The sequence below is a fragment of the Myodes glareolus genome, chromosome 2 (assembly GCF_982192425.1).
Source record: "Myodes glareolus chromosome 2, mMyoGla1.1, whole genome shotgun sequence".
NCBI lineage: Eukaryota > Metazoa > Chordata > Mammalia > Rodentia > Cricetidae > Myodes > Myodes glareolus.
Genome location: NC_142027.1, coordinates 91657676 through 91801854, shown reverse-complemented (window position 1 = coordinate 91801854; position 144179 = coordinate 91657676). Strand labels below are relative to the sequence as shown.

Sequence of the window (144179 nt, the reverse complement as noted above, 5' to 3'; positions counted from 1 at the left end):
GATGCTCCCCTTCCTAGACCTGGAGGGAAGTGGGAGGAACTTGAACTTCCCACAGGGCACGAAGCCCTGACTGCTCTTAGGACTGGGAAGGAGGAGAAGAGGGAGTGGGGGGAGAATGAGGGTACTGGGAGGAGGGGAGGAAGTGGAAATTTTTTAAATTATTAATAATAATAATAAAAAACAAAACAAACAAAAAATAAAATTAGAAAAATGAATAAAAAAGAAGAGATATAAAGAGACTGATTCAGAATAGCATACAGTGAAAAAGTTCATTCATCCACCCTCAAATATCTTGGGAAAAATTCCCTTTTGGCTGTTGTAGCATCCAATCTGAACACTGAAGAGAGTCTTCTGGCTGGACCTCAAAGACTTTCATTAGAATTTACCTACATTCCACTTCCTGGTGCTCTTTTTCTCCTCAAAATTTAGATTTTGTAATTTACTCTGCTCAACATGCTCATTTTTTATTATAAATCTTTATATGCATGAACATTAATAGCCACACGACGAAGTCTAAGTTAGGTGAACTTGAGATTTCTTCTGTCAACAGAATTAATCCCAAACTCTTCACTTTAGCTCATTATCCCAAGACCTTTTGGGGTGCCTGACATCCAGATTGGCAAGTTGATACATGAATGTGGGGCAAGATACCCAACCACAGTTGAATAAACCCACCAATGAGAACAGGATAAGTGTACCACAAACAAATGTTATCAAGAAATTCCCTGATCTCTGAATCCTGACCTTTGGAAATTATAACTGTAACTTGGCACAGATGTTTGCGGCATTTGTGATTTCTATGCTTACAAACATGGTAACATTCTGGCTCAGGGTCACAGTTCATCTCCCAGGTCTGTTCTGAAGCAATTATTGAACAGAAGTGGCTTGATTACAATGAAGTTTTCTTTTCTGCATTCACTTGGTGTTTGAGTTGTGTTGGAGCCAAGCAGACCCCATAATATTTCTAGTTTTCTTCTTACCTTCTCTCCTTGTCTCTCATTAGAAAACAAACAGGCATTTAAGGGATAAAATAAAACATTATAATAAAATAAAACAAACACATAAGAATAGGACAAAACAAACATAAGTAAAAAAAAACCAAGAAAAGTCATAGGGAACAGATATAGACAGAGAAAGGAAACATTAATTTACACACTCAATAGTCCAAAAGAAAAATAAAAATTAAAGTCATAATATATTAAAATGTTGTAGGGTAAAATGCATACATACATACATCCATACACACAAAAATATGTCATATAAGGATATTTTAGAAAGGAAGGAAGAAAAAAGAAAAAAATATAAAGAAAGAAAAAAGAAAGAAAGAATGGAAGGAAGGAAGAAATGAAGAATGGAAGGAAGGAAGGAAGGAAGGAAGGAAGGAAGGAAGGAAGGAAGGAAGGAAGGAAGGACGCAAAAAGGAAGTCCAGATAGTTCTTTATGAGACAGGAACCTCCAAAGGTGCTACTGGGCTCATTTTCTGTTGACCATCTACTTACTGTTGGGCATGCATTCCACCTGTAAGAACAATTTTTTACCCACTGTGACTCCCTTGGAGAATATTAAACTTTCAAGTATTTATCTGTGGGAGATTACTTCTGGGTTAGGGATAGAAGCATGTGTTCACTTCTCATTTCAGCATTAGAATTCTATCTGCTACAAACCTGTGCAGGCCGTACCCATGCAGTTACTATCTCTGTGAGTTCTTATGTGTGTTGGTCCTGTGCATTTTGAGGCCCTTGTTCTGTGGGGTACTCCATCCCTTTGGCTCTTACACTCTTCTGGTTATTCTACTGCAGGATTCCCTGAGCCTAGAGGGCATGGATTTAATGGTGACATCCCATGTATGGCTGAGTGTTCTGAGATCTCTTACTATCGCCATATCATTTAATTGTTTGTTTCTGTATTTGTTCCCAACTGTTGAAAGAGTAAGCTTCTCAGATGACAACAAGCAAGGCATTGGTCTACAACTTTAGAAGTATGCCATTAGGGTCAAATCATTGCTATATTCTCTTAGTAGAACAGTAGTGTTTGGTTTTTCCCTAGGTCCCTGTCCTATCTAGTTTCAGATTCCTAAAGACCAAAGTAGTGTCGGGTATGGGTTCCATCTTATGGGATGAGTTATAAGTCAAATCAGATATTTGTTGGTTACTCCCATAAGATTTTTTGCCACCATTGCACTAGTATAATCTTTCAGGTAAAACACCACTGTAGTTCAGAAATTTGGTAGCTGAGTTGTTGTTTATGTTTCTCCTTTGGTAGCAGTCAGAGTACCTTCCTGTATCAGAGTCTAGCACACAGGGGTAAAGGCTCTATTTAAGCACCAGCTCAATTTCTCTATGTTCAATGAGTTCCATAGGTATTGTCTTCAGTAATAGGTCCTTGCATTATTGTCTAGAGTGCAATATAGTCCTAGCAAGAGCCTGTACTGTCTGTGGGTTCACATGGGACTCCTTTGACTACCACCTCAATTACATGTAAGCAATTCTTGATACTAGAGCCTTCATTTGGTGAAAAGAAATGTCAAATTGGGGCTCTCTAATTATCTGGTGATTAATTTAGATTGCTTCCATAAATGCACATGGTTTTGGAAGATTCTACTGTATTAGGCTTCCATACTACCCCCCAAACCCTCTTAACTTTAACTCTTTCCTCTTGTATTCTTTTCCTTGTACACATCTTCTCTCACCAACCCCACTTGATCGTCCTATTCTAGACCTTGATTAAGCCATAACTATTTTTCCTTTCTTAGGTCAGGAGATCTATCTGTCCTTCAATCCTCCTGGTCAGTTATTTTATACCTAAGTCTATGGTTCTTTTTATGGAATGTGACTTGCTTATCATTGCCTTTACAACTAATATCCATATATAAGCAAATATATATCATATTTGTCTGTGTTTGGGTTATATCACTCAGGACTTTTTTTTCTAGTTTACCTGCAAATATCCACTTAACTGCAAATTTCATGATTTCATTCTTTTTAAAATTTGAGTAATGTTCTGATATGTACATGAACCATATTTTCTTTAATCATTTATTTGTTGGCATTTAGGCTGTTTTCAATTCCTGGAAGCATTGAATAGCCCATCTATGAACATGGTTGAGTAAGTTTTTCTTGGTAAGATGAAGCATCCTTTGGGTATATGCCTAAGAGTGGTATAGCTGGATCATGAGGTAGATCCGCTCAAGGCTTATGGAGGAACTATTACACTGATTTCTATAGTGGCCATAGAAGTTATAGTTTCAAGAACATTTGATGAGTGTTTCCCTTACTCCATATCTCTCCAGAATGAGCTGGTATTTTTTTGATTGATCTTAGCCATATCGCCTGTGTAGGATGGAATCTCAAAGTAGCTTTGCTTTGCAATTCCCTGATGACTAATGATAACTAAAGCCAGGTGAGTTTTCTCTTTTGAGAATTCTGTTTAGATCTATATCCTATTTACAAAAGAATTATTTGTTTCTTTAATATTTCATTCTTTTTCTTTTTTATTTATTTTATTCATATTTATTTATTTATTCATTCATTTATTTATTAAAAATTTCCACCTCCTCCCTGCCTCCCTTTTCCCTCCCCTCCTCACCTCCCCCTCCCTCTCTAGTCCTAAGAGCAGTCAGGGTTTCCTCCCCCGTGGGAAGTCCAAGGTCCTCCCCCCTCCATACAGGTCTATAAAGGTGAACATCCAAACAAACCAGGCTCCCACAAAGTCAGTCCATGCAGTAGAATAAAAACCCAGTGTCATTGCCTTGGCTTCTCAGTAAGCCTTCATTGCCAGCCACTTTCAGAGTGTCCATTTTGATCACATGCTCCATCACTCCCAGTCCAGCTGGCCTTGGTGAGCTCCCATTAGATCAGTCCCATCGTCTCAGTCGGTGGACGCACCCATCGTGATCAAAAGCTGAGTTGGTGTTTATGTTTCTCCTTTGGTAGCAGACAGAGTACCTTCCTGTATCAGAGTCTAGCACATTGGGGTGAAGGCTCTATTTAAGCACCAGTTCAACTTCTCTATGTTCAGTGAGTTGCATAGGTATTGTCTTCAGCAACAGGTCCTTGCACTATTGTGTAGAGTGCAATATAGTCCTAGCAAGAGCCTGTACTGTTTGTGGGTTCACATGGGACTCCTTTGGCCAAAACCTCAGTTACATGTAAGCCATTCCTGATACCAGAGCCACCATTTGGTGATAAGAGATATCAAGTTGGGGCTCTCTAATTATTTGGTGATTAATTTAGATTGCCTCCATAAATGCGTAGGGTTTTGGAAGATTCCATACTACGCTTCAAAACTCCTTAATTTTAGCTCTTTCCTCTTGTGTTCTTTTCCTTGTACACCTCTTCTCTCACCAACCCCACTTAATCCTCTTATTCTAGACCCTGATTAATCCATAACTGCTTTCTTTTCTTTGTGTCAGGAGATCTATCTGTCCTCCAATCCTCCTGGTCACTTATTTTATACCTAAAGTTTATGGCTCTTTCTGTGGATTGTGGACTGCTTAACATTGCCTTTACAACTAATATCCGCATATAAGCAAATACATACCATATTTGTCTGGGTTTGTGCTATATCACTCAGGATTTTTTCTGGTTTATTTGCAAATATTCACTTAACTTCAAATTTCATGATTTCATTCTTTTTAACATCTAAGTAATGTTCTGATATGTAAGTGAACCTTATTTTCTTTACTCATTTATTTGTTGGCATTTAGGTTGTTTCCAATTTCTGGCTGTAATGAGTAACCCATCTATGAATGTGGTTGAGTAAGTTTTTCTTGGTAAGATGAAGCATCCTTTGGGTATATGCCTAAGAGTGATATAGATGGATCATGAGGTAGATCCATTCAAGGCTTATGAAGTAACTGCTACACTGATTTCGAAAGTGTCTGTACAAGTTATTGTTCCAAGAGCATTTGATGAGTGTTTCCCTTACTCCCTATCCTCTCCAGAATGAGCTGTTATTTCTTTTATTGATCTTGACCATTTTGACTGGTATAGGATGTAGTTTTGCTTTGCATTTCCCTGATGACTAATGATGATTAAAGCCAGTTGAGCTTTCTCCTTTGAGAATCCTGGTTTGATCCAAACCCTGTTTGCAAATGAATTATTTGTTTCCTTAACATCTCAATGTTTTCTTTGTATGTCTTGGATATTAGTCCTCTATCAGATACGTAGGTGGTAGAAATCTGTCCCATTCTGTAGGCTTCTGTTTTGTCTGAATGATGGTGCCCTTTGCTGCACAGAAGCTTTCAGTTTCATGAGGTTCCATTTATTAATTTTTGATCTTACTGCCTGTGCTATTAGTTTTCTGTTTAAAAAGTCTTTTAACTGTACCAATGAGTTCAAGACTATTTTCCACTTGCCTCTCATCATGTTCAGTGTATGTGGTTTTATGTTGAGATGTGTGATCTGCTTGGAATAGAGTTTTGTTCAGAGTGATAACAATGGATTAGTTTGCATTCTTCCACATGTAGCTGCACAATTTGACCAGCATCATTATTTGAAAATGTTGTCTTTTTTCCAGTATGTTTTTGTGGCCTTTCTGTCAACAATCAGGTGTTTAAAGGTGTGTGGACTTATGTCTAGGTCTAAATCTCAATTGCAATGATCAAAATGTTTGCTTTTGTGTCAATACCATGTTGTTGCATTTTTTATTACTGTAGTTCTGTACTACAGTTTGAGGTCTGGGATAGTGATACCTCCAGCAGTTCCTATATTATTCAAGATTGTTTTAGCTTTCTTGGCATTTTTTTGATGTATGAAGCTGAAAAATATCCTTTCAATTTCTGTGAAATGTTGTGTTAGAATCTGTAGATGATACTTTTTAAAATAATGGCTATTTTTAACGATATTATTCCTACTGATCCTTGAGCTTGTACATCTTCCCATCTTCTGATATCTTCTTCAATCTCTTTTTCTCAATCACTGTTTTAAAACTTTTATTTACAGGAATTTTCCTTGTTTAGTTAAAATTAACCTAGGTCCTTTAAATTATTTGAGGTTATTGTGAAAGTTGTTATTTCCATGGTTTGTCATTTGTATATAGGAGAGCTACTGATATTTGTGATCTAATTTTGTATCCAGTTACTTTGTTGAAAGGTTTATAAGCCGATGGAGTTTCTCAGTATATTAGGGTCACTGATGTGTACTATCATATCATCATAAGGACACATGGATTTATTATTTCCCATTTTTAACTCCTTGATATCCTTCAGTTGTCTTATTGCTCTTGATTTTCTTGGGTTTCTTTGAGGGATTTATAAATTTCTTTCATTTTTTTGTTTGTATTCTCTTCCATTTCTTTAAGGAAGTTTTTCACTTCCTCTTTATAGGTCCCCATCTTTTTCCTAAAGTTACATTTAGAATCATTTTCTTCTACTTCTGGGTTAGTTTGATCAAGTCTTAGTGTTGTGTGACCACTGGGTTCTGATGTTACCAGGTTGCTTTTTAGGTTTTTGGAGGAATTCTTGCATTGGTGCCTACCCTTTTCTTCCTTCAAATGAGGTCAGCAGTGTCTTTTCATCTTGGTCCAATCCTTGCTGTGACTGGCTGAACATTTGGAGCTTTTGTTGGTCTGCTCTGTACTTTTAATGTCGGTCTCAGAAAGCCTCCAAGGTCTCTATATACCTGCTCTCTTGGTCTTCTTTTCTGGTTTACTCTCTTGCCGCTCTCTCTTAATCCCCTCAGGGTTGTAACATATTCTTGGTCCCCTCAGTATTTTAGAAAACTCTCAGCTCTTAGTTAGTGTGTGGTTAGTAGCTTGAGGGTTCCAGTGGATGGGTTTTGGGGGATCCTAGATGTAGGAAAGTCCATGCTGCCTGGGTAGAAAACCGAGGGTATTGGGGGAAGATCCACTGAGTATTGTCATCCCTTAAAGCCCTAGTTTCTTCATAAACTTTATTATTCATCATAGACAGGTTCTTTTCTGTTTCAGTATGATTCTTTTCCCAAATTTTATAATCAGGTAAATAAAGCCAATTTCTCCATTTTCCCCAAATTTCCCGAATTCATTAATCAGTCAGGGTTTTTCCCCATAACTTGCTTTACAGTTTCAATGTCTACCCACTCTATCAGATCAGGAAGACTCATATTATCATACAGCCATCCATATTTTCAAAGTCACTGCTGTGGACGGAGAAAAAGAACATGAAGAACAACTACACTAGTAGAACTGTTATAACAAGAATCATCTGAAACATTGCCAAATGTATAAGCAGATGCCTTAGAAACAGTACTCAGCAAACTTTGGTGTTTTCTCCTTGACCCTCAAGTAACACACTCAGCTCACTTAGCTGCCACTGGGTTCTCTGGAGAAAATTACTTGCTGCATCTAAGGAACGACTTATGGATGGGGGTTATGTTTTGATATCTCTGGCAAAAAAAAAACCAGTGAAAATCCAAGAGCAATCAGCAGGATCTTTATCTCCCAGGTTCTTGTCTTCGTCTTCTGAAGAAGTTCAGAGTAGATCAGTTGTTAGAAGAAAACTGAATTTATATCCCTCTTTAAAACAAGTAATAAAGTTATTTTAGCCTGAAAAAAAAGAAATGAAAAGGGGGGCATAACAACAGACACTGAGGAAATCTAGAGACTCAATAGGTCATACTTCAAAAACCTGTACTCTACAAAATTGGAAAGTCTGAAAGAAACCAGATAAACAACTTAAATAGAATTATAACTCCCAAGGAAATTAAAATCTCCCAACAAAACAAGTCTGAGACCAGATGGTTGTAACATGGAATTCTACAAGAATTTTAATGAAGACCTCATATGAATACTCCTCAAATATTTCCATATAATAGTAACAGAAGGAACATTGTCAAACTCTTTTTATGAGGCTTTAGTCATGCTGAAATGCAAACCGTACAAAAATGCAGCGAAGAAAGAGAATTACAGACCAATCTTCCTCATGAACATTGATGGAAAAATACTCAGTAAAATACTAACAAACTGAATCCAATGATACATCAAAAAATCATCAACCATGATCCAGTAGGCCTCATTTCAGAGATGCAATGATGTTTCAACATACAAAAATCTGTCAGTGTAACCCAGAATTTAAACAAACTGAATGAAAAAAATAACATGGTCATCTCACTAGATGTTGAAAAAACCTTTGTAATATACAACAATCCTTCATGATAAGGATCTTAGAGTAATTAGGGACACCATGGACATACCTAAACATACAAAGGCATTACACAGCAAGCCGACAAACTAAATGAAGAGAATCTCAGAGCGATTCCACTAAAATCAGGAACAAGATAAGAAAGTCTACTTTTTTCCATATCTATTCAATATAGTATTAGAAGTTCTAGCTAGAGCAGTAAGACAGCAAAAAGGAGATTAAGGGGATACAAATTGTAAAGAAAGAAGTCACTTTCCCTATTTGCAGATGACAAGATAATATGTATAAGAGACCCCAAAAATTCTACCAGGTAACACCTACAGCTGATAATCATCTTCAGTATTGGGGAAGGGGATGCACAATTAACTCAAAAAATCATTTTCCTTTCTTTATACAAATGATAAATGGGTTGGAAAAGAAATCAGGAAACAACCACCTTTACAATAGCCACAAATAACACAAAATATCTTGGACTTAACCCTAAGCAAACCCGAATGATAAAAACGTTTGGTCTCTGACAAAAAATATTAAGAAGATATCAGAAAGAAAAATACTCTCCCATGATTTAGTATAGGTTGGATCAACATAAAAAATGCCATTTCATAAAAAACAATCTATAGATTCAATGCAATCACCATCAAAATCTCATGACAATTCTTCAAAGACCTTGAAAGAAACAAACTCAATTTCATAGGGAAAAATCAAAAAACCTAGGGCAATCCTGACACTCCTGAACAATTTGGGAATCTCCAGAGGCATCATCTTCCATTATGTCAAGCTCTGTTGCAGAACTATAGTATTAAAAACACCTTGGTGTTGGCATAAAAACAGACATGTGGATCATTGAAATCAAATTATGACACCAACACTAATCCACATACATATGAACACTTGATTTTAGAAAAGGAGCCAAAATTGTACAATGAATAAAGACAGCATCTTCATCAAATGGATATTGACATGTAGAAGAATTCAAATAGATCTATATCTAATAGCATGCACAAAACTCAAGACCAAGATGATCAAAGTCCACAAAATAAATCCAATTGCACTGAACCTGATAGAAGAAAAAGTGGGAAGTAGCCTTGAATACATTGGCACAGGAGAGCACTTCTTAAATATAACCCCAGTAGCACAGACACTGAGAGCAACAACTAATAAATGGAGCCTCCTGAAATTGAGAGGCTCCTGCAAGGCAAAAGATGTAGTAAATAAGACAAAATGGGAGCCTACTGAATGGGAAAATATCTTCACCAACTCCACATCTGTCAGAGGGCTGAACTGCAAAATATGTAAAGAATTCAAGAAATTTGCCTTTAAAATACCAAAAAATCCAGTTAAAAATTGTCTCAAGACATACCTGCAGCTTGATTTTATGGAGGCATTTTCTCAAATGAGATTTTCTCTTCTCTGATGGCTCTAGCTTGTGTCATGTTGACATAAATCTGGCCAGCTCAGTGCCTCTGTTTTTGACTCTTATTCTATCAAATTAGGTCATATTCTCTTTCTTTGGTTTTATTAGTATAAAGTTTGTCAAGATCCTTACCCTTTTCAAAGAACCAATCTAAGTTTGTGTCTATCATTGATGTATTGAAGTGAGTTTCTTGAAGGCAGCAAAAATTCTATTTGAATTTAGAATCAAATAATCTTTGCCACTTTGTTGTAGAATTGAGTCTATTACTCATGAGCTTTACTGAAAGATGGTTATAAATTCCCATTATTTTGTTGTTTTGTGGTATTTCCTTCAATTTTTTAAAAATTGATTAATATTGGTCACCTTTTATTTCTTTATTTAACTAAAATTTATGTATAATTACTTTAAGTATTTAATCTTGTTTTAAAAAGAAATATGATCCTCAGTCCTGAAAACATATATACAAGTAGCATTTTACAAACTCAGCAGGTTTTATTTACTAAATAGGTAAAGAAAAAAGCCATGAGGTCCTATTGCTTATGTTCTCATCCCCACTGTCCCCCGGTTTACCCAGTAGATATCTTTTATTTCCCCTTCCAAGGGATTCATCAATCCCTGTCTCTACATATGTGTAACAGCTGTGTAGCTTGATCTACTTGTTTGTCTTCTAGCGGTGGAATCTGGACCTGTCCCTAATACTTTGGTTAGCTTCCAGGAACTTATTCCTCATACTGGGTTGCCTTGCCCAGCCTTAATACTTGGGGAGGAACTCAGTCTGACCTCAATTGGATATGCCATGCTTTGTTGACAGCCATGGGAGGCCTGCCACTTTCTGAACAGAAGCATATACTCCTACATAAAAGTTGCTCAGTCTTATAATGTTATTGTTTCTATGTTTTCAGAGCTGATCATTTGGTGTTAGATAACTAACTGATAACTGTGCTCCTCCCTGGGGAAGATTATTTCTTCCACTCTCGGCCTTTATTCATGCCATGTAGATCTTGATTAAGGTTGTAACCAAATGGTCTCTTCCTAGTCCATTTCAGCATCTGTATTATCATTGCCCTTGTTCAGTTCATGTTCATGCAGTCATATTGGTAACACTTATGGGTGATGCTTCTGATGTTATTAGGAGACACAGTTTCAGAGTAAACTCTGATCCTCTGCCTTTTAATATCCTTTAGCTCCATGTTGTGCATGTCTGTGAGCCATGGATGTTGGAATTGTTTGGTAGATGTGTCAGAGGTGACTAAAGTCCAGAATCCTGCCTTTCGATTGGTTGTGGTTTTATCTTATGAATTGTAGCAAAGAAAGTTTCTTTGGTGAGTGGCCAATTGTATTTACCTGTGGGTGTAATGATGAATATTTAATTAGACTATACTCTGGCTTGTTAAAGCAAGGCTTGTAGGTTTTCCATTTAAACTACATTTGTATATTTATGAATGAACTTTTGTATATTATAGGCAGTTTTAGATATGTAGTTCACTGTATAATTGCTTATGACTCTTTCAGGCATATTTACTCGTATTACAACCAGCATCTTCTTTTGTATTTATTCTCCCCCTCATATTTAGAGTACCATCTACCCAATCAGATCATTTGTACTCTGCTATTTAACTCTCCATTGCTTCCCAACCCTATTTCCTGATTTCTACTGTTAGTCTGGGGTGAATATTCACATCTGAAGATTTGGAGGTAGATAGATCAGAGAAGAGAAAACATGTGACATTTGACTTTCTGGGTCTGGGTTACCTAATTTCAAATACTTTTTTTCTACTTTCATCCATTTATGCGTACAGCATTTTCATTATCAGTTTATCAGTTAAAGGAGATCTACATATTTCTACTTCCTATCTATTGCGAATAGAACAGCAATGAGAATGACTGAGCAAGTGTCTCTGGAGTGGGATATTGACTCCTTAGTTCATAGTTCAAGGAATGGTATAGTTGTTTCATATGGTAGGTGTATTTTTAGCATATTGAAAATTCTCCACACTGATTTATGGAGTGACTGGACCTGTTGTCAAGACCTTAGCCCAGATAGTTCTTTGTCTGTCCCCAAAAGAAGAACTCAGTTATCACACAAAGCCCTGCTATATTTCAAAACTAAAAGATTGAGAGAAAAAATCATTTAGTTAATGTGTTATTTATCTAGGTTATTATCATATAATGTATATCAAATATTTATAATGGCTACAAGTTAATAAGTGGCATGCATGACTTACTAACATTCATTTTCAGTGTAGCATCTATTCTGAAATAGATTGTGAGAAAGAGCAAGGGACTCTTTTATTTTTGTTTAAACAACATTTGAGAAAAACACACTGAAAAGTAGGTAATAGTTTCACCTGACTATACTAAGATTTTTTGAGAGAAACTTAGTTAATTCATCAAAATGATGAGTTTTTCCTAGATTGTGTTTTGTTCTTAAAACATTTCAAAGATTTTTTTTCAGGTCTTAGGAGTATTATGTAGCACTTTGGAAAAAAGATGCACCCTAGCAGCCCTGCAGTGGAGGACAATATGGAAAAGATCTCCACAGCTACCATGGTCCTGTCCTTGGTGCTGTGGTAGACAGGGAGGAAGGTGACCCAGACACTGCAGAACACCAGCATGCTGAATGTCAGAAACTTGGCTTCATTGAAGGTGTCAGGCAGATTCCTAGCCAGACAAGCCACAGTGAAGCTCACTAGGGCCAGGATCCCCAAGTATGCAAGCACAGAGTAGAAAGCAGTGACTGAGCCCTTGTTGCACAAAATGATGATGTGACCATGTTCAGAGTGTGCATCTTCTTCAATATAGGGAGGCGAAGTTCCCAGCCAGAATCCAAGGAGAATAATCTGGATCAGGATACAGATGGGGATGACAGAGTTATAGATGCCTGAGGCAAGGAGCCTTCTCAGTGTTCTTCCTGTTGCCATGGCTCTAAAGGCCAGAATTACCGTTACAGTTTTGGTCAAGACAGTGGAAAGAGCCAGAGTGAACACCAGAGCAAATGTAATTTGTTGCAATATACAGGAGGCTCTGTTTGGCTGACCAATGAAGAGAAATGGGCACAGGAAGCAGAGGAAGAGGGAGATGAGCAGGATGAAGCTGAGAGTCCGATTATTGGCCTTCACGATGGGTGAGTCTTGGTGCTTGAGAAAGATTCCCAAAACTACAGCTGTGATGACAGACAAGCACAGAGCTATGCAGGCCAGAGCCATGCCCAGAGAATCCTCCAAGGACAGGAATGTCACTGACTTGGGCAGGCAGCTGGTTCTCTCAGAGTTTGGGTACTCTTGAATTGGTTAAGGGATACACTCCTGCTGATCTATGGAAGGAAAGGACCAACATGTGAGCTTCTTCATTTATTTATTCATTTCACATTCATGCTACAAAGAATGCCTTCCACTGTTGTTGTTTGTAACCTGGCACATTCTGCTTTACCCTAGTTCCAAGAAGGATAATAACTATTTTATTTATTTATTTATTTAAAATTTCCACTTCCTCCCCACCTCTCTTTTTCATCCCTCTCCCCTGCTGCACCCAGTAGAAACTAACTGCCAGAAGGCCAACTCGAAACTTGGAGAGAGACTCTAAACTATACCCAAGGTCACACCAACCAGAAGAAACCCATGGCACAAAGACTAGAAAACCAAAGAGATAATAGAAACTAAAAAATAAAAAACGCACCCAAGAAAGGCAAACTCAGAAATTAGTAACTGGAGCTCATCAACCCAAACCTAGATTCCTAAATATCATTGTAAAAATCAATGCCAGTCAGGACAATATGGCACCACCACAGCCCATCCACTTTATGACAGCAAACATGACTATTTCAACACAGACAAAGCACAATAAAATGAACTTCAAGCAGCTTTATTGAGGATGATAGATATCCTTAAAGACAAAATAAAAAATTCCCTTAAAGAAATCAAGAAAAAATTAACCAAAAATTAGAGCAAATCAACTAATCCGTAAAAAATGCCAAGAAAAGATAACTAAAAGACACAGTTGAAAATTGAAATAGAAGCAATAAACAAAACACAAAATGAGGAATTTAAAAAATGAAAAATGGGTGCATGAACAGGAACTACAGATGCAAATATTACCAACAGAATACAAGAAATGGAAGAGAGAATCTCATGTATTGAAGATAAAATAGAAGAAATAGATTTCTCGGTCAAAGGAAATGTCAAATCCAACAAATTCTTAACATAAAACACCAGGAAATCTGGGACACTATAAAACGACCAAATCTAAAAATAATAGTAATAGAAGGTGAAAAATCTAAGCATAAAAACCTAGAAAATAATTCAGCAAAATTATAGAAGGAAATTTCTCTTGAAGAAGGATATTACTATAAAAGTATAAGAAGCTTACAGAACACAAACAAAATAGATTAGAGTAGAAGAGGAAGTCACTGTATCACAAAATAATGAAAATGGTAAACGAACAGAACAAAAAAAGACTATTAAAAGCCAGAAGAGAAAAAGGCCAAGAAACGTATAAATGCAGACCTATATGAATTCCACCCAACTTCTCTATGGAGTCTTTAAAAGTCAGAAGGGCCTGGAAATACATTTTGCAGACTCTAAGAGATTATAGATGCTAGCCTAGACTAATAAACACAGAAAAATTTTAATCACCATAGTTGGAGAAGAGAATACAATATATTCCACTACAATGTTAAATTTAAATATCTATACACAAATCCATGCCTACAGAATTTTCTAGAAGGAAAACTCTAACTCAAGGAAAATTAACTACACCCATGAAAACACAGGCAATAGATACTCTCACACTAGCAAAACCCAAAGAAGGAACACACACACACACACACACAGACGCACACACACTACCACTACCACCATGAACAACAATATAATAACAAGAATTAACAATTACTTTTCATTAATATGTCTCAATACCAATGCACTCAATTTCCCAATAAAAAAACACAGGTTAACTGAATTTATACAAAACAGGATACGTCCTCCTGCTGCATACAAGAAACACACCTCAACATCCAAGATAGACATTACCTTAGAGTAAAGGATTGAAAAAGTATTTTTCAATCAAATGGTCCTAACAAACAAGCTGCTGTAGTTATCCTAATATGTCGCAAAATGCACTTCAAAAAAATTAAACAAAAGAAATGGAGAAGGGCATTACACACTTGTTCAAAGAAAAATCTACCAGGATGATATCTCAATTCTGAATATATATGTCCCAAGTGCGACAGCATCCACATTTGTTAAAGAAACGTTACTAAAGCGTCAATCACATATTGAAACCCACACATTAGTAATGGCAGATTTCAACACCCCACTCTCACTCTGACATGTCATCGAGACAGAATCTAAACAGAGAAATAATGGAATTAATAAATTTTATGTTTCAAATTGATCTAAAAGAAATTTACACAATTTTTTACCCAAACACAAAAGATTATATCTTCTTCTAAGCACTTCATGGAACCTTCTTCTAAATAGATTCTTGGGGACTGGAAAGACTGTTCAGAGGTTAAAAGCAGGGGTTGCTCTTCCAGAAGTCCTGGGATCATTGCCCATTACCCACACGGAAGCTCATAACTGTCTGTAACTCCAGCTTCAGGGGATCCTACAACCTCAAACAGACATACATGCTAGCAAAACACTATTGCACATAAAAAAATGAATAAATTCTTGAAAAATATATCCTCAATCGGAAAGAAAGTCTCCACAGATACAAGAAAATATAAATAATCCCGTGTCCTATTAGACTACTGTGGATTCAAGTTGGATTTCAAAAATAACAGAAACAACTGAAACTTTACAAACTCATGAAAACTGAACAAGTCTACTGAATGATCATTACGTCAAAGATAAAACAAAGGAAGTAATTAAAGATCTGCTAGAATTCAATGTAAATGAATGCACATCATACACAACTTATGGGATACAATGAAAATGATCCCTTTGAGGACCCAGGAGGAAAGAGTGAGAGAGCTAGAGGGAAGAGACATATCCAAAAGGTTGGGGGCGGGACTTTTTGAGTCAGAAAACCAGTGGTGGTCAATACTTTAGTAGTTGCTTGTGACTCACTTCAGCTTTTTTTTTTGGGGGGGGGTTCTAATATTTATGCATATGTTTTATTTTTCATAAATGGTAAAAGAAATCTCTTATTTCTGATTCTCATTGTTGGACATTGTTAGACCACATGATGGTACATGGTTCTGTCATGCCAACTGCCTCATGCGGAGGGGTTACCTGGTGTACACTTCATTTTTCCCCATCCCCCTTTTGAGATGTTTTCCTACATTTGGGGTTTTCCAAAGCCCTCTCTGGGCTGCCAATTCAGGCAGCTCGGCTCACTTTGAGATTGCTTGCCTTGAGACCCTGTTGGGACCTTGGAACTTTGCTACTTCTGTTTCCAATACACTGGTGGGAGGCAGGAAAGGCAAGGCATGTCTAACATAGCTGCAGCTCTCCCTCTGTTCTGCCTGGCACTTACAGGCAGCAGGGTATAGGCTAGTCCAACTGTTTGTCTGAACCTCCCCAACAGGGTCGCCATGGGTGCTAGCTGGAGTGAAATCCCTTTCTAGAGTGTTGAGTAAGAGTGTCACTTCTGCACCTGGATCTCTCCATGTTGTTTTAGCGCCTTGCCTGCTCTACCTGCTGGTCAAACTACATCTGAATACCTTCATAAAGTCAAGTCTTTTTTATGGGAAAAATAATTTTATTTATTTCGTTTAAAAAATACAGTCTCCATAAAGGTACCATATTATAAGAACAATTTTCTTTTCTTCTTCTTCTTATTAAGTTATAAAAATTTCTACTTCCTCCCCTCCTTCCAACACCCTCCCAATCCCCCCACTCCCTCGCCTAATCCCTCTCCAGTCCTAAGAGCAGTCAGGGTTTCCTGCCCTGTGGGAAGTTCAAGTTCCTTCCCCCTCCCTCCAGGTCTAGGAAGGTGAGCATCCAAACACACAAGGATCCCAAAAAGCCAGTACATGCAGAGGAAACAAGTCCCAGTGCCATTATCAATGGCTTCTCAGACAGCCCCCATATCAGCCACATTCAGAGAATCCGGTTTTAGCACATGCTTGTTCAGTCCCAGCCCAGCTGACCTTGGTGAACTCTCATTATAGCAGTCCCCTTGTATCAGTGGGTGAACGCCCCCCTCGTGGTACTGACTTCCTCGTTCATGTTCTCCCTCCTTCTGCTCCTCATTTGGACCTTGAGGGCTCAATCCAGTGTTCCAATGTGGGTGTCTGTCTCAATCTCCATCTATAGTCAGATGAAGGTTCCCTCTGATCCCGACTTCCTTGCTCACGTTCTCCCTCCTTCTGCTTGTCATTTGGACCTGGGGAGTTAAGTCCTGTGTTCCATGTGGGTCTCTGTCTCTATCTCCATCCATCACCAGATTTTGCATATGGTGATATGAAAAATAATTCGTGATCCTCGAGAAGCTAAATAAGAAGGTGAACCTGAAGAAAATCATATAGTTATCCTTTTGGATATTGGAAGTAGACAAGATTGCCAGGGAAACTTGGGTACACGGTGGGGGGGGGATTGGGGGTGGATGTAAGGGGAGTTGGGTAGAGAGAAGGGAGAAGGGGAGGATTCGGGATAGCTTGGGGAATGGGATGGGTGGGATGGAGGAAAGGTGGATATGGGAGCAGGGAAGTAAATATCTCAACTAAGGGAGCCATTTTAGGGTTTGTAAGAGACTTGATTCTAGAGGGGTTCCCAGGTCCAAGGACAGGTCCCCAGGTTGTAAATTTTAGACCAAAAAGAAGCAAACTAACCCAGGAAAAACAATTGGCAAGAAATAATCAAATCGAGAGCAGAAATCAACAAAACAGAAAGAAAACAATACAAAGAATCAGTGAGACAAGGGGTTGGTTCTTTGAGAAAATCAACAAAATAGACAAACTAATCAAAAAGCCAGAGAGAGAATCAAATCAGAAGGAACATTGCCAAACTCTTATTTAAGAGGCCACAATTACCTTGGTATCCAAACCACATAAAGACATTACTAAGAAAGAGAATTATGAAAAAATCTCACTCATGATCAGTGATACAAAAATACTAAATAAAATATTGGCAAAATGAATCCATGAATACATCAGAACCATTATCCACCAAGATTTAGTCGGCAGACCAAATAAACTCTACTCGCCATTTGCTTTTGGTCTAAGAGTATTTAATAGTAATGACAAAAAGAAGACTAGACAATAGTTAAATAGAAAGCTTTATCAATATCCTTAATGAGGACTAAAAGCAAACAATAAAATATAAGTAGATGGAATCTAATAGTTCATTAAAAGAGTGTCATTCTGAGTACTATAATTAAGATGGCACTGAAAGGGTCTATAGAATTTAATAACTATAGCTATCAATTCTGTAATGCATATTTAAAAACTATTTAGGAAATTATTTTTGAAAACTTTTACATTGAATAAATGAGAGTAATGACTTGTAAGGTGATGTAAATCTTATACAATCGGAAAGTATGTTGTAATACTATCAGTTTATCTTAATTATATGTAGTCTATATACCAAGTAAAATAGTCAATATAAGGTATATTCACAAATAAAAAAAGAGGTGAGCCCAGAAGGTTATGTATCCCTCTTTGATCTGATAAGTGAGTGGTAGCAGGTGTTTCAACAGTTGCTGGTGATTCACCTTATGTCATTTTTTGTTTTATTTCTGATTTGTGCACCAGTTTTGTTTTTCAAATGATCAGTAAAAGAAATCTTTTACATGGATGAAAAGCTTTAACCACTAATATACTAAACTAGCTCAAACCTTAAAAATAATTGGTAAACATTTGTCCTTATACCCATAGATAATTGGACTCTTCAAACCCTCAGTAAGAAACTTTTCTTTACAAGGTGTATATAGGGAATATACCCTAGAGATTCCCTAACATACTACAAAAGCATTTGTTCAACTATGTTCATAGCAGCACTATTTGTAATAGCCAGAACCTGGAAACAACCTAGGTGCCCTTCAATAGAAGAATGGTTAAAAAAAGGTGTGGAACATATACACATTAGAGTTTTACTCAGCGGTAAAAAACAATGACATCTTGAATTTTGCATGCAAATGGATGGAAATAGAAAATGCTTTACTGAGTGAGGTAAGACAGACCCAAAAAGAGGAACACGGTATGTATTCACTCATAAGTTGATTCTAACCATAATTAAAGGTCTTTGAGCCTATTATTCGTGATCCTAGAGAAGCTAAATAAGAAGATGAACCTGATGAAGATTATTTAGCTATCTGCCAGGAGATAGGAAATAGACAAGAGTCCCAGGTAACCTCGGGTGCATGGGGGGGTGGGAAGGTTGTTGGAAGGGGAGAGGGTTAGAGAGAAGGGAATAGGGGAGGAATGGGGAAAGCTCGGTGGACTGGGATGGGGGGAGGGAGGAAGGATGAATATGGGATCAGGGAAGAATATATTTCAACTAAGGGAGTCATTTTAGGGTTTACAGGAGACTTTATTATACATGGGATCCCAGTTCCAAGGAGAGATCCCCAGATTGTTCTCTGGACAGAGGAGAGGGTGCCTGAACCGGCCTTGGCCCATAACCATACTGATGAATATTTTGCTTATCACCATAGATCCTTCATCTGGCGATGGATGGAGATAGAGACAGAGACCCACATTGGAACACTGGACTTAACTCCCTAGGTCCAAACGAGAAGCAGAAGGAAAGAGAACGTGAGCAAAGAAGGCAAGACCAGAGGGAACCTTCATCCGATGATGGATGGCAATACAGATGGAGACCCACATTGGAGCACCAGACTGAGCCCCCCAAGGTCCAAATGAGGAGCAGAAGGAGGAAGAAAATGAAAAAGTAAATCAGGACTGCGAGGGATGTGATCACCCACTGATACAAGGGTACTGATCTAATGAGCGTTCACCAAGGCCAGTTGGACTGGGACTGAACAAGGACATGATCCAACCAGATTCTCTGAATGTGGCTGGCCCGGAGTCTTTCTGAAAAGCCATTGACAATGACACTGGGACTTGTTTCCTCTGCATATACTGGATTTTGGGGATCCAGTCTGTTTGGATACTCACCTTCCTGGACCTGGAGGGAGGTTGGAGGAACTTGAACTTCCCACAGGGAAGGAAACCCTGACTGCCTTTAGGGATGAAGAGGGAGCAAGAGAGGGAGTGGGGGTAGTGGGAGGATGTTGGGAGGAGGGGCAGAAATGGAAACTTTTATAATTTAATAAAATTACTTTCTAAAAAAATGATTTCAAAATAGAAAGAAAAGAAAGCAAAACCAAATATTTGACGTAACAAATGCTCTAAGAATCAGGGTAGGTGTTAGTATGTTATATAACTCTGTGACTTACCATGCAATCTTGATAACCTGAGTGTGATCTCTAAACACTCATCAAAGTCAAAGAAGATGACCATGCTCCACAATGATGTCCTCTGACCCAATATGTGAGCTGTGGCACATACATGCAAGCACATAGGTACACACACACATCTGATACACATACAATAATAAAAGACTTATTTTTTAATAATCTTTTCTTTATCTGAAAATATCTATTAATTTTGATCTATAATTGAAAGTAAAGTTTCCTGTCCTCAAGATGATGACAATCACATAGGACTATGCAAAAAGTTAAACTGTAGTAACATTAGATCTTAGAAAATTGAAATATATTTAATTAACCTCCCCTTTCATTTGTTGAAATAACATAATCTGTTATACATTTGTTTAAGGTTGTTCTTTTTTGTTGATGATTTCGAGTCCTTTTTCTCTTTTTAAGGTTTGTTCTTACAGAGGACAGTAATTAAATAGTAGATTATCATCATCATTAGATTTTTATATTTTACTTTTATATTTTACTTTTCCCAATCATTCTTTATAATATCCTCAATTTTAAAATTATAATATAATTGCCTCATTACTCCTGTTCTCATTACTCTCTCTAATCTCCCTCTTGGACCCACCTTATTTTTTTTCTCTTATATTCATTCTTCTTTTTCATTAATTGTTCACTTATGTTTGTGATTGTGTGTGTGTGTGTGTGTGTGTGTGTGTGTGTATTGCTAAATACCACCTGCTCAGTCCATATAAAATTAGCTGTTAAATGATATCAGGGTTGACCACAACCTAGCAAAGATCTACAAGCTGCTGTACCTTCCTTTACAAAGACTTGAATTTCATACTATTTTTGATATTCCAAATGACAGATAAAAGTGTTGTAAACTTTAATTCCATGTGTGGTATATTTTGGAAACAGCCCCACATGTACTTGTCCTGCTGGGGCTTATTTTCAGGAAAGGATTATTAAATTCATTTATTCAAGGAACACACAGGTAGCATGGTCATGTGCACACCTCACATTGCCTGGGCAGCCTCTACCATGGATCACAGCTAGAAGTGAGATGAAGCTATCATGCAAGGAAAGGAAGGTTTTGGAAATAGGGATGCAGAAGACACAATAACATGAGGATTGCCACACAAATGTTCACACATTGTGAACAGTGATTACTATTGAATATGGGGATGAATTAAAGAGACATGTTTTTACATGCTGCATTATAACATCATATTTCTGAATGATAGAAAGAATAAATAATGGCTTTTAAGAGAACAGGAGTGCAGGAAATCTGTGCACTAGAGGATCAGGCAGCTGGTAATCTAGTCTAGGAAGGACATAAGAAAGAGAGTCCAGCCATGGGCAATCACAAAACAATCTTCTTTTTTTTAAGTAAATTTTATTAAATTATAAAAGTTTCCATTTCCGCCCCCCCTCCCAACACCCTCCCACTCCCCCCACTCCCCGTCCTTCTCCCTCTTCGTCCCCCCAGGACAGTCAGGGTTTCCTGCCCTGTGGAAAGTTCCAGTTCCTACCCCTCCCTCCAGGTCCAGGAAGGTGAGTGTCCAAACAGACTGGATCCCCAAAATCCAGTATATGTAGAGGAAACAGGTCCCAGTGTCGTTGTCAATGGCTTTTCAGAAAGACTTCGGACCAGCCACATTCAGAGAATTCGGCCAAATTCCGAGAATCTGGTTAGATCACATCCTCGTTCAGTCCCAGTCCAACTGGCCTTGGTAAACTCTCATCAGATCCGTTCCCTTGTATCAGTGGGTAATAGCATTCCTCGCAGTACTGATTTCGTTTTTGATGTTCTTCCTCCTTCTGCTCCTCATTTGGACCTCGGGGGGCTCAGTCCGGAGCTCCAATGTGGGTCTCCGACTGTATCGCCGTCCTTCGCCAGATGAAGGATCTATGGTGATAAGCAAAATATACATCAGTATGGTCATGGGCCACGGCCGATTCAGGCACCCTCTCCTCTGTCCAGAGAGCAATCTGGGGGATCTCTCCTTGGACCTGGGATCCCATATATAATCAAGTCTCTTGTAAACCCAAAAATGGCTCCCTTAGTTGAAATATATTGTTCCCTGATCCCATAATCATCCTTCCTCCCTCCTCCCACCCGATCCCCGGCCACCAAGCTTTCCCCGTTCCTCCCCTACTCCCTTCTCTCTAACCCTCTCCCCTTCCATCGACCCTCCCACCCCCCATGCACCCGAGGTTAACTGGGACTCTTGACTATTTCCTACCTCCTGGTGGATAGCTAAATAATCTTCATCAGGTTCATCTTCTTATTTAGCTTCTCTAGGATCACGAATAATAGGCTCAAAGACCTTTAATTATGGTTAGAATCCACTTATGAGTGAATACATACCGTGTTCCTCTTTTTGGGTCTGGCTTACCTCACTCAGTAAAGCGTTTTCTATGTCCATCCATTTGCATGCAAAATTCAAGATGTCATTGTTTTTTACCACCGAGTAAAACTCTAATGTGTATATGTTCCACACCTTTTTTAACCATTCTTCTATTGAGGGGCACCTAGGCTGTTTCCAGGTTCTGGATATTACAAATAGTGCTGCTATGAACATAATAGAACAAATGCTTTTGTAGTATGTTAGGGAATCTTTAGGGTATATTCCCCAGAGTGGAATTGCTGGGTCCTGAGGGAGGTTGACTCCCAGTTTCCTGAGAAACCGCCACACTGATTTCCACAGTGGCTGCACGAGTTTGCATTCCCACCAACAATGGATGAGTGTTCCCCTCACCCCACATCCTCTCCAGCAAAGGCTATCGTTGGTGTTTTTGACTTTAGCTATTCTGACAGGTGTAAGATGGTATCTCAGAGTGGTTTTGATTTTCATTTCCCTGATCGCTAAGGAGGTTGAGCATGACCTTAAGTGTCTTCTGGCCATTCGAAGTTCATCTGTTGTGAATTCTCTGTTCGGTTCAGTATGCCATTTTTTTAATTGGGTTAATTAGAGTTTTAGTGCCTAGTTTCTTGAGTTCTTTGTATATTTTGGAGATCAGACCTTTGTCTGATGAGGGGTTGGTGAAGATCTTCTCCCAGTCAGAAGGCAGCCTTTTTGTCCTACTGACAGTGTCCTTTGCTTTACAGAAGCTTCCCAGTTTCAGTAGATCCCATTTATTCATTGTTTCTCTTATTGTCTGTGCTGCTGGGGTCCTACTTAGGAAGAGGCCTCCTGTGCCTAAATCTTGTAGACTACTTCCCACTTTCTCTTCTCTCAGGTTCAAAGTGGACGGATTAATGTTGATGTCTTTAATCCATTTGGACTTGATTTTTGTGCATGGTGATAGATATGGATCTACTTTCATTTTTTTACAGGTTGACATCCAGTTATGCCAGCATCATTTGTTAAAGATGCTTTCCTTCTTCCATTGTATACCTTTAGCTCCCTTGTCGAAAATTAGGTGTTCGTAAGTTTGTGGGTTAATATCTGGGTCTTCTATTCGATTCCATAGGTAGACTTCTCTGTTCTTATGCCAATACCAAGCTGTTTTCAATACTGTAGCTCTCTAATAGAGTTTGAAGTCAGGGGTGGTAATGCCTCCAGAAGTTCCTTTATTGTATAAGATTGTTTTGGCTATCCTGGTTTTTTTCTTTTGCCATATAAACTTGATTATTATTCTCTCAAGGTCTGTGAAGAAGTTTGATGGGATTTTGATGGGGATTGCATTGAATCTATAGATTGCTTTTGGTAGAATTGCCATTTTTACTATGTTGATTCTCCCAATCCAAGAGCAGGGGAGGTCTTTCCATTTTCTGGTATCCTCCTCAATTTCTTTCTTCAAAGACTTAAAGTTTTTGTCAAATAGGTCTTTCACTTCCTTGGTTAGAGTAACCCCAAGATATTTTATGCTATTTGTGGCTATCATGAAAGGTGATGCTTCTCTGATTTCCCTCTCTGTTTCTTTATCCTTTGTGTATAGGAGGGCCACTGATTTTTTGGAGTTGATCTTCTATCCTGCCACGTTACTAAAGGTATTTATCAGCTGTAGGAGTTCTTTGGTAGAGTTTTTGGGGTCACTTATGTAAACTATCATATGGTCAGCAAATAATGAAAGTTTAACTTCATCCTTTCCAATACGAATCCCCTTGATCCCCACATGTTGTCTTATTGCTATTGCTAGAACTTCAAGCACTATATTGAAGAGGTATGGAGAGAGTGGACAGCCTTGTCGCGTTCCTGATTTTAGTGGAAAGGCTTTGAGTTTCTCTCCATTCAGTTTGATGTTAGCTGTCGGCTTGCTGTATATTGCTTTTATTATATTTAGCTATGATCCTTGTATCCCCAGTCTCTCCAACACCTTTATCATAAATGGGTGTTGAATTTTGTCAAATGCTTTTTCAGCATCTAGTGAGATGATCATATGGTATTTTTCTTTCAGTTTATTTATATGATGGATTACATTGATAGATTTGCGTATGTTGAACCATCCCTGCATCTCTGGGATGAAGCCTACTTGATCATAATGGATAATTTTTCTAATGTGCTCTTGGATTCAGTTTGCCAGTATTTTATTGAGAATTTTTGTGTCGATGTTCATGAGTGAGATTGGCCTGTAATTCTCTTTCTTGGTTGTGTCTTTGTGTGGTTTTGGTATTAGGGTAACTGTAGCTTCATAAAAGGAGTTAGGCAATGACTCTTCTGTTTCTATATTGTGGAATACGTTAAGGAGTATAGGTATTAGCTCTTCCTGGAAGTTCTGGTAGAATTCTGCATTGAAACCATCTGGTCCTGGGCTTTTTTTGGTAGGGAGATATTTGATAACAGCTTCTAATTCTTCGCGACTAACAGGTCTATTTAGATTGTTCACCTGTTCTTGGTTAAACTTTGGTATATGGTACTTATCTAAAAAAAATGTCCATTTCTTTTACATTTTCCAACTTTGTGGCATATAAACTTTCATAGTAAGGTCTAATGATTCTCTGAATTTCCTCTGTGTCTGTGGTTATGTCCTCCTTTTCATTTCTGATCTTATTAATTTGCATGTTCTCTCTCTGCCGTTTGATTAACTTGGATGGGGGTTTGTCAATCTTGTTGATTTTCTCCAAGAACCAGCTTTTTGATTCATTGATTCTTTGTTTTTTTTTAAAGTAATTTTATTAAATTATAAAAAGTTTCCATTTACGCCCCTCCTCCCAACGCCCTCCCACTCCCCCCTCCCTCTCCTCCTCCCTCTTTGTCCCCAAGGGAAGTCAGGGTCTCCTGCCCTGTGGGAAGTCCAAGTTCCTCCCCCCTCACTCCAGGTCCAGGAAGGTGAGCATCCAAACAGACTGGATCCCAAAAATCAAGTATATGCAGAGGAAACCAGTCCCAGTGTCATTGTCAATGGCTTCTCAGAAAGACTGCAGGCCAGCCACATTCAGAAAAACCGGCCACATTCAGAGAATCTGTTTGGATCACATGCTCGTTCAGTCACGGTCCATCTGGCCTTGGTAAACTCTCATTAGATCCGACCCCTTGTATCAGTGGGTGATAGTATCCCTCGCAGGCCTTCGTCATTTTCTTCCTCCTTTTCCTCCTCATTTGGATCTTGGGGGGCTCAGTTCGGTGCTCCAACGCGGGCCTCCATCTGTATCGTCATCCAACGACAGATGAGGGATCTATGGTGATAAGCAAAATATTCATCAATATGGTCACGGGCCAAGGCCGGTTCAGGCACCCCCTCCTCTGTCCAGAGAACAATCTGAGGATCTCTCCTTGGACCTGGGATCCCATATATAATCAAGTTTCCTGTAAACTCTAATATGACTCCCTTAGTTGAAATATATTCTTCCCTGATCCCACATTCATCCTTCCTCCCTTCCCCCCATCCCGGTCAACCGAGCTTTCTCCATTGCTCCCCTACTCCCTTCTCTCTAACCGTCTCCCCTTCCAACAACCCTCCCACCCCCCCCCCATGCACCCAAGGTTACCTGGGACTCTTGACTATTTCCTACCTCCTGGCGGATAGGTAAATAATCTTCATCAGGTTCGTCTTCTTATTTAGCTTCTCTAGGATCACGAATAATAGGCTCAAAGACCTTTAATTATGGTTAGAATCCACTTATGAGTGAATACATACCGTGTTCCTCATTTTGGGTCTGGCTTACCTCACTCAGTAAAGCGTTTTCTATGTCCATCCATTTGCATGCAAAATTCAAGATGTCATTATTTTTTACCGCTGAGTAGAACTCTAATGTGTATATGTTCCACACCTTTTTTAACCATTCTTCTATTGAGGGGCACCTAGGCTGTTTCCAGGTTCTGGCTATTACAAATAGTGCTGCTATGAACATAGTTGAACAAACGCTTTTGTAGTATGTTTGGGCATTTCTAGGGTATATTCCCAAGAGAGGAATTGCTGGGTCCTGAGGGAGGTTGACTCCCAGTTTCCTGAGAAACTGCCACACTGATTTCCAAAGTGGCTGCACAAGTTTGCATTCCCACCAACAATGGATGAGTGTTCCCCTCATTCCACATCCTCTCCAGCATAGGCTATCATTGGTGTTTTTAACTTTAGCTATTCTGAGAGGTGTAAGATGGTATCTCAAAGTTGTTTTGATTTGCATTTCCCTGATCGCTAAGGAGGTTGAGCATGACCTTAAGTGTCTTCTGGCCATTCGAAGTTCATCTGTTGTGAATTCTCTGTTCAGATCAGTACCCCATTTTTTAATTGGGTTAATTAGAGTTTTAGTGTCTAGTTTCTTGAGTTCTTTGTATATTCTGGAGATCAGATCTTTGTCTGATGAGGGGTTGGTGAAGATCTTCTCCCAGTCAGAAGGCAGCCTTTTTGTCTTACTGGCAGTGTCCTTTGCTTTACAGAAGCTTCTCAGTTTCAGCAGGTCCCATTTATTCATTGTTTCTCTTATTGTCTGTGCTACTGGGGTCCTACTTAAGAAGAGGCCTCCTGTGCCTATATCTTGTAGACTACTTCCCACTTTCTCTTCTCTCAGGTTCAAAGTGGACAGATTGATGTTGATGTCTTTAATCCATTTGGACTTGAGTTTTGTGCATGGTGATAGATATGGATCTATTTTCATTCTTCTACAGGTTGACATCCAGTTATGCCAGCACCATTTGTTAAAGATGCTTTCCTTCTTCCATTGTATACCTTTAGCTCCCTTGTCAAAAATTAGGTGTTCGTAGGTTTGAGGGTTAGTATCTGGGTCTTCTATTCGATTCCATAGGTCGACTTCTCTGTTCTTATGCCAATACCAAGCTGTTTTCAATACTGTAGCTCTGTAATAGAGTTTGAAGTCAGGGATAGTAATGCCTCCAGAAGTTCCTTTATTGTATAAGATTGTTTTGGCTATCCTGGGTTTTTTGTTTTGCCATATAAACTTGATTATTGTTCTCTCAAGGTCTGTGAAGAAGTTTGATGGGATTTTGATGGGGATTGCATTGCATCTGTAGATTGCTTTTGGTAGAATTGCCATTTTTACTATGTTGATTCTCCCAATCCAAGAGCAGGGGAGGTCTTTCCATTTTCTGGTATCCTCCTCAATTTCTCTTTTCAAAGGCTTAAAGTTCTTGTCAAATAGGTCTTTCACATCCTTGGTTAGGGTAACCCCAAGATATTTTATGGTGTTTGTGGCTATCGTGAAAGGTGATGTTTCTCTGATTTCCCTCTCCGTTTCTTTATCCTTTGTGTATAGGAGTGCCACTGATTTTTTGGAGTTGATCTTCTATCCTGCCACGTTACTAAAGGTGTTTATCAGCTGTAGGAGTTCTTTGGTAGAGTTTTTGGGGTCGCTTATGTACACTATCATATCGTCTGCAAATAACGAAAGTTTAACTTCATCCTTTCCAATTCGAATCCCCTTGATCCCCACATGTTGTCTTATTGCTATTGCTAGAACTTCAAGCACTATATTGAAGAGGTATGGAGAGAGTGGACAGCCTTGTCGTGTTCCTGATTTTAGTGGAAAGGCTTTGAGTTTCTCTCCATTCAATTTGATGTTAGCTGTCGGCTTGCTGTATATTGCTTTTATTATATTTAGCTATGATCCTTGTATCCCCAGTCTCTCCAACACCTTTATCATAAAAGGGTGTTGAATTTTGTCAAACGCTTTTTCAGCATCCAATGAAATGATCATATGATTTTTTTCTTTCAGTTTATTTATATGATGGATTACATTGATAGATTTGCATATGTTGAACCATCCCTGCATCTCTGGGATGAAGCCTACTTGATCATAATGGATGATTTTTCTAATGTGTTCTTGGATTCAGTTTGCCAGTATTTTATTGAGAATTTTCGCGTCGATGTTCATGAGTGAGATTGGCCTGTAATTCTCTTTCTTGGTTGTGTCTTTGTGTGGTTTTGGTATTAGGGTAACTGTAGCTTCATAAAAGGAGTTAGGCAGTGACTCTTCTGTTTCTATATTGTGGAATACGTTAAGGAGTATAGGTATTAGCTCTTCCTGGAAGTTCTGGTAGAATTCTGCATTGAAACCATCTGGTCCTGGGCTTTTTTTGGTAGGGAAATTTTTGATAACAGCTTCTAGTTCTTCACGACTAACAGGTCTATTTAGATTGTTCACCTGGTCTTGGTTCAACTTTGGTATATGGTACTTATCTAAAAAAATGTCCATTTCTTTTACATTTTCCAACTTTGTGGCATATAAACTTTCGTAGTAAGATCTAATGATTCTCTGAATTTCCTCTGTGTCTGTGGTTATGTCCCCCTTTTCATTTCTGATCCTATTAATTTGCAATTTCTCTCTCTGCCGTTTGATTAGTTTGGATAGGGGTTTGTCAATCTTGTTAATTTTCTCCAAGAACCAGCTTTTTGCTTCATTGATTCTTTGAATTGTTTTCTGTGTTTCTATTTTGTTGATTTCAGCCCTCAGTTTGATTATTTCCAGTCTTCTACTCCTCCTGGGTAAATCAGCTTCTTTTTTTTCTAGAGCTTTCAAGTGTGTTGTTAAGTCTCCAATGTGTGCTTTCTCTGTTTTCTTTAGGTGGGCACTTAGTGCTATGAACTTTCCTCTTAGCACTGCTTTCATTGTGTCCCATAGGTTTGAATACGTTGTGTCTTTGTTTTCATTATATTCAAGGAAGACTTTAATTTCTTTCTTTATTTCTTCCTTGACCCAGGGATGATTTAGTAGTTGACTGTTCAACTTCCATGAGTTTGTTGGCTTCCTGGGGGTACCATTGTTGTTGAATTCTAGTTTTAGTCCATGGTGATCTGACAAGACACAGGTAGTTACTAATATTTTTTTGTATCTGTGGAAGTTTGCTTTGTTACCGAGTATGTGGTCAATTTTCGAGAAGGTTCCATGAGCTGCAGAGAAAAAGGTATATTCTTTCCTATTTGGGTGGAGTGTTCTATAGATATCTGTTAAGTCCATTTGATTCAATACCTCCAATAGGTCTCTCAATTCTCTGTTTGGTTTCTGTCTGATTGACCTGTCCATTGGTGAGAGAGGAGTGTTGAAGTCTCCTACTATTAGTGTGTGTGGTTTGATGACCGCCTTGAGTTCTAGAAGAGTTTCTTTTACATATGTGGGTGCCTTTATATTAGGAGCATAGATATTCAGGATTGAGACTTCCTCCTGATGAATTGTTCCAGTTATGAGTATGAAATGTCCATCTCCATTTCTTCTGATTGATTTTAGTTTGAAGTCGATTTTGTTAGATATTAGAATGGCCACGTCGCTTGTTTCTTAGGTCCATTTGCTTGGAAAACCTTTTCCCAACCCTTTACTCTGAGTAAGTGTCTGTCTTTGTGGTTGAGGTGTGTTTCTTGTAAACAGCAGAATGTTGGATCCTGTTTTCGTATCCAATCTCTAAGTCTGTGCCTCTTTATAGGTGAATTGAGTCCATTGATATTAAGTGATATTAATGACCAGTGGTTGTTGACTCCGGTCTTTTTTTTTTTTTTAGGTATTAGAGTGTATGTGTTTTTCTTCTTTGATTTGTGCTTGTGAATGGTCGCTAGATGTCTGAGTTATTGTAGGTCGTGTTGGGAATGTGGATTCCTTCGGTAGTGATTTTCCTTCTAATATTCTCTGTAAGGCTGGATTAGTAGCTACGTATTGTTTAAATTTGTTTTTATCCTGGAATATTTTGTTTTCTCCGTTGATAGTGAATGAAAGCTTGGCTGGGTATAGTAGTCTGGGCTTGCATCCGTGGTCCCTTAGTTTCTGCAGTACCTCACTGCAGAAACTGTATATTTAAAAATATTTAAAAAATTTAATTTAAATATTTAAAAAATATACAATTTTTTAAAGATTTAGCAATATAGCACATTGACATCAAGGAAACTCCACGGGTTTTAGGTACTGTATTTAGTCAGCCACAAATTCTGAATGATAGAAAGAACAAATCATGGCTTTTTAGAGAATAGGATTGCAGGAAAGCTATGCACTAAAGGATCAGAGAGCAGATAATCTAGTCTAGGAAGGACATAAGAAAGAGAGTCCAGCCATGTACAATCACAAATCAAGCTTCTTATTAGAGAATCATACTGGAGTTTGAATGGAACATCTGATCCTTAGCTCACATGACTGGTAAGAATGTAGATCTGTGAATCTGTTGATCACTGTAGTGAAGCCTGAGAGTTACTGTTGTATGTCTGAAATCCACACAGCATCCTCCTGCCTGCTGGTTTAAAACCAACACGTTGCCAAGTGTTAACACCTGTACTGTTCCCATGATAAAGTGGTTTTCCAGTTTTATGTCACTGTGGAGTCACCCTCTGATGATACAGCAACAAGGGCAGTATGGTCTGGCCTGGTACCAAAGAGTGAGATAATCTAGTCAGCCCTTATAATTCACACCTCAATGTGGCTAAGGAACTCTGATGTTCAAAGAAGGAAAATGGCTCCTATTAACACAGGCTGGTGGATATCAGACTGTCATTCAATAAAGACACAGGAACAACATAAGCCAGAGGAAATATCAGAGTTCACACTGTCAACTGAACTCCCTCCATATGTGTAGGTGGAAGTCTGCAATTACTGAGGACAAGGAGATCCCTTTCTGCTAACCCTCAACTTCTTTTTTATTTTTAAAGTTGTTTCAAATTATCTCCAGTACATTTATTAAAGTATGTATTATTCATTACTTGAGAATATCTTACCTGCATAGAATGTGTTTTCATAAAATCCATATCACTTACTCACCACTTCTTTTTCCCTTTTCCTTCTGACACTTTTTCCACCTATATTCAAGTGCATTCTCTGTAAATCCCTATAGAGGGCGCTCTGCACTACCAGCACATGCATGGCCTTCTGCTGGAGAATGGGAATCCTCTCAGTGCCCATACCCTGAAAAAAACTGATTTTCCTACCCCGAGCAGCTACAAACTGCCAATGACTCCTTAGGCAGGAGAAGTATTCATGATCCTCTCTCCCATTAATGTGAGGAGTTTATATTCATTTCCTGAATGTCTTGTACAGTCAGTTCATGTGTGCCATGGCCATGCCATTGAATAAACAAACAATGTCAACCCAATCATGCACGATCTCTGACTCTTAGAGAGTTCTACCCTCACTTCTGAGTTTTGAGGGGAAAGAGTAAATGACAAATGTGTCTCATGTAGAGCTGGGTACTTCACAATATTTCATCACCTCATTGGTGACTACTTATAGGTTTATGTATTAAACACCATCTGCTGGAAAATGAAGCCTCCCTGAGAAGGTATGAGGGAAGTATGCAGTGAAATTCCCATTTAAAGGTAATAACTGAGCAGGTAGATAAACTATTTGTCTATTTAGCATAGTAATATTATTAGGCTCTCATTTCGGACCAATGACACAACTATCCACAGTTTCCTAGGTCAATGGGGCATGATATCTGCCTAGTGGAGTGTACTTAAATCTGAGAAGTTTGTTGTGGGTTTCTCCCATAATATTAATGCCAGTATAAAGATATGTCATCAGCGGGTATATCTTTTTCTGCCTGTCATAATTGTAGGTTTCAGGGATTGTTGGTATTTTAGACAGTTTATTACGTTTTCTATTAATGTGTAGAAAACTTTTTATTAATGTGGATACTAGCAGATACAAATGAAATTTCCATGTTAGCCGCAGCTTAATTACTCCATGTTCTGTGACTCAACTGTGTGATGCTCTCATTAAACAGGTCCTGTCATCAAATTCTGGAGGGTAACCAAGAGCAAAGGAAATAGCTGGTAATGTTTGTGTGCATAGGGACAAACATTTACAAAAAACTTAAGACAGTTGACTCATACCTAGCACTTGTCCTTTTGCTTAATGTTTCATGATCTTTGGGAGGGGAATTCTCCCCCAGCTATATTGTAACCCCTTTTAAATGCTCTATATGTATGTATATGTATTTAGGAAGCTTCTATATTAGCATATTTCCTTAAGCTTTTCCCAAGGTCTTAGAGTTAGTTATTCCTTCACACACTCCCTCTGGTCTGCTCTCCCATCACTTGCTACTTAACCCTTCATGCTCCAGTATTTCTGTTCCCCTCTTCATACCACATTTGTTCTATTTCCTCACAAGTGAAATCCCCTCTCCTTTGAACCTTATTAGTTTCCTGGATAATATGTGTACTTCAGTTAAGTAGAGACCCTGAAGATTCAAAACTAGCATCTGCATATGAGAGAAAGCATTTGACTTTGTCTTATTGTGTCTGGGTTACCTCATACAGAGCGGTAATTCCAGCTCCATCCATTACATGCAGTTTCCATAATTCTATTTGTCTTTGCTGCCAAATAAAATTCAGTTGTTTCCATGTACCACAGTTAAAATATCCATTTATCAGTTGATTGACATTGAGGCTTCTTCCATTTCAAGACTATTGTGAATAGATCAACAATGAACACAGACAATCAAGAATTTTGGCAGTAGGATACACAGTCATTTACACATATGCCCAAGACTGATTGACATAGAGAATAGTGTAGATATCTTTCCATACTTTCAGAAATCCTCCCCACTAATTTTCATAGGGCTTACCAGTTTGTAATCACCTTAACTCACATATATTCCAGTATTTGATGTACTTTATATTCTTGGGAAATATAAAATATCTTAGAAGTTTTGATATGTATTTTAGTAATTGCTAAAGAACTTGAGTGTATTTATTTTATTTCTCAGTCGTTAAACTGAATTCTCTGTTTAAGTCCATGAGTTTTAAATTGGATTCTTTGTTTTATCAATAGTTAAGTCAATGTTTGTTGATAAGACATTGGGACCACTAGTTCCTGTTGTTGCAACTTCTCTGGTTTTGGATCAAGTGAGAACTTTTGAGATACAGTGTTGAAACCACTCAGCATTGACATGTGAATGAATGGGTTATTTAGAGAGATTTAGCTTGTGCCTGAGGCAGTTTCTCTTTTCCTATTGGGCACCCATCTCGTGGAAAGGGATGCTGCTCCTTTGTGATTTTGGACATTTCCTCTGACAAATCTCTCTGACTTCTTGATGAATCCAGGAAACTTATGCTTCTCTCTGCCCTACTTCCTCTCCCTCCAAACATGTTCTTTGCTTACTCCTTGAGCTTGCTCTACGTACTTTCATGTGCCTTATCTGATCTTTTTTCCTTCTCAGATTTAGAGTTTTCTTTAATACGAGTTGTCTTATTGCAAATGAATTTTCGTCAGGATAGCTCAATAGACAAAGATGGCACTCTGAATTTCCAAATGCCTCACAATTGTAACAAGTTTCTACACTTCTCAAGCATATGATCCCAAAGTCCCTTAATTCCAAACTCTTTCTGCTTTTTATTCTCAAAATCTCTTACATCTGTGTTTTCTTTGTTCCCTGCCCTTGCCATCACATGGGTTCTTCTTTCCTCTTTGCTTTTTCTTGTCCCTTCCTCCAGTTTTACAGAGATTCAAATATCTTTTCACTATGGGTAATACTGAAATCTGTTTTATTCTGATGTTTTCGATGAAGAAGTTGGCTCTGGCTCTGGGTTTCAGCCCCTCCCTCCAGACCTGAGCATGCTGCTTAAAAGTGTCTTTCAAATCTGTTCTGTGTCAAATTTACTATCTGAATCTATAACAAGGATGAGAGAAAAAAGTAAAAGACACTGTATATTTAAAAATATTGAAAAAAACATTTTTTTGCAATAGGGATTGTGGCTGCTAATCTACTATCCTCTCTTATATGCCTAAAACTTTTGATAAATATTTATTATAAGATTTGGAAGACTATTTTCTATAGGTTCTGTAGCTATGGATTTGCAAATTCGTTGAGCGTAGTTTAAAAATTTGAAAATCCGAAACAGAAATTCAGGTTAAAAATTAGAACAGAATGTCTTTGTAGTAAAACTTGAAGTCAGGAATTGTGATGCCTCCAAAATTTCTTTAATTGTAAGGGATTGTTTTGGTTATCTTGGGTCTTTTGCTTTTCCATATGAAGTTGAGCACTATTCTTTCTAGATCTATGAAGAATTTTTCTGAGATTTTGTTTGGCATTGCATTGAATCTGTAGATTGCTTTTGGGAAGATTGCCATTTTTATTATGTTAAATCTGCCTACCCAAGAACATGGAAGGTCTTTCTACTTTTTGTTGTCTTCTTCAATTTCTTTCCTCAAAGATTTAAAGTTCTTCTCATACAACAATTCCACTTCTTTGGCTAGAGTTACTCTGAGATATTTTATGCTATTTGTGGCTATTGTGAAGGGTGTTGTTTCTTTGACTTCTTCCCCATTCAGTTTATCATCTGTGTACAGGAGGGCTACTGATTTTTTTTTAGTTAATCCTGTATCTTGCTACATTACTTAAAGTGTTTATGAGTTATAGAAGTTTTTGGTAGAATTTTTGGGGTTGCTTATGTAAACTATCATATCATCAGAAATCGGTGAGAGTTTGACTTCTTCTTTCCTGATTTGTACCCCTTGATCTCCTTTTGGTGTCTTATTGCTCTAGATAGGACCTCAAGAATTATATTGAATTGAAAGAGAGAGAGTGGACAACCTTGTCTTGTTCCAGATTTCAGTGTAATCACTGGGAGTTTCTCTCCATTTAGTTTGAAGTTGGCTGTTGGTTTGCTGTATATTGTGTTTATTATGTTTAGCTATATTTCTTTTATGCCTGCTGTCTCCAAGACTTTTATCATGAAGGGATGTTTTATTTTGTTGAAAGCTTTTCTGAAATCCAATGAGATGATCCTGAGGTTTTTATTTTTCAGTTTGTTTATATGGTGGATTACATTGATAGATTTTCTTGTGTTGAACCGTCCCTGTATCTCTGGAATGAAGTCAGTTTGATCATGGTGGATGATGGTTCTTGGATTTGATTTGCCTGTATTTTATTTAGTATTTTTGCATCAATGTTCATGAGTGAGATTGGTCTGTAATTCTTCTTAGTAATGTCTTTCTGTAATTTAGCTATCAAGGTAAATGTCAAAAAGAGTTTGACATTGTTTCTTATGTTTCTATTGTGTGGAATAATTTGAGGAGTATTGGTATTAGTTCTTCTTTGACAGTCTTGTAGAGATTTGAGCTGAAATCAAATTTTATTACAGAGCTACAGTACTGATAGCAACCTGGTATTGGCATAAGAACAGACAGGAGGACCAATAGAACTGAATAGAAGACCCAGATATTAATCCACACACCTTTGAGCACTTGATTTTGACAAAGGAGCAAGAAATATAAAATGGAAAAAGAAAGCATATTTAACAAGTGGTGCTGACATAACTGGGTATCAACATGTAGAATAATAAAAATAGACCCATATCTATCATCATGCACAAAACTCAGGTCCAAATGGATCAAAGACCTCAACATAAGGCCAGCCAAACTAAACCTCATAGAAGAGAAAGTGGGAAGTACACTTGAATGCAATGGAACAGGAGACTACTTCTGAAATATACCCCAAGAAGCACAGACACTGAAAGAAACAATTAATGGAACCTCTTGAAACTGAAAATCTTCTGTAAAGCAAAGGATACAGTCAACAAGACAAAACAACAGCCTACAGAATGGAAATAGATCTTCACTAACCCCACATCAGACAGAGGTCTGATTTCCAAAATATACAAAGAACTCAAGAAATAGATCATCAAAAGAACACATAATTCAATAAAAAAATGAAGTACAGGCTTAAACAGAGAACTCTCAATACTTTAGAGGAATCTAAAATGAGTGAAAGACACTTAAGAAAATGCTCAACATCCTTAACCATCAGAGAAATGCAAATCAAAACAGCTCTGAGATTCCATCTTACACCTGTAAAAATGGCAAAGATCAAAAACACTGATGACAACTTCTACTGGAGAGGTTGTATGGAAAGGGAAACACTTCTGCTTTGCTGGTGGGAATGCAAGCTGGTATAGTCTCTTTGGATGCCAGTGTGGTGATTTCTCATAAAATTAGGAAACAACCTTCCCCAATACCCAGTCATACCAATTTGGGTAAATATCCAAAGGATGCTCAACTGTGCCACCAGGTCATGAGATCAACTATGGTTATAGCAGCATTTTTTGTCATAGCCAGGACCTGGAAACAACCTAAATGCCCCTCGACTGAAGAATACATAATGAAAACGTGGTGAATTTACACAATGGAGTACTATACAGCAGAAAAATAACATCTGAATTTTGCAGGAAAATGAATGGGTCTAGAAAACATTATTTTGAGTGAGGTAACCCAGACACAGAGAGACAATTATCACATGTACTCACTCATAGGTGGTTTTTAAACACAAAGCAAAGAAAACCAGCCTACAAATCACAATTCCAGAGAACTTAGACAACAATGAGGATGCTAAGAGAGACTTAAATAGATTTAATCGACATGGGAAGCAGGAAAAGACAAGATCTCCTAAGTAAATTGGGAGCATGAGAATCTTGGGGGAGGTATGAAGGGTCGGAAGAGGCAGTTAGGGGAGCAGGCTAAAATGTAAAACTGAATAAAAATCAATAAAAACTGAAAAAAGAAGTACTTGAAAATTAAGAAAATATAGAATATGCTTATTTGTGACTTGAACTATACTCTTGTTTAGAAATAGATAAGACACTTCACATATTATTTTATTTAATTCTTGTTTGTGGAGGAAAGAACTTGATAACAACAAAAGTTTGAAGATGATTTATGATTCCTAAGGTTCTAGGAACCTATATATGACAAAAGAAACCGATTTAGACATATATGTCAGATCAACTTTGCTATTGCTAACTTGTCCAACACTAGGCATCTAGACAATATAGATAAGAACAGTATGTATTTAATGAATAAGTTACGTTAGATAAAGTTTAGAAATTCCTAACGTCTGTCCAGGCTAGCAGAACCTGTTTCGAAAATGGATGCATACCCTTCTTTTATTTGATAACTTTGTTTATCTTTAGCTATTTGAATAAAACATACCACATAGGAAACTGATATTCTGTAAAGTTACACTATGAATGATCGAGACGTTGTGTTCCCAGATGTGCTGTGGATTATGTTCTTTAAGATTTTGATATCAAGGAGTCTTTTTTTCCCTTTGGTTTGTCAAAGCAGGGTTTCTCTGTGTAGCTTTGGTACCTCTCCCGAGACTAGCTCTTGTAGACCATGCTGACCTTGAATTCACAGAGATTCAACTGCCTCTGCCTCTTTCCTGCTGGGATTAAAGTCATGTACCACCACTTCCCAGCAAGGATTTTCATTTAAATCTTCAATTCAAAATTATAAGGCTCACCTAACAGGGATGAAACTGTAAATTCTATTCTTATAAAAGCTACAAACTTGTTGTAAACTGTAGATGATAATTAAGACATGCAAGCTAATGGTCAGTCACTTTATAAATGATCGACTTCTTTACCATGCTCAGAGCCTTGTTTTGGTCATGATGAGTACAAACGTATTTCATTTACAGAGGGACAAACTATAGCCTTCTGTTTATGCTATCAATAACAAGTAACTAGAAAGAAGTAAGTTTGTTTAAAATCAAATATAGTTAATAAATTAGCTGCTGTCCCTCAAACCCCTCAGAGAGATCTCCTGAACATGGCATTTAAGGTGCTTAATAAAAAGACTTCACCTTATAAACAAAAATACCGGCTTCTGGAATCTGTAGTTGAGGCTATGCACAAATCCCATGAAAAATACAGACTCCACCTGGATATCACTTCAGTTGTGCTAATGCCGAAAACTGGGTCAAGAGCTGGCACATGTCTCACCCACCACCTGGTCCCTTCACAAACTGTGAACACTGTGGTGTTGAATGTCCCACTCTGCCTTGGCAAGGTAGGTCAGTTTCCTCAAGTTCCTCCTCCATAGAAACATTTCTCAAATCTCAGGAGTCCAGTGGTTGAAGCCTGTTGTTGTCCTGTGTGGCAACCAAAGTTCGATGGTGTCTCATGTGGCATCTGAAGATGATAATCTCTGCTCCCAACAAGGGCATTGAAATCATATGAATGATCCCAACTGGTTGCCCCAGTATCAGGTAAGTCTGTATCGTTTTAGCTGATACAGAGGCAATTTAGATTATACTTCCTGTTCACATTTATCCTTCTCAGATCTCTGATAGTGTTGATACACGTTTCAACTTTATAATTTTAGCAGCAGCAAGCAGTCGGACACAGCTCCTCCCAACAAGGCTGCAGTTTCATGGACAGTCCATGTCATATACATAAGACAGGTCTTGTTGTATCCTACAGCAAACAGATAGCCTGCTGAAAAAGGCAGACTCACAGACAGGGTTACCTTACTGACAGGCCTAACACTGAAAAAGATAATCTCATAAACAGGTTCGATTGAAAATCAAACTGAAACTATCATGCTATTACTCGAAAAAAATATACTTTTACTATTCTTTTATTTTAAAGAACCTCCTTTTGAATTACTGCTCCCATAAGTGAATCATTTTCTTCTCCTGGTAAAAGATTGGATGGAAAAAAGTTTGAAGTTGATGTTACTTTTGCGGGTCTAGGGAAATGATTTGATGTAAGTAAACACAAGTTGGAAAGGTATGTTTAACTGATCTAAGGTATATGAAAATGAGACTTAAAGATTTCTAACATACAGAGTTTTATCACATTAATCAGTGGAGTTCTGATTAGCTATTAATCTAGCCTTGGTGAAGTACTACCTACTATTTTCATAGTCAATGAACAAAATTTTTAATTTTCTTTCATTGTTTTTAACAAGACTTTAAATTGCTTCTCATGGTGTGACATACTTATCTGACATACATACATAAAATCTGGACAGAGGAAACAGGTAAAGAGTGTTCCTATTTGTATCCCCCTTTCAATCACTAAACTTTTGATATTGCTCTAAATCATGTGTGTACAACAGCTATTTATACACACTGGCTAACTGCTTCTTCTACAATGAGGTTTCAATACAGATTACAGAGAGTGGAGATGTTAATATATCTAAGTCTTTCATCTTTACCTGTAAACTAAAACAAATTAATGTAAGATTCAGTGAGTTGTGACTTGAATGCACATATGCTACATCAGGCAGATTCGCTCTTTATATACACTGGCTAACTGCTTCTTCTACAATGAGGTTTCAATACAGATTACAGAGAGTGGAGATGTTTATATATCTAAGTCTTTCACTTTTATCTGTAAACTAAAACAAATTAATGTAAGATTCAGTGAGTTGTGACTTGAATGCACATATGCTACATCAGGCAGACTCCACCTAAGAACTGCTGTCAGGTAAAGTTAAAGCTTTCCTGTCCACTGCCTCTCCTTGAGGATGGGCACTCTCTCCTCCTAATTTTGGAACTCCTTCCATCTCCTGCATTAGTGGACTACTGAACTGTAGTCCTTCCATCCGGTGAAAATATTCCTAAGAGTACTATAAGTGTCAAATAAATCTAGCATCTAGCAATTTTTCTTCACATATTCCATAACACCACAAGTACTAGGCATATAGACCTGGAAGTTTGTTTCCTTCTTTCACAGCAATGAATAGGTTGAACATTTAAGAAGAAACTTCTTAGTATAGGAACATTCAAATGTTTAACTGATGCTCAAATGAACAAAGGAATTGCTTATAGCAACAATAGAAACAAACAACAGCAATTACTAAAAAGCAAGGCCAAATAACTACTCCACAATATGATAAATAAACAACAAACGAACTCAAAAATATTCAGAAAGGTCAAATGTCAGATTGCTAGTTCAAAAAGTAAAAAGATCGATGATCTAAAAGAAGATATAAATAAGCAAGTGAATTCAACTGGGCATTGAGACAAATACAACACTGTACAGGAGCACAGTGGCTGAGGGGTGAGTAAAAAACCCATATATAACAAAGACTCAGTACCAAAAAAGTCAAATCCTAAGAGGAAATTGAGATTCTGGCTTAGGGGAAGAAGAGATAAAAATGTTCTAAATAAAAATATCAAGAAACTGCCAATAAAAACTCAGAGGAAAGTGACTCCAGCAGTACTGACTAAGCAGAAAACAGAATATCAAGCATAAAGGATGTGATTTTCAGACACTGCATTAAAATGTCAATGAGAATTAAATAAGTAATAAACATGATCACAATGTCCAAATCTGAGATATTTAAACAAACAAATACATGGACATATGGGATAGAAATTCTAAGGTGGGTACTAAAAGCATGGGGATTTAGCAGAAACTTTTCAAGTCTGTAGAAAGAAACAAACATTCAAACAACACATTTAGGTTCCCGAAGATATATGAACAGGATTCAGCCTCTCCTGACACATTAAAGTCAATCTGTGAAAACAAATAAAAACCTTACCATGAACTCACAGTATGGACAGACACAAAAGTTGTTGATTTCCCTATTTGATCTCTATTTGACTAGAGAATTAAAGAGGTGGAGAGCAAAGAAATCTAGAAGTGTAATGAATGTGGAAAGTTGGCAACTGAGTTTCACATTTCTGTGCATACAGTTCATTATTCTTAAAGCAACTACTTGTGCACAGATGAGCATGCACTGTCATGCAGCTAGAACGTCCTTATCACAGTGGCACAAGTACTTACAATAAGTTTGAGAATAATCCTTAGCACAGTGGCACAAGTACTTACATTAAGCTGTCAGACAGTGGATTCTGTTTTGTCTCAAAAAATATCTGGATTTCCTTGGGTTCATCTTTTGTGAAGTAAATGGGGATAAATGCACCTAGGATTATGTCAGCCTTCATGTATGTGGCAGGCTTTCCATACTCCAAACACTTCTGATTAGTTATTCTCATTAATGCAAACATAGATTGCAGGAGTAGGAAGAGTCGAAGCAAAGGATGAGACATATCAGCGTCTGCACTACACAGAGACAATGCCCTGCAACTAGGCTGATCCATAAAGGTTATTGGCTTCATTCGTGGAACAGGTTTAGACCTTGACAGTGTCTGAGAAGACTCTGTTAGCTACAGCTGGTTCCTGATGTTGCATAGTCTATGGTTCTCATGCGAGAGAAGGACACAGATAGAAGAAAGTCCAGAAAACCGAGGGTAAGTGAGAGTGTTGACATTCTCCTCTAACTAATCATAGTGACTATAAATGCATTGGCTTTTCTTGCTTTTCACTCTCATACATGTGCTCTGGGGATCTCATTGCCCTTGGCCTCTGCACCTGCATCTTCTATGCTGGGGAAAAACATGTTTGTTTTGTTCCTTAGTCCCCTACCTCTATAATTTCATAATCATCCACAGTGACTTTGGAGAGTACCGTAGCACATGAATGAATTATAGGTCCAGCTTGTTTGATTTGGATTGCTGTTTTGAAAGACACATAGAAGTGTGAACAGATAAGAGACAAAGCAATAGTTGGAGTTCACATTGCAAACACTTGAAATATTTCATACAGTGCTTTCATATGAATGTGAAGTGGTGATGTCGGTTTTTAGTGTCTGGCATTCACAGGCACACTGACTTCATTTCTATCCAGACTCTCTGATCTGCTCTCTCCTCCTTGTAGCAATGATTGTAAAGATGTAGAAATGAATAAGGACATTCCAGACAAGTACATTAGATAATTTCTCACCTCAATCTTTTGCAGTGTTAAGGTTCCCAAACAGTAATCTTTGTTCTGCTTTTAAGTGCACTCTGGTACAGCTCCTCCCAAGTGCACTTGTAAAAAAAAATCAATAAATAGAATGATTCTTCATCTTTACATTTCTTCTTTTTTGTATTACCACTTAACAGATATACTCTTTTATTTAGTTTATTTATTTTTTTCAAAACATAGCAAACTGTCTTTTTATTTTACATACCAGTCCCAGTTCCTCCTTCCTCTACTCCTCTCATTCCTTCCACCTTTCTGGAACACCACACCCCATCCACTCCTCAGAGAAATAAGACACATTGCTTTGTGGAAGGTACAAAGTAGACTGATCAAAGTATCCATCCAAAGAGAATGGGTTCCAAAAAAAGTTCAAGATGAGATGGTTTCAGTGCAGAATTCTACCAGAACTTCATAGAAGAGCTAATACCTATACTCCTCAAAGTGTTCCACATAATAGAAACAGAAGGAACTCTGCCAAACTAATTTTATGAGGCTGAAGTTATCCTTATATCAAAACTACAGAAATACTCTTACTTTAGAAATAATTTCATCCTTTCATTATGCACTTCTGCTAATTATAATATAGTACAAAACAAAACAATTATTATTTTAATTCATTTTAAAATTCTACCTTTTTTCATTGTACATGACAAATCCATTTCCCATGCCTTCTCCTCTTCATTGTGCCTTCACCTTTCCCCCCCTTCCCACCCTTATCCCACCCTACAACCAATCCTCAGAGAGGATTAGGCTTCCCATGGGGATTCAAATAAGTATAGCACATTGCCTTGAGGCAGGACCAAGGTCATCCACACTGTATCTAGACTGAACAAGATATCCTTCCAGAAAGAATAGGTTTCGAAAAGTCAGAACAAGCAGTAGGGATAAATCCTGGTCTCACTACCAGTGGCCCCACACTCTGCCCCAGCCATCCAACTTTTATCCATATTCAGAAGGCCTAATTTGGTCCTGTGCTGACTCCCTTCATGTCAGAACGGTATTGGAAGACTTCTTTTAGCTCAGGTACTGTTTCAGTGGGTATCTCCACACGGTCTTGACCTCTTTGCTGATATTCTCACTCCTCCTTATTTTTGAATAATCTTTGGGAGTTCAGCCCAGTCCTCCACTGTAATTCTCTGCATTTGCCTCCATAAGTTGCTAGATGTAGATTCTAGGACAACATTTAAGATATTGATCAATCCGCAGAGCAAAGCAAGTTCAGGCGTCATCTTTAATGTTGCTGAGAGTCTTAGCAGGGGTAATCCTTGTGTGTTGCTAATGGCTCCCTCAATCAAGATATCTCTTTCCTTGTTTTCTTTCAGTGCCCTTCACCCATCTAGACCAACCCATTCCCTTTAGTTTTCCTTCCCACTCCTCTTCTACTCTTTTCCCTTCTGCCTTGCCTATTCTCCCCATACCACACTCTCAATTTTCTCAGGAGATCTTATTTATTTCCCCCTCCCAGGGAGATGTATGTATGTTTATCTTAGGGTTCTACTTGTTACTTAGCTTCTCTGGGGTTATAGAATATAGGCTCCTTATCCTTGGCTTCTCAGCTAGTATTCACCTGTTATTGGGTCCTTATAATGCTCATCTTTTGCATTCTGGGTTACCTCACTCAGGATGATTTTTTTTAGTTTTATCCATTTTCTTGCAAATTATGTGTTCTTAGATACAATTTGCCAGTATTTAATTGAGTATGTTTGCATCAGTGTTCATGAATGAGTTTGGTCTGTAATTCTCTTTTTTAGTAATGTCTTAATGTGCTGTAAGTCTGTACGTGCTTGGGAGTGTAGACCTTATTTCTTTTTTTAAAAATTTATATTTTTATTAAAAATTTCTACCTCCTACCCTCCTCCCATTTTCCACTCATTCTCCCTCCTCCCCTGCCTCTCCAGTCGTTAGAGAAGTCAGGGTGCCCTGCCCTGTGGGAAGTGAAAGGCCCTTTCCCCTCCATCCAGGTCTAGGAAGGAGTGCATCCAAACAGATTAGGCTCCCCAAAAGACAGAAAATGCAGTAGAATCAAAACCAAGTGCCATTTTTTAATTGGGTTAATTAGCATTTTAAAGTCTAGTTTCTTGAGTTCTTTATATATTTTGGAGATCAGACCTTTGCCTGATGTGGGGTTGGTGAGGATATTCTCCCATTCAGTAGGGTGCCTTGTCATGGACCGCCTCTCATGGAGGCACCCTGATTTTTCTGTGAAGGCTCAGGAGGATTCAGGAATCAGCGAAGGAAATGACAGGCAGACACAATATGGTTGAATATGCTGCTGCAACTTTACTTCAAATACTGTAAGGCTTTTATATTTTTACGAACAAAGAACTTGACAAAGGCATACATCATCAGATCATAAATAAAAGCATAAAACAGTTTACAAAAAGAATCTTTGAAAGTGCTTTGACTTAGGTACAAGGACTTTTGCTCCATGCTTTGACTCGGGAACAAGGACTTTTGCTCAGTTTGTACCAGGCAGCTGGCTGGGCTAAGTGACCTTGTGCTCAGAATATCTTGGGGTGTGAGAGGAGAAGACCACTATCTTACTGGGAAAACTTTCTGCTAGGAAATTTTAAAGACATGATCTCAAACTTGTCTGAAACTCATCTCATACCATTAATCTCAACTCTCTTCCCTCCCTGACTCTCAGGGTTAGATATTGTAATGAGCCTAGGTTTAGTCTGGTCATAAGGAAGGCTGCATAGGCCTCCTGTTAAACTGCACGTATTTCTCAGGCAAATGTTTAGTGGGTTGCTGCAGCTGTTTTTCTACAGAAGTCTTTTAAGGTTTCTCCTGATAAGAGCAACTCCTTTTGCTCCACATCATTAAGGAATTATTTTAACGATGACCTCCCAATTTCCAGAACTGGCTATTTCCTTAAAGGCTTTAATGAATAGTGGGGCAGAGCTCAAAAATGTCCTCAGCAGTCTTGTTTGTATCCACAACTGCCTGGAATAGTCTGATCTGTTAGCAATATGCAAGGATCACAAAGAACACAAAGACAAGGTAAAAGACAGATATTTGGCGTCAAGGACAAGCAGGTCGAGTCAGTGCAGGTAGCAATTTCAGGTGGCATCATGACCACAGCTGATTGCCAAGGGACAGCCTGGGGCAATAACTCCATGGAGTGCTAACCCCAATCCTATGGCAACCGTCTGTCCAGTCAGCATTTCTGCTACACTGGTGTGACATCCGTGGATGTAGCAGTGCCTTTTTGTCTTAGTGACACTGTCCTTTGCTTTATAAAAGCTTCTCAGTTTTAGGAGGTCCCATTTATTCATTGTTGCTCTTATTGTCTGTGCTACTGAGGTTATAGTTAGGAAGAGGTCTCCTGTGCCCATGTGTTGTAGACTACTTCCCACTTTCTCTTCTATCAGATTCATTGTGGTCAGATTAATATTGAGGTCGTTAATCCATTTGACTTGTGTTTTATGCTTGGTGATAGACATGGATCTATTTTCATTCTTCTACAGTTTGACATCCAGTTATGCCAGCACCATTTCTAAAGATGCTTTCTTACCTCCATTGTATAATTTTAGCTCATTTGTTGAAAATCAGGTGTTCAGAGGTTTGTGGATTAATATCTGGGTCTTCAATTCGATTCAATTCAATTCCATTGGTCAACATCCCTGTTTTTCTGTCAATACCAAGCTGTTTTCATTACTGTAGCTCTGTAATAGAGTTTGAAGTCAGGAATGGTAATGCCTCTGGGAGTACTTTTATTGTATAGGATTGTTTGGGCTATCCTGGGTTTTTTATTTTCCATATAAAGTTGATTATTGTTCACTCAAGGTCTGTGAAGAATTTTGTTGGGATTTTGATGGGGATTGCATTGGATCTATAGATTGCTTTTGGTAGAATTTCCATTTTTACTATATAGAGGAAAGGATGCCTGAGCTGGCCTAGTCTTATAGCCACACTGATGAATATCTTGCATATTACTATAGAACCTTCATCTGGTGCTGGATGGAGATAGAGACAGAGACCCACATTGGAGCACTAGACTGAGCTCCCAAGGTCCTAATGAGGAGCAGAAGGAGGGAGAACATGAGCAAGGAAGTCAGGACCACGAGGGGTACATTCACCCAGTGAGACATACAGATCTAATGGGAGATCACCAACGCCAGTTGGAATCAGACTGATGGAGCATGTGATCAAAACGGACTCTCTGAATGTGACTGATGGTGGAGGCTGACTGAGAAGCAAAGGACAACGGCGCTGGGCTTTGATTCTCCTGCATGAACGGGCTTTGTGGGAACCTCGTCTGTTTGGATGTTCAACTTCCTGGACCTGGGGGGAGCAGGGAGGACCCAGAAAAGGAACACAGATACCCCTCAACCCTCTAAATCTTCTTGCCATCCAGCAGGGGCTTCTCTCCCTAGCTACTGCCTCTCTCTTTCTATCCCATCCCAGCATGTTCCCAGTCATGCCTTCCCTTCTGTGGCATCATAAGATCTCCCAACTCAGCCTGTTTTGGGGCTGAGGCTCTGGGGACAAAGTGGGCCCTGGCCAGCAAGTAGACCTGATCCTGTAGCACAAGATACATTGGAGAGCATTAGAAAGAAGAGATGGGCAGATACCAATGCAAGAATTCTTTCAAGAATTCACTTAATATAATGGACTCAACTCACCTCCCTCCCCCCACTTCTGCTGGCCCTTTGTCTCCCGGGTCCTGGGAAGACCAGCTAGCCCTGTTGCACTGCTGAGGAGCTCTTCCCAGAGAGGTGAGTGGGTGCTCGCCTGGGCGGCCTGCCTGTCCGGGAAGAGATCACTGCCCCTCCCCCTCAGCTTCTGCAGCAGGGTCTTCAGTGTTCCACTGGACCCCTCCCTCCCCCCACTGCTGCTGGCCCGTTGTCTCCTGGGTCCTGGGAAGACCAGCTAGCCCTGTTGCAGTGCTGAGGAGCTCTTCCCAGAGAGTGCTGAGGAGCTCTATCCAGAGAGTGCTGAGAAGTGCTACCCAGAGAGTGTTGAGGAGTTCTATCCAGAAAGTGCTGAGGAGTTTCATCCAGAGTAGAGGAGATGGGCAGGCGCCAATGCAAGAATTCCTCCAACAATCTGAAAGGCAACATGACATCTCCAGAATCCAGGGAGCTCAAAACTAGAAGAATTGAAGACCCTACTCAAGAAGAAATAAAAGAAATCGACTCTAAGAGAATCTTTATGAAAATAATAGAGGAACTTAAACAAGAGGTGAAAATCTGCTGTAAAGAAATGGAAGATAAGTATAACAAAAAGATTGAGGAAATGAGTAAAGAAATGGAAGAGAAATATACCAAAAAGTTTGAAGAAATGAGTAAATCCATAAATGAAATTCTGGGAAACCAAGAAAAAAACAATCAAACAGGTAATAGAAACAGTTCAAGATTTGAAAACTGAAATGGAGTCAATGAAGAAATCACAAACCGAGGGCCGGCTGGCTATGGAAAATCTGGGTAAACGAACAGAGACTTCAGAAACAAGCATAACCAACAGAATACAAGAGATAGAAGAAAGAATCTCAGACTCTGAGGACACCATAGAGAAATTAAACACTCTGACAAAAGAAAACAGCAAATCCAACAAATTCTCATCAAAAAACATTCATGAACTGTGGGACACAATAAAAAAACCAAATCTAAGAATAATAGGAGTAGAAGAAGGAGAAGAATTGCAGATCAAAGGTCCAGAAAATATACTCAACAAAATTATAGAAGAAAACTTTCCCATCCTAAAGAACAATATTCCTATGAAGGTTCAAGAAGCATACCGAACACCGAATAGACTGGATAAGAAAAAAACATCCTCTCGCCATATAATAATCAAAACACAAAGCATTCAGACTAAAGATAGGATATTGAGAGCTGCAAAGGAAAAAGGTCAAGTAAATTATAAAGATATACCTATACTTCTTAATGTATTTCTTTTTTTGAAAGTAATTTTATTAAATTATAAAAGTTTCCATTTATGCCCCTCTTCCCAACACCCTCCAACTCCCCCCACTCCCTCTCTTCCTCCCTCTTCGTTCCTAAGGGCAATCAGGGTTTCCTGCCCTGTGGGAAGTTCAAGTTCCTCCCCCCTCCCTTCAGGTCCAGGAAGGTGAGTATCCAAACAGACTGAATCCCCAAAATCCAGTATATGCAAAGGAAACAAGTCCCAGTGTCATTGTCAATGGCTTTTCAGAAAGACTCCGGGCCAGCCACATTCAGAGAATCCAGCCACATTCAGAGAATCTGGTTGGATCACTTCCTTGTTCAGTCACAGTACAACTGGCCTTGATAAACTCTCATTAGATCCCTCCCCTTGTATCAGTGGGTGGTTGCACCCCTGGCAGTCCTTTTTTCCTTTTTCATTTTCTTCCTCCTTCTGCTCCTCATTTGGACCTTGGGGGGCTCAGTCTGGTGCTCCAATGTGGGTCTCCATCTGTATCGCCATTCATCGCCAGATGAAGGATCTATGGTGATAAGCAAAATATTCATCAGTATGGTTATGGGCCAAGGCCGGTTCAGGCACCCTCTCCTTTGTCCAGAGAACGATCTGGGGATCTCTCCTTGGACCTGGGATCCCATATATAATAAAGTCTCCTGTAAACCCTAAAATGACTCCCTTAGTTGAAATATATTCTTCCCTGATCCCATATTCATCCTTCCTCCATCCGCCCCATCCCGGTCCACCGAGCTTTCCCAGTTCCTTCCCTACTCCCTTCTCTCTAACCCTCTCCCATTCCAACAACCCTCCCACCCCACCCCCCCCATGCACCCGAGGTTACCTGGGACTCTTGACTATTTCCTACCTCCTGGCGGATAGCTAAATAATCTTCATCAGGTTCATCTTCTTATTTAGCTTCTCTAGGATCACGAATAATAGGATCAAAGACCTTTAATTATGGTTAGAATCCACTTATGAGTGAATACATACCGTGTTCCTCTTTTTGGGTCTGTCTTACCTCACTCAGTTAAGCGTTTTCTATTTCCATCCATTTGCATGCAAAATTCAAGATGTCATTTTTTTTTACTGCTGAGTAAAACTCTAATGTGTATATGTTCCACACCTTTTTAAACCATTCTTCTATTGAGGGGCACCTAGGCTGTTTCCAGGTTCTGGCTATTACAAATAGTGCTGCTATGAACATAGTTGAACAAATGCTTTTGTAGTATGTTAAGGCATCTCTTGAGTATATTCCCAAGAGTGGAATTGCTGGGTCCTGAGGGAGGTTGACTCCCAGTTTCCTGAGAAACCGCCACACTGATTTCCAAAGTGGCTGCACACGTTTGCATTCCCACCAACAATGGATGAGAGTTTCCCTCTCTCCACATCCTCTCCAGCAAAGGCTCTCGTTGGTGTTTTTGACTTTAGCTATTCTGACAGGGGTATGATGGTATCTCAAAGTGGTTTTGATTTCCATTTCCCTGATCGCTAAGGAGGTTGAGCACGACCTTAAGTGTCTTTTGGCCATTCGAAGTTCTTCTGTTGAAAATTCTCTGTTCAGATCAGCACCCCATTTTTTAATTGGGTTAATTAGAGTTTTAGTGTCTAGTTTCTTGAGTTCTTTCTATATTTTGGAGATCAGACCTTTATCTGATGAGGGTTTGGTGAAGATCTTCTCCCAGTCAGAAGGTAGCCTTTTTGTCTTACTCACGGTGTCCTTAGCTTTAAAGGAACTTCTCAGTTTCAGGAGGTCCCATTTATTCATTGATTCTCTTATTGTCTGTGCTACTGGGGTTCTACCTAGGAAGTGGTCTCCTGTCCCTATGAAATGATCATATAGTTCTTTTCTTTCAGTTTATTTATATGACGTATTACATTGATGGATTTGCGTATGTTGAACCAGCCCTGCATCTCTGGAATGAAGCCTACTTGATCATAATGGATAATTTTTCTAATGTGTTCTTGAAATCGGTTTGCCAGAATTTTGTTGAGAATTTTTGCGTCGATGTTCATGAGTGAGATTGGCCTGTAATTCTCTTTCTTGGTTGTGTCTTTATGTGGTTTTAATATCAGGGTAACTGTAGCTTCATAAGAAGAGTTTGGCAATGACTCTTCTGTTTCTATATTGTGAAATACCTTAAGGAGTGTAGGTATCAGCTCTTCTTGGAAGTTCTGGTAGATTTCTGCATTGAAACCGTCTGGCCCTGGGCTTTTTTTGGGGCAGGAGGTTTTTGATAACAGCTTCTAATTCTTCGCGACTAACAGGTCTATTTAGATTGTTCACCTGGTCTTGATTTAACTTTGGTAAATCTTATTTATCTAAAAACCCATCCATTTCTTGTACATTTTCCAACTTTGTGGCATATAAACTCTCGTAGTAAGATCTACTGATTCTCTGAATTTCCACTGTGTCTGTTGCTATGTCCCCCTTTTCATTCCTGATCTTATTAATTTGAGTGTTCTTTCTCTGCCTTTTGATTATTTTGGCTAGGGGTTTGTCAATCTTGTTGATTTTATCCAAAAACCAATTTTTTGTTTTGTTGATTTTTTAGATTGTTTTCTGTGTTTCTATTTTGTTGATTTCAGCCCTCAGTTTGATTCTTTCCAATCTTCTACTCATCCTGGGAGAGTCTGCTTCTTTTTTTCCAGAGCTTTTAGGTGTGCTGTTAAGTCTCCAATATGTGCTTTCTCCATTTTCTTTAATTGGGCACTTAGTGCTATGAACTTTCCTCTTAGCACTGCTTTCATTGTGTCCCATAGGTTTGAGTATGTTGTGTCTTTATTTTCATTAAATTCAAGGAAGTCTTTAAATTCTTTCTTTATTTCTTCCTTGATCCAGGGATGATTTAGTAGTTGACTGTTCAATTTCCACACGTTTGTAGGCTTTCTGGTGTTTGAATTGTTATTGAATTCTAACTTTATTCCGTAGTGATCCGACAAGACACAGGTGATTACTAATATTTTTTTTGCATCTGTTTAAATTTGCTTTGTTACCGAGTATGTGGTCAATTTTCAAGAAGGTTCCATGAGCTGCAGAGAAGAAGGTATATTCTTTCCTTTTTGGGTGGAATGTTCTATAGATATCTGTTAAGTCCATTTTATTCATTACCTCTAGTAATTCTCTTCTTTCTCTGTTGAGTTTCTGTTTGATTGACCTGTCCATTGGTCAGAGAGGCGTGTTGAAGTCTCCTACTATTAGTGTGTGTGTTTTGATGACTGCCTTGAGTTCTAAAAGTTTTTCTTTTACATAAGTTGGTGCTTTTATATTAGGGGTATAGATATTCAGGATTGAGACTTCCTCCTGATGAATTGTTCCTGTTCTGAGTATGAAATGTCCATCTTCATCTCTTCTGATTGATTTTAGTTTGAAGTCAATTTTGTTAGATATTAGAATGGCCACACCAGCTTGTTTCTTAGGTCCGTTTGCTTGGAAAACCTTTTCCCAACCCTTTACTCTGAGTAGATGTCTATCTTTGTGGTTGAGGTGTGTTTCTTGTAAACAGCAGAATGTTGGATCCTGTTTTCTTATCCAGTCTCTTAGTCTGTGCCTTTTTATAGGTGAGTTGAGTCCATTAATATTAAGTGATTTTAATGATCAGTGGTTGTTGATTCCGGTTATCATTATTTTTTGTGCGTGTGTAGTAGAGGTTGTGTGTTTCTCTTCTTTGAGTTGTGGTTGTGAAGGGTAGCTAGATGTCTGGGTTATTGTTGGCAGTGATGGCAATGTTGGATTCCTTGGGTTGCGATTTTCCTTCTATTACTTTCTGTAAAGCTGTATTTATGGCTACGAATTGTTTAAATTTATTTTTATCCTGGAATATTTTGTTTTCACCGTTGATAGTGAACGATAGCTTGGCTGGGTATAGTAGTCTGGGTTTGCATCCATGCTCTCTTAGTTTCTGCAGTACCTCTATCCAGGATCTTCTGGCTCATGGTTTCCATAGAGAAGTCTGCTTAAATCCTGATAGGTTTACCTTTATAAGTTACTTGATCTATTAATTTGCAGTTCTTAGCACTCTTTCTTTAATCTGTATGTTTTGTGTTTTGATTATTATATGGCGAGGGGATTTTTTTTTGTTCCAGTCTATTCAGTGTTCTGTATGCTTCTTGAACCTTCATAGGAATATCGTTCTTTAGATTGGGAAAGTTTTCTTCTATAATTTTGTTAAATATATTTTCTGGGCCTTTGATATGCAGTTCTTCTCCTTCTTCAATCCCTATTATTCTTAGATTTTGTTTTTTTATTGTGTCCCAGATTTCCTGAATGTTTTGTGAAGAGAATTTGTTGGATTTGCTGTTTTCTTTGACCAGAGCATTTATTTTCTCTATGGTATCTTTAGAATCTGAGATTCGTTCTTCTATCTCCTGTATTCTATTGGTTATGCTTGATTCTGTAGTCTCTGTTCGTTTACCTAGGTTTTCCATATCCAGCCGGTTCTTGGTTTGTGTTTTCTTCATTGCCTCCATTTCAGTTTTCAATTCTTGGACTGTTTCCTTTACCTGTTTGATTGTTTTTTCTTGGTTTCTCAGGGTATCATTCACGGATTTACTTATTTCTTCAGACTTTTTGTTATATTTCTCATCCATTTCTATACTCATTTCTTCAAAGTTTTTGTTATACTTCTCATCCAGTTCTTTAAGGGAGTTATTCACATCCTGTTTAAGGGACTCTATTGCTTTCATAATGGCACTTTTTTCCACTTCTTCTGGGTTAGAGTGTTCAAGTCCTTCTATTGTAGGTTCGCTGGGATCTGGTGTTTTCATGTTTTTTTAAGATTGTTGGAGGAGGTCTTGCCTTGGCGTCTACCCATCTCTTCCTTCAAATGCTCTCTATTGGAACTTCTGGTAGCGGGTCAGGTTCCCTTGTTGGACAGGGAATTCACTGATAGAATGCCTACCTTTCCTCAGGCAGGCTATTGAAGCACAGGCACACCCTCTTTCCGGGATGCACCTACAGCTCAGGCCCAGCATGCAAGGCAGCTGAGCTGGAGAAATTTTATGGCCCCAGTGGGAAGGGAGAAATATAGGAATTTGTACCTTAATGGAAGATGGGATGGCAGGCGGGAGAGCTTAGCAGGGTGTAGCCAGCACTGCAGGGTGACCTGGGAGTCTATGGGGTCGGGGAAAGTCCGAGCTCCTCCTAGCAGGGCCCCTGCTGCAGGACCGAAGCAAACTCACCCCTCCGATGGCCCTCTGGATGGAAGCTGAGATGGCTGGCGGGAGAGCTTAGCAGGGTGGAGCCAGCACTGCAGGGTGACCTGGGAATCTATGGGGTCAGGGAACGTCCGAGCTCCTCCTCACAGGGCCCCTGCTGCAGGCCCGAAGCAAACTCACCCCTCCGATGGCCCTCTGGATGGAAGCTCGCCAAATTTTATAATCAGAAAAATAAAGCAAATTTCTGAATTTCCCCAAATTTCCCCAATTCATTAATCAGTCAGGTTTTTTCCCCATAACTTGCTTTACAGTTTCAATGTCTACCCACTCTATCAGATCAAGAAGACTCAAATTCTCATACAGCAACCCATATCTTCAAAAGCCACTGCTGTGGATGGAGACAAAGAACACGAAGAACAACTACACTAGTAGAACTGTTATAACAAGAATCATCTGAAACATTGCCAAATGTATATGCAGATGCCTTAGAAACAGTACTCAGCACACTTTGGGGTTTTCTCCTTGACCCTCAAGTAACACGCTCAACTCATTTAGCTGCCACTGGGTTCTCTGGAGAAAATTACTTCCTGCATCTAAGGAACGACTTATGGATTTGTGTTATGTTTTGATATCTCTGGCAAAAAAAAAAACAGTGAAAATCCAAGAGCAACGAGCAGGATCTTTATCTCCCAGGTTCTTGTCTTCGTCTTCTGAAGAAGTTCAGATTAGAGCAGTTGTCAGAAGAAAACTGAATATATATCCCTCTTTAAAACAAGTAATAAAGTTCTTTTAGCATGAAAAGAAAAGAAATGAAAAGGGGGACATAACAACAGACACTGAGGAAATCTAGAGACTCATTAGTTCATACTTGAAAATCCTGTACTCCACAAAATTGGAAAGTCTGAAAGAAATCAGATAAACAGCTTAAATAGAATTATAACTCCCAAGGAAATTAAAATCTCCCAACAAACAAGTCTGAGACCAGATGGTTGCAACATGGAATTCTACAAGAATTTTAATGAAGACCTCATATGAATACTCCTCAAATATTTCCATATAATAGTAACAGAAGGATCATTGTCAAACTCTTTTTATGAGGCTTCAGTCACGCTGAAATGCAAACCATACAAAAATGCAGCGAAGAAAGAGAATTACAGACCAAAATATTCATCAGTATGGTTATGGGTCAAGTGAATAAAGATAGTATCTTCAACAAATGGTTCTGGCATAAATGGATATTGACATGTAGAAGAAGTCAAATAGATCTATATCTAATAGCATGCACAAAACTCAAGACCAAGATGATCAAAGACCACAAAATAAATCCAATTGCACTGAACCTGATAGAAGAAAAAGTGGGAAGTAGCCTTGAATACATTGGCACAGGAGAGCACTTCTTAAATATAACCCCAGTAGCACAGATACTGAGAGCAACAACTACTAAATGGAACCTCCTGAAATTGAGAGGCTCTTGCAAGGCAAAAGATGTAGTAAATAAGACAAAATGGGAGCCTACTGAATGGGAAAATATCTTCACCAACTCCACATCTGTCAGAGGGCTGAACTGCAAAATATGTAAAGAATTCAAGAAATTTGCCTTCAAAATACCAAATAATCCAGTTAAAAATTGTCTCAAGACATACCTGCAGCTTGATTTTATGGAGGCATTTTCTCAAATGAGATTTTCTCTTCTCTGATGTCTCTAGCTTGTGTCATGTTGACATAAATCTGGCCAGCTCAGTGCCTCTATTTTTGACTCTTATTCTATCAAATTAGGTTGTATTCTCTTTCTTTGGGTTTATTAGTCTAAAGTTTGTCAAGATCCTTACCCTTTTCAAAGAACCAATCTAAGTTTGTGTCTATCATTGATGTATTGAAGTGAGTTTCTTGAAGGCAGCAAAAATTCTAATTGAATTTATTATCAAATAATGTTTGCCACTTTGTTGTATAATTGAGTCTATTACTAGTGAGCTATTAATGGAAGAAGGTTATAAATTCTCATTATTTTGTTGTTTTGTGGTGTTTCCTTCAAGTTTTTAAAAATTAATTAATATTGGTCATCTCTTATTTCTTTATTTAACTACAATTTATGTATAATTACTTTGAGTATTTAATCTTGTTTTGAAAAAGTTGATCAATATTGGTCACCTTTTATTTCTTTATTTAACTATAATTTATGTATAATTACTTTGAGTATTTATTCTTGTTTTAAAAAGAAACATGATGCTCAGTCCTGAAAACATATATACAAGTAGCATTTTACAAACTAAACAGGTTATATTTCAGAATACATTTATATATAAAGCATGAAATAACAGTAAAGAAAAAAGCCATGAGGTCCTATTGCTTATGTTCCCATCCCCACTGGCCCCCAGTTTACCCAGGAGATCTCTTTTATTTCCCCTTCCAAGGGATCCATGAATCCCTATCTCTACATATGTGTAACAGTTGTGTAGCTTGATCTACTTGTTTGTCTCCTAGCGGTGGAATCTGGGCCTGTCCCTAATACTTTGGTTAGCTTCCAGGAACTTATTCCTCATACTGGGTTGCCTTGCCCTGCCTTAATACTCGGGGAGAAACTCAGTCTGACCTCAATTGGATATGCCATGCTTTGTTGACAACCATGGGAGGCCTGCCACTTTCTGTACAGAGGCATATACTCCTACATATAAGTTGCTCGGTCTTATAATGTTATTGTTTCTATGTTTTCAGAACTGATCATTTGGTGTTGGATAACTAACTGATAACTGTGCTCCTCCCTGGGGAAGATTATTTCTTCCACTCTCGGCCTTTATTCATGCCATGTAGATCTTGAGTAAGGTTGAAATCTAATGATCTCTTCCTAGTCCAGCTCAGCATCTGTATTATCATTTCCCTTGTTCAGTTCATGTTCATGCAGTCATATTGGTAACACTTATGGGTGTTGCTTCTGACATTATTAGGAGACACAGTTTCAGAGTAAACTCTGATCCTCTGCCTTTTACAATCCTTTAGCTCCATGTTGTGCATGTCTGTGAGCCATGGATGGCAGAATTGTTTGGTAGATGTGTCAGAGGTACCTTCGAGTCCAGAATCCTGCCTTTTGATTGGTTGTGGTTTTATCTCATGAATTGTAGCAAAGAAAGTTTCTTTTGTGAATGGCCAATTATATTTACCTGTGGGAGTAATGATAAATATTTAATTAGACTTTACTCTGCCTTGTTAAATCAACACTTGTAGGTTTTCCATTTAAACTACATTTGTATATTTATGCATGAACTTTTGTATATTATAGGTAGTTTTAGATATGTAGTTCATAGTATAATTGCTTATGACTCTTTCAGGCATATTTGCTGTTTTTACAACCAGCATCTTCTTTTGTATTTATTTACCCCCTAATATTTAGAGTACCATCTACCCAATCAGATCATTTGTACCCCGTTATTTAACTCTCCATTGCTTCCCAACCCTATTTCCTGGTTTCTATTGTTAATCTGGGTGAATATTAACAACTGAAGATTTGGAGCTAGATAGCTCAGAGAAGACAGAACATGTGACATTTGACTTTCTGGGTCTGGGTTACCTAATTTCAAATAGTTTTTTTCTACTTTCATCCATTTATGTGTACAGAATTTTCATTGTCAATTTACCAGTTAAAGGATATCTACATATTTCCACTTCCTACCTATTGTGAATAGAACAGCAATGAGAATGACTGAGCAAGTGTCTCTGGAGTAGGATGATGACTCCTTAGTTCATAGGTCAAGGAATGGTATAGTTGTTTCTTATGGTAGGTATAATTTTAGCATTTTGAAAATTCTCCACACTGATTTATGGAGTTACTAGAACTGTTGGCAAGAACCTAGCCCAGATAGTTCTTTGCTTGTCCCCAAAAGAAGAACTCAGTTATCACACAAAGTCCTGCTATATTTCAAAACTAAAAGATTGAGAGAAAAAACATTTAGTTAATGTGTTATTTATCTAGGTTATTATCATATAATGTATATCGAATATTTATAATGGTTACAAGTTAATAAGTGACATGCATGACTTACTAAAATACATTTTCAGTAGTAGCATCTATTCTGAAATGGATTGCATGTGAGAAACAGCAAGGGACTCTTTCATTTTTGTTTAAACAACATTTGAGAAAAACACACTGAAAAGTAGGTAATAGTTTCACCTGACTATACTAAGATTTTATGAGAGAAACTTAGTTAATTCATCAAAATGATGAGTTTTTCTTAGATTGTGTTTTGTTCTTAAAACATTTCAAAGAATTCTTTTCAGGTCTTAGGAGTATTATGTAGCACTTTGGAAAAAAGATGCATCCTAGCAGCCCTGCAGTGGACGCCAAGATGGAAAAGATCTCCACAGCTACCATGGCCCTGTCCTTGGTGCTGTGGTAGACAGTGAGAAAGGTGACCCAGACACTGCAGAACACCAGCATGCTGAATGTCAGGAACTTGGCTTCATTGAAGGAGTCAGGCAGATTCCTAGCCAGAAAAGCCACAGTGAAGCTCACTAGGGCCAGGATCCCCAAGTATGCCAACACAGAGTAGAAAGCAGTGACAGAGCCCTTATTGCACAAAATAATGATGTGACCGTGTTCAGAGTGTGCATCTTCTTCAATATAGGGAGGCGAAGTTCCCATCCAGAATCCAAGGAGAATAATCTGGATCAAGACACAGATGGGGATGACAGAGTTATAGACGCCTGAGAGAAAGAACCTTTTCAGTGTTCTTCCTGGTGCCATGATTGTAAAGGCCAGAATTACCGTTACAGTTTTGGTCAAGACAGTGGAAAGAGCCAGAGTGAACACCAGAGCAAATGTAATTTGTTGCAATATGCAGGAGGCTGTGTTTGGCTGGCCAATGAAGAGAAATGGGCACAGGAAGCAGAGGAGGAGGGAGATGAGCAGGATGAAGCTGAGAGTCCGATTATTGGCCTTCACGATGGGTGAGTCTTGGTGTTTGAGAAAGATTCCCAAAACTACAGCTGTGATGACAGACAAGCACAGAGCTATGCAGGCCAGAGCCATGCCCAGAGAATCCTCCAAGGACAGGAATATCACTGACTTGGGCAGGCAGCTCTTTCTCTCAGGGTTTGGGTATTCTTGAATTGGGCAAGGGATACACTCCTGCTGATCTATGCAAGGAAAGGAACCAACATGTCAGCTTCTTCAATTATTTACTCATTTCATATTCATGCTACAAAGAATGCCTTCCACTGTTGCTGTTTGTAGCCTGGCACATTCTGCTTTACTCTAGCGCTAAGAAGAACAAGAGCTATTTAATTGATTGATTAATTAATTAATTAAAATTCCACCTCCTTCCCCTCTCTTTTCCCTCTCTCTCCCCTACTGCACACAGGAGAAACCAATTGCCAGAAGGCCAACTTGAAACTTGGAGAGAGACTCCAAACTTGACCAGAGGTTGCACCAGCCACAAGAAACCTAGGGCACAAAGACTAGAAAACCAAAGAGAAAATAGAAACTAAAAAATAAAATACCCACCCCAGAAAGACAAACTCAGAAATCAGTAACTGGAGCTAATCATCCCAAACCCAGATTCCTAAATATCAATGTAAAAATCAATGCCAGTCAGAGCAATGAGGCACCACCACAGCCCGTATACTTTATGACAATAAACATGAGTATTCAAACATAGACAAAGCACAATAAAATGAACTTCAAGCAGCTATATTGAGGATGATAGATATCCTTAAAGAGAAAATGAAAAACTCCCTTAGGAAATTAAGAAGAAATTAACCAAAAAGTTATAGCAAATCAACTAATCTGTAAAAAATGCCAAGAAAAGATATGTAAAAGAAACAGTTGAAAATTGAAATAGAGTTTTAATGTCTAGTTTCTTGAGTTCTTTGCATATTTTGGAGATCAGGCCTTTATCTGATGAGGGGTTGGTGAAGATCTTCTCCCAGTCAGAAGGTAGCCTTTTTGTCTTACTGATGGTGTCCTTTGCTTTACAGAACCTTCTCAGTTTCAGGAGGTCCCATTTATTCATTGTTTCTCTTATTGTCTGTGCTACTGGGGTTCTACCTAGGAAGTGGTCTCCTGTGCCTATGTCTTGTAGACTACTTCCCACTTTCTCTTCTATCTGGTTCAAAGTGGTCAGATTAATGTTGAGGTCTTTAATCCATTTGGACTTGATTTTTGTGCATGGTGATAGATATGGATCTACTTTCATTCTTCTACAGGTTGACATCCAGTTATGCCAGCACCATTTGTGAAAGATGCTTTCCTTCTTCCATTGTATACCTTTAGTCCTCTTGTCGAAAATCAAGTGTTCATAAGCTTGTGGGTTAATATCTGGGTCTTCTATTCGATTCCATAAGTCGACTTCTCTGTTCTTAAGCCTGTACCAAGCTGTTTTCAATACTGTAGCTGTGTAATAGAGTTTGAAGTCAGGGATGGTTATACCTCCAGACGTTCCGATATTATATAAGATTGTTTTGGCTATCCTGGGTTTTTTGTTTTTCCATATTATTCGAGATCCTAGAGAAGCTAAATAAGAAGGTGAACCTGAAGAAAATCATGTACTTATCCTCCTGGAGATTGGAAATAGACAAGAGTCCCAGGTAAGTTCGGGTGCATAGGGGGTGGGTGGGAGGGTTGTTGGAAGGGGAGAGGGTTAGAGAGAAGGGAGTAGGGGAGGAATGGGGACTGAGATGGGGGGAGGGAGAAAGGATGGATGTGGGATCACGGAAGAATATATCTCAACTAAGGGTGTCATTTTAGGATTTACAAGAGACTTGATTATAAATTGGATCCAAGGTCCAAGGAGAGATCCCCAGATTGTTCTCTGGACAGAGGAGAGGGTGCCTGAACTGGCCTTGGCCTATAACCATACTGATGAAGATTTTGTTTATTACCATAGTTCCTTAATCTGACGATGGATGGCGATACAGATGGAGAACCACATTGGAGTACCGGACTGAGCCCACCATGGTCCAAATGAGGGGTAGAAAAAGGAAGAACATGAAAAAAAAAACCTCAGGACCACGAGGGGTGCGATCACCCACTGATACAAGGGGACTGAGCTAATGAGAGTTCACCAAGGCCAGTTGGACTGGGACTGAACAAGCACGTGATCCAACCAGATTTTCTGAATGTGGCCGGATTCTCTGAATGTGGCTGGCCTGGAGCTTTTCTGAAAAGCCATTGACAATGACACTGGGACTTGTTTCCTCTGCATATATTGGATTTTTGGGATCCAGCCTGTTTGGATACTCACCTTCCTGGACCTGGAGGGAGGGTGAAGGAACTTGATCTTCCCACAGGGCTGGAAGCCCTGGCTGCTCTTTGGGATGGAGAGGAAGGTGGAGGGGGAGAGGGGGAGGGGGAGGATGTTGGGAGGAGGGGTGGAAATGGAAATTTTCATAATTTAATAAACTTTGAAAAAAAAAGAAAATTGAAATAGAAGCAATAAACAAAACACAAAGTGAGGGAATTCAGAAAATGGAAATTGGGTGCATGAACAGGAACTACAGATTCAAGTATCACCAACAGAATATAAAAGATGGAAGAGAGAATCTCAAGCATTGAAGATACAATAGAAGAAATAGATTCCTTGGTCAAAGTAAATGTCAAATCCAACAAATTCTTAACATAAAACATCAAGAAATCTGGAACAGTATAAAAAACCCAAATTTAAAAATAATAGTAATAGAAGGTGAAAAATCTCAGCATTAAAACCTAGAAAATAATTCAGCAAAATTATAGAAGGAAATTTCCGTAACTTGAAGAAGGGTATAACTAAAAACGTACAAGAAGCTTAAAGAACACCAAATAAATAGATTCGATTAGAAGAGAAATTTACGTATCACATAATAATGGAAACGGTAAATGAACAGAACAAAAAAATACTATTAAAAGCCAGAAGAGAAAAAGGCCAAGTAACATATTAATGCAGACCTATATGAATTCCACCCAACTTCTCTAAGGAGACTTTAAAAGTCAGAAGAGCCTGGAAATATGTTTTGCAGACTCTACGAGATTATAGATGCCAGCCTAGACTAATAAATACAGAAAAATTTTAATCACCATAGTTGGAGAGGAGAAGACAATATATTCCATTAGAATGTTAAATTTAAATATCTACCCACAAATCCAGGCCTACAGAAATTACTAGAAGAAAAACTCGAACTAAAGAAAAATTAACTTCTCCCATGAAAACGCAGGCAATAGATATTCTCACACTAGCAAAACCCAAAGAAGAAACACACACACACACACACACACACACACACACACACACACACACACAGACACACACGGAGACATACACACACACACACACACAAACACACTACCACTACCACCATGAAAAACAATATAATAACAAGAATTAACAATCACTTGTCATTAATATGTCTCAATACCAATGCACTCAATTTCCCAATAAAAAGACATGGTTAACAGAATTTAACAAAGCAGGATACATCCTCCTGCTGCATACAAGAAACACACCTCAACATCCAAGATAGACATTACCTCAGAGTAAAGGATTAAAAAAATATTTTTCAGCAAAATGAACCTAACAAACAAGCTGGTGTAGTTATCCTAATATGTAGCAAAATACACTTCAAAAAAAGTTAATCAAAAGAAATGGAGAAGGGCATTACATACTTGTTCAAGGAAAAATCTCAATTCTGAATATATATGTCCCAAGTGCAACAACATCCATATTTGTGAAAGAAACGTTACTAAAGCATAAATCATACATTGAACCCCACACATTAATAGTGGCAGATTTCAACACCCCACTCTCACTCTGACATTTCATCAAAACAGAATCTAAACAGAGAAATAATGGAATTAATAAATTTTATGTTTCAAATGGACCTGAAAGAAATTTACAGAATTTTTTTCTTCCTTTAACTATTTATTTATTCATTTATATATAAAAATTTCCACTTCCTCCCCTCTTCCCAATACCCTCATTCTCCCCACACTCCCTCTCCTAATCCCTCTCCAGTCCTAAGAGCCGTCAGGGTTTCCTGCCATGTGGGAAGTTCAAGTTCCTCCCCCAACCATCCAGGTCTAGGAAAGTGAGCATCCAAATAGACTATGATCCCAAAAAGCCAGTCCATGCAGACGAAACAAGACCCAGTGCCATTGTCAATGGCTTCTCAATCAGCACCCATGTCAGCCACCTTCAGAGAATCCGGTTTGATCACATGTTCGTTCAGTCCCAGTCCAGCTGGCCTTGGTGAGCTCTCATTAGATCAGTCCCCTTGTATCAGTAGCTAAATTCCCCTTCCAGGTCCTGACTTCCTTTTTTATGTTCTCCCTCCTTCTGCTCCTCATTTGGACCTAGGGAGTTAAGTCCAGTGTTCCAATGTGTGTCTCTGTCTCTATCCATCCATCACCAGATGAAGGTTCTATGGTGATATGCAAAATATTCATCAGTGTGGCTATGGGACTTGGCCATTCAGGCACCCTCTCCTCTGCTGCCCAGGGTACAATCTGGGAACCTCTCCTTGTGCCTGAGAACCCCTCCAGAATCAAGGCTCTTGCAAACCCTAAAATTACTCCCTTAGTTGAGATATATACCTCCCTGCTTCCATATCCATCATTCCTCCCTCCCCCCAATCCCATTCCTCGAAGCCATCCCCAATCCTCTCCCTCTTCCTTCTCTCTAACCAACTCCCCTTAATTCTACCCCGCCACCCCCAATGTGCCCAAGTTTGCCTGGCAATCTTGTCTACTTCCAATATCCAGGAAAATAACTATATGATTTTATTCAGGTTTACCTTCTTATTTAGCTTCTCTAGGATCACGAATTATAGGCTCAAAGTCCTTTAACTATGGCTAGAATCCACTTATGAGTGAGTACATACCATATTCCTCTTTTTGGGTCTGGGTTACCTCACTCAGTAAAGCATTTTCTATTTCCATCCATTTGCATCCAAAATTCAAGATGTCATTGTTTTTTTTTTTACCCCTGAGTAAAACTCTAATGTGTATATGTTCCACATTTTCTTTAATCATTCTTTTATTGACGGGCACCTAGGTTATTTCCAGGTTCTGGCTATTACAAATAATGTTGCTATGAACATAGTTGAACAAAAGCTTTTATAGTATGATAGGGCATCTCTTTGGTATATTCGCAAGAGTGGAATTGCTGGGTCCTGAGGGAGGTTGACTCCCAGTTTCCTGAGAAACCGCCACACTGATTTCCACAGTGGCTGCACACGTTTTCATTCCCACCAACAGTGGATGAGTGTTCCCCTCACTCCACATCCTTTCCAACATAGGTTATCATTGGTGTTTTTGAGCTTAGTTATTCTGACAGGTGTAAGATGGTATCTCAAAGTTGTTTTGATTTGCATTTCCCTGATTTCTAAGGATGTTGAGCATGATCTTGAGTGTCTTTTGGCCATTTGAAGTTCATCTGTTGTGAATTCTCTGTTCAGTTCAGTACCCCAATTTTTAATTAGGTTAATTAGAGTTTTAGTGTCTAGTTTCTTGAGTTCTTTGTATATTTTGAAGATCAGACCTTTGTCTGCTGAGGGGTTGGTAAAGATCTTCTCCCAGTCCGAAGGTAGCCTTTTTGTCTTACTGACAGTGTCCTTTGCTTTACAGAAGCTTCTCAGTTTCAGGAGGTCCCATTTATTCATTGATTCTCTTATTGTCTGTGCTACTGAGGTTCTACTTAGGGAGTGGTCTCCTGTCCCTAGGTCTTGTCGACTACTTCCCACTTTCTCTTCTATCAGTTTCAATGTGGTCAGATTAATGTTGATGGCTGTAATCCATTTTGATTTGAGTTTTGTGCAAGATGATAGATATGAATCTACTTTCATTCTTCTGCAGGTTGACACCTAGTTATGCCAGCACCATTTTTAACAAATGCTTTAACAGATGCTTTCCTTCTTCCGTTGTATACCTTTAGCACCCTTGTTGAAAATCAGGTGTTCATTGGTTTGTGGGTTAATATCCGGGTCTTCTATTTGATTCCATAGGTCGATTTCTTTGTTGTTATGCCAATACCAAGCTGTTTTCAATACTGCAGCTCTATAATAGATTTTGAAGTCAGGGATGGTAATGACTCCAGAAGTTCCTTTATTGTATAGGATTGTTTTGGCTATCCTGGTTTTTTTTCCATATAAACTTGATTATTTTTCTCTCAAGGTCTGTGAAGAATTTTGATGGGATTTTGGTGGGGATTGCATTGAATCTCTAGATTGCTTTGGTAGAATTGCCATTTTTACTATGTTGATCCTCCCTATCCAAGAGCAGGGGAAATCTTTCCATTTTCTGGTGTCCTCCTCAATTTCTTTCTTTAAAGACTTAAAAGTTCTTGTCAAATAGGTCTTTCACTTCCTTGGTTAGAGTTACCCCAAGATATTTTATGCTGTTTGTGGCTATTGTGAAGAGTGATGTTTCTCTGATTTCCTTCTCTGCCTCTTTATCCTTTGTGTTTAGGAGGGCAACCGACTTTTTCGAGTTGATCTTGTATCCTGCCACATTCCTAAATGTGTCTATCAGCTGTAGGAATTCTTTCATAGAGTTTTTGGGGTCGCTTATGTACACTATCATATCATCTGCAAATAACGATAGTTTAACTTCCTCCTTTCCAATTCGTGTCCCTTTGATTCCCTTATGTTGTCTTATTGTTATTGCTAGAACTTCAAGCACTATATTGAAGAGGTATGATGAGAGTGGACATCCTTGTCTGGTTACTGATTTTATTGGACTGACTTTGAGTTTCTTTCCATTCAATTTGATGTTAGCTGTCGGTTTGATGTAAATATATTTTATTATATTTAGGTATGATCCTTGTATCCCCAATCATTCCAACACCTTTATCATAAAGGGGTGTTGAATTTTGTCAAATGCTTTTTCAGCATCCAATGAAATGATCATATGGTTTTTTTCCTTCATTTTATTCATATGATGGATTACATTGATGGATTTGTGTATGTTTAACCAGCTCTGCATCTCTGGGATGAAGCCTACTTAATCATAATGAATAATTATTCTAATATGTTCTTGGATTCGGTTTGCCAATATTTTATTGAGAATTTTCGTGTCGATGTTCATGAGTGAGATTGGCCTGTAATTCTCTTTCTTGGTTGTGTCTTTATGTGGTTTTGGTATAAGAGTAACTGTAGGTTCATAAAAGGATTTTGGCAATGTCTCTTCTGTTTCTATATTGTGGAATACATTAAGGAGTATACGAATTAGCTCTTCCTGGAAGTTCTGGTAGAATTCTGCATTGAAACCATGTGGTCCTTGGCTTACTAATACAGATAATAAAAATATTCAAACATAGGCAGAGGAATTTAAAGACGAACCAATCTAAGCATTACATTATGAAATTAAAGAGGAGAGTCCCAAGGTTATATAAAAAGCAATCTTAATTTATCCAGTCCTCATACAGGAACAACCATCAAATGATAGGTATCTCCAAGGCTATGGAAGAGTTCACTGGTGTCCTGTGGAGTGTCAGATTTGGGAAGGTTTAAGAAAGTGATAGTCCTTTATACTATGCATTCACCTTTCATGAGGTAGATATTAAATTCATGGTTGGCTACTAACAGAATTATCCCACTAGACAGGAGACTTGAATACAGCAGTATTGGAACCTGGTCCTCAATTACAGTGGAGGACCTGGTAGAAAGATGAGGCTAGGACCACTGAACAATAGAATGGTGTTAGAGATAATGATATTTCCAAAGATCAATATCTTGGAGAGGGTGATTATGCTGATGTGCAAGGACAGTCTATATATGATTAATGTACCTTGACTCATTGCCATACAGTAGCTTTAATGATGGGGACAAGTTGAAGAAGTTGGAAATGAAACTGAGTCATTTGCTAAAATTATACTTAAATTAAATAAATTATTTCCAACCTTACAAGGTGACAGATACGTAAATAGTCCAAAATATTATCAGCTGAATTTGAAAGAGAACTGACTCTTGTAGAGAAAAATTTGCAGGATACACATGTGGATCACTTAGATTCAGAACTTGATTTTATCCTAGTTAGTCGACTTTCTGTCATTCTCCTACTGAAATTTTTATGCACAGAGAAGATAATGTTTTGGAGTCGATTTTTTGACAAACAAACAGAACAAATATTAAAGATTTATGTCGAAAATTTTCTAAATTGATTATAAAAGGAAAATTGACACTTTGTCAATTAACAGGAATGGACCCAACAGAAATTGTATTACCTTTCACCAATGCTGAAAATTCTTCTTTATGAGCAGAAAATGAACATTGACAAAGAACTTGCAGTAACTTTATGGTAGAAATTATAAACCAATATCCCAAAAGCAAAAGATTTCAATTAAAAAAGGAACTAATTGTGTCCTTCCTCATATTGTGCAAGGAACATCAATATCTATAGCCCCAACATTCTATACTGATGCAAATAAATCAGAAAAAGGAGGCTATAAGACAGAAAATTTAATTAAAATTGCTCAAAGCCCTTCTAGTTCTGTTCAAAGTCAGATTATTTGCTATTCTTTTGGTATTATTAGATTTTCCAGGATCTCTTAATTTAGTTGTTGATTGTCAATATGCAGAAAGAGTTGCTTTCAATGTTAAAACAATTAAACTTTATCCTAATGACTCAAAATTAACTTCGTCATTTATTCAATATAGGAAATAGTCAGAAATGTTAACCATCCCTTATGTACAACACATACCAATTCCATACAGGTCTATTAGACCCTGTATCACAAGGTAATGATGAAATTGATCAGCTATTAGTAGAAAATGTGTTAGAAGCCCCAGAATATTATAAAAACACCATGTTAATAGGAAGGGTTTGAAAAAGAATTTTTTAATCACTTGGAAACAAACTAAGAAAATTATAAGGAAATGGCCTACTTATTATTTGTATGATCAAACTCCATTACTTGAAGGAGTTAATCCAAAGGGTACTCAAAGAAATAAAATTTGACAAATGTATGTGTTTCCTTTTGTAAAGTTTGGTAAATTAAGATATATACATCATACCATCAATACATATTCAGGATTTCAGTGGGCAACTTCTTTGAGATCTGAAAAGACTGATTCTGCAATTACTCATCTGTTAAAAGTTATGACCACCATGGAACAATCTGAACAAATTAAGACTGGAACTGTTCCAGTATATGTCAGTAGAAAAATGTAACATTTTCATGCATATTACAACATAATGCATGTAATAGGCATACCAAATAATCTTGCAGGACAAGCAATTATTAAAAGATCCAATTACCCTTTAAAAGAAATGCTTTAATAAACAGAAAGGGATAATAGTGATCCCTAGAGACAGATTAAACAATGCTTTATTGCATTTAAATTTGTAAAATGCTAATTAAATGAGAACAACAACTGCAGAGAGACATTGGACAATAAAAACACCACTGAACTGAATGAGACAGCATATTTTAAAAATGTGTTGACATCAGAATGAAACCAGGATGTGTGTTATGTTGGGGAAGAGGTTTTACTTTTGTTTCCACAAGAGAAGAAAAGCTATGGTTACCACCAAAGTTGATAAAGATTAATTTGAACAGGAAAGTCCTTTGGATTAGGAGATGTGATAGTTCATCAAATGTCATGACAATTCAACCTGATAAATGGAAAACTCCCCCAAATTAATGTCTGGGCAGTGTTTCAGTTTTTTTTATGTTTATTAAATTATGAAAGTTTTCATTTCTGCCCCTACTCCCAACACCCTCCTACTCCCCCCTCCCCCTCCTCCTCCCTCTTCATCCCTAAGAGCAGTCAGGGCTTCCAGCCCTGTGGAAAGTTCAAGTTCCTCCCAACTCCTTCCAGGTCCCTGAAGGTAAGTATCCGAACAAATTGGATCCCAAAAATCCAGCATATGCAGAGGAAACAAGTCCCAGTATCATTGTCAGTGGCTTTTCAGAAAGGCTCCGTACCAGCCACATTCAGAGATCCGGCCACATTCAGAAAATCTGGTTGGATCACATGCTTGTTCAGTCCCAGTCCAACTGGCCTTGGTGAACTCTCATTAGCTCAGTCCCCTTGTATCAGTGGGTGATTGTACCCCTCGCGGTCCTGAGTTTTTTTCATGTTCTTCCTTTTTCTACCCCTCATTTTGACCATGGTGGGCTCAGTCCAGTACTCCAATGTGGGTCTCCATCTGTATCGCCATCCATCGTCAGATGAAGGATCTGGATGGAAGCTAGGATGGCAGGCGGAGAGCTTAGCAGGGTGGAACCAGCACTGCAGGTTGACCTGGGAGTCTATGGGGTCGAGGAAAGTCCGAGCTCCTCGATGGGCCCCTGCCGCTGGCCTGAAGGAAACTCACCCCTCCGATGGCCCACTGGCTGGAGGCTGGGATGGCTGGCGGGGGCGTTAGCAGGGTGGAGCCAGCAGAGCAGGCTGACCTGGGAATCTATGGGGTCGGGGAAAGTCCTAGCTCCTCCTCACTGGGCCCCTGCCGCAGGCCCAAAGCAAACTCACCCGTCTGATGGCCCTCTGGATGGAAGCTGGGATGGCTGGCGGAGGCGCTAGCAGGGTGGAGCCAGCAGAGCAGGCTGACCTGGGAGTCTATGGGGTCGGGGAAAGTCCTAGCTCCTCCTCGCCGGGCCCCTGCCACGGGCCCGAAGCACACTCACCCCTCCGATGGCCCTCTGGATGGGCAGTGTTTCAGTTTTGTCTTCCCAAGAGAATAAAAATAACCAACTGAGGGATCTAAGATCTAACATTATTTGGATAATGTGTACACCAGCCTGCAGTCATGTGAGGGACCTCCCTCTATGCTGTGCACAAACCCACTGGACAGCGTTTCACTATCATCCACTCCACAACCCAACCCCACGCACCTGAACAGTCTCCCCATGGCCAGGCTTTCCCTGTAGTCCCAGCAGATTACATAGGCATAGGCTCAACCCATCCACACCAACTGGATAATCATGTGAGTGACTGGCCTGTCAAATGGACCCTAACTTCACCCCAGGGCACATACTATACCCCTTCTCCTTCTATCCCATCACCCCCAAGACAGCCGGATCATGCCCTGACCACCAGAGGAATTCTCCTGCTATATTGCAGTCTCAAACAGCTTGTAGGCAGTTGAGAAAACTGCCTCCAGGCTGCATGTAAATCACCCCACCTACTGGATGATATTTCACCAAGATCCATCCTACTGCCTAACCCCATACTCCTGAGCATCCTACCCATTGTCAACCCTCTTTTGCAACCCCAGAAGATTACATAGACACAGGCACAAAACACACCAGATGGAAAATCGGGTGATTGACTGACCTCTTAACTGGACTGCTCCAAAGTCCAGTCCCTATCTAAAACTCAGGGTATATTCTGTGCCCTCTTCAGATTCCAGCACCAGCAAGAGAATTTGACCCTGCCTCACCTCTGGTGGAGGCTCTAGTACAGTCCCTAACAACCTGCAGACAAGGTGAGAGACCTGCCTCCAGGCTGCATCCAAACCCCCAACAGACACTGGATGCTGTCCACCAAGACTCACTCTGCAGCCCAACCCCATGAACCTAAACATCCTCCCCATGGTCAGTCCTCCTCAACAAGCCCAGAAGACTATGTAGGCATAGGCTCAAATAGCACTATTTGGAAAATCAGACAGAAGTATAAATCACAACAGATGGAAGAACAGACCCAGGCACAAGCCATATAGATTGGAAAAAAAGATGAGTAAACACCAACATAAGAATGCCTTCAATAGCCAAAAAGCAATATTACCCCACCACCAGAACTCAGTGACCGTAAAACAACAACACCTGAATATTCAAATGCAGCCAAATACAAGAAATCAAAATTAAAATTACTTTAATGAAGATTATAGAAGTTCTTAAAGAGGAAATGAAAAAATTCCTTAAAGAAGTAAAGGAAAAGACAAAAATAGGAGGAAATCAATAAATTTCTTAAAGAAACCCAAGAAAAAACAAACAAGTGAACGAAATGGTTTGAAGCTTGAAAACTGATATTGAAGCAATAAAGAAAATACATAACACAAACCAGGATAATTCTGGAAATGGAAAATGTGGGAAAGAGACCAGGAATGACAGATTCAAGCATCAGTAACAGAACAGAAGAAATGGACGAGAAAATATCAGGTGTTGAGGATATAATGAGAGAAATAGATTCATCAGTCAAAGAAAATGTTAAATGCAATGAATTCCTAACACAAAATATCCAGGAAATCTGGTACACCTGAAAGATCAAAATTAAGAATAATAGGGATAGAAGAAGAATCCTAACTCAAAGGCACAGAAAACATATTCAACAAAATCCTAGAAGAAAACATTTCTAACTTAAAGATGGACATGTCTATTAAGGTATAAGAAGGTTACAGAACACCAACTAGGCAGAACCAAAAAAAGTACATTTGCCACATAAAAATTAAAACACTAACCATATAGAATAAATAAAGAATTCTAAGAGGTGCAAAGGAAAAAGGCCAAGTAATGTATCTAAGCAGACATATCAGAATTATACCTGAGTCCTCAATTGAGTCTCTGAAAGGTAGAAAGTCCTTCACAGATATTTTACAAATACTAAAAGAACATGGATGCCAGCCCAGACTACTATACCTAGCAAAAATTTCAATCACCATAGACATAGAAAGCAAGATAGTTCATGATAAAACTTGTTTTAAGCAATGGATAAAAAATGAAATTTATGCCCTAGCAATGCTGAGACATGCATGGGTATCTCACATATGCAGTTCTGTTGAACTTGTCCATATTTGGTTACATGGTCTTAGTTGATGATGATGACTAACCAGGTCTCTTTCTCAAGAGGGAACCAGATTTCATTACAAATGGCTGTGAGCTACCATGTGGTTGCTGGGAATTGAACATAGGACCTTACAAAGAACAGGAAGTACTCTTAAATGCTGAGACATCTCTCTATTCAGCTCAAAAGAAAGTACTAGAAGGAAACTCTGACTCAAGAAATTTAGTAATATCCATGAAAATACAGGCAGCAGATAATCTCACAACAGCCAAATCCAAAGACGGGAAACACAAACATTAGCATCACCACCACTAAAATCAAAAATAAGAAAAATTAATAATCCCTGGTCTATCACATCATCTAGTATCAATGTTCTCTATTCACCAATAAAAGAGACAGGCTTACAGAATGTGTATGAGGATATATCCTTCTATCACAGGCAAAAAAACACACCTCAACTACAAAGAGAGACATTAGTAAAATTCATAGCACTAAGTACCTACTTAAAGAATTTGGAGACATCTCACACAAGTAACTTAGCAACACACATTAAAGCTCTAGAACAAAAAGAATTAAATTCATCCAGGGGTAGTGGACCACAGGAAAATAACCAAACTGAATGCTGAAATCAATAATATAGAAACAAGGAGAACAACACATAAAATCATTGAAACAAAGAGTTGGTTCTTTGAGAAAATGAACAAGATAGACAAACCCTTATCCAAAATTGTCAAAATGGAGAGAGAGCATATTCAAATTAACAAAATCAGAAATGAAAAGGGGGGTATAACACAGATGCTGAAAGAATCCAGAGACTCTTTAAGTCATACTTCAGAAAACCTATACTCAACAAAATTGGAAAACCTAAAAGAAAGGAACATACAAAAATGAAATCAAGATCAGATAAACAGGGAGTAGTCCTGAACCAGAGACCTTTGCAGGAATGGGCCCAAGCCAGGGACCTCTGTGGAAGTGGCCCCAAGGAGGGATATCTAGGGAAACAGGTCAGAGCCAGCAAAATCCCCCAGAGTAGGCTTGAGGCAGCAAATTTCACAGGAGCACGTACAAGGGAGTGACCACTGAGGGAGTAGGCCCAAGCTAGTTAACTCTGTAGGACCAGGAGCAGGTACAAGGGAGCCACCACTGAGAAAGCAGGTCCGAACCAAAGACCTCTGTGAACTTGATGTGAATTGGCAACCTCTGAGATAGCAGGCCTGAGCCAGAAACATCCCATGGAGCAGGCCCAATCCAGCAACCTCCCCAAGAGCAGGCCTGTGCCATTGACTTCTTCCAGAGAAGGCCCAAGGCAGCAATCTCAGCATAAAGAGCCCCAAGCAAGCAATCTCCATGGGAGCAGGCTCAAACTACCCCTGGTATTGCAGAGTGAACCCCAGGTGTGCTGAGTGACCTCCAGGAACACAGAATGAGTATTGGAGTGACTGGACTATGGCACTGACTGCACCATGTGAAGTAGCCATCTGAGTCTTGATATCACTGGCACCTGGAAGGTTGATCACCAGAGTCACAGACAACCCTTACTACACCAGTCAGAGGAAAAGGTGGGTAGAGAAGACAAGAACGCAAGTAACACTACAATGAGTAACACAACACCAGTAAAAAATAATAGCCCTACAACAGCAAGACTTGAAAAACCAAATATAGATGAAATATATAATATAGAAGAAAGTGACCTAAAAATACCTTTACGAGAATGTTTGAGGCCCTTAAAGAGGAAATGAAAAATTCCCTCAAAGAAATCAAGGAAAAGACAGACAAAAAATTGGAGGACATCAACAAATCTCATAAAGAAAAAGCAATCAAATATATGAAAAAAAACTATTTAAGACTTGAAAACTTAAATAGAGACAATAATGAAAACACAAGGTGAGGAATATATAGAAACTGGAATGATGAGACAACAATCAGGAACCATAAATGCAAGTATAAACAACAGAATACAAGAGATGGAAGAGAAAATCTCAAGCTCTTATGATACAATTGAGAAAATAGACTCATCATCAGTCAAAGAGAACACTAAATCTAACAAAAGCTTAACACAAAATATCCAGGAAATGTAGGGCACCATAAAAAGGCCAAAGGTAAGAATAATACGTGTAGAAGAAGGAGAAGAATTTCAACTCAAAAGCACAGAAAATATATTTAACAAAATCATAGAAGAAAACTTTCCCAACCTATAGAAAGATATGACTCTGAAGATGCAAAAAGCATACAGAATACTAAATAGACTGGATAAAAGAGTCCCCTCACCAAATAATAATCCAAGCACTAAACATACAGAGTGAAGAATATTATGAGCTGCAAAGGAAAAAGGTCAAGGAAAATATAAAGGCAGACCTAACAGAATTACACCTGACTACTCAATGGAGACAATGAAAGCCAGAACATCCGGACTTTATGTAGACATCAGGAGATCATTGATGCCAGCTCAGATTTCTATACCAAGCAAAACTTTCAATCACTGTTGAAAGATAAAACAATATCTTCTATGACAAAACTTGATATAACCAATACCTAGCCACAAACTCAGCCCTATACAAAGTAATAGAAGGAAAACTCCAATCCAAGGAAGTTGGCTACATCAATAAAAACACAGACAATTGATGATCTCACAGGAGCAAAACACAAAGAAGGGAAACCCACAAATTAGCATAATCAACAATGATAACTAAATTAAAAGGAGATAGTAATCACTGGTAATTAATATCCCTTAATATAAATGAATTCAACTCACCTATAAAAAGACACAGGCTAACAGATTGGATATGAAAACAATACCAATCCTGTTGCTGCATACAAGAAACATACTCAACCTGAAAGAGAGACATCAACTCAAAGTAAAGGCTTGGCAATAGCAGAGGCAGGAAGAAAATAAGGTAGCCTGGAGAGGAAAAGAATTTTTTTTGTATTTATAAAATTGTCAAACAACAACATTTATTAATGCAAAATAAAGGATTTTGAATGTTCTTATCACAATGAGAAAATTCTTTGAAATAAGTGAGTAACCTAAACCTGTGTTGATAAACACATAATGTAAAAAATGTGAGAAACACTTCATTGTCTTTCATTATGATGTCCATCTTTATTTACTAAAGTTTTTTTAATATGAAGCATGAGGCTAATTATTAAAGAAAAATGATTAGGAAGAATACTTTATTTCTGTATGTACAAACAGAACATGTTTTTCTGAATACATATTAAATAAATAAAATTTAAAAAAGGGTTGGGTAAATTTTTTCCAAACAAATGGACCTAAAAACAAGCTGGTGTAGCTATCATAATGTCTAACAAAATAGACTTCAAACTAAAATCAATCAAAAGAGACAAAGAAGGACATTTCATATTAGTCACAAAAAGAAAATACATCAGGAGGAAATCTCAATACTGAACATCTATGCCCTGAATACAAGGGCACCTTCATATGTAAAAGAAACACTTCTAAAACTTAAATCACACATTAATCCCCATACACTAATAGAGGGAGACTTCAACATTTCACTCTCACCACTGGACAGGTCAGTCACATAAAAAAATAACAGAGAAATAAGGGAACTAACAGATGTTATGACTCAAATGGACTTAAAAGACATCTATAGTACATTCTATCCAAACATAAAAGATTATACCTTCTTCTTATCACCTCATGAAATCTTTTCAAAAATAGACAACACACTGTGTAAAAAACAAACCTCAGAATATACAAAAAATTGGAATAACCCCATGCATCTTATCAGATCATAATGGCCTAAATTAGAATTCAAAAGTAGCACTAATTTTAGAAAGCCCACAAAATGTGGAAATTAAACAATGATCACTGGAAGTATCAATGGTTCAAGGAAGAAATAAAGGAAGAAATTAAAGACTTCCTAAAATTCAATAAAAATGAGCACACAACATATCCAAATTTATGGGAGACTATGAAAACAGTGTTAAGAGGAAACTTCTTATCACTAAATGCCTACATAAAGGAGTTGGAAAAATCCCACACTAGTGAATTAACAGAATATTTGAAAATTCTAGACCAAAAAGAAGCAAACTAATCCAGAAAAAAACTAGGTGGCTGTAAATAATCATATTGAAAGCAGAAATCAACAAAACAGAAACAAAGAAAACAATACAAAGAATCAAAGAGGCAAAGAGTTGGTTCTTTGAGAAAATCAACAAAATAGACAAACTAACCAAAAGGCAGAGAGAAATCAGAAATGAAAATGGGGACATAAAAACAGACATGGAAGAAATCCAGAGAATCATTAGGTCATATTTTGAAAACCTTTACTCCACAAAATTGAAAACTTAAAGGAAATGGAGAACTTCCTGGATGGATATCACTTACGAAAATTAAATCAAAACCAGACAAGAAAATTAAATAGACCTCTAACTGCTAAATATATAGAAACAATAATCAAAAGTCTCCCAATTAAAAAAAAGCCCAGGAGCAGAAGATACAATGGAGGGCAGGCCTGCAGAAGGCTAAGACTGCAGGCAGGGAGACTTCTGACCAGCGACGGGCTCAGATTCTGTACCAGAAGATACAATGGAAGGGTAAGTGTATTGTTCCTGACTGCCACACAAGTCTGGTTAGGGAACACACAATACTCCCGCCATCCTTATCTCCCTGGCTACACCAAAGGGGCAGCTTCCCCCAGCTAAACCCTCTCTCCTGCTACGCCATCCCAGATTTCTGCCTGGAACCTCTACCCTTCCCCTCTCCCTTTTTTGGGGCTTAAATTCCTTCATCTCAGCCAGGGTGGGCGCCACGGGCCGGGACAGGTGGTGAGTACAAATGAACAGGAGTCCCTTTGTTCTAATAGCCAGCCTGCAGCAAGGTAAGGCTGCAGGCAAAGTGATTCCTGGATAGCAAGGGGCACTAATTCAGTAGAAGAAGACCCCGCAGAGGGAAGAGCCATTGGAGAGCATCTGAAGGAAGATATGGGCAGGCACCAAGGCAAGAATTCCTCCAACAATCTGAAAAACAACGTGAAAACACCAGATCCCAGCGATCTTACGACAGAAGGACTTGAGCACCCTATTCCAGAAGAAGTGGAAAACAGTGTCATTATGAAAGCAATAGAGTCTCTTAAACAGGGTATGAATAACTCACTTAAAGAAATAGAAGAGAAATAAAACAAAAAGATGGAAGAAATGAGTAAAGAAATGGAAGAGAAATATAACAAGCAGTTGGAAGAAATGAGTAAATTCGTAAAAGATACCCTGGGAAACCAAGAAAAAACAATCAAACAGGGAATGGAATCAGTTCAAGAATTGAAAACTGAGATGGAGGCAATGAAGAAAACACAAACTGAGGGCCGGTTGGATATGGAAAATCTAGGAAAACAAACACAGACTTCAGGAACAAGCATAACCAATAGAATACAAGAGATAGAAGAAGGAATCTCAGATTATGAAGACACCATAGAGAAAATAAATGCACTGACCAAAGAAAACAGCAATCCAACAAATTCTCATCACAAATAATTCAGGGAATATGGGACATAATAAAAATCCAAATCTAAGAATAATAGGAGTAGAAGAAGGAGAAGAATTGCATTTCAAAGGTCCAGAAAATATATTCAACAAAATTATAGAAGAAAACTTTCCCATCCTAAAGAGTGATACTCCTATGAAGGTGCAAGAAGCATACAGAACACCGCATAGACTGGATCAGAAAAAAACATCCCCTCGCCATATAATAATCAAAACACAAAGCATTCAGAGTAAAGAAAGGATGTTAAGAGCTGCAAAAGAAAAAGGTCAAGTAACCTATAAAGGTAAACCTATCAGACTTACACCAGACTTCTCTATGGAATCCATGAAAGCCAGAAGGTCCTGGATAGAGGTACTACAGAAACTAAGGGACCATGGATGCAAGCCCAGACTACTATAACCAGCCAAGCTTTCATTCACTATCAACGGAGAAAACAAAATATTCCAGGATAAAAACAAATTTAAACAATATGTAACTACTAATCCAGCCTTACAGAGAATATTAGAAGGAAAATTACAACCCAAGGAATCCAACATTGCCAACACTGCCTACAATAACTCAGACATCTAGCGACCCTTCACTAGCACAACCCAAAGAAGGAAAACACATACACTCTACTACCCCAAAAAAAATGACTGGAGTCAACAACCACTGGTCATTAATATCTCTTAATATCAATGGACTCAATTCACCTATAAAGAGGCACAGACTTAGAGATTGCATACGAAAACAGGATCCAACATTCTGCTGTTTACAAGAAACACACCTCAACCACGAAGACAGACACCTACTCAGAGTAAAGGGTTGGGAAAAGGTTTTCCAAGCAAATGGACCTAAGAAACAAGCGAGTGTGGCCATTCTAATATCTAACAAAATCGACTTCAAACTAAAATCAATCAGAAGAGATGGAGATGGAAATTTAATACTCCTAACAGGAACAACTCATCAGGAAGAAGTCTCAATCCTGAATATCTATGCCCCTAATATAAAGGCACCCACATATGTAAAAAAAACTCTTGTAGAACTCAAGGCAGTCATTAAACCACACACGCTAATAGGAGGAGACATCAACACACCTCTGTCAACAATGGACAGGTCAATCAGAGAGAAACCTAACAGAGAAATAAGAGAATTATTGGAGTAATTGAATCAAATGGACTTAACAGACATCTATAGAACATTCCACCCAAATAGGAAAGAATATACCTTCTTCTCTGCAGCTCATGGAACCTGCTCAAAAATTGATCACATACTCGGTACCAAAGTAAACTTCCACAGATACAAAAAAATATTAGTTACTACCTGTGTCTAGTCAGATCATCATGGATTAGAATTAGAATTCAACAACAATGCTACCCCCAGGAAGTCAACAAACTCATGGAAGTTGAACAGTCAACTACTAAATCACCCCGGGTCAAGGAAGAAATTAAGAAAGAAATTAAAGTGTTTCTTGAATTTAGTGAAAACAAAGACACAACATACTCAAACCTATGGGACACTATGAAAGCAGTGCTAAGAGGAAAGTTCATAGCAATAGGTGCCCAAATAAAGAAAACGGAGAAAGCAAACATGGGAGAATTAACAGCACACTTGAAAACTCTAGAAAAAAAAGAAGCTGATTCACTCAGGAGGAGTAGAAGACTGGAAATAATCAAACTGAGGGCTGAAATCAACAAAATAGAAACACAGAAAACAATCCAAAGAATCAATGAATCAAAAAGCTGGTTCTTGGAGAAAATCAACAAGATTGACAAACCCCTATCCAAACTAATCAAACGGCAGAGAGAGAACTTGCAAATTAATAGGATCAGAAATGAAAAGGGGGACATAACCACAGACACAGAGGAAATTCAGAGAATCATTAGCTCTTACTACGAAAGTTTATATGCCACAAAGTTGGAAAATGTAAAAGAAATGAACATTTTTTTAGATAAGTACCATATACCAAAGTTGAACCAAGACCAGGTGAACAATCTAAATAGACCTGTTAGTCATGAAGAATTAGAAGCTGTTATCAGAAATCTCCCTACCAAAAAAAGCCCAGGACCAGATGGTTTCAATGCAGAATTCTACCAGAACTTCCAGGAAGAGCTAATACCTATACTCCTTAATGTATTCCACAATATAGAAACAGAAGAGTCATTGCCAAACTCCTTTTATGAAGCTACAGTTACCCTAATACCAAAACCACACAAAGACACAACTAAGAAAGAGAATTACAGGCCAATCTCACTCATGAACATCGACGCGAAAATTCTCAATAAAATCCTGGCAAACTGAATCCAGGAACACATTAGAAAAGTTATCCATTATGATCAAGTAGGCTTCATCCCAGAGATGCAGGGCTGGTTCAACATACGCAAATCTATCAATGTAATCCATCATATAAATAAACTGAAAGAAAGAAAAACCATATGATCATTTCATTGGATGCTGAAAAAGCATTTGACAAAATTCAACACCCATTTATGATAAAGGTGTTGGAGAGACTGGGGATACAAGGATCATACCTAAATATAATAAAAGCAATATACAGCAAGCCGACAGCTAACATCAAATTGAATGGAGAGAAGTTCAAAGCCTTTCCACTAAAATCAGGAACACAGGTCTCCTGAGTCCTGGGAAGACCAGCTAGCCCCGTTGCCCTGCTGAGCAGTTCTTCCCAGAGAGGTGAGTGGGTGCTACCCTGGGCAGCCTGCCTGCCTGTCTGGGAAGGGAGCACAGCCCTCCCCCCCTCAGCTTCTGCGGCAGGGTCTTCGGTGTTCCAAGGGACCCCTCCCCACCCTCACTGCTGTGGGCCCTTTGTCTCCTGAGTCCTGGGAAGACCAGCTAGCCCTGTTGCCCTGCTGAGCAGTTCTTCCCAGAGAGGTGAGTGGGTGCTAGACTGGGCAGCCTGCCTGCCTGTCCGGGAAAGGAGCACAGCCCTTCCCCCCCCAGCTTCTGCGGCAGGGTCTTCGGTGTTCCAAGGGACCCCTCCCCTCCCCCCACTGCTGCGGGCCCTTTGTCTCCTGAGTCCTGTTAAGACCAGCTAGCCCCGTTGCCCTGCTGAGCAGTTCTTCCCAGAGAGGTGAGTGGGTGCTCACCAGTGCCCAGGAAGAGAGCACAGCCCCCCCCAGCATCTGCAGCAGGGACTTTGGTGTTCCAAGGGACCCCTCCCCTCCCCCCACTGCTGCGGGCCCTTTGTCTCCTGAGTCCTGGGAAGACCAGCTAGCCCTGTTGCCCAGCTGAGCAGTTCTTCCCAGAGAGGGCTGAGGAGCTCTATCCAGAGAGTGCTGTGAAGTCCTACCCAGAGAGTGCTGAGGAGTTCTATCCAGAAAGTGCTGAGGAGTTTCATCCAGAGTGGAGGAGATGGGCAGGCGCCAATGCAAGAATTCCTCCAACAACCTGAAAGGCAACATGACACCGCCAGAATCCAGGGAGCTCGAAACTAGAAGAATTGAACACCCTACGCCAGAAGAAATAGAAGAAATTGACTCTAAGCGCTTCTTTATGAAAATAATAGAGGAACGTAAACAGGAGGTGAAAATCTGCCGTAAAGAAATGGAAGATAAGTATAACAAAAAAATTGAGGAAATGAGTAAAGAAATGGAAGAGAAATATACCAAAAAGTTTGAAGAAATGAGTAAATCCGTAAATGAAATTCTGGGAAACCAAGAAAAAACAATCAAACAGGAAATAGAAACAGTTCAAGATTTGAAAACTGAAATGGAGTCAATGAAGAAATCACAAACCGAGGGCCGGCTGGCTATGGAAAATCTGGGTAAACGAACAGAGACTTCAGAAACAAGCTTAACCAATAGAATACAAGAGATAGAAGAGAGAATCTCAGACTCTGAGGACACCATAGAGAAATTAAACACTCTGTCCAAAGAAAACAGCAAATCCAACAAATTCTCATCACAAAACATTCATGAACTGTGGGACACAATAAAAAAACCAAATCTAAGAATAATAGGAGTAGAAGAAGGAGAAGAATTGCATTTCAAAGGTCCAGAAAATATACTCAACAAAATTATAGAAGAAAACTTTCCCATCCTAAAGAACAATATTCCTATGAAGGTTCAAGAAGCATACAGAACACCGAATAGACTGGATCAGAAAAAAACATCCCCTCGTCATATAATAATCAAAACACAAAGCATTCAGACTAAAGAAAGGATATTGAAAGCTGCAAAGGAAAAAGGTCAAGTAACTTATAAAGGTAAACCTATCAGACTTACACCAGACTTCTCAATGGAATCCATGAAAGCCAGAAGGTCCTGGATAGAGGTACTGCAGAAACTAAGAGACAATGGATGCAAACCCAGACTACTTTACCCAGCCAAGCTATTGTTCACTATCAACGGAGAAAACAAAATATTCCAGGATAAAAACAAATTTAAACAATACGTAGCTACTAATCCAGCCTTAGAGAGAATACTAGAAGGAAAATCACAACCCAAGGAATCCAACATTCCCAACACTGCCTACATTAACTCAGACATCTAGCGACCCTCCACAAGCACAACTCAAAGAAGGAAAACACATACACGCTACTACCCAAAAAAATGACCGGATTCATCGATCACTGGTCATTAATATCACTTAATATCAATGGTCTCAACTCACCTATAAAGAGGCACAGACTTAGAGATTGGATACGAAAACAGGATCCAACATTCTGCTGTCTACAAGAAACACACCTCAACCACAAAGACAGACACCTACTCAGAGTAAAGGGTTGGGAAAAGGTTTTCCAAGCAAATGGACCTAAGAAACAAGCGGGTGTGGCCATTCTAATATCTAACAAAATCGACTTCAAACTAAAATCAATCAGAAGAGATGGAGATGGACATTTCATACTCATAACAGGAACAATTCATCAGGAAGAAGTCTCAATCTTGAATATCTATGCCCCTAATATAAAGGCACCCACATATGTAAAAGAAACTCTTCTAGAACTCAAGGCAGTCATCAAACCACACACACTAATAGTAGGAGACTTCAACACTCCTCTCTCACCAATGGACAGGTCAAACAGACAGAAACCTAACAGAGAAATAAGAGATTTACTGGAGGTACTGAATCAAATGGACTTAACAGACATCTATAGAACACTCCACCCAAATAGGAAAGAGTATACCTTCTTCTCTGCAGCTCATGGAACCTTCTAGAAAATTGACCACATACTTGGTAACAAAGCAAACTAACACAGATACAAAAAAATATTAGTGACCACCTGTGTCTTGTCAGATCACCATGGATTAAAATTAGAATTCAACAACAATGGTACCCCCAGGAAGCCAACAAACTCATGGAAGTTGAACAGTCAACTACTAAATCACCCCTGGGTCAAGGAAGAAATAAAGAAAGAAATTAAAGTCTTCCTTGAATATAATGAAAACAAAGACACAACGTATTCAAACCTATGGGACACTATGAAAGCAGTGCTAAGAGGAAAGTTCATAGCACTAAGTGCCCACCTAAAGAAAACAGAGAAAGCACACATTGGAGACTTAACAACACACTTGAAAACTCTAGAAAAAAAAGAAGCTGATTTACCCAGGAGGAGTAGAAGACTGGAAATCATCAAACTGAGGGCTGAAATCAACAAAATAGAAACACAGAAAACAATTCAAAGAATCAATGAAGCAAAAAGCTGGTTCTTGGAGAAAATTAACAAGATTGACAAACCCCTATCCAAACTAATCAAACGGCAGAGAGAGAACATGCAAATTAATAGGATCAGAAATGAAAAGGGGGACATAACCACAGACACAGAGGAAATACAGAGAATCATTAGATCTTACTACGAAAGTTTATATGCCACAAAGTTGGAAAATGTACAAGATATGGACATTTTTTTAGATAAGTACCATATACCAAAGTTGAACCAAGACCAGGTGAACAATCTAAATAGACCTGTTAGTCGTGAAGAACTAGAAGCTGTTATCAAAAATCTCCCTACCAAAAAAAGCCCAGGACCAGATGGTTTCAATGCAGAATTCTACCAGAACTTCCAGGAAGAGCTAATACCTATACTCCTTAATGTATTCCACAATATAGAAAAAGAAAAGTCACTGCCAAACTCCTTTTATGAAGCTACAGTCACCCTAATACCAAAACCACACAAAGACACAACCAAGAAAGAGAATTACAGGCCAATCTCACTCATGAACATCGATGTGAAAATTCTCATTAAAATACTGGCAAACCGAATCCAAGAACACATTAGAAAAATCATCCATTATGATCAAGTAGGCTTCATCCCAGAGATGCAGGGATGGTTCAACATATGCAAATCTATCAATGTAATCCATCATATAAATAAACGGAAAGAAAAAAATCATATGATCATTTCATTGGATGCTGAAAAAGCGTTTGACAAAATTCAACACCCTTTTATGATAAAGGTGTTGGAGAGACTGGGGATACAAGGATCATACCTAAATATAATAAAAGCAATATACAGCAAGCCGACAGCTAACATCAAACTGAATGGAGAGAAACTCAAAGCCTTTCCACTAAAATCAGGAACACGACAAGGCTGTCCACTCTCTCCAGACCTCTTCAATATAGTGCTTGAAGTTCTAGCAATAGCAATAAGACAACATAAGGGGATCAAGGGGATTCGAATTGGAAAGGATGAAGTGAAACTTTTGTTATTTGCAGACGATATGATAGTGTACATAAGCGACCCCAAAAACTCTACCAAAGAACTCCTACAGCTGATAAACACCTTTAGTAACGTGGCAGGACACAAGATCAACTCCAAAAAATCAGTGGCACTCCTATACACAAAGGATAAAGAAACGGAGAGGGAAATCAGAGAAACATCACCTTTCACGATAGCCACAAACACCATAAAATATCTTGGGGTTACTCTAACCAAGGATGTGAAAGACCTATTTGACAAGAACTTTAAGCCTTTGAAAAGAGAAATTGAGGAGGATACCAGAAAATGGAAAGACCTCCCCTGCTCTTGGATTGGGAGAATCAACATAGTAAAAATGGGAATTCTACCAAAAGCAATCTACAGATTCAATGCAATCCCCATCAAAATCCCATCAAACTTCTTCACAGACCTTGAGAGAACAATAATCAAGTTTATATGACAAAACAAAAAACCCAGGATAGCCAAAACAATCTTATACAATAAAGGAACTTCTGGAGGCATTACTATCCCTGACTTCAAACTCTATTACAGAGCTACAGTATTGAAAACAGCTTGGTATTGGCATAAAAACAGAGAAGTCTACCTATGGAATCGAATAGAAGACCCAGATACTAACCCTCAAACCTACGAACACCTAATTTTTGACAAGGGAGCTAAAGGTATACAATGGAAGAAGGAAAGCGTCTTTAACAAATGGTCCTGGCATAACTGGATGTCAACCTGTAGAAGAATGAAAATAGATCCATATCTATCACCATCCACAAAACTCAAGTCCAAATGGATTAAAGACATCAACATCAATCTGTCCACTTTGAACCTGATAGAAGAGAAAGTGGGAAGTAGTCTACAAGATATAGGCACAGGAGGCCACTTCCTAAGTAGGACCCCAGCAGCACAGACAATAAGAGAAACAATGAATAAATGGGACCTGCTGAAACTGAGAAGCTTCTGTAAAGCAAAGGACACTGTCAGTAGGACAAAAAGGCTGCCTTCTGACTGGGAGAAGATCTTCACCAACCCCTCAGCAGACAAAGGTCTGATCTCCAGAATATACAAAGAACTCAAGAAACTAGACACTAAAACTCTAATTAACCCAATTAAAAAATGGGGTACTGATCTGAACAGAGAATTCACAACAGATGAACTTCGAATGGCCAGAAGACACTTAAGGTCATGCTCAACCTCCTTAGCGATCAGGGAAATGCAAATCAAAACCACTTTGAGATACCATCTTATACCTCTCAGAATAGCTAAAGTTAAAAACACCAATGAAAGCCTATGCTGGAGAGGATGTGGAATGAGGGGAACACTCATCCATTGTTGGTGGGAATGAAAACTTGTGCAGCCACTTTGGAAATCAGTGTGGCGGTTTCTCAGGAAACTGGGAGTCAACCTCCCTCAGGACCCAGCAATTCCTCTCTTGGGAATATACCCTAGAGATGCCCAAACATACTACAAAAGCATTTGTTCAACTATGTTCATAGCAGTACTATTTATAATAGCCAGAACCTGGAAACAGCCTAGGTGCCCCTCAATAGAAGAATGGTTAAAAAAGGTGTGGAACATATACACATTAGAGTTTTACTCAGCGGTAAAAAATAATGACATCTTGAATTTTGCATGCAAATGGATGGACATAGAAAACGCTTTACTGAGTGAGGTAAGCCAGACCCAAAAAGAGGAACACGGTATGTATTCACTCATAAGTGGATTCTAACCATAATTAAAGGTCTTTGAGCCTATTATTCGTGATCCTAGAGAAGCTAAATAAGAAGACGAACCTGATGAAGATTATTTAGCTATCCGCAGGAGGTAGGAAATATTCAAGAGTCCCAGGTAACCTTGGGTGCATGGGGGGGTGGGAGGGTTGTTGGAAGGGGAGAGGGTTAGAGAGAAAGGAGTAGGGGAGCAATGGAGAAAGCTCAGTTGACCGGGATGGGGGGAAGGGAGGAAGGATGAATGTGGGATCAGGGAAGAATATATTTCAACTAAGGGAGTCATATTAGAGTTTACAGGATACTTGATTATATATGGGATCCCAGGTCCAAGGAGAGATCCCCAGATTGTTCTCTGGACAGAGGAGGGGGTGCCTGAACCGGCCTTGGCCCGTGACCATACTGATGAATATTTTGCTTATCACCATAGATCCCTCATCTGTCGTTGGATGACGATACAGATGGAGGCCCGTGTTGGAGCACCGAACTGAGCCCCCCAAGATCCAAATGAGGAGCAATAGGAGGAAGAAAATGACGAAGGACTGCGAGGGATAGTATCATCCACTGATACAAGGGGTCGGATCTAATGAGAGTTTACCAAGGCCAGATGGACCGTGACTGAACGAGCATGTGATCCAAACAGATTCTCTGAATGTGGCCGGATTTTCTGAATGTGGCTGGCCTGCAGTCTTTCTGAGAAGCCATTGACAATGACACTGGGACTGGTTTCCTCTGCATATACTGGATTTTTGGGATCCAGTCTGTTTGGATGCTCACCTTCCTGGACCTGGAGTGAGGGGGGAGGAACTTGGACTTCCCACAGGGCAGGAGACCCTGACTTCCCTTGGGGACAAAGAGGGAGGAGGAGAGGGAGGGGGGAGTGGGAGGGCGTTGGGAGGAGGGGCGTAAATGGAAACTTTTTATAATTTAATAAAATTACTAAAAAAAAAAAATTTCAAAAAAAAAAAAGGAACACGACAAGGCTGTCCACTCTCTCCATACCTCTTCAATATAGTGCTTGAAGTTCTAGCAATAGCAATAAGACAACATAAGGAGATCAAGGGGATTCGAATTGGAAAGGATGAATTTAAACTTTCGTTATTTGCTGACGATATGATAGTGTACATAAGTGACCCCAAAAACTCTACCAAGGAACTCCTACAGCTGATAAACACCTTTAGTAACGTGGCAGGATACAAGATCAACTCCAAAAATCAGTGGCCCTCCTATACACAAAGGATAAAGAAGCAGACAGGGAAATCAGAGAAACATCACCTTTCACGATAGCCACAAATAGCATAAAATATCTTGGGGTTACTCTAACCAAGGAATTGAAAGACCTATTTCACAAAAACTTTAAGTCTTTGAAGAAAGAAACAGAGGAGGATACCAGAAAATGGAAAGACCTCCCCTGCTCTTGGATTGGGAGAATCAACCTAGTAAAAATGGCAATTCTACCAAAAGCAATCTATAGATTCCATGCAATCCTCATCAAAATCCCATTAAACTTCTTCACAGACCTTGAGAGAACAATAATCAAGTTTATATGACAAAACAAAAAACCCAGGATAGCCAAAACAATCATATACAATAAAGGAACTTCAGGAGGCACTACCATCCCTGATTTCAAACTCTATTACAGAGCTACAGTATTGAAAACAGCTTGGTATTGGCATAAGAACAGAAAAATTGACCTTTGGAATCGAATAGAAGACCCGGATATTAACTCACAAACCTATGAGCACCTAATTTTTGACAAGGGAGCTAAAGGTATACAATGGAAGAAGGAAAGCATCTTTAACAAATGGTGCTGGCATAACTGGATGCCAACCTGTAGAAAGATGAAAGTAGATCCATACCTATCACCATGCACAAAACTCAAGTCCAAATGGATTTAAGACATCAACATCAATCTGTCCACTTTGAACCTGATAGAAGAGAAAGTGGGAAGTATTCTACAAGATATCGGCACAGGAGGCCTCTTCCTAAGTAGGACCCCAGCAGCACAGACAATAAGAGAAACAATGAATAAATGGGACCTACTGAAACTGAGAAGCTTCTGTAAAGCAAAGGACACTGTCAGTAAGACAAAAAGGCTGCCTTCTGACTGGGAGAAGATCTTCACCAATCCCTCATCAGACAAAGGTCTGATCTCCAAAATATGCAAAGAACTCAAGAAACTAGACACTAAAACTCTAATTAACCCAATTAAAAATGGGGTACTGAACTGAACAGAGAATTCCCAACAGATGAACTTCGAATGGCCAAAAGACACTTAAGGTCCTGCTCAACCTACTTAGCGATCAGGGAAATGGAAATCAAAACCACTTAGAGATACCATCTTTCACCTGTCAGAATAGTTAAATTCAAAAACACCAACGATAGCCTATGCTGGAGAGGATGTGGAGAGAGGGGAACTCTCATCCATTGTTGGTGGGAATGCAAACTTGTGCAGCCACTTTGGAAATCAGTGTGGTGGTTTCTCAGGAAACTGGTAGTCAACCTCCCTCAGGACCCAGCAATTCCACTCGTGGGAATATACCCTAGAGTTTCCCTAACACACTACAAAAGCATTTGTTCAACTATGTTCACAGCAGTACTATTTGTAATATCCAGAACCTGGAAACAGCCTAGGTGCCCCTCAATAGAAGAATGGTTAAAAAATGTGTGGAACATATACACATTAGAGTTTTACTCAGCGGTAAAAAACAATGACATCTTGAATTTTGCATGCAAATAGATGGAAATACAAAACGCTTTGCTGAGTGAGGTAAGCCAGACCCAAAAAGAGATACACGGTATGTATTCACTCATAAGTGGATTCTAACCATAATTAAAGATCTTTGAGCCTATTATTCGTGATCCTAGAGAAGCTAAATAAGAAGATGAACCTGATGAAGATTATTTAGCTATCCGCCAGGAGGCAGGAAATAGTCAAGAGTCCCAGGTAACCTCGGGTGCACGGAGTGGGGGGAATGGGAAGGTTGTTGGAAGGGGAGAGGGTTAGAGAGAAGGGAGTATGGGAGGAATGGGGAAAACTCAGTTGACCGGTATGGGGGGATGGAGGAAGGATGAATATGGGATCAGGGAAGAATATATTTCAACTAAGGGAGTCATTTTAGGATTTACAGGAGACTTTATTATATATGGGATCCCAGGTCCAAGGAGAGATCCCCAGATTGTTCTCTGGACAGAGGAGAGGGTGCCTGAACCTGCCTTGGCCCATAACCATACTGATGAATATTTTGCTTTTCACCATAGATCCTTCATCCGACGATGGATGGCGATACAGACGGAGACCCACATTGGAGCACCGGACTGAGCCCCCCAAGGTCCAAATGAGGAGCAGAAGGACGAAGAAAAAGAAAAAAGGAAATAAGGACTTTGAGGGATGCTATCACCCACTGATACAAGGGGAGGGATCTAATGAGAGTTTACCAAGGCCAGTTGGACTGCGACTGAACAAGGAAGTGATCCAACCAGATTCTTTGAATGTGGCCAGATTCTCTGAATGTGGCTGGCCCGGAGTCTTTCTGAAAAGCCATTGACAATGACACTGGGACTTGTTTCATCTGCATATACTGGATTTTGGGGATCCAGCCTGTTTGGATACTCACCTTCCTGGACCTGGAGGGAGGGGGGGAGGAACTTGTAATTCCCAAAGGGCAGGAAATCCTGACTGCCCTTAAGGATGCAGAGGGAGGAGGAGATGGAGTGGAGGGAGTGGGAGGGTGATGGGAAGAGGGGCATAAATGGAAACTTCTATAATTTAATAAAATTACTTTCAAAAAAAAGCCCAGGACCAGATGGTTTCAGCTCAGAATTCTACCAGATTTTCAAAGAAATAATATCAATGCTCCTCAAATTGTTCCACACAATAGAATTAGAAAGCATATTGCCAAACTCTTTTTAAGAGGCTACAATTACCCTGATATCCAAACCACTTAAAGACATTACTAAGAAAGAGAATTACAGGCAAATCTCACTCATGAAGAGTGATACAAAAATACTAAATAAAATATTGGCAAAATGAATCCAAGAGCACATCAGAACCATCATCTACCATGATTATGTCTGCTTCACCCAAGAGATTTAGGAATGATTCAACATATGAAAATCTGTCAACATAATCTACCATATAAACAAACAGAAAAACCCAAATAATCATCTCATTAGATACCGAAAAATCTTTTAACAAAGTACAACATCTTTTCATGATAAAGGTCTTGGAGAGAGCATAGATAAAAACAACATACCTAAACATAATAAAGCCAATATGCATCAAGCCTACAGTCAACCTCAAACTAAATGGAGAGAAACTCAAAGCAATAAACCATTGAAATCAGGAAAAAGACAAGATTGTCCACTCTCTCCACATCTATTCAATAGTTCTTGAGGTCCTAGCTAGAGAAAGAAGACAAAAAAAGGAGATCAATGTGGATACAAATTGGAAAAAAGAAGTCAAATTTGCACTCTTTGCTGATGATATGACACATTGGCAACCTCAATTTTATTCCAAATATCTTCTACTACTCATAAGCACTTTCAGTAATGTAGCAGGATATAAGATCAACTCAAAAACATGAATAGCCCTTGTTACACAGATGATAAATGGGCTGAGAAAGAAAGCATATAAGCATCCTCCTTCAAATAGCCACAAATAGCACAAAATATCTCAGAATAACTCTAACCAAACAAGTGGAAGACTCGTATGACAAGAAGTTTAAATCTTTGAAGAAAGAAATTGAAGAAGACACCAGAAAATAGAAAGATCTCCCATGCTTTGGGTAGGTAGAATTAACATCGTAAAAATGGCAATCTTCTCTCTCCTCCTACCCCATCCACACTTTCAGCCAGGAACCCCTACCCTCCCTATCTCCCTTTTTCGGGTCATGAAATCCTCCAACTCAGCCTGTGTGGGCGCCGCTGGGAAGGGGTGGTGAGTGCAAACGGGAGGGAGTTCCTTTGTTTTAATAGCCTGCCTGCAGCAATGTAAGACTGCAGGCAGGGAGATTTCTGACCAGCAAGTGACAATGATCCCATAGCAGAAGACACAATGTAAGGGTAAGTGTGTTCCTGACCTGCCACAAAAGCCCGATAAGGGAACACACTTTTTTCTGCCATCTTTATCTCCCTGGGTATTCTGAAGGGGTGGCTTCCCCAGCTAAACCCTCTCTCCTTCTACCCCATCCCCACTTTCAGTCTGGAACCCCTACCCTTCCTCTCTCCCTATTTAGGGGCTTAAAATCCTCCAACTCAGCCTGTGTGGGTGCTGCTGGGATGGGGGCGGTGAGTGCAAATTGGAGGGAGTTTCTTTGTTTTAATAGCCTGCCTGCAGCAAGGTAGGACTGCAGGCAAAGTGAATCCTGGCCAGAAAGGGCATTAATCCTGTAGCAGAAGACCCAGTGGAGAAAAGAGCCATTGGAGAGCATCTAAAGAAAGAGATGAGAAGGCTCCAAGGCAAGAATTCCTCCAACAATCTGAAAAACAACATTAAAACACCAGATCCCAGCGATGTTATAACAGAAGGACTTGAACAAAATATTCCGGAAGAAATGGAAAACAGTGTCATTATGAAAGCAATAAAGTCTCTTAAACAGGGTATGAATAACTCACTTAAAGAAATAGAAGAGAAATATAACAAAAAGATTGAAGAAATGAGTAAAGAAATGGAAGAGAAATATAACAAAAAGCTTGAAGAAATGAGTAAATTCGTAAACGGTACCCTGGGAAACCAAGAAAAAAGAATCAAACAGGTAATGGAATCAGTTCAAGAATTGAAAACTGAAATGGAGGCAATGAAGAAAACACAAACCGAGGGCCAGCTGGATATGGAAAATCTAGGTAAACAAACAGAGACTTCAGGAACAAGCATAAACAATAGAATACAAGGGATAGAAGAAAGAATCTCAGATGATGAAGACACCATAGAGAAAATAAATGCTCTGACCAAAGAAAACAGCAAATCCAACAAATTCTCATCACAAAACATTCAGGAAATCTGGGACATAATAAAAAAAAACCAAATGTAAGAATAATAGGGGTAGAAGGAGAAGAATTGCAGATCAAAGGTCCAGAAAATATATTCAACAAAATTATAGAAGAAAACTTTCCCATCCTAAAGAGTGATACTCCTATGAAGGTGCAAGAAGCATACAGAACACCGCATAGACTGGATCAGAAAAAAACATCCCCTCGCCATATAATAATCAAAACACAAAGCATTCAGAGTAAAGAAAGACTATTAGGAGCAGCAAAGAAAAAAAATGTTAAGTAACTTATAAAGGTAAACCTATCAGACTTACACCAGACTTCTCTATGGAAACCATGAAAGCCAGAAGGTCCTGGATAGAGGTTCTACAGAAACTAAGGGACCATGGATGCAAGCCCAGACTACTATACCCAGCCAAGCTTTCATTCACTATCAACGGAGAAAACAAAATATTCCAGGATAAAAACAAATTTAAACAATGCATAGCTACAAATCCAGCCTTACAGAGAATATTATAAGGAAAATCACAACCCAAGGAATCAAACATTCCCAACACTGCCTACAATAACTCAGCCATCTAGCGACCCTTCACAAGCACAACTCAAAGAAGGAAAACACATACACTCTACTACCCAAAAAAAAATGACCGGAGTCAGCAACCACTGGTCATTAATATCACTTAATACCAATAGACACAATTCACCTATAAAAAGGCACAGACTTAGAGATTGGATACGAAAACAGGATCCAACATTCTGCTGTTTACAAGAAACACATCTCAACCACAAAGGCAGACACCAACTCCGAGTTAAGGGTTGGGAAAAGGTTTTCCAAGCAAATGGACCTAAGAAACAAGCGGGTGTGGCCATTCTAATATCTAACAAAATCGACTTCAAACTAAAATCAATCAGAAGAGATGAAGATGGACATTTTATACTCATAACGGGAATAATTCATCAGGAAGAAGTCTCAATCCTGAATATCTATACCCCTAATATAAAGTCACCCACATATGTGAAAGAAACTCTTCTAGAACTCAAGGCAGTCATTAAACCACACACGCTAATAGGAGGAGACGTCATCACACCTCTGTCAACAATGGACAGGTCAATCAGAGAGAAACCTAACAGAGAAATAAGAGAATTATTGGAGTAATTGAATCAAATGGACTTAACAGACATCTATAGAACATTCCACCCAAATAGGAAAGAATATACCTTCTTCTCTGCAGCTCATGGAACCTTCTCGAAGATTGACCACATACTTGGTAACAAAGCAAACTTCCACAGATACAAAAAAATATTAGTAACCACCTGTGTCTTGTCAGATCATCATGGATTAAAGTTACAATTCAACAACAATGCTACCTCGAGGAAGCCAACAAACTCAAGGAAGTTGAAGAGTCAACTACTAAATCACCCCTGGGTTAAGAAAAAAATAAAGAAAGAAATTAAAGTCTTCCTTGAATTTAATGAAAATAAAGACACAGCATACTCAAACCTGTGGGACACTATGAAAGCAGTGCTAAGAGGAAAGTTCATAGCAATAGGCGCCCAAAGAAAGAAAACGGAGAAAGCACACATTGGAGACTTAACAGCACACTTGAAAACTCTAGAAAAAAAAGAAGCTGATTCACCCAGGAGGTCTAGAAGACTGGAAATAATCAAACTGAGGGCTGAAATCAACAAAATAGAAACACAGAAAACAATCCAAAGAATCAATGAATCAAAAAGCTGGTTCTTGGAGAAAATCAACAAGATTGACAAACCCCTATCCAAGTTAATCAAACGGCAGAGAGAGAACATGCAAATTAATAAGATCAGAAATGAAAAGGGGGACATAACCACAGACACAGAGGAAATTCAGAGAATCATTAGATCTTACTATGAAAGTTTATATGCCACAAAGTTGGAAAATGTAAAAGAAATGAACATTTTTTTAGATAAGTACCATATACCAAAGTTTAACCAAGAACAGGTGAACAATCTAAATAGACCTGTTAGTCGCGAAGAATTAGAAGCTGTTATCAAAAATCTCCCTACCAAAAAAAGCCCAGGACCAGATGGTTTCAATGCAGAATTCTACCAGAACTTCCAGGAAGAGCTAATACCTATACTCCTTAACGTATTCCACAATATAGAAACAGAAGAGTCACTGCCTAACTCCTTTTATGAAGCTACAGTTACCCTAATACCAAAACCACACAAAGACACAACCAAGAAAGAGAATTACAGGCCAATCTCACTCATGAACATCGACGCGAAAATTCTCAATAAAATACTGGCAAACCGAATCCAAGGGCACATTAGAAAAATTATCCATTATGATCAAGTCGGCTTCATTCCAGAGATGCAGGGCTGATTCAACATATGCAAATCTATCAATATAATCCATCATATAAATAAACTGAAAGAAAAAAACCATATGATCATCTCACTAGATGCTGAAAAAACATTTGACAAAATTCTACACCCATTTATGATAAAGGTGTTGGAGAGACTGGGGATACAAGAATCATACCTAAATATAATAAAAGCAATATACAGCAAGCCGACAGCTAACATCAAACTGAATGGAGAGAAACTCAAAGCCTTTCCACTAAAATCAGGAACGCGACAAGGCTGTCCACTCTCTCCATACCTCTTCAATATAGTGCTTGAAGTTCTAGCAATAGCAATAAGACAACATAAGGCGATCAAGGGGATTCGTATTGGAAAGGATGAAGTTAAACTTTCGTTATTTGCTGACGATATGATAGTTTACATAAGTGACCCCAAAAACTCTACCAAAGAACTCCTACAGCTGATAAAATATTTTTTTATTTATTAAAAATTTCCACCTCCTCCCCACATCTCTTTTCCTTCCCCTTCCGTATCTCCCCCTCCCCACCTCTCCCTCTTTTTCTAGTCCTAAGAGCAATGAGTTAAATCTCTGGAGCCCAATGGTGGGATAACTTCTTTAGTCATGGTGCAGAGGGGAGGAGCTTTGTTCTGCCTCAGCTTGATATGCGATGCCTTGTTGATTCCCATGAAAGGCCTTACTCCATCAGAATGGAGGAAGCGTGAATGGGGGAGTGAACACGGTGGAGAGAGGGAAGGTGAGAGAAAAGAAGGGGTACTGTGTTTGGTATGCAAAATAAATAATTTGGGAAGAAAAAAGGGAGATTCCTCAAAAAAAATTACCAAGAAGAGGAACAAATTGTTCTGGCTGTATGGCACACTTCTGATAGTGTAAATTTTCATGAGCCTTTTAAAATGCCTGTTTTTCCAAACCCTACAGGCATGTTTAAAAGGTGGTCTTTATGTAGTCCTTGCTCAATAAAAAAAAATAAAGCTGGCTCTGAAGTTGGATCATGGCTCTCTCCTCTAAATCCAAGCATATTTGCTAAAAGAAAATTTAAAGTCTCAGCCTCATATCAGAAGAACCACCTGGTATGGAAGAGAAGAAAATCAAAATCTAGGGACTGTTATATTGTTGCTAATCTCATGTCTCTGGGATTTATTTTGACTCTTTAACACTTTCTTAAAGTATAAGTACTATCTCAAAATTTGAATTTTCTGTTTTGATATTAATAGTTTTATTAATTACTAACTAAGTCTAACCTTAGACATCATGTAGTTTCTTGTGTGCAATTTTTTTATGTGAGTCTGAAGCAGATATTTAAGATTTAATCTTGCTTATCTCAGAGATATTTAATAGAATATAGTCCTTTAACCTCCTCAAGATTTGTAGTATATGACATTTAATATGTTTAAATTTTCCACAGTGTGGGATAAATATTCCTAACAGCCACCTCTAATGTGTCTAAAGGGATGATGGGGCCCCACAATGACAATTCCACCTGAAGTATAATAATACTACTAATCTGAAAAACTTACCCAAAGAGTTTATCAGACTACAAACTGATCAGAACAATTTCAGGATGGCTATCTAAGATAGCCTCATGCACTGCTTCATCCAGGACTTTAGACAAGCTCTACACTTTCATATGCACAGTGACTGGACAGATGATATGTCTAGCTCTCCCAGAACTTGACCATTACTTTATTTTATCAGGATCCCCTAGGGATGCCATGAACCCTGTAGACACATAAAGCAATCCAGAAAACACAGTGCTCACATTCCCTAGAGGTAAGATTGGTGGTTCTTGGTCTCCTGCTGGGTTGTAGATATTTGTCATTATTTAGGGTTGTTGATTGCAAGTCCTTAGCAATAATAGTCAAGAAAAATACTAAACAGGATCCAGTAGATTCAGAGATTTAACTCTGAAGAAAAATGGGGGATATAGAAATGATAGGAAAAAATGGTAGATTATTTACTCTACTTTTAAACTGAAAAAGTAATTACTAGTCTTAAATATTTTACATTGGACTGGGACTGAACGAGCATGTGAACCAACCAGATTTTCTGAATGTGGCTGGCCTGGAGCCTTTCTGAAAAGCCATTGACAATGACACTGGTACTTGTTTCCTTTGCATATACTGGATTTTTGGGATCCAGTCTGTTTGGTTACTCACCTTCCTGGACCTGGAGGGAGGGGCAGGAACTTGAACTTCCCATAGGGCTGGAAGCCCTGACTACTCTTAGGGATGGAGAGGGAGGAGGGGGGGAGGGGGGAGTGGGAGGGTGTTGGGATGAGGGGCGGAAATGGAAACTTTCATAATTTAACAAACTTTGAAAAAAATGATATTAGAAAATGATAGATTATTTACTCTACTTTTAAACTGAAAAAGTAACTACTAGTCTTAAATATTTTACATTGGATTTTTGTATACTGATAACAATCTTTAAGGTTATTCTTTCAATATTGTATATGTGCTTCTACTTTTGTTTATTATATCTTTATAGAAATTTAAGATTATACTACATGTATGTTTTTACTCTTGCTTTAGATATTTTTGTATATTGATACAACTTTAAGGTTATTTTTATTAGAATATGTTGTTCTACTTACTTAAGGTACAGCTCATTTAGAATGTAATGTAAATTTCTAGTCACTGAAAGTTCATTACAAATTGTTTTGTATAAGTAAGAAATACAGATTTCCATTCTCTATGGAAGGATACTTAGCTCAGCCTAGAAACAAGGGGGAGGGTCTTGATGTTTCCTCAAAGTGTTGTGTCAGACTTTGTTGACTCCCCATGGGAGGCTTTACCCTCTCTAAGGAGTAGTTGCTGGTGGGGTGGAGAGAATTTTGGGAGGGTGGGGGGAGAGGAGAGAGTGTAAACTGGAATTGGTATGCAAAATAAAAAGATTGTTTAAAAAATATAAAAAAGAAACACAGGCTAATAGTCACCTATAACTAAACTTATATTCATGTTAGTTATGTTTTCAAGATCATACCTAGATATATTTTGAATAGATAATCTTCAAACACCTCAAATAACTACAGAATATGTCATTCAAACTGTTTTAATTACTTAGGCCTTTCTTGACATGAAAAACATCTGTTCCTGGTGACAATGATCTTCAAAAAAGGATGATGGACATCAAAGACCTTCCATTATGAGTTTTCTTTGTTGCAAAATCCAGCTATTTTGGCAAGAAACTGTACTTGCCTCAACTTCTGACAATGTTTTGTCCAAACTGAACAAATAAGACACAAAGATAAGAGACTGCTAAACTTTTCCAAGACAGGGTATGACAGGTTTTCCAAATTTTCTGCTTCATAAAAATTCTTTCAGATGTTCTAGGCCTGTAGGACAAAGATGAATGGTCCAACATTGTAGAGGAACATTGGGGGACTCTGAAAACAACCAGTTGTTTCTGTAATTTCTCTTAACTTTGGAAATCATATGCTATGTATTTCCTGCTTACTCAAGTAATAATATATCTTTCTCAGGCTTTTGGTTGGGTTGAAAACCACAAGTTACAGTTGCTGTTCTCCCAAATCATGTTAAAAGATATTTTAAATATAAAACTTTGGACTCTTCATAAGAGGACAGCTAATGGAGTAATTACTCTAAACTCACCAATTACACAGACTTTGCCATTGAGAAATTTTTTCATTTATATATATATATATATATATATACATTTTAATTTTTTTAAAAAGAAAAAAAGTATCTTTTTAAATTATATATACAAATCCAAGTTTCCACTTTTTCCCCTTCTTCCATTTCCTCCACTTATCCCCAACTCTTCCCCATCCACTCCACAAAGAAGGTAGGCACACTGCTTTGGGGATGGTATAGGCCCTCATTACCACATATAGGCTGAGCAAGATATCCATTCAAAGAGAATAGGTTGCAAAAAAGCTGCTTTTTTTACAAGCAGAAGGGATAAATTTGGGTGCCACTCTCAGTGACCCCACAGTCTGCCCCAGTCATGCAACTGTCAAACACATTCAAAGTGATGAATTTGGTCCTATGCTTGTTCTTTCCCTGTTCTGCTGGTGTTGGTGAGCTTCAATTAGCTCAGGTAAGCTGTTTCAGTGGGTGTACCCACATGGTCTTGACCTCTTTGCTCATATTCTCACTCCTCCCACTCCTCAACTGGACTTTGAAAGCTCAGTCTAGTGCTCCTATCTGGGTCTCTACCTCTGTTTCCACTAGGTGCTGGATGAAGGTTCTGTGGTGATATTTAAGATATTCATCAATCTGACTTTAGGGCAAGGATAGTCTGGTCAGTCTATCCTGTATTGCTTAGGGTCTTAGCTGGAGTCATCCTTGTTGATTCCTGGGAATTTCTCTAAAGCCAGATTTTTTTCCTTGCCTCATAATGGCTCCCTCAATCAAGATATCTGTTTGCTGTCATCTTTTTTCTTCCTCAATCTCAACTATCCTGTATCCTCAAGTTCTCTTCACCCTTCCCTTTGTCTCCTTCATTTCACCCTCCATTTTTCCCCCACACCCATGTTCCCAATTTTGTCAGGCTATTTTACCTATTTCTTCTTTCCAGATGGAACTCTATATGCTTTTCTTAGGGTTCACCTGTCACTTAGCTTCTCTAGCATCGTGACCTATAGGCTCAATATCCTTTGCTTTACAGCTAGTATTCACTTGTGAGTGAATACATACCATATTCATCCTTTTGGGTCTGTGTTACCTTACTCAGGATGGTTTTTTCTAGGTCCATCGATTTGCATGCAAATTCAAGGATGACATTGGTTTTTTTTGACCACTGAATAGTAGTATACTGTGTAAATGTTCCAATTTTCTTTATCCATTCTTTGGTTGAGGAGTATCTAGGTTGTTTCCAGGTTCTGGCTATTATGAATAATTATTTTATGAATATAGCTGAGCAAAAGTCTTTTCCCACATTCTCTATATCTATTCAAGTTCTTGAAGTTCTGCCTATAGCAATAAGGCAACAAAAGGAGGTCAAAGGGATTCGAAACGAGGTCAAATTGGAAACGAAAAAGTCAAACTTTCATTATTTTCAATATTATAGTATATATAATTGAGCTGAGAGACTCTACAAGGGAACTCCTAGAGCTGATAAAACTTTCAAACCTTCAGTAATATGGCAGTATACAAGATCAACTAAAAAAGTCAGTATCCCTCCTATATTTAGATCTTTGTCCATTTTATTAGTCAAAAAGGGGAAATGTTATAGAATTTCCATTTATGTCACCAACCCATTTTTCAACTGAAAAGAGAAGTAGTTCCCATTCAGCTGGCCAGAACAGATCAGCAATTGTTGGAGGACCCAGGAGTTGAAAGAGATCCTAAGGTAAAATTTGGGGCCAGATATCTGTGAGCTACTGTTTTAATTTTCATTAGTGTAGAAGGGCTTAGTTCTCTGCAGCAGGCAACCCTCCCTAGGTAGATGACCTTATACTCTATAACAAAGCTACCTAATTATGTGTCTGTGAGCAGGCTAGACACTGAACCAGTAAACTGTATTCTTCCTTCGTTTCTGCTCTACATTTTTTCTGCTCTGATATCCCTCAATGATATATTGTGAACCGGAACTGCAGGCCAAGTAAACTCTACCATCCCCACCATTTGCGTTTGGTCTAAGGGTATTTAAAAGCAATGACAAAAAGAAGACTAGACAATAGTTAAATAGAAAGCTTTATCAATAACCTTAATGAAGACTATAGTCAAACAATAAAATAAAAGTAGATGGAACCTAATAGTTCATTAAAAGATTGTCATTCTGAGTACTATAATTAAGATGGCCCTGAAATGGTCTATAGAATTTAATAACTATAACTATCAATTCTGCAATGTATAATTAGAAACTATTAAGAAAATTATTTTTGAATACTTTTACATCGAATAAATGAGAGTAATGATTTGTAACTTGATGAAAATCTTCTGCAACTGGAAAGTATTTTGCAATACTATCAGATTATCTTAATTATATGTAGTCTATATACCAAGTAAAATAGTCAATATAAAATATATTCACAAATAAAAAAAAGAGGTGAGCCCAGAAGGTTGTGTAACCCTTTTTGAGCTGATAAGTGAGTGGTAGCAGGTGTTTCAACAGTTGTTAGTTATTCATCTTATGTCATTTTTTTTTGTTTTTTTCTGATTTGTACACCAGTTTTATTTTTCAAATGGTCAGTAAAAGAAATCTTTAACATGGATAAAAAGCAATATCCACTAATATATTAAACCAGCTCAAACCATAAAAATAATCAGTAAATATTTGCCCTTATAACCATAGATTATTGGAGTCTTCAAACCCTCAGCAAGAAAATTTCTCTTCACAAGGTATGAGACCACTGAAGACCAATCAAAATGTGGAGTTATGGAAGACATCTCCAGTGGATAAATTTGTAAAACCACACAGACAACTAAGACTCAGGGTACATTTCATATTATGGGGCAGAAAGATTGTAAGAATCAGAACTTCAGGGAGTTTTCTGTCAGAATTCCTAGTTTGTTTTCTAGTAATATGAGAGGCTAAACCAAAAAGTCCCACCAACACGTCTGCCAGAACATGTGCAACTGAAGAAGGACAGCAGCAACAGACATGCCAAAGTGATCAGGACAATGACCACGAGGCCTCAACCCCAGAGAAAAACAGGATGCAACTCAGCCGTGTTGAGAAAGGGAGAAATGGTCTTCCCCAGGGAAGATCACATCTACTAGTTGTTCAATACTAAATGGTCAGCCCTATGAACATTTGTGCAAGTAATATCTGTACTGACCAATCCATTTATACTTAGCAATTTGTATGTATATGTATATGCCTGTAACACAATAAATGAAAAAAGAGGCTGATAATGTGAAAGAAAGTAATGAGGCTATATGGGAGGTTTTGCACTGAGGAAGATAAAATGAGAAAATAATGCAATGGTATAATGGTTTAAAAATAGAAAGAAAAGAAAGCACAAACAAATATTTGATGAAGCAAATGCTCTAAGAATCAGGGTAGGTGTTAGTAAGATATATAACTCTGTGACTTACCATGCAATCTTGATAACCTGAGTGTGATCTCTAAACACTCATCAAAGTCAAAGAGGATGACCATGCTCCACAATGATGTCCTCTGACCTAATATGTGAGCTGTGGCACATACATGCAAGCACATAGGCACACACACACACACAAACACACACACACACACACATCTGATACACATACAATAATAAAACACTTACTTTTAATAATCTTTTCTTAACCTAAAATATTATTTCTGCTCTATAATTAAAAATAAAGTTTCCTGTCTTCAAGATGATGACAATCACATAGGACTCTGCAAAAAGTTAACCTATAGTAACACTAGATCTTAGAAAATTGAAACATACTTAATTAACCTCCCCTTTCATTTGTTGCAATAACATAATCTGTTTGTTATTCATTTGTATAAGGTTGTTCTTTTTTGTTGATGATTTCAAGTCCTTTTTCTCTTTTTCCTTTTTTAAGATTTGTTCTTACAGAGTATAGTAATTAAATAGATTGTCATCATCATTAGATTTTTATATTTTACTTTTCCTAATTATTCTTTATAATATCTTCAGTTTTAAAAATTATAATGTAATCACCTCATTACTCCTGTTCTCATTACTCTCTCTAATCCCTCACTTAGACCCACCTTGTTTTTATTTTCTCTTAAATTCATTCTTCCTTTTCATTAATTGTTCACTTATGTTTGTAATTGTGTGTGTGTGTGTGCATTGCTAAATACCACTGCTCAGTCCATATAAAATTAGCTTTTTAATGATATCAGGGCTTACCACAACAAAGCAACGATCTACATGCTGCTGTACATTCCTTTAAAAGACTTGATTTTCACACTATTTTTGATATTCCAAATGACAGATAAAAGTGTTGTAAAGTTTAATTCCATGTGTGGTATATATTGGAAACAGCCCCACATGTAGTTGTACTGCTGGTGCTTATTTTCAGGAAAGAATTTTAAATTAATTTATTCCAGAAACATACAGGTAGCATGGTCGTGTGCATACCTCACATTGCCTAGGCAGCCTCTATCATGGATCCCAGCTAGAGATGAGATGAAGCTACCATACAAGGAAAGGAAGGTTTGGAAATAGGGATGCAAATGACACAATAACATGAGGATTGCCACAAAAATGTTTTCACACATTGTGTGCAATCATCAGTGATTACTAATCAATATGGGGATGAATCAAATAGGCATGGGTTCTCCATTCTGTATTACAAGATAATGGTCACCTCTTATCTTTCTCCTTCTATATTAAAAAGAAGTTTGAGAAAAAGTATTTTATTACCTGTTTGATTGGAAACGTGTCTCTCTGGACAAAACACACAAGAAAAACAGCAGATAGGTCTGTCTTTTTCTATAATTTTCCAGAAACCTGGACCACAGCTCTGTGTACATATAGATTGAGGAGTCTAAGGGCAAAATAGAAAACCTAGTCATAATTTTGCACATCAGTCACAGGCTTAAGGTAGTTTTAACCGAAGCAATTTAAACTGCATGAAGACTATGAAAGTTATACATATTTATGAGGCACTGTGAGGTCTCCATACAGGAGTGTAGAGTGTAGAGTTGAAGTTATCAAACTTCAAGATACCAAATGTTCAAAATTTCTTTATGCTGAACAAACTGAGACTCACTTCAGTTAGCATTTGTGATAAGTGTAGAACATCCATATAGACTCTCCTGTGAAAAAGCAAGCCAAAACTCCTTCCTTGTATGAATTACAAATCAGTTGAACTGTCAGGCAGAAACCCAGTCACTCTTGCCTATCTACTTCTACTTTTAGCTTACCAAGCTTGTAGTCAGAACCATTCACTCTGATTGACATGTCCAATGAAAGAGAGTTTGGCCATTGGTGGGTGATCATAGCTTCCCCTGACTTCATCACATGTTGATGTTCCAGAGATACTGAAATATGATCCATTACTGTGAGTTTTGTCCTTGACTCCCCCCACACAGAGTAATACCAGGCTTTTTCTTTCAAATTTTAAAACCAATTTACTTCTAAGTTAATTACATTAACCACTATACTTTTAGCAAAACATCAGTTAGTTAATATTTCTGGAAATTTTGTGTGCAAGAAAATATTCCTATCTTTCCTTTAGACATGTTACTTGTCATAAATTGGACTCAGATTCCTCTCTCATAAGTAACTACATATTAACAAGTATATGGGGCTGGAGATCTGACCCAGCCATTAAGAGTTCACCCTAGTCTTGCAGAGAAACCTCAGGTCAGCTCCCAGCACACAAATAAGGTTATTTACAGACATTGATTATAGAGATGATTATATAAACATTCTTAATTAAATATTCTTTTTAAGGACTATGGAAAAGTTTGAGTACGAATTGTGTTCAATGGAGAGATGCACTTAGCTTCAACATGCATGTATAATAAAATGTGCATATGTATGCACATGATTGTGTACATGTGTATACACAGAAATATACATACAATTGTATATATAGCCATGTACACTGATCTATTAATTCATTATAATATTAATAAATACATAGAAGTTCAAATTTAATTCAAACTAATTCTCTCTACAGGAATTAGCTAACAATATATTCTTGTCTGTTTGTATATGTATATTATGTACATGTTCATGTATATGTATATATATATATGTCAAATTAAAAAGATTGATTTATTTTTAAATTAAAGACATCAAATAGAACAAAAGAGATGGTTCAGTATTTATTGTGACTCCCACATAAGCACGCAGTCCTGAATTTGAACATGAATAATGGAAGTATAGCAAAGTCATGTGCCAAACTGTGTCCCTGTTATCCAATTATGGCAGTCATGGAGAAAAGGAGACAGCCTGTGGCGTGCGGAACAGTAAGGAAAGCTAAATCATAAGGCAAAGACTTCAGAGAAAGATTGTGTTTATAATAAAATGGAGAAGAATTGCAGATGGTAAGATGGTATTCACTCTGACTGTGGCCTCAACAGCACATGCACTCACTGCATGAGCATTCACACACATGCTCGCAACAGAGCTAAGAACATATAATACAGGCAAACCATACATAGATCACCTTGAAAGGGGAAATAGATAGGATTGACTGATAAATTTGGGAGCATGTGGATGGGGGAGATAAAAGGGTTCAAGGGAAAGAGGAGAGGAGAGGGGGAGGAGAACTTGAGGGAATGGAGTAGTTGAGATGGAGGAAGGACAGAGATGAGAGCAAGGAAAGAGATATCTTGATTGAGGGAGCAACTATGGGGCTAGCAAGCAACCTGGATCTAGAGAAATTCCCAGGAATCAAAAAGGATGACACCAGCTAAGACCCTATGCAATAGAGGAGTGGTGTCCAAACTGGCCTTGCCTTCTATTCAGATTGATGAATACCTTAAATATCACCACAGAACCTTCATCCAGCAACTGATGAAAATAGAGGCAGAGACCTACAGTGGAACACTTGCCTGAGCTTTCAAAGTTCATTTGAAGAGTGGGAGGAGTGAAAATATGAGAAAAGATGTCAAGACCTTGATGGGGACACCCACTGAAACAGTTGACCTGAGCTAATTAGAGTTTGCCAACTCTAGCCGGACAGGGAGGGAACAAGCAAAGAACCAATCTTGACTCTTTCCATGCTCTCATATCTATCCTTCCTCTAAGTCAACTATCCTGTTCCTCCAAGTTCTCCTTCCCCTCCCCTTCTCTTATCCTCTTCCACCGTTCCATCCCCCATCACCCTTATACAACAATGAAAGTTGTATGAATAGGCAGACTGCAGGGCCACTGGCAGTGGCACTATGATTTACTCCTACTGCTTGTACTGGCTTTTTGGAACCTATTCTCTTTGGATGGATACCTTGCTCAGCCTGGGTATAGTAGGGAGGGCCTTGGACCTTACCAAAAACAGTGAGTCTTACTCTTTCTGAGAAGTACATGGCGGTGGGTTGTAGGGATAGGTGAAGGAAATGGGAGGAGGGGTGGAAGTGGGAACTGGGATTGGTATGTAAAATAAAAAAGATAATTTGTTTTCTTTTTTAAAAAATAAAATAAATTATAAAAAGGAATTATTTGAAAATTTCAAAGAGATACCGTACAATTCACAGAAATTTTGTAGATGTTTTTCAGCATATTAAAGTCTGAAATTTTGTCAGACCTGATTGAAGTTTCTTGGCCATTTGATCATAACTTCATTGATGAATAAGCCTTGATCTTGTGGACTCTTAGAGACAAACTCTCCTACTTTAACTAGAAATGTATAGCGTTTAGCGTGTACAATAATATTTTGTATATCATATTTTTCCACATGATTCTTATCCTCATCAAAGCATATTTGTTCTCCATCAGTGCTTACAAATTGAATTTTTCTCAGGAATGGATGAAGCTGGAGAGAGACATCATTTGGTTAAGAGTGCTGCATAAAAGTTTCTCACTGATGGTTCCTAAACAATCCTAGTTCTCTCTCCCTATTCTGGATTTCTTTTTGAAAAGGCTTCATTTGAGTCATTGTCTCCCAAGTTGTTCCAGTGAGATGAACTTTGCTCCTCATGAAACTAAAGTAGGAATAGCGGAACGTAAATAGAAATGGCATCTAAGTGGTTAAACATAGCATAGTTGGAAACATGTTCTTAGTGGAACCAAGGCCCTGTATGTCCAATTAGAAAATATACATGTTTTTGAGTGAAACTGAGGTAAAAATGTAAGCAATACTATGAATTTGGGTGTATAGGCATTAAGATATTTATCTTTTTTATAGCAAACAATGAACATTTGTCTGTACAGTTAGTTAAGTAGATAGGGATACATGTAGATATACAGAGTATCTTTACCTTATAATATTAGCAGGAGAACACAGAAATCTCCTAATTCATAAAAATGTATATTAAATATGCAGCAATTTTTTGTGTCATTTTTGCTTCAGGAACTATTAAGAGACCTACTAACTGCCCCCATTATTCTTAGATTTAGTTTGAATCACATCATTTGCCTTTTAAATTTGGTATGAACCTTATTGGATTCAAATTAAGATCCAAAATTCAGTGATTTAATTAGAATTCTAAAAGATTTATTTTTAGATTAATTCATTTAAATTTGTTTGTAAGTTTCTTGTTGAAGGAAAAAAATGTGCTGGGTTCCCCACAAACAGGGTTGCAGACAGCTGTAAGCTGCTTTGCAGATACTTGGAACTGAACTCTGGTCTTCTAAAGAGCAGCAAGTATCTAGATTTGTGTTCTTTTCATTTCTGTGTACTGTCTATATGTATGCATATACCCAAACTGCATGTATGATTCCTAAAATGGAACTTACACATAGTTGTGAGCCACCAGGTGTGTATGAACAACCAAACTCAGTTTCTCTATAAGAGGAACCTAACTTCTGAGCCATCCCTCTATGTAATCATTTAAATTAATACAATGGGTTAATACTTCAATTCTGAGATTCACTGTTGTGTCAACTAATTAGCAACTTGTAATATAAAGACCTATTTGATAGGTATTTAGTTATATGTACAAGGACATACTAACTTAAAATCTGGGGAAGCCATGTTCACAAACTGTGTCAAAGTCTATGTCACATGTTATTGTTATTCATTTTAGTAAGAACTGCATTATAGAGAAAACATGTAGAGTTAATTTTTTAATAGACTATATTTGACTGAATGAAAAGTTTACTTGACTTGGTCAACAACCTTCTTGGTGATAACCTATTTGAAGGTGAGTGCTCAACAGTATAAGTGATTTTAAGTTTATAAGATTGGTTTATAGAATTGGTTTAAAACCCAAACATATCCACTTGCCACTAATAGATAGAGATATGGCCTATGTTTGTGAGCACCATCTGTGTTCTACCCTTTAATAATGGAAGCAGAGTCTTGAGATTCATCTTTTTTAAAATCTCATTTAAGAGTAAATAAACTGGAGCTTCACTAGCTGGACAGCAGGCAAGTATCCTGCAGGTCGACTGCTCCACCCACTGCATTGATCATACCCATAAGCTTCAAGTCCCACTGTGCTACTTAACCCATCCATCCCAAGTGACCTCATCTGTTCTCTTAGGCTCAGCCTGCAACTGCACAGAACAGATTGAGTGACAAGTAACCAACCCCCCAACTGGATATTTCAGTCTTTAGACCCTAGCCTAACCCTGGGGCAAAACTCCAGGCCCTTCCTCTATCTGCCTCCACTAAATTTACCTGTCTGAAGGCAAATATCCTGTACATAGGCTGTTCCAACCCCTGTCAATCAAACGCTGTAAGCTACAAGTCCCACTCCACTCCCATACCCCATCCCCAGAGACCTCAGTGGTCCCATGAGACACAGAAAGTGACTGCACAGAGCAGACCAAGAGCAGCTCCCTAAGACAGAGACAGCAACTGCAACTACCAGTCTCAGAGAGGATCCGTGAGACACATATACCAACTGCAAGGATTGTAGAAAGAGGCAAACACAATACTACCACCAGTTCAAGGAAGAGATGGGTAGTTGTCAATGCAAAAATACATTTAACAACCTAAAAAGCAACATGGTAACACTAGAACCTAATGGTCATACAACGGGAAGACCTGGACATCGTAGCATAGAAGATGTAGAATGAAATAACCTTAAATATAATTTTATGAGGATAATAACTTAAAGAGGAAATGAAAAGTTTCTAAAGAAATAGAAAAGACACACAAAAATTAGAAGAAATCAATAAGTTTATTAAAGAAACCAAAGAAACCCAAGAAAAACAATACTTGTGAAACAAACAGTTCAAACAGTCCAAGACTTAGAAACTGAAAAACAGGCAATAAAGTAACATAAACCAAGGGAATTCTGAAAATGAAAAATCTGTGTAAGGAAGAAATAAGTACAGAAGAAAGCATAACCATTAGAATACAAGAGATGGAAGAGAGAATGCCAGGAGTTGAAGATACAGCAGAGCAAAAGATTCATTGGTTAAAGAAAATGCTAAATCCAACAAATTATTAACCCAAAACATCCCAGAAATCTAGGACACCATAAAAAGATCAAACCTAAGAATATTAGTGTAGAAGAAGGAGAGGAATTTTAACTCAAAAGTACAGAAAAAATATTCAACAAAATCCTAGAAGAAAACTTTCACAACATGAAGTATGAGATGCCTATAAAGGTTCAAAGAGCTTACAGAACATCAAATAGACTGGACATAAAAGTCCCCTCACCATATAAAAATAAAAATGTTTAAATGTAAGAATAAAGAAATAATATTAAGAACTATAAGGGGAAAAGATCAAGTAACATATAAAGGCAGACCTATCAGAATTACAAACTTGACTTTTTAATGGAAATCCTGAAATTAAGAAGATCCTGGACAGATGTGCTCTAGACACTAAGAGATTTGTAGTGGGATGAGTGGGCCTGCTTTTTCTCCTGGCTGCCCTGCTAGCTTACCCCCCGAAATAACCACATAGAAATTGTATTAATTAAATCACTGCCTGGCCCATTAGCTCTAGCCTCTTACTGGCTAACTCTTACATCTTGATTTACCCATTTCTATTAAACATGTGTATTGTCACATGACTGTGGCTTACTGGCAAGATTCTAACATCCGTCCATCTCAGGCAGGAGATTTATGGCATCTGCCTGTCTGTCCTTCTTCCCAGCATTCTGTTCAGTCTAGTCCACCTATCTAAGTTCTGCCCTATCAAATGGCCAAGGTAGTTTTTTTTTATTTAACCAATGAAAGCATCATATAGACAGAAGAACCTCTTACAGAGGTCATGGTTTTAAGACTAGTCTACTCTATCCAGCAAAACTTTGAATCATCATAGATGGAGGAAACCATGACAAACCAGGTTTAAACAATACCTATCCATTAACCCAGTCTTTCAGAAAGAACTAGAGGGAAAATTCCAACACAAGGCTGCCAGTTATATTTCTGAAAACACAGGAAATAGATCACCTCATACCATCAAACCCAACAGTAGGAAATGACACAATTATTGTAAGAGAAAAATTACAGGAATCAACAACCACTTGTCATAAATATATCAATATCAAAGGATTCAATTCACATATAAAAAAGCACAGGCTAACAAGAGCACAAATAGATTCCATTTTTCTGCTACATACAACAAACATACCTCATCTACAAAGACAGATAATACTTTAGAGTAAAGGACTGAGAAAAGATTTTCCAAACAAATGGACCTAACAAACGAGCAGGCATAGCTATCCTAATATGCAACAAAATAGACTCCAAATTAAAATCAATAAAAAGAGATGGAGGACACTTCATACTCATCATCACGGGAAAAATGAAACAAGGGGAAGTCTCAATTCTGAACATCTATGTTACAAGAGCACCCACATGTGTAAAATTAACATTACTAAAGCTTAATTCACACATCAAACCCCACACAGTAGTAGCAAGAGACTTCAACCCTCCACTCTCATCAGTGGACAGATAAGTCAGAGAGAAACTTAAGAGAGAAATAAGAGAACTAACAGATGTCGTGACTCTAATGAACATAACAAACATCTACTAACATTTCACCCAAACACATAAGAATATACCTTCTTTTCAGCACCTCATAGATCCTTTTCTAAAACTGGCCATATACTCATTAACAAAAGAAGCATCAACAGATACAAAAATTTGGAATAACCCCCTGTATCTTACCGGATCACCATGACTTAAAGTTAGAATGCAAATTTTAGAAAGTTGACACACTCATGAATATTGGACAATAATGAATTTGATCACCTATGGGTCAAGATAGAAAGAAAGAAAAAAAAGACTTCCTAGAATTCAATGAAAATGAGTGTACAGCATAACTATACCTATGGGACACTATTAATGCAATACTAAGAGGAAAGTTTATAGCTCTGATTGCCTACATAAAGAAAGTGGAGAAATGTCACATTAGCAATTTAACATGAAAACTACAGAACCTGAAAACTACATAACAAAAGGATACAGACTCACCAAGGAGGAGGAGATGACAGGAAATAATCAAATTGAGGGCTGAAATCAGTAAAATAGAAACAAATAAAACAATGCAAAGAATCAATGAAACAAAGGGCTGACTCTTTGAGAATATCAACAAGATAGACGTCCTTATCCAAACTAATCAAAAGACAGAAATAGAACATCCAAATTAACAAAATCATAAATGAAAAGGGGGACAAAACAACAAACATGAGGAAATCATAACAATCACTAGGTCAAACGTTGAAAACCTGTACTCTACAAAATTCGAAAATTTAAAAGAAATGGACAATTTTCTGGATAAATATTATTTATCAAAATTAAATCAAGTCCAGCTGAACAATTTAAATAGACCTTTTACCTTTTAAGGAAATAGAAGCAGTTATCAAATTCTCCCAACCAAAACAACCCCAAGACTCAATGCCTTCAGCACAGAATTCTTCCATAACTTCTAAATAGTGCTAATACCTATACTCCTCAAATTGTTCCACATAATGTAAATAGAAGGAACATTTTCAAACTCTTTTTATGAGACCACAATTACTCTGATATACAAACTATGCAAAGACTCAACTAAGAAAGAGAATTACACACCAATTGCCTTCATGAACATTGATGCAAAATGTTCAATAAAATACTGGCAAAACAAATTCAAGAGCACATCATAAAAAATTCCTCCATGATGATAAAATTGACATTATCTTAGAGATACAAGGATTGTTCAATAAGAGAAAATCTATCAATATAATCCACCATATAAACTGAAAAAGAAAAACAATATGATCATCTCATTAGCATTCAACAAAATCTAACACTCCTTCATGGTCTTAAAGAAATGAGGGATTTAGGGAAAATAACAAAATATAACAAAACAATATACAGACAGCCAACATCCAACATCAAACTAAATAGAGAGAAACACAAAGATATTGCACTAAAATCAGAGACAAGACAAGGCTGTCCATTTTCTCCATATCTATTCAGCATAACACTTGAAGGTCTCGCAAGACCAATAAGGCAACAAAAGGGCATCAGGGGCATGTAAATTGGAAAGTGGGAAGTCAAACATTGGTTATTTGCAGATGACAAGATAGTATGCATAGGTTTCCCCAATAATTTTATAGGGGTACTCCTATGGCTGATAAACACCTTTAGTAATGTGGCAGGATACAAGATTAACTCAAAAGAGTCAATAGCCCTCATGTATAGAAATGATAAAAGTGCTAAGAAAGAATCAGAGAAACATCACCATTTATAATAGCTACATATAACCTAAAATATCTTGGACTAACACTAAGCAAAGAAGTTAAAGTGTGGACAACAAGAAATTTAAGTCTTTGAAGAAAGAAATTGAAGAAGGTATCAGAAAATCAAAAGATCTCTCCTGCTTTTGAATAGGTAGGAATAAGACAATAAAATGACAATCCTACCAAAATCAATTTACAGATTGAATACATTCCCCAATAAAATCCCAACATAATTATTCACAGACTTCAAAATAACAATGCTCAATTTCATATGGAAAAACAAAACAAAACAAAAACCCAAACTACAAACAACCCTTATAGTAAAGGAACATCCAGAGGCATCACCATCCCTGACACCAAGCTCTATTAGAAAGCTACAGTAATGAAAATAGCTTGCTTTTTACATAAAAAGAGACAGTCAGACCAATGGAACTGAATCAAAGATGATAGAATTAATCCACACTACTATGAACACTTGATTTTTGACCAGGAAGGTAAAATTATACAATGGAATAGAGAAAGCATTTTCAACAAATGGTCTTGTCATAACTGTATGTCAACATGTAGAAGAATGCAAATAGATCCATCTCTATCTCCATGTACAAAACTTAAGTCAAAATGGATTAAAGACCTCAATTTAAATATAGCCACACCGAATCTCATAGAAAAGAAATTGTGATGTAGCCTTAAATGCATGGGCACAAGATGCTACCTCCTAAATATAACTCCAGCAGCACAGACACTGAGAGCAACAATAAATTAATGGGACCTTCTGAAACTGAGAACTTTCTTGAAGGCAAAGGACAATATCAATAAGACAAATCTTCAGTTTACAGAATGGAAAAAGATCTTCACCAACCACACAACAGACAGAGGCCTGACCTCCAAAATATAAAGACTTCAATAAACCAGACATCAAAGTACCAAATAATCCAATTCAAACTGCAGTTACAACCAAACAGAGAATTCTCAACAGGAGAATAACAGATGATCGAAAGACAGTAAAGAAACTAGTCAACACCCTTAGCCGTCAGTAAAATGCAAATTAAACAATTCTGAGATACCATCTTACACCAGTCAGAATGGCTAAGATCAATGACACCAATGATAGCTTATGCTGGAAAGGATGTGGAGTAAAGGGAAAACTCCATTGATAGTCAGAGTGCAAAGTCATACAACCACTTTGGATATCAGGATGGTGCTTTTTTAGAAAAAGGGAATCAACCTACCTAAAACCCAGCAAAAGCACTCCTGGGCATATACCCAAAGATGCTCGATTACATTAAAAGAACATTTGCTCAACCATGCTTATAGTAACATTACTTGTAATATCCAGAACCTGAAAACAACCTTGATTTCCCTCAACCAGAGAATCAATAAAGAAAATATGATACATTTGCACAATGGAGTACTACTCAGTGGTAAAAAACAATGACATCTTGATATTTGCATGCAAATGGATGGCAAAAAAAACATTCTGAGTATGGTAACACAGACCCAGAATGAGGGGCACTGTATGTACTCACTCATAAAAGAATATTAGATGTGAATCAGAGGATAACAAGCCTATAGTTCACCACCTCAGAGAAGCTGGGTATTAATGAGAACCCTAAGAGAAACATACAAATACATATATTACATCCCTCTGGTAAGGGGAAATAGACAAGATCTCTTGAGAAAATTAGAAGCTTGGGATTGTGGGCAAAAGGGGGGTTAAAAGGGAGGAGGAGGGGAGAATGGGAGGGGGAGAAGAACTTGAGGGAATGGGATAGAAGAGATGGGGGAATGATAGAGAGGGGGAGCAGGAAAATTGCTGTATTGATGGAGGGAGCCATTATGGGACTATCAAGAAACCTGGCAGCAGAGAAATTTTTAGGAGTCCACAATGGTGTCCCTACCTAAGACCCTAAGCAATAGTAAAGAGGGTGTCTGAACTGGCCTTCCCATGTAATCAGATTGATTACTACCTTAATTGTCATCATAGAACCTTCATCCAGCAACTGATGGAAGCAGATGCAGAAATTCATAATGAAGCACTGAGCTGAGTTCCCAGAGAGGGTGGAACAATAATATGATCAAAGGGGTCAAGACCATGATGGGGCTACCTACTGAAACAGCTTACCTGAGAGAATGGGAGCGCACTGAATCCATTCTGACAGTGGGTGAATCAGCATAGGACCAAACTAGGCACTTTTAATATCGTTGACAGTTGCATGGCTGTGGTAGAATGTAGGGTCCCTGGTTGTGGGACCAGGATTTACCCCTAATGCTTGTACTGACTTTTTGGAACCTATTCTTTTTGGAGGGATACCTTGCTCAGCCAAGGCATGGTGGGAAGGCCTTTATCCTGCCTCAAAGCGATGTTGTAGACTCTATTGACTCCCCGTGTGAAGTCTTACCCTTTCTGAGGAGTGGATGGGTGATGGGGAAGGTGTGGGGAGTGAGAAGAGGGCAGGGAATGGGAACTGGTATTGGTATGTAAAATGAGAAAAGACTGTTTTTTCCCTAAATAAATATATAAATAAATTAATTAAATAGCAGCAGAGTAAATAAAGTATAAAAAGCAATTTCTTCATCAAATACTTTTTAGTCAATGGGAGGGTATTTTTACTTTTTAAAAAGTTTAACCCTTTGGTCTTGGATTAAATGTGGTCAATATATCTCTACGTGGTGACATCAGAAATATTCCATGAGAATGTATAAATATGATTATTGAATTTACAAATTTTGACATTAATTGCTTTTGAATGTCTTACAGAATTTCAGATCAAACTAGGAAACCATTTGCTGAAATATGTACAGAATTAATGCCTTGCAAGTAAATCAACCATTTCCCAAAGCATGCACCATATTTACAGACACATACACATCCACTGTGAAAGAACCCCTTTTCACTTTGCATATACTTTTAATTATAAGGTGAAAATGTATTATGTGTTTGAATACCATGAATTACTACCTAATAATATAAGTTCCCAGTGTTTCACTTGGTTATGAGGTAGACTTACCTGCCAAGGGAGAAGCTTGTCCTTGTTTGCAGCTTTGTGACATGCTATTTCTGTTTTACTCAAAAGCATTTTATGGAGGGCATGGGCTACTGCATGCACTGCATTCCATATGGAAACCCTGGGTTCAGAAGTGACCATCACAACCTTTTCTTCTTGTTTAGTCTCTAGAGATATATTTGGTGGGCATGGTATATACGTTCCACAATATAAGGGAAGAGGTGTGCACTCAAATATGTCCCACCAGAATTTATGAAAGTAAAGATCTTCTGGGTACTGAGAGGGCATAAGTGCTTCGATAAAGTGCTTGAATCCAGGGATATTTTGATGTTTTGAAAATGATAAGCTTTCTCCAACAATGTCAAAATCATCATTCAGCTCACGATATTCAGAATCTAAGTAAAATAACTCTGGCTTCGTCATGATCAACACCTTCCTTCTGTTTAACATGAATCCATTTATGTAGCATAAAAGCACTATGTCATTCATATCAGCATAGTTTATATACACGTTTACTTGTGTATCTTGATTTAACTTCAGCAACCTAAACTCAGATTTTGAGTAAATCTTCCAATTAGCTGGGAGTTTTACAGTAAAAGCTACACAGATATCTTCTGATGCCATCTCTGATTTCAGGCCAGAGCTGAACTCCTTACCTTTTAGATCATCAGACACAATGAGCCCCACCCACTTCCAGCCAAAGTGCAGCAATAAAGCGATCACCCCTTGGATTAGAGCTCTGTCTTTTGGAGACATCTGATAAAGTGATGGAAATGTATCTTTGCCAGTTAATGCAGAATCAAAAGATCCATATGAGACCTAATGATGGAAACAAAATAGTGATTCTGAGTTTCTAGGTATTCAAAGTTATCTCCCTTAGAGTGGAAATGAGTTTATTATTTACAGAGAAGATCAGGGAACTGAAGATTAGTGAGGAGAGTGTTGTTGTGAGATTAGCTTCTCTCTCTCATCATGTAATGCACTATGGTCATTTCAAGTACTATGGGCTCCAAAGCTACTAAAAGTTCTGAAGCACCTAAGAAATGATCAGTATGCTTTTCATGACAGATTTGAAAGGTACAATAGAATTCTATTGTTTCAGTAACAATGGAACAGAGCATCTGTTTTAGAGAAAGACTGCAGAAGCATTACCAAGTGCTGCAGTCTGACTACATATCAATGTCTTTACTACAACCTCTAGTTTGAGGAAAGTAAATAACAAATTTGTGCATAGATTTAGCTTGTGCATTTAGAAAAGAGCAAGGCATGAAGATCGAGGGGAACATCATCATGTTTTGTTGCCTCCTCCTTCCCTAATGATAGATTTGATGAGTCATCACTGAGCAACTAATATAAGATGTGAGTATCTGAGAATGATAAAAATTATCACGTATATCATTTTTCTTACATCAGGATCCAGTACATTTATCAATTATTTACTAACTATGTGATAATAATCAGTGTTGCACTGTCTGATTTTCCAATGTTGATTACTCCTGAACATGGTCCTCATCTAATGTTTTTCTGTTTGTAGTGATGCCTAATGATGGCTGCTTTGCTTTAAAAGTGCCTGGCAAGAGCCAGTGTGGGGATTTATTAGAGCAGTTCTTCTCTGTGAGTGCTATTCAGAGATCTAGTTTGCTGAATGAGAAATAAATTTCTTATAACATTTCATTAGTGATATCCTTGAGGGTGTCCAAATTTATTTAAATGTCCTGGACTTTCTGTTCCTCTATCTGTCAGCAATAAACCATTGGATGAAGTATGAGATTATTATGATTCAGCTTGTGCAAGTAAGTTATCTGCTATAGACTCTGACTTGTGAGTAGCACTCAGTTATAATCTACTACAGTACATCTTGCCAATGTTTGGAGACAGAATCATCAGTACTAGTAAGTGATTTGTTTGGAAATCCAAATATTTGCTGCTCATGTTTTTCACCACACTCTTTCCTTTACTGATCATAGAAGAATCCAGGTAATTCACTTACTTTAATTTTAAATCACTGGACGTAATCATATACAACTTCTTCATTTTCTTTTGGTATAGTATTCTATGTAAGTGTAGTCACCAGAACATTATTAACTTACTTGTGGAACTTTGTATAGTTCTAAAAGTGTTCCAATTGCAGCAGAAAATTCAGGCCTGACTCCTGCAATGATTGCAAGAGCTTTGTGTTGAGTTTTGCATTTGTAGTTAGGGATAAACGCACTCCTTCCAGACAGCCACATCAGAGGTCCTTCTAAGATTCTGTAGTGATAGTCAAATGCGTTGTAGAGGTGGAAACCCAAGGTCGTGTTGGGAAGCAGGTGGGCATCTTTTTTGATCTCCTCAATGGCAAAGTATAAGGTCAGCAAATATGGATAGTTCTTCCATCTTTTCCTAAACAGGAGGGGCAGAATGATGAGCACAGTCAGGCCATTATTCTCAGAAACTCCTTAGCAAATTCAAGAAGAGGACTTTAAGTCTTGATTTCTCTTCTTACATGTAAAACCTGTATGAATGAGCTGCCGACAGCTCAGGAACATCATGACATGGCTAATGAAATTCTTGGATTTTGAATTATATTTCAATAATTCATTTCTGGAATAACTTGCTGCTCTTGTGTATTATTCTGGTTCAGGTTACAGAAACCACTCTTTGGGTTACAATAGTTTGCAACATCTTCTTTCTGGGGATCCATGTCCTCCTCTGGCCTCTGCAGGCACCAGGTACACATGTGAAGCACACACACACACACACACAGACACACACACACACACATACACACACAGACACACACACACACATAGACAAAGCAATTGTACACATAAAAAGGAATTCTTTATGAAGTTTCAGAAACTAGTACACAAAGAAAAAATTGTTCTCTAAACTTTCAGATTATATGAGTGAGTAGAGTGTCCTGCCAGTGAAAGAAACAAAGAAAGTAAAATAATAAGTACAAATAGAATATGAAAAAGAGGGAAAGCTCCCAAATCCATGAGGGTAGTAAAAGAATGCTCAATTTTAGAGGAAAGGAATCTTTGGAAACAGGAAGGTGGGCTAAATTGTCTCTCTCACTTTGGTATTCGGTGATTGAAGAGGGGTTCTTAGGAGGTACTTTCAAAACCTGGGTTAGATGAGAGCCTGGTTAGCCCTACTGGAGGCAAGCAAGAGAAATCATGATTCCTCTGAGAGATTCTACCTAGAGATCTGTTGGCAGCAGAAAAAAAATACGATATTTGTTTATACTATGTGTTTTTGAGTTCTATAGTTAGATGCTATGTTAAGAGAGAATCTGTTGTTCATAACTGATGAGTGTCACTATTGAGAGAGGGAGACATCAGTCTGCTCTGGGGATTATTCAATACTGAGTGTTTAACAGTAGAAATGTACACATGTGTATAAATGTATACATGTGTGCATATGAATGACATGTGTATAAATGTATGCATGTATATAAGTGCATCTATGAGAACTCCTGGAAAGAGTTGTGTTTACAGTGACTGGCTTATATCAACTTATTGATGCAGAGATGTTGGAATTTTGCTGATCTAGAAGCTCATTACCTTACTCCAGGCTAACTGCATCAGTATAAACAGCCATTTACAGACTTCTCTGGAGGTGAGTTAATCTCCTATAACTAATGAGTAAAATTCCCTTGATATCTATTAACTTAACAGAGAACTGGCTTCCAACAACCTAAAAGCTAAGAATGTTCACTCGAGGGAACATGGATCTTGGGTCACCTAAATCTGTGTTCACTGGCCATGATCATACTAATTTGATTCTAGAATAAATCCTTTCTTTTTCCGTTTGAGTAAAAGACTGCGATTTTTTCCAATGACACAAAATAATTCTCTACACCAAACAATTGATTCAGTTGGTTATATATATATATATATATATTATATATTATATAATATCTATAATATTATATATATATATTTATTTATATGTGTGAATTTTTCTAAATAACAATAATTATAAAAAATGAATTTGAGAGGAGATGGCCCTGGGAGACAAGATAGAGTTGGAAGTAGGTAACAAGGAGGCAATAAGAGAATTATATTTTAAATGTTGAGGTGTTGTAGAGGACAAATGATCAAAATATATTGTATACAAACTATTTTTAGTAACAAAGGAAAAGTAATTATATAAAAATTTCAACATACAATTTTTTAAAGATTTAGCAATATAGCACATTGACATCAAGTAAACTCCACAGGATGTGAGTACTGTATTTAGTCTGCCACAAATTCAGCATGATAGAAAGAAAAAATCATGGCTTTTTAGAGAACAGGATTGCAGGAAAGCTATGTACTATAGGATCAGGCAGCAGGTAACCTAGTCTAGGAAGCATCTTTAACCAATGGTGCTGGCATAACTGAATGTCAATCTGTAGAAGAATGAAAATAGATCCATATCTATCACCATGCATAAAACTCAAGTCCAAATGCATTAAAGACCTCAATAATAATCTGGGCACACTGAATCTGTTAGAAGAGAAGGTAAGAAGTAGCCTACAACACATGGACACAGGAGACCACTTCCTACGTAGAACCCCTGTAGCACGGACAATAAGAGAAACTATGAATAAATGGGACCTCATGAAACTTAGAAGCTTCTGTAAAGCAAAGGACACTGTCAGTAAGAGAAATCGGCGACCTATTGATTGGGAGATGATCTTCACCAATCCTGCAACTGACAAAGGTCTGATCTCCAAAATATATAAAGAACTCAATAAACTAGACTTTAAAATGCTAATTAACCCACTTAAAAAATAAGGCACTGAAATAAACAGAGAATTCTCAACAGAGAAGTTCAAATGGCAAAAAGACACTTAAGGTCATGCTGAACCTCCTTAGAGATTAAGGAAATGCAAATCAAAACAACTTTGAGATACCTTCCCACACCTGTCAAAATGGCTGAAATCAAAAACACCAATGATAACCTTTGCTGGAGAGGATGTGGAGTAAGGGGAACACTCATCCATTGTTGTGGGAATGCAAACTTGTGCAACCGCTTTGGGAATCAGTGTGGCGGATTCTCAGGATATTCGGGATCAACCTACCCCAGGATCCAGCAATACCACTCTTGAGAATATACCCAAGAGATGCCCTATCATACTACAAAAGTATTTGTTCAACTATGTTCATAGCTGCTTTATTTGTAATATCCAGAACCTGGAAACAACTTAGATGCCCCTCAATGGAAGAATGGATAAAGAAATTGTGGAACATATACACATTAGAGTTTTACTCAGTGGTAAAAAACAATGACATCTTGAATTTTGCAAGCAAATGGATGGAAATAGAAAACACTATCCTGAGTGAGGTAACCTAGACCCAAAAAGAGCAATATGGTATGTACTCACTCTTAAGTGGATTCTAGTCATAATTAGAGAAAAATGAGCCTATAATTCGGGATCCTACAGAAGCTAAATAAGAAGGTGAACTCAAAGAAAAACATATAGTTATCCTCTTAGAAATTGGAAGTAGACAAGATGGCCAGGCAAAAATTGGGAGACTGGGGGTGGGGGTAGGGTGTTTGTAAGGGGACAGTTGGAGAGAGAAGTGAGAAGGGGAGGATGGGGGGAGCTTGGGGGAATGGGACTGTTGGGATGGAGGAAGTATATATGGGAGCAGGGAAGTTTATAGCCATTTTAGGGTTGACAAGAGACCTGACTCTAGAGGGGTTCCCAGGTGTCCAAGGGGATATCCCCAGCTTGTTCCTTGGGCTGCTGAGTAGAGGGTGCCTGATCTGGCCCTATTCTATAGCCACACTGATGAATATCTTGCATACCACCATAGAACCTTCCTCTGGCAATGAATGGAGATAGTGACAGAGACCCACATTGGAACCCTGGACTGAGCTCCCAATTCCAAATGAGGGGCAGAAGGAGGGAGAACATGAGCAAGGAAGTCAGGCCACGAGGGGTGCCCCCACTCACTGAGACAGCAGAGCTGATCTAATGGGAGCTTACCAAGGCCAGCTGGACTGGAACTGATGGAACATGTGATCAAATCGGACTCTCTGAACGTGGCTGACAATAAGAGCTGACAAAGAAGCCAAGGACAATGGCACTGGATTTCGATTGTACTGCATATACTTTCTTTGTGGTAGCCTAGTCTGTTTGGAAGCTCACCTTCCTTGACTTGGATGGAGGGGGAGGATCATGGACTTCCAACAAGGTAGGGAACCCTGACTGCTCTTTGGACTTGAGAGGGAGGAGGAAGGAAGTGTGCGGGGAGGGGGAGGGAAATGGGAGGAAATGGAAATTTTTTTTTTTTTTTTAGAATTAGCTTTTATTTTTCATTAAATGGACAAAGCATCAGATAGTCTGAGGCACAGTGAAAATCTTTGTTATTTAAAAGACAACAGGACGGGTACTGTGTGCAAATAAACAGAGTACTTTGAAGGCTAAGACTGCATAAACATTTGAAAGAGAAAATATTATTTAAAATAGCAGGGTTTGTTAATTGAAATTTGGTTGATAGCTAAATAAATATAATAAATACATTCATTCATGTTGTTTATAGACTAAAGACCATTTCACATATCAAGAATTATTTCAAGGTGCTCATCAGAATATGAAGATAAAATCAAGTATTTTAGATTTTATTGACATATATGGAGACCTAGCTCAGATAAAAAGTAATTCTTTTTATGATAAGTGGTATGCTTCATTCAAATTCTTTCAGTTTATGTCTTAAAGTAATAGATCAAAGTTGAATATAGCATAATTAAATTGCTTATGATAACTGTGGTTAGAAGCAATCAATTTAATTTAAATTCATAAATATATTTTGAGTGAAGAATTGTTTGTTCCAAGGTACCACTTCAAATACTCTAATATCTGATAACACAAGTAATATCCTTAATGATTGTCTGAAGACTCCACATAGATACCAAAATTCTCATATATTCAAGTATTTATGAGGAATAGCAGTATATGTGATGGTCTCCCCGACACAGTACATATCCTGTGTACTTCATATAATTGCATGATCAGGTATCATAGTTGTGCAGTTTAAATAGCTTAAGTGTTATATATTTACAGTAATGATAGCTAGAATATTTATATGTTCTATATAGTTAAATACAATTTTCAAGTATCTTTTATGCATATGGGATGCACTAACCATATGCAAAGCAGGCCAGCTTTAAGATGAATACATGGCCAACCTAATAAATAAGTATAAAAAAATCAAAGGAATATAAACTGCTCTAATTTTTTATGCCTTTAAATTAATTTCTAACTTTCTAAAAATACCAGGTAACAGGAATATTGCTAATCTATTTATTCTATATTAAGTTTATTTGGAAGTTTTTCATACTAACCTTATGATATTTTGGCCTTGACATTTAAGAGTATGCTATTATGCTGTACTGTGTCATGCTATATTATGTTATGATACCATGGGCTGCTATAAATCTATTTTATGGAAGGTTCAGTATGTATCCTAGCTGGTAGCAAATGAACAATCCTCCAGCCTCATCTCCCAAATGCAGAAATTACTGGCATGTTCCATTATGTCTTGTTAAGAAGATTCTTGGAGCAGTTCTTCCCAGAGAGGTGAGTGGGTGCTAGCCTGGGCAGCCTGCCTGCCTCTCCGGGAAGGGAGGACAGCCCTTCCCCCCTCAGCTTCTGCGGCAGGGTCTTCGGTGTTCCAAGGGACCCCTCCCCTCCCCCCACTGCTGCGGGCCCTTTGTCTCCTGGGTCCTGGGAAGACCAGCTAGCCCTGTTGCCCTGCTGAGGAGTTCTTCCCAGAGAGGGCTGAGGAGCTCTATCCAGAGAGTGCTGTGAAGTCCTACCCAGAGAGTGCTGAGGAGTTCTATCCAGAAAGTGCTGAGGAGTTTCATCCAGAGTGGGGGAGATGGGCAGGCGCCAATGCAAGAATTCCTCCAACAACCTGAAAGGCAACATGACATCGCCAGAATCCAGGGAGCTCGAAACTAGAAGAATTGAACACCCTACTCCAGAAGAAATAGAAGAAATCGACTCTAAGTGCTTCTTTATGAAAATAATAGAGGAACTTAAACAGGAGGTGAAAATCTGCCGTAAAGAAATGGAAGATAAGTATAACAAAAAAATTGAGGAAATGAGTAAAGAATTGGAAGAGAAATATACCAAAAAGTTTGAAGAAATGAGTAAATCCGTAAATGAAATTCTGGGAAACCAAGAAAAAACAATCAAACAGGTAACAGAAACAGTTCAAGATTTGAAAACTGAAATGGAGTCAATGAAGAAATCACAAACCGAGGGCCGGCTGGCTATGGAAAATCTGGGTAAATGAACAGAGACTTCAGAAACAAGCTTAACCAATAGAATACAAGAGATAGAAGAGAGAATCTCAGACTCTGAGGACACCATAGAGAAATTAAACACTCTGTCCAAAGAAAACAGCAAATCCAACAAATTCTCATCACAAAACATTCAGGAACTGTGGGACACAATAAAAAAACCAAATCTAAGAATAATAGGAGTAGAAGAAGGAGAAGAATTGCATTTCAAAGGTCCAGAAAATATACTCAACAAAATTATAGAAGAAAACTTTCCCATCCTAAAGAACGATATTCCTATGAAGGTTCAAGAAGCATACAGAACATCGAATAGACTGGATCAGAAAAAAACATCCCCTCGTCATATAATAATCAAAACACAAAGCATTCAGACTAAAGAAAGGATATTGAAAGCTGCAAAGGAAAAAGGTCAAGTAACTTATAAAGGTAAACCTATCAGACTTACACCAGACTTCTCGATGGAAACCATGAAAGCCAGAAGGTCCTGGATAGAGGTACTGCAGAAACTAAGAGACAATGGATGCAAACCCAGACTACTTTACCCAGCCAAGCTATTGTTCACTATCAACGGAAAAAACAAAATATTCCAGGATAAAAACAAATTTAAACAATACGTAGCTACTAATCCAGCCTTACAGAGAATACTAGAAGGAAAATCACAACCCAAGGAATCCAACATTCCCAACACTGCCTACATTAACTCAGACATCTAGCGACCCTTCACAAGCACAACTCAAAGAAGGAAAACACATACACGCTACTACCCAAAAAAATGACCGGAGTCATCGATCACTGGTCATTAATATCACTTAATATCAATGGTCTCAACTCACCTATAAAGAGGCACAGACTTAGAGATTGGATACGAAAACAGGATCCAACATTCTGCTGTCTACAAGAAACACACCTCAACCACAAAGACAGACACCTACTCAGAGTAAAGGGTTGGGAAAAGGTTTTCCAAGCAAATGGACCTAAGAAACAAGCAGGTGTGGCCATTCTAATATCTAACAAAATCGACTTCAAACTAAAATCAATCAGAAGAGATGGAGATGGACATTTCATACTCATAACAGGAACAATTCATCAGGAAGAAGCCTCAATCTTGAATATCTATGCCCCTAATATAAAGGCACCCACATATGTAAAAGAAACTCTTCTAGAACTCAAGGCAGTCATCAAACCACACACACTAATAGTAGGAGACTTCAACACTCCTCTCTCACCAATGGACAGGTCAAACAGACAGAAACCTAACAGAGAAATAAGAGATTTACTGGAGGTACTGAATCAAATGGACTTAACAGACATCTATAGAACACTCCACCCAAATAGGAAAGAGTATACCTTCTTCTCTGCAGTTCATGGAACCTTCTCGAAAATTGACCACATACTTGGTAACAAAGCAAACTTCCACAGATACAAAAAAATATTAGTGACCACCTGTGTCTTGTCAGATCACCATGGATTAAAATTAGAATTCAACAACAATGGTACCCCCAGGAAGCCAACAAACTCATGGAAGTTGAACAGTCAACTACTAAATCACCCCTGGGTCAAGGAAGAAATAAAGAAAGAAATTAAAGTCTTCCTTGAATATAATGAAAACAAAGACACAACGTATTCAAACCTATGGGACACCATGAAAGCAGTGCTAAGAGGAAAGTTCATAGCACTATATGCCCACCTAAAGAAAACAGAGAAAGCACACATTGGAGACTTAACAACACACTTGAAAGCTCTAGAAAAAAAAGAAGCTGATTTACCCAGGAGGAGTAGAAGACTGGAAATAATCAAACTGAGGGCTGAAATCAACAAAATAGAAACACAGAAAACAATTCAAAGAATCAATGAAGCAAAAAGCTGGTTCTTGGAGAAAATTAACAAGATTGACAAACCCCTATGCAAACTAATCAAACGGCAGAGAGAGAACTTGCAAATTAATAGGATCAGAAATGAAAAGGGGGACATAACCACAGACACAGAGGAAATTCAGAGAATCATTAGATCTTACTATGAAAGTTTATATGCCACAAAGTTGGAAAATGTAAAAGAAATGGACATTTTTTTAGATAAGTACCATATACCAAAGTTGAACCAAGACCAGGTGAACAATCTAAATAGACCTGTTAGTCGTGAAGAACTAGAAGCTGTTATCAAAAATCTCCCTACCAAAAAAAGCCCAGGACCAGATGGTTTCAATGCAGAATTCTACCAGAACTTTCAGGAAGAACTAATACCTATACTCCTTAATGTATTCCACAATATAGAAACAGAAGAGTCACTGCCTAACTCCTTTTATGAAGCTACAGTTACCCTAATACCAAAACCACACAAAGACACAACCAAGAAAGAGAATTACAGGCCAATCTCACTCATGAACATCGACGCGAAAATTCTCAATAAAATACTGGCAAACCGAATCCAAGGGCACATTAGAAAAATTATCCATTATGATCAAGTCGGCTTCATTCCAGAGATGCAGGGCTGGTTCAACATACGCAAATCTATCAATGTAATCCATCATATAAATAAACTGAAAGAAAAAAACCATATGATCATCTCACTAGATGCTGAAAAAGCATTTGACAAAATTCAACACCCATTTATGATAAAGGTGTTGGAGAGACTGGGGATACAAGGATCATACCTAAATATAATAAAAGCAATATACAGCAAGCCGACAGCTAACATCAAACTGAATGGAGAGAAACTCAAAGCCTTTCCACTAAAATCAGGAACGCGACAAGGCTGTCCACTCTCTCCATACCTCTTCAATATAGTGCTTGAAGTTCTAGCAATAGCAATAAGACAACATAAGGAGATCACGGGGATTCGAATTGGAAAGGATGAAGTTAAACTTTCGTTATTTGCTGACGATATGATAGTGTACATAAGCGACCCCAAAAACTCTACCAAAGAACTCCTACAGCTGATAAACACCTTTAGTAACGTGGCAGGATACAAGATCAACTCCAAAAAATCAGTGGCCCTCCTATACACAAAGGATAAAGAAGCAGAGAGGGAAATCAGAGAAGCATCACCCTTCATGATAGCCACAAATAGCATAAAATATCTTGGGGTTACTCTAACCAAGGAATTGAAAGACCTATTTGACAAAAACTTTAAGTCTTTGAAGAAAGAAATTGAGGAGGATACCAGAAAATGGAAAGACCTCCCCTGCTCTTGGATTGGGAGAATCAACATAGTAAAAATGGCAATTCTACCAAAAGCAATCTATAGATTCAATGCAATCCCCATCAAAATCCCATCAAACTTCTTCACAGACCTTGAGAGAACAATAATCAAGTTTATATGGCAAAACAAAAAACCCAGGATAGCCTAAACAATCTTATACAATAAAAGAACTTCTGGAGGCATTACCATCCCTGACTTCAAACTCTATTATAGAGCTACAGTATTGAAAACAGCTTGGTATTGGCATAAGAACAGAGAAGTCGACTTATGGAATCAAATAGAAGACCCAGATATTAACCCACAAACTTATGAACACCTAATTTTCGACAAGGGAGCTAAAGGTATACAATGGAAGAAGGAAAGCATCTTTAACAAATGGTGCTGGCATAACTGGATGTCAACCTGTAAAAAAATGAAAGTAGATCCATATCTATCACCATGCACAAAAATCAAGTCCAAATGGATTAAAGACATCAACATTAATCCGTCCACTTTGAACCTGATAGAAGAGAAAGTGGGAAGTAGTCTACAAGATTTAGGCACAGGAGGCCTTTTCCTAAGTAGGACCCCAGCAGCACAGACAATAAGAGAAACAATGAATAAATGGGATCTACTGAAACTGGGAAGCTTCTGTAAAGCAAAGGACACTGTCAGTAGGACAAAAAGGCTGCCTTCTGACTGGGAGAAGATCTTCACCAACCCCTCATCAGACAAAGGTCTGATCTCCAAAATATACAAAGAACTCAAGAAACTAGGCACTAAAACTCTAATTAACCCAATTAAAAAATGGGGTACTGAACTTAACAGAGAATTCACAACAGATGAACTTCGAATGGCCAGAAGACACGTAAGGTCATGCTCAACCTCCCTAGTGATCAGGGAAATGCAAATCAAAACCACTTTGAGATACCATCTTACACCTGTCAGAATAGCTAAAGTCAAAAACACCAATGATAGCCTATGCTGGAGAGGATGTGGGGTGAGGGGAACACTCATCCATTGTTGGTGGGAATGCAAACTCGTGCAGCTACTGTGGAAATCAGTGTGGCGGTTTCTCAGGAAACTGGGAGTCAACCTCCCTCAGGACCCAGCAATACCACTCTTGGGAATATACCCTAAAGATTTCCTAACATACTACAAAAGCATTTGTTCAACTATGTTCATAGCTGCACTATTTGTAATAGCCAGATCATGGAAACAACCTAGGTGCCCCTCAATAGAAGAATGGTTAAAAAAGGTGTGGAACATATATACATTAGAGTTTTACTCGGCGGTAAAAAACAATGACATCTTGAATTTTGCATGCAAATGGATGGAAATAGAAAACGCTTTACTGAGTGAGGTAAGCCAGACCCAAAAAGAGGAACACGGTATGTATTCACTCATAAGTGGATTCTAACCATAATTAAAGGTCTTTGAGCCTATTATTCGTGATCCTAGAGAAGCTAAATAAGAAGATGAACCTGATGAAGATTATTTAGCTATCCACCAGGAGGTAGGAAATATACATGAGTCCCAGGTAACCTCGGGTGCATGGTGGGGTGGGAGGGTCGATGGAGGGGGAGAGGACTAGAGAGAAGGGAGTAGGGGAGGAACGGGGAAAGCTTGGTGGCCGGGGATGGGGGGGGGAGGGAGGTAGGATGAATATGGGATCAGTGAACAATATATTTCAACTAAGGGAGCCATTTTAGGGTTTACAGGAGACTTGATTATATATGGGATCCCAGGTCCAAGGAGAAATCCCCCAGATTGCTCTCTGGACAGAGGAGAGGGTGCCTGAATCGGCCGTTGCCCATGACCATACTGCATACTGATGTATATTTTGCTTATCACCATAGATCCTTCCTCTGGCGAAGGACGGCTATGCAGTCGGAGGCCCACATTGGAGCACCGGATTGAGCGCCCCGAGGTCCGGAGGGGGAGCGGAAGGAGGAGGAACATGAAAAACGAAATCAGTAAGGCGAGGGATGCTATCACCCACTGATACAAGGGAACGTATCTGATGAGAGTTTACCAGGGCCAGCCGGACTGGGACTGAACGAGGACGTGCTCTAGCCAGATTCTCGGAATTTGGCCGGATTCTCTGACTGTGGCTGGCCCGGGGTCTTTCTGAAAAGCCATTGACTATGACACTGGGACCTGTTTCCTCTGCATATGCTGGATTTTGGGGATCCAGTCTGTTTGGACGCTCGCCTTCCTGGACCTGGAGGGAGGGGGAGGGAGCTGGAGCTTCCCACAGGGCAGGAAACCCTGACTGCCCTGGGGGACGGAGGGGAAGGAGGGGGGAGTGGGGGGAGTGGGAGGGTGTTGGGAGAGGGGGAGGAAATGGAAACTTTTATAATTTAATAAAATTTACTAAAAAAATAAAAAATAAAAAAAGAAGATTCTTTAATTGAAAGATGTAAACATATTTATTTTCTATTTGTATGTGACTCATATATAGAGAATTATTATAATTTTTCATGAGAATAGGAAATATCTTACATTAAATATCACAGTTGCATTTATATGAGCAATGTAGATGAAAATGACAAGAGGAACTCAGACTCACTACCTGGCTGGGTGCTTACCTCTGTTGCAAAGTATAATGACTGGAATATGGTAGTTCTTTTTAGTAGAACTATTAGTTCTAATTTCACCAATAATTTTGAAAGAAACAAAAGGGAAGAAAACAAACACCCCAAAGAGGAGACAACACTGGAGAAAGGGAACTTTGTGAAGTAGCATTTGGAAGGACTAAAGCTGAGAGGCAGAGGGCTAATGTAAAGACCCAAGAGAAAGCTCCCATAGTCATCTCTGTCATCCCCTGAATGTGCATTAGTGAGACCATGTCATAATGGCGATCTTTTGGGATTGCCATTGTCAAGTCTTCATAAAAGCAGGTGGCTTGAGTTTAGTCACTATAACTTCCCTTCCTGAAGAGCTATAGTAAGTAGTTTGGTAAGATAGAATAGCAAATTAGTATATATTATGTGCCCTACAGAACAGAAGTTTATTTATCTACACATGGTCTTCTTTCTGTGCTCAACGACCTATGTCCTAATTCTCATTCATATGGACACATTTTAATTACTTACTGTTTTGAAAGGTACATCTTGAAGTGCAGTCATGTGTAAAGTATTAAGTAAGAGTATAAAACTTTAGCACATAAACTATGAGGCAGACACACAGCCCACCAGAGTGACCTTTTGACCTTTCTAGAATCACTTTTGCACAAAGCCATTTTCTGCTTGATGACATTTTCTCCAGGCCATCACTGACTGTGATTTATGTCATTGGTTGTGACGTTGCCTCCCCTTTACCTAAAGTTAAATCGGGTCATCTTGTGTCATCAGTCTCATTTCCTCTGCTGACACTCAGGATGCTGTGTCCACCTTCTCTCTGTTGCTGCTGCTGACACACTGTGGACAGAAATTCAGAGTTTCGGTGGTACTTTACTACATGGGAAGGAGAACAGCATCCATAGAAAGAGAAGGTTAGAGACTATTCACAGACAGAGCTGAGTTGGGGTGAGAGGCAATGAAGGAGTCTCAAGAGCTTTTCTGGTTCTGAACAAAATGAGTTCCATTCTTCCCTAAATACAGAATTGTATAACATGATGGGTCGGCTAGTTTGGGGTATCTGTCCCACCCAGTACCCCACAGCCAGCAAATCCTAAAGAAAATCAATCACACAGAGATCTCTATAAGTTATAAAGCTGATTGGCCCATTAGGTCAGGCTACTTATTAGTTCTTATAACTTATGTTACCCCATTATTCTTATCTACGTTAGCCACACGGCTCAGTACCTTTCTCAGCTGGGCAGCTTACATCTTTCCTCTCTGGTGGTCTGGGCAGAACTGGCAGAGGGAACTTCCTAGAATACTCCCAGTCTCTTTGCTCCACCTCTACTTCCTCTCTGGCTTTCCTGCCTATACTGCCTGCCTGGCCAATCAGCGTTTTTTTAAAATATGATTGACAGAATACAGACAATTCTCCCACACCAGAATTGTTTCTTGTTTTAAAAAATTATTTTTGGTTTTGACTGTAAGTAGGCGATATCTAATTCCATCAATAGATATTCAAAATCCAGTGGGTATTAATCTTTTATAAACGTACTGGAAAGATACATGTCTTTTATTGACAACAGGTAATAGGACAGGACCAGTGAAACTGGGGTTGCTGACTCCAGTCACACATTCGGATTCATGACTCTAAAATGTAATCTTAGATCAGGTTTAGACAGGTATTTGTCCATCATTAGGTAGAACTGGAGCAGAAAGTTTATATCTGATATAGTCACAACATAGAAAATACTTAGTTATGAGAACAACACTTTGGACCAAGATGGTGACACCCACGGAAATAGTTTACCCAATTGAATGGGAGCTCACCAACTCCAGGCAGACTGGGAAGGATCAATCGTAGGACCAAACTAGTCCCTCTGAATGAGGTTGACAGTTGTATGACTGGGGCATAATGAGGGGTCACTGGCAGTGGCACCAGGATTTATCCCTACTGCTTGTGCTGGCTTTTTGGGAACCTATTCTCTTTGGATGTATACTTTGGCCAGCCTAGCTATAGTAGGGAGGGCCTTGGACTTTTCGCAAAGCAATGTGTCTTACCTTCTCCAAGGAGTGGATGGGGGTGGGTAGAGGGGTAAGTGGAGGGAATAGGAGGAGGGGAAGGAGCGGGGACTTGAATTGGTATGTGTAATGAAAAAATAGTTTGTTTTGTTTTTTTAAAAAGTAAAAAATCCCAACAGTTTGAAAGAATATAATAACTTAACAATATAAATTACGTTAAGAATATTGAATTTCCCTCTCTAGTTCCACCCTTGAGCTTTTAATTTAAATTTGCTGCTAATGTCTGAATGATCAAGAAGCAGAGAGAGTTGATTTGATAAGTTTTCTTATAGATGAGGTTTGGTATAAATATCATATTACTTCTAAATCGTGAATACTGGTATCTATATATCATAGAGATAATCATAAATACCTGCTATATATACATATATTTATAAACAAAACATTTAAATCAAAATATGAGCATTAACAAAAACTCCTAAATATTCAGACATGTGCTAATATAAATTTCAAATTACCAGTAAACTACAAACTCATGCTTTATATCTAGGATATAATAGTAATTTTTGGCAACAATTTTTAAATATTTATTGCTATAATTCATTATAGAAGAGCTGAGAAAGTTGGAAGGTCTGTCTTTCTATGTCTCTACTTCTTTTCTTATATTAATAGTACAAGAAAGAAACAAACACTATGATCATTTTGGTACCTATGCAAGAATAATAAAACTGCAAAAATATCAATAATTTAAGAATAAAAACTACGTTCTTGGCAAAATGTGTGAAAATGAAGGTTTCAGTAAATTATAAGGAATAAGCAAATAAAATCAAAAGCTACATGCATATATGTATGTGTGCATAAATTTTTGTATAAATCTTAAATTTGTTATAAAGGAAGTTCAATGATACTCCTGTGACTGGGGTTTTCATGGGTTCATCCGGCTCTTCTCTGCTGTAATCATATCAACTACTGGGAGCTTTGGTATTGAAGCCTTGTTCTTTTAAGCTTCTGTAGATTTGTGTTAAATTGCTTTTCCGCTGTTTTAAACTTATGACCTTTAAATCACCCTTGATCATCTCAGCACAACTTACCCCTTTTTTGAAAAATTCCTTGTCTCCCTCAGTGTTAGTAAAGTCATTCTATGTAACCCCCTTTCTATATCATTCTGGAAATTGAATTGTATTTTTAAATTTAATTGTATATTTTTTTTTAGTAATTTTATTAAATTATAAAAAGTTTCCATTTACGCCCCTCCTCCCAACGCCCTCCCACTCCCCCCCTCCCTCTCCTCCTCCCTCTTTGTCCCCAAGGGAAGTCAGGGTCTCCTGCCCTGTGGGAAGTCCACTCACTGAGACAGCAAGGCTGATCTAATGGGAGCTTACCAAGGCCAGCTGGACTGGAACTGATGGAACATGTGATCAAACTGCACTCTCTGAACATGGCTGACAATAAGAGGTGACTGAGAAGCCAAGGACAATGGCACTGGATTTTGATTGTACTGCATGTACTGTTTTTGTGATAGCCTAGTCTGTTTGGAAGCTCACCTTCCTTGACTTGGTTGGAGTGGGAGGACCATGGACTTTCAACAAGGTAGGGAACTCTGACTGCTCTTTGGACTTGAGAGGGAGGAGGAAGGAAGTGTGCGGGGAGGGGGAGGGAAATGGGAGGAAATGGAAATTTTTAATAAATAATAAAAAATAAAAAATTTCAATATACAATTTTTTAAAGATTTAGCAATATAGCACATTGACATCAAGGAAACTCCACGGGGTGTGGGTACTATATTTAGTCAGCCACAAATTCTGAATGATAGAAAGAACAAATCATGGCTTTTTAGAGAACAGGATTGCAGGAAAGCTATGCACTAAAGGATCAGACAGCAGATAATCTAGTCTAGAAAGGACATAAGAAAGAGAGTCCAGCCATGGGCAATCACAAATCAAGCTTCTTATTAGAGAATCATACTGGAGTTTGAATGGATCATCTGATCCTTAGCTCACATGACTGGTAAGAATGTAGATCTGTGAATCTGTTGATCACTGCAGTGAAGCCTGAGAGTTACTGTTGTATGTCTGAAATCCACACAGCATCCTCCTGCCTGCTGGTTTAAAACCAACACGTTGCCAAGTGTTAACACCTGTACTGTTCCCATGATAAAGTGGTTTTCCAGTTTTATGTCACTGTGGAGTCACCCTCTGATGATACAGCAACAAGGGTAGTATGGTCTGGCCTGGTACCAAAGAGTGAGATAATCTAGCCAGCCCTTAGAATTCACACCTCAATGTGGCTAAGGAGCTCTGATGTTCAAAGTAGGAAAATGGCTCCTATTAACACAGGCTGGTGGATATCAGACTGTCATTCAATAAAGACACAGGAACAACATAAGCCAGAGGAAATATCAGAGTTCACACTGTCAACTGAACTCCCTCCATATGTGTAGGTGGAAGTCTGCAATTACTGAGGACAAGGAGATCCCTTTCTGCTAACCCTCAACTTCTTTTTTATTTTTAAAGTTGTTTCAAATTATCTCCAGTACATTTATTAAAGTATGTATTATTCATTACTTGAGAATATCTTACCTGCATAGAATGTGTTTTCATAAAATCCATATCACTTACTCACCACTTCTTTTTCCCTTTTCCTTCCTGACACTTTCTCCGCCTATATTCAAGTGCATTCTCTGTAAATCCCCAAAGAGGGCGCTCTGCACTACTAGAGCATACATGGGAGTGAAGCCTTCTGCTGGAGAATGGGAATCCTCTCAGTGACCATACCCTGAAAAAACTGATTTTCCTACCCCGAGCAGCTACAAACTGCCAATGGCTCCTTACGCAGGAGAAGTATTCATGATCCTCTCTCCCATTAATGTCAGGAGTTTATATTCATTTCCTGATGGTCCTGTGCAGTCAGTTCATGTGTGCCATGGCCATGCCATTGAATGAACAAACAATTTCAACCCAATCATGCACTATCTCTACTCTTAGAAAATTTTACCCTCTCTTCTGAGTTTTGAGGGGAAAGAGTAAATGACAAATGTGTCTCATGTAGATCTGGGCACTCCATAATCTCTCATTATCTGGTTGGTGACAACTTACAGTTTTCTGTATTAAACACCATCTGTTGGAAAATGAAGCTTCCCTGAGAATGTATGAGGGAAGTATGCAGTGAAATTCCCATTTAAAGGTAAGAATTGAGCAGGTAGGCAAAATATTTGTCCATTTAGCTTAGTAATATTATTAGGCTCTATTAGGAACAATGACATAATTAACCACAGTTATTTAGGTCAATGGGGCATGGTATATTCCTCGTGGAACTGAACTTAAATCTGAAAAGAACGTTGTGGGTTACTCCCATAATATTAATGCCAGTATAAAGATATATCATCAGTGGACATATCTTGTTCTGCCTGACATAATTGTAGGTTTCAGGGATTGTTGGTATGCTAGACAGGTTATTTATTACGTTTTTTATTAATGTGTAGAAAACTTTTTATGAATGTGGATGCTAGCAGGTATGAATGAAATTTCTATATTAGCCACAGCTTAATTACTGCATGTCCTGTGACTCAGTTATGTGTTGCTCTCATTAAACAGGTCCTGTCATCAAATTCTGGAGGGTAACCAAGAACAAAGGAAATAGCTGGTAATGTTTGTGTGCGTAGGGACAAATATTTACAAACAACTTAAGACACTTAACTCATACCTAGCACTTGTCCTTTTGCTTAATATTTCATGATCTTTGGGAGGGGTATTCTCCCCCAGTTATATAGTAACCCCATTTAAATGCTTCATATGTATGTATATGTATTTTGAAGTTTCTATAGTAGTACAGTTCCATAAGCTTTCTCCAAGGTCTTAGAGTTAGTTATTCCTTCACACACTCCCTCTAAGCTGCTCTCCCATGACTTGCTACTTAACCCTTCATGCTCCAGTATTTCCGTCCCCCTCTTCACACCACATGTGTTCTATTTCCCTGTTAGTGAAATCCCCTCTCCTTCGAACCTTAGTAGTTTCCTGGCTAATATGTGTAGTCCAGTTAAGTAGAGACACCTGAAGATTCAAAGCTAGCATCTGCATATGAGAGAAAGCATTTGACTTTGTCTTATTGTGTCTGGGTTACCTCATACAGAGTGGTAATTCCAGCTCCATCCGTTACATGCAGTTTCCATAATTCTATTTGTTTGTTGCCAAATAAAATTTAGTTGTTTACATGTACCACAGTTAAAATATCCATTTATCAGTTAATTGACATTGAGGCTGCACTCATTTCAAGGCTATTGTGAATAGAGCAACAATGAACAGAGACGATCAAGAATTTTGACAGTAGGATACACAGTCATTTATACATATGCCCAGGAATGATAGACATAGAGAATTGTGTAGATATCTTTCCACACTTTTAGAAATCCTCCACACTAATTTTCATAGGGCTTACCATTTTTTAATCCCATTCACTCACATATATTCCAGTATTTGATGTACTTTATATTCATGGGAAATATAAAATATCATAGAAGATTTGATTTGTATTTCAGTAATTGCTAAACAACTTGGAGCATATTTATTTTCTTTCTCAGTCACTAAACTGAATTCTCAGTTTAGGTCCATGTGTTTTAAATTGGATTCTTTGTGTTATCAATAGTTAAGTCAATGTTTGTTGATAAGACATTGGGACCACTAGTTCCTATTGTCCCAACTTCTCTGGTTGTGGATCAAGTGAGAACTTTTGAGATACAGTGTTGAAACCATTCAGCACTGACATGTGAGTGAATGGGTTATTTAGAGAGTTTTAGCCTGTGCATGAGGCAGTTTCTCTTTTCCTATTGGGCACTCATCTCACGGAAAGGGATGCTGCTCCTTTGTGATTTGGGACATTTCCCTCTGACAAATTTCTCAGACTTCATGGCAAATCCAGGAAACTTATGCTTCTCTCTGCCTTACTTCCTCTCCCTCCAAACATGTTCTTTGCTTACTCCTTGAGCTTGCTTTGCATACTTTCATGTGCCTAATCTGATCTTTTTTCCTTCTCAAATTTAGAGTTTTCTTTAATACTAGTTGTCTCATTGCAAATGGATTTTCATGAGGATTGTTCAATAGACAAAGATGGCACTCTGAAATTCCAAATGCCCCCAAATTGTAACAATTTTTTACACTTCACAAGCATATGATCCCAAAGTCCCTTAATTCCAAAATCTTTCTGCTTTTTATTCTCAAAATCTCTTACATCTGTGTTTTCTTTGTTCCCTGCTCTTGCCACCTCATGGATTCTTCTCTCCTCTCTGCTGTTCTTGTCTTTTCCTCTGATCACTGAAACAGTTTTACAGAGATTCAAATATCTTTGCACTACACAAAATAAAAAAACTGTTTTATTCTGATGTATTCGATACAGAATTTGAACTGGCTCTGGGTTTTAGCCCCTCCCTCCAGACCTGAGTATGCTGCTTAAAAGTTTCATTCAAATCTGTCCTGTGTCAAATTTGCTACCTGAATCTATAACAAGGACGAGAGCAAAAATGTAAAAGACACTGTATGTTTAAAAATATCTAAAAAATATTTTTGCAATAGGGTTTATGGCTGCTAATCTACTCTCCTCTCTTATAGGCATAAAACTTTTGATAAGTATTTATCTTAAGATTTGGATGACTATTTTCTATGGGATTTGTAGCTATGGATTTGTAAATTCATTGAGTATAGTTTAAAAATCTGAAAATCTGAAACAAAAAGTCAGGTTAAATATCGGAACAGAAAGACTTTGTAGTAAAACTTGAAGTCTGGGATTGTGATGCCTCCAGATGTTCTTTTATTGTAAAGGATTGTTTTGGTTATCTTGGGTGTTTTGCTTTTCCATATGAAGTTGAGTCCTGTTTTTCTAGGTCTATGAAGAATTTTTCTGAGATAATTTTGGGCATTGCGTTGAATCTGTAGATTGCTTTTGGTAAGACTGCCATTTTTACTATGTTAATTCTGCCTACCCAAGAACATGGAAGATTTTTCTACTTTTTGGTGCTTTTTTCAATTTCTTTCTTCAAAGATTTAGAGTTCTTTTCATACAACTATTCCACTTGCTTGGTTAGAGTTTCTCTGAGATATGTTCTGCTATTTGTAGCTATTGTGAAGGGTGTTGTTCTCTGTTTTCTTCCCCAGTCCATTTAACATCTGTGCACAGGAGGGCTACTGATTCTTTGAGTTACTCTTGTATACTGCTACATTAATGAAAGTGTTTATGAGTTATAGAAGTTTCTTGGTAGAATTTTTGGGATTGCTTATGTAAACTATCATATCATCAGCGAACGGTGAGAGTTTGACTTCCTCTTTTCTGATTTGTACCCCTTGATCTCCTTTTGGTGTCTTATTGCTCTAGCTAGGACCTCAAGAATTATATTGAATAGAAAGGGAGAGAGTGGACAACCTTGTCTTGTTCCCGATTTCAATGTATTCACTGGGAGTTTCTCTCCATTTAGTTTGAAGTTGGCTGTTGGCTTGCTCTATATTGTGTTTATTATGTTTAGGTATGTTTCTTGTATCCCTGCTGTCTCCAAGACCTTTATCATGAAGTGATGTTGTATTTTGTCGAAAGCTTTTTTGGCATTAGATGAGATGATCCTGTGGTTTTTATTTTTTAGTTAGTTTATATGGTGGATTACATTGACAGATTTTCTTATGTTGAACCATCCCTGCATCTCTGGGATGTAGCCAACTTGATCATGGTGGATGATGGTTCTGATGTGTTCTTGGATTCAATTTGCCAGTATTTTATTTAGTATTTTTGCATCAATGTTCATGAGTGATATTGGTCTATAATTCTTCTTAGTAATGTCTTTCTATAGTTTAACTATCAGGGTAATTGTAGTCTCATAAAAAGAGTTTGACATTGTTTCTTCTCTTTCTATTGTGTGGAATAATTTGAATCGTATTGGTATTGGTTCTTCTTTGACAGTCTTGTAGAGTTCTGAGCTGAAATCAAATTCTATTACAGAGCTATAGTACTGAAAGCAACCTGATACTGGCATAAGCACAGACAGGAGGAACAATGGAACATAATAGAAGACCCAGATATTAATCAACACACCTTTGAACACTTGATTTTGACAAAGAAGCAAGAAATATAAAATGTCAAAAGAAAGCATATTTAACAAGTGGTGCTGGCATAGCTGGATATCAACATGTAGAAGAATGAAAATAGACCCATATCTATCACCATGCACAAAACTCAGGTCCAAATGGATTAAAGACCTCAACATAAGGCCAGCCATACTGAACCTCATAGAAGAGAAAGTGGGAAGTACACTTGAAAGCATTGGAACAGGAGACCACTTCTGAAATATAACCCAAGAAGCACAGACACTGAGAGATGCAAGTAATGAAACCTCTTGAAACTGAAAATCTTATGTAAAGCAAAGGATACAGTCAACAAGAAAAAACAACAGCTTACAGAATGGGAAAAGATCTTCACTAACACCACATCAGACAGAGATCTGATTTCCAAAATGTACAAAGATCTCAAGAAATAGATCATCAAAAGAACACATAATCCAACAAAAAAAATGGAGTACAGGCTTAAACAGAGAACTCTCAACACGTTAGAGGAGTCTAAAATGAGTGAAAGACACTTAAGGAAATGCTCAACATCCTTAGTCATAAGAGGAATGCAAATCAAAACAGCTCTGATATTTCATCTTACAACTGTAAAAATGGCCAAGATCAAAAACACTGAAGACAACTTCTACAGGAGGGGTTGTGTGGAAAGGGAAACACTTCCACATTGCTGGTGGGAATGCAGGTGGTACAGTCCCTTTGAATGTCAGTGTGGTGATTTCTCATACTATTAAGAAACACCCTTCCCCCATACCCAGTCATACCACTATGGGTATATATCCAAAGGATGCTCAACCATGTCATGAGGACATGTGCTCAGCTATGTTCATAGCAAAATTTTTGTCATAGCCAGAACCTGGAAACAAACTAAATGCTCCTCAACTGAAGAATGCATAATGAAAACATGATGCATTTACACAATGGAGTACTACACAGCAGAAAAATAACAACATCTTGAATTTTGCAGGAAAATGAATGAATCTAGAAAACATTATTTTGAGTGAAGTAACCCAGACACAGACAGACAATTATCATATATACTCACTCATAGGTGGTTTTTAAACACAATGCAAAGAAAACCAGCCTACAAATCACAATCCCAGAGAAGTTAGACAACAATGAAGATGCTAAGAGAGATTTAAATAGATCTAATGTACATGGGAAGTAGAAAAAGACAAGATCTCCTAAGTAAATTGGGAGCATGGGAACCTTGGGTTAGGTTTGAAGGGAGAGGGGAAAGGCAGTAAGGGGAGCCAACTAAAATGTAAAACTGAATAAAAATCAATAAAAAACTGAAAAAAGAAATACTTGAGAGTTAAAAAATATAGAATATGCTTATTTGTGTTTTGAATTCTACTCTTGTTTAGAAAAAGATATGACACAGCATAATTCACATATCATTTGATTTAATTCGTTTGTGGAGGAAAGAACTTGATAACAGCAAAAGTTTGAAGATGATTTATGATTGCTAAGGTTCTAATAGCCTATTTATGATAAAAGAAACTTATTTAGATATATATGTCAGAACACTTTTGCCATTGCTGTGTCCAACACTAGGCATCTAGACAATATAGATAAGAACAATGTGTATTTAATGAATAAGTTACGTTAGATAAAGTTTAGAAATTCCTAAATTCTATCCAGACTAGCAGAAACTGACTCAAAGATACATGCATACCCTTCTTGTATTTGATAACTTTGTTAATCTTTAGCTATTTGAATAAAACATGTCATATAGGAAACAGATATTCTGTAAAGTTACACTATGAATGATCATGACGTCATGTTCCCAGACGTTCTGTGAACTATAGTCTTCAAGATTTTGATACCAAAGAGTCTTTTTTTCCCCTTTGGTTTTTCAAAGCAGGGTTTCTCTGTGTAGCTTTGTTACCTCTCCTGAAACTAGCTCGTGTAGACCATGCTGACCTCGAACTCAGAGATCGAACTGCCTCTGCCTCCTTCGTGCTGGGATTAAAATCATGTATCACCACTTCCCAGCAAGGGGCTTCAATTAAATCTTCATTTCAAAATTATAAGGCTCCCCCGCCAGCCATCCCAGCTTCCATCCAGAGGGCCTTCGGAGTGGTGAGTTGATTCTGGCCCGCGGCAGGGGCCCGGCCAGGAAACCCTGACTGCCCTGGGGGACGAAGAGGGAGGAGGAGGGGGATTGGGGGGAGTAGGAGGGTGTTGGGAGGGGGGGCGGAAATGGAAACTTTTATAATTTAATAAAATTTACTTAAAAAAAAAGAAAGAAAAAAAACAAAACAAAACAAAACAAAAAAAAAAAAACAAAATTATAAGGCTCACCTAACAGGGATGAAACTGTAAAATTCTATTCTTACAAAAGCTACCAACTTGTAAACTGTAGAAGATAATTAAGACATGCAAACTAATGGTCAGTCACTTCATAAATGATCGTCTTCTTTACCATGCTCAGAGCCTTGTTTTGGTTATGCGTACAAATGTATTTCATTTACAGAGGGACAAGCTTTGGCCTTCTGCTTGTGCTATTAATGGTAAGTCTGAAGCAAGAAACTAGAAAGAAATAAAGTTTGTTCAAAATCAGATATAGTTAATAAATTAGATGGTGTCCCTCAACCCCCCTAGAGAGATCTGCTGAACATGGCAGTTAAGGTACTTAATAAAAAGACTTTACCTTATAAACAAAAATGCCAGCTTCCGGAATCTGTAGTTGAGGCTATCCACAAATACAATGAAACATGCAGACTCCACCTGGATATTACCTCAGTTGTGTTAATGCCGAAAACTGGGTCAAGAGCTGGCACATGTCTCACCCACCACCTGGTCCCTTTACAAACTGTGAACACTGTAGTGTTGAATGCCCCTCTCTGCCTTGGCAAGATAGGTCAGTTTCCTCAAGTTCCTCCTCCACAAAAACATTTCTGAAATCTCAAGAGTCCAGTGGTTGAAGGCTGATGCTGTCCTGTGTGGCAACCAAAGTCCAATGGTGTCTCATGTGGCATCTGAAGATGATAATCTCTGCTCCCAACAAAGACACTGAAATCATATGAAGATCTCAGCTGGTTGCCCCAGTATCAAGTAAGTCTGTGTCATTTTACCTGATAGAGAGGCAATTTCGATTATACTTCCTGCTCACATTTATCCTTCTCAGATCTCTGATAGTGTTGACAGCAAGTTTCAACTTTATAATTTTAGCATCAGCAAGCAGTCCGACCCAGCTCCTCCCAACAAGGCTGCACTTGCATGGTCAGTCTATGTCATATACATAAGGCAGGTTTTGTTGTATCGTACAACAAACAGATAGTCTGCTGAAAAAAGCAGACTCACAGACAGGGTTACCTTACTGACAAACCTAACACTGAAAAAGATAATCTCATACCGGTTCAATCGAAAATCAAACTGAAACTATCATGTTATTACTAGAAACAAATATACTTTTTACTATTCTTATATTTTAAAGAACCTTCTTTTGAATTACAGCTCCTATAAGTCAATCATATCAGACTCATGGTAAAAGATTGGATGGAAATAAGTTTGAAGTTGATGTTACTTTTGAGAGTTAGAAAAATGATTTAATGTAGGTAGACGCAAGTTGCAAAGGTCTATGATCTAAGATATATGAAAATGAAACTTAAAGATTTCTAACATACAGAGTTTTATCATATTAATCAGTGGAGTTCTGATAAGCTATTAATCTAGCCTTGGTGAAGTACTACCTACTATTTTCATAGTCAATGCACAAAATTTTTAATTTTCTTTTATTGTTTTCTAAACAATACATTAAATTGCATCTCATTGTGCCACATACTTATCTGACATACATATATAAATCTGTACAGAGGTAACAGGGAAAGAGTGTTCATATTTGTATCCCCCTTTGAATCACCAAACTTTTGATATGGCTCTAAATCACGAGTCTACATCACTATTTATAGACACTGGCTAACTGCTTCTTCTACAATGAGGTTTCAGTACAGATTACAGAGAGTGGAGATGTTAATATATCTAAGTCTTTCATTTTTATCTGTAAACTAAAACAAATTAATGTAAGATTCAGTGAGTTGTGACTTCAATTCAACTATGCTACATCAGGCAGACTCCAGATAAGAACTGATGTCAGTTAAAGTTAAAGCTTTCCTGTCCACTGCCTCGCCTCTTGGTCTTGGAACTCCTTCCATCTCCTGAAGTAGTAGGCTACTGACCTGTAGCCCGACCATCCAGTGAAAGCATTCCTAAGAGTACTATAAGTGCCAAATAAATCTAGCACCTAGCAATTTTTCTTCACATATTCCATAACACCACAAGTGCTAGGCATATGCACCTGGATGTTTGTTTCCTTCTTACACAGCAATGAATAGGTTGAACATTTGAGGAGAAACTTCTTAGTATAGGATCATCCAAATGTGTAATTGATGCTCAAATGAATAAAGGTACTGCTTATAGCAACAATAGAAACATACAGCAGGAATCACTAAAATGCAAGGCCAAATAACTACGGCACAATATGATAACTAACCAAAAATGAACTCAAAAACATTCAGAAAGGTCAAATGTCAGATTGCTAGTTCAAAAAGTAAAAAGATGGATGACCTAAAAGAAGATATAAACAAGCAAGTGAATTCAACTTGGCATTGAGACAAATACAACACAGTACAGGAGCACAATGGCTGAGGGGTGAGTAAAAAACTCATGGATAACAAAGACTCAGTACCAAAAAGTCAAATCCTAAAAAGAAATTGAGATTCTGGGTTAGGAGAAGAAGCAATAGAAATGTTCTAAATAAAAAGATCAAGAAACTGCCAATAAAAACTCAGAGGAAAGTGACTCCAGCAGCACTGACTAAGCAGAAAACAGAATATCAAGCATAAAGGATGTGATTCTCAGACACTGCATTAAAATGTCAAGGAGAATTAAATAAGTAATAAACATGATCACAATGTCCAAATCTGAGATACTTAAACAAACAAATACAAGGACATATAAGATAAAAATGGTAAGGTGGGCACTAAAGATATGGGGATTTAGCAGAAACTTTTCAAGTCTGTAGAAAGAAACAAACATTCAAACAACACATTTAGATTCCTAAAAGATATATGAACAGGGTGCAACCTCTCCTGATACATTAAAGACAATCTGTGAAAATAATATAAGCCTTACCATGAACTCAAAGTATGAACAGACACAAACGTTGTTGATTTCCCTATTTGATCTCTGTTTGACTAGAGAAATAAAGAAGAGGAGAGTAAAGATCTCTAGAAGCATAATGAATGTGGAAAGTTGGCAACTGAGTTTCACATTTCTGTGCATACAGTTCATTATTCTTAAAAGAATTATATGTGCACAGATGAGCATGCACTGTATCCAGTTAGAACCTCCTTATCACAGTGGCACAAGTACTTACATTAAGTGTTCAGATTGTGGATTCTGTTTTGTCTCAAAAAATATCTGGATTTCCTTGGGTCCATCTTTTGTGAAGTAAATGGGGATAAATGCACCTAGGATTATGTCAGCCTTCATGTATGTGGCGGGCTTCCCATACTCCAAACACTTCTGATTAGTTATTCTCATTAATGCAAACATAGATTGCAGGAGTAGGAAGAGGCAAAGCAAAGGATGAGACATATCAGCATCTGCACCACACAGAGACAATGCCCTGCAACTAGGCTGATCCATAAAGGTTATTGGCTTTGTTCATGGAACAGGTTTAGACCTTGACAGTGTCAGAGAAGACTCTGTTAGCTACAGCTTGTTCCTGATGTTGCATAGTCTATGGTTCTTATGCCAGACAAGGACACAGATAGAAGAAAGTCCATAAAACCGAGGGTGAGAGTATTGACATTCTCCTCTAACTAATCAGAGTGACAATAAATGCACTGGCTTTTGTTGCTTTTCACTCTCATACATGTGCTCTGGGGATCTCATTGCCCTTGGCCTCTGCACCTGCATCTTCTATGCTGGGGAAAAACATGTTTGTTTTGTTCCTTAGTCCCCTACCTCTATGATTTCATAATCATCCACAGTGACTTTGGAGAGCACCATAGCATGAGAAAGAATTGTAGGTCCAGCTTGTTTGATTTGGATTGCTGTTTTGAAAGACACATAGAAGTGTGAACAGATAACAGACAAAGCAATAGTTGGATTCCACATTGCAAACACTGAAATATTTTATACAATACTTTCATATGAATGTGAAGTGGTGATGTCGGTTTTTAGTGTCTGGCATTCACAGGCACACTGACCTCATTTCTATCCTTACTCTCTGATCTGCTCTCTTCCCCTTCTAGCAATGATTGTAAAGATGTAGAAATTTTTTCCACATTTCAGACAAGTACATAAAAATTTCTCATCTCATCCTTTCACAGTATTAAGGTTTCCAATCAGTATTCTTTGTTCTGCTTTTAAGTGCACTCTGGTACAGCTCCTCCCAAGTACACTTGTAAAAAATCAACCAATAGAATAATTCTTCATCTTTACATTTCTTCTTTTTTGTATTACCACCTACCCGAAATACTCTTTTATTTACTTTATTTATTTTTCAAAATAAACAAACTTTTTTATTTTACATACCAGTCCCAGTTCCTCCTCCCTCTACTCCTCCCATTCCTTCCACCTTTCCCGCACAACACACCCCATCCACTCCTCAAAGAGATAAGGCACATTGCTTTGTGGAAGGACCAAAGTAGGCTGATCAAAGTATCCATCCAAAAAGAATGGGTTCCAAAAAAAGTTCAGGGCACGGTGGTTTCAGTGCAGAATTCTACCAGAACTTCATAGAAGAGCTAATATCTATACTCCTCAATGTGTTCCACATAATAGAAACAGAAGGAACTTTGCCAAACTCTTTTTATGAGGCTGAAATTATCCTTATATCAAAACTACAGAAATACTCTTGCTTTAGAAATAATTTCATCCTTTCATTATGCACTTCTGCTAATTATAATATAGCATAAAACAAAACAATTTTTATTTTAATTCATTTTAAAAATCTATCTTTTTTCATTGTACATGTCAAATCCATTTCCCATGCCTTCCCCTCTTCATGGTGCCTTCACCTGTCCCCTCCTTCCCAACCTTATCCCACCCTACATTCAGTTCTCAGAGAGGATTAGGCTTCCCATGGGGATTCAAATAAGTATAGCACATTGCTTTGAGGCAGGGCCAATGACTGTATCTAGACTGAACAAGATATCCTTCCAGAAAGAACAGGTTCTCAAAAGTCACATCAAGCAGTTAGGATAAATTCTGGTCTCACTATCAGTGGCCCCACACTCTGCCCCAGCCATCCAACTTTTATCCACATTCAGAAGGCCTAATTTCGTCCTGTGCTGGCTCCCTTGATGTCAGGACGGTATTGGAAGACTTCTTTTAGCTCAGGAAAACTGCTTCAGTGGGTATCTCCATACGGTCTTAACCTTTTTGCTGATATTTTCACTCCTCCTTATTTTTGCCTGAACTTTGGGAGTTCAGCCCGGTCCTCCACCTTAATTCTCTGCATCTGCCTCCATCAGTTGCTGGGTGTAGGTTCTAGGACAACATTTAAGATATTCATCAGTCTGCAGAGCAAAGCCAGTTCAGGCAACATCTTTAATTTTGCTGAGAGTCTTAGCAGGGGTCATCCTTGAGTGTTGCTGGGAATTCCTCTACTATAGGCTTTTTGCTTGGCTCATAATGGCTCCCTCAATCAAGATATCTCTTTCCTTGTTCTCTTTCAGTGCCCTTCACCCATCTTGGCCAACCCATTCCCTTTAGTTCTCCTCCCCACTCCTCTTCTACTCTTTTCCCTTCTGCCCTGCCTATTCTCCCCATACCACACTCTCAATTTTCTCAGGAGATCTTGTTTATTTCCCCCTCCCAGGGGGATGTATGTATGTTTCTCTTAGGGTTCTCCTTGCTACTTCACCTCTCTGGGGTTGTAGAATATAGGCTCCTTATCCTTGACTTTTCAGCTAGTAATCACCTGTTAGTGGGTCCACATAATGCTCATCTTCTGCATTCTGGGTTACCTCACTCAGGATGTTTTTTTTTAGTTCCATCCATTTTCTTGCAAATGATGTGTTCTTGGATACAATTTGCCAGTATTCAATTGAGTATTTTTGCATCAGTGTTCATGAATGAGTTTGGTCTGTAATTCTCTTTCTTAGTAATGTCT

At 38.3% G+C, this 144179-nt stretch overlaps 1 protein-coding gene and 1 pseudogene across 1 annotated transcript; both read right to left on the bottom strand.

The window, feature by feature from the left end:
- Positions 1-11923: 11923 nt before the first annotated feature.
- LOC148123063 (vomeronasal type-2 receptor 116-like) lies at positions 11924-12883 on the bottom strand (annotated as a pseudogene).
- A 44147-nt stretch (positions 12884-57030) lies between these two features.
- On the bottom strand, positions 57031-141652 carry LOC148123062 (vomeronasal type-2 receptor 26-like). The gene is made up of 6 exons (XM_087897992.1): positions 141432-141652; positions 114996-115287; positions 112909-113724; positions 103858-104085; positions 101025-101148; positions 57031-57953 (listed from the first exon to the last, which is right to left on the bottom strand). The coding sequence occupies exons 1-6, from the start codon at positions 141650-141652 to the stop codon at positions 57031-57033; spliced, it is 2604 nt and encodes an 867-aa protein (XP_087754118.1).
- Between the last annotated feature and the right edge of the window lie 2527 nt (positions 141653-144179).

Excerpts from the sequence above, each read along its gene's own strand:
- LOC148123062 (XM_087897992.1), bottom strand. The coding sequence starts at position 141,652 with ATGTCTCATCCTTTGCTTTGCCTCTTCCTACTCCTGCAATCTATGTTT. Across the intron at positions 115,288-141,431 it reads CCACAATCTGAACACTTAAT|GAAAAGATGGAAGAACTATC; the intron begins GTAAGTACTTGT and ends CCTCCTGTTTAG. Across the intron at positions 101,149-103,857 it reads GGCCAAGAAACTTCAATCAG|ACTCCTCAATCTATATGTAC; the intron begins GTCTGACAAAAT and ends TTTTGCCCTTAG.